This window comes from Anoplolepis gracilipes, chromosome 1 (genome assembly GCF_047496725.1).
Source record: "Anoplolepis gracilipes chromosome 1, ASM4749672v1, whole genome shotgun sequence".
In the NCBI taxonomy this organism is placed as follows: domain Eukaryota; kingdom Metazoa; phylum Arthropoda; class Insecta; order Hymenoptera; family Formicidae; genus Anoplolepis; species Anoplolepis gracilipes.
In genome coordinates, this window is record NC_132970.1 from 32,501 (window position 1) to 140,252 (window position 107,752).

At 29.7% G+C, this 107,752-nt stretch overlaps 9 protein-coding genes across 17 annotated transcripts in view; 3 read left to right on the plus strand and 6 right to left on the minus strand.

Annotated features, from left to right (window-relative positions):
* The window catches only part of LOC140663387 (uncharacterized), a 12,089-nt gene extending 1,370 nt beyond the window's left edge, over positions 1 to 10,719 (minus strand). The window contains exons 1-5 of the mRNA XM_072887492.1: positions 10,500 to 10,719; positions 3,396 to 3,468; positions 3,167 to 3,328; positions 1,822 to 1,975; positions 1 to 1,481 (exon numbers count right to left, since the gene is read on the minus strand). The exon at positions 1 to 1,481 is cut by the window's left edge and continues 1,370 nt beyond it. Coding sequence (XP_072743593.1) covers positions 1,366 to 1,481; positions 1,822 to 1,975; positions 3,167 to 3,328; positions 3,396 to 3,468; positions 10,500 to 10,504 — 510 coding nt within the window. The 5' untranslated portion in view covers positions 10,505 to 10,719 and the 3' untranslated portion in view covers positions 1 to 1,365. The remainder of the gene's footprint in view (positions 1,482 to 1,821; positions 1,976 to 3,166; positions 3,329 to 3,395; positions 3,469 to 10,499) is intronic.
* Positions 10,720 to 12,830: 2,111 nt separating this feature from the next.
* Positions 12,831 to 18,217, plus strand: LOC140668463 (uncharacterized). The gene is made up of 5 exons (XM_072897480.1): positions 12,831 to 12,887; positions 13,516 to 13,624; positions 13,743 to 13,991; positions 14,122 to 14,708; positions 14,757 to 18,217. The coding sequence occupies exons 1-5, from the start codon at positions 12,831 to 12,833 to the stop codon at positions 18,105 to 18,107; spliced, it is 4,353 nt and encodes a 1,450-aa protein (XP_072753581.1). The 3' UTR covers positions 18,108 to 18,217.
* Positions 18,218 to 18,442: 225 nt separating this feature from the next.
* Y-h (yellow-h) lies at positions 18,443 to 28,119 on the minus strand. Its single transcript, XM_072894942.1, has 7 exons — positions 27,993 to 28,119; positions 27,855 to 27,921; positions 25,220 to 25,466; positions 22,477 to 22,634; positions 20,914 to 21,228; positions 19,900 to 20,149; positions 18,443 to 19,762 (listed from the first exon to the last, which is right to left on the minus strand). Exons 1-7 carry the CDS (start codon positions 28,034 to 28,036, stop codon positions 18,822 to 18,824), a joined length of 2,022 nt encoding a protein of 673 aa, XP_072751043.1. The 5' UTR covers positions 28,037 to 28,119; the 3' UTR covers positions 18,443 to 18,821.
* Positions 28,120 to 33,536: 5,417 nt separating this feature from the next.
* LOC140665837 (major royal jelly protein 2-like) lies at positions 33,537 to 42,133 on the minus strand. The gene is made up of 5 exons (XM_072892420.1): positions 40,526 to 42,133; positions 39,712 to 39,878; positions 37,998 to 38,213; positions 36,686 to 37,099; positions 33,537 to 33,752 (listed from the first exon to the last, which is right to left on the minus strand). Exons 1-5 carry the CDS (start codon positions 40,722 to 40,724, stop codon positions 33,537 to 33,539), a joined length of 1,212 nt encoding a protein of 403 aa, XP_072748521.1. The 5' UTR covers positions 40,725 to 42,133.
* Positions 42,134 to 43,854: 1,721 nt separating this feature from the next.
* On the minus strand, positions 43,855 to 54,129 carry Y-e3 (yellow-e3). Of its 8 annotated transcripts, none has more exons than XM_072888496.1 (6): positions 53,934 to 54,129; positions 51,567 to 51,802; positions 49,944 to 50,125; positions 46,405 to 46,868; positions 45,436 to 45,670; positions 43,855 to 44,833 (listed from the first exon to the last, which is right to left on the minus strand). In XM_072888496.1, exons 1-6 carry the CDS (start codon positions 54,044 to 54,046, stop codon positions 44,633 to 44,635), a joined length of 1,431 nt encoding a protein of 476 aa, XP_072744597.1. In that variant the 5' UTR covers positions 54,047 to 54,129; the 3' UTR covers positions 43,855 to 44,632. The 8 variants fall into 8 exon arrangements, with proteins under 8 accessions (XP_072744597.1, XP_072744586.1, XP_072744607.1 ...); XM_072888485.1 differs by having other exon boundaries at positions 45,436 to 45,679; positions 53,934 to 54,126; XM_072888506.1 differs by having other exon boundaries at positions 45,436 to 45,679; positions 51,567 to 51,784; positions 53,934 to 54,123.
* A 1,312-nt stretch (positions 54,130 to 55,441) lies between these two features.
* On the minus strand, positions 55,442 to 63,343 carry LOC140663944 (dopaminechrome tautomerase). The gene is made up of 6 exons (XM_072888562.1): positions 63,125 to 63,343; positions 61,504 to 62,005; positions 60,169 to 60,271; positions 59,782 to 59,870; positions 58,520 to 58,812; positions 55,442 to 57,205 (listed from the first exon to the last, which is right to left on the minus strand). Exons 1-6 carry the CDS (start codon positions 63,127 to 63,129, stop codon positions 56,956 to 56,958), a joined length of 1,242 nt encoding a protein of 413 aa, XP_072744663.1. The 5' UTR covers positions 63,130 to 63,343; the 3' UTR covers positions 55,442 to 56,955.
* Positions 63,344 to 69,444: 6,101 nt separating this feature from the next.
* On the minus strand, positions 69,445 to 73,702 carry Yellow-g2 (L-dopachrome tautomerase yellow-g2). The gene is made up of 3 exons (XM_072894528.1): positions 73,374 to 73,702; positions 71,618 to 71,876; positions 69,445 to 70,525 (listed from the first exon to the last, which is right to left on the minus strand). Exons 1-3 carry the CDS (start codon positions 73,598 to 73,600, stop codon positions 69,902 to 69,904), a joined length of 1,110 nt encoding a protein of 369 aa, XP_072750629.1. The 5' UTR covers positions 73,601 to 73,702; the 3' UTR covers positions 69,445 to 69,901.
* Positions 73,703 to 74,734: 1,032 nt separating this feature from the next.
* Yellow-g (L-dopachrome tautomerase yellow-g) lies at positions 74,735 to 76,941 on the plus strand. The gene is made up of 4 exons (XM_072897466.1): positions 74,735 to 74,838; positions 75,015 to 75,560; positions 76,047 to 76,461; positions 76,578 to 76,941. Exons 2-4 carry the CDS (start codon positions 75,069 to 75,071, stop codon positions 76,805 to 76,807), a joined length of 1,137 nt encoding a protein of 378 aa, XP_072753567.1. The 5' UTR covers positions 74,735 to 74,838; positions 75,015 to 75,068; the 3' UTR covers positions 76,808 to 76,941.
* A 14,371-nt stretch (positions 76,942 to 91,312) lies between these two features.
* Positions 91,313 to 107,245, plus strand: LOC140663559 (ubiquitin carboxyl-terminal hydrolase 31). Of its 2 annotated transcripts, XR_012046288.1 has the most exons (5): positions 91,313 to 92,915; positions 103,581 to 103,954; positions 104,306 to 105,722; positions 105,826 to 106,042; positions 106,184 to 107,245. XR_012046288.1 is itself a non-coding variant. In XM_072887802.1 (4 exons), exons 1-4 carry the CDS (start codon positions 91,905 to 91,907, stop codon positions 105,946 to 105,948), a joined length of 2,925 nt encoding a protein of 974 aa, XP_072743903.1. In that variant the 5' UTR covers positions 91,313 to 91,904; the 3' UTR covers positions 105,949 to 107,245. The 2 variants fall into 2 exon arrangements, 1 of the variants encoding a protein (XP_072743903.1); XM_072887802.1 differs by having other exon boundaries at positions 105,826 to 107,245.
* The last annotated feature ends 507 nt before the right edge of the window (positions 107,246 to 107,752 follow it).

Genomic DNA, 107,752 nt, shown 5'->3' on the forward strand with positions numbered 1-107,752 from the left:
TTCTTCCATAGAATCCAAAAATATATTTTTTTTTTGTATAGGGATTCCCATTTTAAATTTTAAAATTAGCTCTCGCTCCACTATATAATCAGAATTGGAGAACCAATTTCCATTTCACATTTGAAGGCCCACCAGATGATGGACCAAAAAATCTGTGGACGGAGTGCAAAGTAAACAAACCGGATAAGGGAGTTCTTAAATTTGCGAGAAGAGAAGCGATAATTCTCTTTTTTTTATTTGCTTTTTGTCTTTTTCTATAAGTAAACATCGTCAGCTGATTAATAAACTTAATCGAAGATGTCTGAAGTTTACATAATCTGTTTGTAATAATTTTTTTTATTATTCTTTGTACCTTACTTTACGATTTAGCGAATATGGAATATATTTAGTTTTTCGAGAATTATCGGTTATGCGACGGAAACATTCGACGATGTCCTATTGTAGAAAGAAAGAGTACTATGCTCCCTTTACCGCGGATTTCACAGCTAATCTGCCGAAATATTGAAATATTGAACTGTGAAGAGTTATGTGGGTTATTCATTTGTATATTACTTAATACTTAAATCAATAAAATATGCATTTATTTTATTTAATTAATTAATTAAATAAATATTTAATTTAACTAACAATATATGAAAAAAGCATATTTCTTATATATATAGTACGTACATACATATATATATATGTTATATACGTAAAATTCAATTTTACATTAATTAGTAATTAATAATTGTATGTAGAAGATCTAACACTGTAAATAAAATTCAGTCACTTGAAAATAAAATTCTTTAAAATTATAATATTTGTCCGCAGAGAAAGTAATAATAATAATATTAATAATATTAATATATATTAATATATGTTAATATATATAAAAATAAATACTATCTTAACGCTTGTTTATTTTACTATACATTATGAGATGCTTTTACGAAACATCCGGTCATATAAATCGAAATACATTGTGCTTTGGTGTACGAAAAATAAACTGTCCAATAAATGAATATATCTTTACGCGAAGTTATTAATATATATAGATTTGCGAAAAGATATATTCCTATGTCGTCTCGCTTCCACTTTACCTCTCATTATTTTATTAAATGATAAATTGCGATTATGTGTAAAAAAAAGTTTAGTTTTTAGTCGCCTTAAGATAATGTTTTGCATTTTCTTTAGCGAACAAAGTAGTTACGTAAAAACAATGTAAATTATCGCAATTTGTAATTGACTGTACCTATTGCAACACTATGTCGCAAATCGATATGAGTTTGTATGTGCTTGTGTGAATGATATAACAGACGTTGAAATCACTTCACAAACGGGTTGAACCCCTATAATCGCGCAACCATATATTCAATTTTTTTCTCATGGTCGCCGGTAATTATATGGTTTTCCATAAGGACCCATTCTTTTACTCATTTTCTCAAGTCTCAGTTGTTGAAAGTAACTGTACACCACCAACCACATGTACGTATATATCACTGCAAAAAGATCGAAATCAATATTATATACAGAAGTTACTAGATATTTTCATAAATATAATATTAATTTTTTATGTGCAATTCTTTGTGATAAAATATAATTAATTTTTGTTATTTACTTTATAATCTCTTTCTATAACTAAAAATAATATTTAAATTATATTAATATGTTTTCACTATTAACTGTGAATGTGCATTCAAGTTTCGTGAAACTTCTTTAGTCTTCGATTTTATCATATTTTGAAAAAAATAACTTTTTTCAAAATAATATATTTTTTCCTGATATATATTATTGAAGGTGTTGTGGTTGCATCTAAAATGCGATTGATTAAGTACTTACCGACAGCAAGTAGACCGAAGACAAGCCAAAGAATACCGTTGATAACTTCGTGGTTTATGAAGAACATGATCGCAGTATAAAGAACGCTCACAAGAAGACCGACGGCCAACATTATACCCAAGACCACCCAAGGTAGCATCATAAATGTATTTTTCTGCAAATTCAAAGCAGAATTATATCAGTGTTATGTTACTCGTTCAAGCTAAATTACACTTCATGTAAGATATGTATATATATATATATATATATATATATAGTATATATACACTAAGCAAAAAAATTAAAGGGCCACTTTCTTCCATGTAAAAAAGGCTAATCTTCAAGTAGTTGCAACTTCCTTAAAAATAATCGGAATAAGATCAATAAAAAAGAATTTTCAAAGCTTGAAGATTCTACTTTTAAAATCTTTAAATGAATTTCAATTTTTTCTATTTGTTACAAAATTACATTGTAAGAAAGCAACGTCCGTAGATTGAACAAATTTTTCAAAAGTTGTCATCCAAGAATACCGAAATAAAAGAAATCCTAGCACGATTTTATTAATTAATGGGTATTAAAGAGTAGAGTATTAGCTTTAATTTCCTTTTTTAACGAATATCTTATATGATTTTTTTCGCCGAGATATTCATTATTAAAGCAAAATCGAGCTATTGACTTGGAACGCTTCTAACTAGTGACAAAATGATCGTACAATAATTATTAAAAATGCAATTTAAAGAGAAAAGTTAGCACTTTAAAATGCTTCTATCATTTTCATTTTTAACGCGTAATTGTTACTTAAAAATCGAGTAAAAATCGTACTTTTATCTTTTTTATTCTTGGACAAACTTTTGAAAAATTTGTTCAATCGACGAAAGTTGCTTTCTTATACAATGTAATTTTGTAACAAATAGAAATAATTGATTAATTCGTTTAAGGATTTAAAAACTAGAAACTTCAAGCTTTGAAATGCCAACTAGGTATTTGAAAATTGTTCTTTTTTTATGAAAGAAAGTGGCACTTTAATTTTTTTGCATAATGTACACACACACACACACACACACACACACACACACACACACACACACACACACACACACACACACACACACACACACACACACACACACACACACACACACACACACTATGCATTATATTAATAATATATAAAATATATGAGAGCTGTGCATATTTTGCATCATTAATTTTGATTTTTCGTAAAGAATTTGGAACAATTTTTTGACGCAAAAAATTTTAAATTGTATCTGATAACTTTGCGTTTTGCAACTTGATGTAAGAGTCTCTCATCATTTAAATATTTTTCTAGAAAACTTTTAGTTACAATGAAAATATCTTTTCTTACTCTTAAAGCACCGATTATGAGCAGCGTAGAAATCAAAATGGTCATACAGAGGTTGATGGCGAAGATGATCTTTACGGCCGTTTTGTCCAGAATGTCGATGATTATCGTTTTCCATTCTACGTTCGCCGTAAAGATCAGAATTAAAGAAATTATGGCAAGTACCTGTGCGAAAATAGGGAACATTAAATTGCATTGACTTAAAAAAATATACAAATGATAATATACTTACAATTCCGCATACTCCACTAAAAATTGTTCCCGTTTTTAGGGAACAATATCTACAACACGTTGTCAATTGGAATCTAAAAGGGGAAAAAACAATTATTAAATTAAAACTAGATGTAATAATATAAGTGAAAATAATAATTTATTAAATAATTATTAAGGCTCTTAAATAAAATTAATAACGTCACGGAGAAAGGCAATAGGAGCCAGCGCGGGGGTGTAAGGACGCAAATAAAAACGCAAGTTTTTGAAATAAAAAAAACGCATTTATTTGAACGTTTTGGTTCATCTTTGAACCATCTTCAATAATACAACATAAAAATAGGTAATCGTATAACACATTAAAAAACTTATAAAAGTAAACGCAAAATGTAATGTTTTTTGCCGGCTCCAAACTTTACAAACAAAAATACCGAATGCTTAAGCATTTCGCAATATAACGCTACATATAATGTCAAAACTGAAAGAAAAACAATAGGAACTAGGAAGAAACTCATCATAGATATCTCAAACGCAATATATAATAATTAAATAAAGAAAATCTCAAAGCGCGAAATTTCTTAAACTCTGGACATATTTTCGACAATAGATGTACATGCATAACGAAAGGATTCTATATCTTCCTGTCGATTTAATCCTATTGTTCCGTGACGTTATTGGTATAATATAATTATATGTATATAACAGAAATTAATTCTGATCGAAATATATATAATAATATAAATAACGAAGATAGTATTTATCAATTTACAACTATAATTTTATACGATTTTATATAATTATTTTTTAATATATAAATCATACTTTCTTTTATACTAAATACGACATGTATCATAAATCATATACAATAGCGAATTCGACGCACATGCATTGATTCTGCTCTAGTATTGCCCCGACTTGATGCGAGTGCAAAACCGTGTTCGTGTAGTATCAAACTACATTATTAGAAAAGTCAATGCAACATTTTTGCTCTCGTGCTCAGTTTTTTCCGTTTGTCCGAATTTGAATATAAATTTAAATTCATCACTACATTAGAGCAGTTTTCATTTGTTGATTACAACAATCTGAATGCACTGGGACCACAAATTTTTATATATTACTAGATTAATATAATAAATTTCTTATGTATAAAGCATTTTCATTTTTATGTACGGAAAATATGTACATAATTTACACTACGCAAAAAAATTAAAGAGCCACTTTCTTCCATATAAAAAAGGTCAATTTTCAAGTAGTTGCAACTTCCTTAAAAATAATTGGAATAAGATCAATAAAAAAGCGTTTTTAAACTTAAAGTTTCTAGTTTTAGAATCTTTAAATAAATTTTAATTCTTCCTATTTGTTAGAAAATTACATTGTAAGAAAGCAACGTCCGTCGATTAAACATATTTTTTAAAAGTTTGCTCAAGAATACCGAATTAAAAAAAATTCTAGCACGATTTCATTACATGGGCGTTAAAAGAGTAGAGGTTTAGCTTTAATATATTTTTTAAAATAAATGTTCCATAATTTTTATTTGCCGAGATATTCATTATGAAAGCAAAATCGAGCTATTGGTTTTAAACGCTTATAACTAGTAAAAAAATGATCGTATAATAATCATTAAAAAAGCAATTTATAAAGAAAAGTTAGCACTTTAAAATGCTAATATTGTTCTTTCAATTATTATTCATTTTTAAAGCGTAATTGTTACTTAAAAATCAAGTAAAACTTGCACTTTTATCTTTTTTTATTTAAATCACTAAAAGTTAACGAACAAACGCTAAAATTTTCATGAACTCTACAACATTTACAAGTAAAAAGCATTGCAATTACTCGTACAAAAGGCCGAAGTGTTAAGTTTTTTTCTATACATATCAAAAACTTAAATTAATGATTATTGTATGATCATTTTTTCGCTAATTATAAGTGTTTAATAAAGTCAGTAGCTTGATTTTGCTTTAATAATAAATATCTCGGTGAAAAAAAAATCATAAAATTTATTAAGAAAGAAAATTAATGCTAAAGCTCTGCTCTTTATCATTCAATTAATGAAATCGTGCTAGGATTTTTTTTAACTCGGTATTCTTGGGAAAACTTTTAAAAAATTTGTTTAATTGACGGACGTCGTCGCTTTATTGCAATGTAATTTTATAACAAATAAAAAGAATTGCAATTTATTTAAAGATTCTAAAACTAGAAACTTCAAGCTTTGAAACGCCTTTTTATTGATCTTATTCCGATTATTTTTAAGGAAATTACAACTACTTGGAAATTAGCCTTTTTTATATGGGAGAAAGTGGCTCTTTAATTTTTTAATTTTATTTACGAAAAATACATAATAATCTATTTTACACATATATGTACACGCATATGTACAACGAAGCGCGTGAAAGGGCACTCCTATGTCCATGTGCAAAATAAGTTACTTTTAGTATATGCTTTTTAGAGACATTTTATATAAGCGAAACTTGGAGAGTTAGCAGTCTAACATATAATAATATGTATATATGTAGAAATGTCTGTGACTGGGACACAGTGAGCACAATTCGAAAAAGTTTTGCACTTAGTGCGCCCTAACTAATGCATGCAGCCAAATTTGCTATTAAAAAATTAAAAACAGTGTCTACTATATAAATAATTAAAAAAAAGAAGCTGGTAGGATATTATATTTGTCATATTTTCTTTAATCGTTCATTTCTCTAGAAACGAAAAAGGAAAAAAACAATAAAACTTCGCTTTTGAAACAGTATAATATTACCTCATACACTTTACAAGCTATTTCGATCGAAATAGATGCCAGTACAATTCACATAATTCTGTCATAGATCCGCCACACCCGCACCTTACCCACTATAATCTCAAGCGGTGACGTAACGATGAGTTACAAAATATTGGACGATGATGCGACGAGATCTCATTTTTGCTGACATATCGTATCGTGCAAAGTTAATTCGTGTTATGTCAAAAATAGAGGAAATTTAGGTCATTGGCATGTGCACGCGTCGTGCGCTCGCGCGCTCGCGCCTATTTTAGATATTAGGTCGATGCACAAGTTCTTGTTGATATTTTACTTCTGAATCTTTCCTATTTTACTATTGTTTTTAAAAGGTAAACAATTGTTGAATGATCAACTCCCAGTTGTAATGCAGACTTACGACGAATCGATTGGGGACAGAGTCTTCATTGAGCAATGCTTGCAAATCGTCTTTTACGACTACAGGACGTGCGGAGTGTTCTTTATTGTCACTGATATCGAAATCATTGCTTTGAAATCGTTTAAACCAATTCACACACATTCTAACGGCTATTATATTTTCATCATAAATTTTATAAATGATTCTGTATGAATCAGCAGCATTTTTCTTTTAGTGAAAACGAAGTAAATGGCAAGTAAAAGTGGTGATGACGCTTTTTATCTGGCTTCATTTTCAATTCATATTAAATGTGAGATTATGTTGACATGCATGATTTATTATGCATAAATGTCAATGTAAAGAAATCAACAAACAAAAACTATAAACACTTCTGATCCTTAAATCTCACATCAACGCAGCCATCTATTCGTATTGACAAAAACTTTGCACCGACCTAATACTTAAGCGAGAATCGCTAGCTCTCGCGCTGACCTTCCTTCCGACATTTATTTTCCAACACTTACGAAATCCGAGATCCGGCGATGGAAAAGAATAGACAAATGCGTACAAAGTAAACGCACGCAAACGCACAACGTTATGTATACAATAATGACAGAATTTATAAAATACCGCTTATGTGCGCGAGCATTTTTTTAAAAATTATTTCCAGAGTTATAAGGATAAACGATAAGCCACATAAATAATCAACATTTATTGAATCCAACAAACGCTGGTATACGTTATAGATGTTTATGCGCGTGTTTGATTCAATCAATATCAGATCGAAGTCAATATCAGGCCAAGATCATCATGGAATTGCAGATAAACATATATGTATGGCCGCGACAAAGTTCGCTCGAGGTCTTACGATCCCCGAATAAGGAAACACGTCTCACGGTCCTATGACGTTCTCGCAAACTCTCTCGTTCATTTCGCGCGAGCGAACCAGACCTATCACGTCACCGTCGCGAATGATGACTAGTCGCGATTAAAATTACCTTGATAGTTCACGGTGAATTGTGACATTTGTACTTGATCGACACTCTTGACAGTGTGTTCGAGAAAGATTTTGATATTAATCACACCTTGGTCAAGGCTCATAATCTTAGAAAAGAGAGAAACGTTTCTTGCAATTTTTACTCATGAAGCGATCTTTGAAAATTCAAGATTATAAAGAAAATTTATCAAGTAATAAAAAAAAAAAAAAACTCTTTTCATCAAAAAGATGTGGGATGTTAAATGGAATAATCGAATTGCGTAATTATAGTTTAGTAATGAAAATCATTCTATGTAATGTCAAACTGGTGGACAACGCAAAGAATTTTTGACATATTTTAAAAGTCAAATCAAACCAGTTTTATTTGGCGAAAAATTATTTTACGTGTGCAAGAATTTTACACAAATTTCTGATGTCATTAACGATGACTAACAGTAATAACAACCTTTGACATTCCGTTGTAAAAAAATATTTTTTTATCTCTCTCTTCAGAAAACGTCTTTAAAAAAAAATCAAAGCGACTTTTACACATAAAAATTCTTAAAACTACACACACACACACACACACACATATAATTATAATTATATACAATATACATGTAATAATATAAACTTGTGTGTTTACACTAGAGAATAAACTTGCTGTTCGTAAATACATACATCCCGGAAGAGGATGCGCTATACATTGCTGAAAGAGCGATTCTATCCAGCTTGCGCAAAAAAGAATTACGTCACTACACAAGAGATCACTATACATGATTCTTTTCAGCAAGAAAATGAACCTTTAAAATGTTAATATTATCTAAAAAAGCATTATATAATGCATTTCTTCAGAAATTTATATATACACTTACTTATTAATTATTATTGATGAAAATTTATTATAAATAAACTATTATATTTTATATTTTAATAATTTATATTATTTATTTATTTATAATATTTATTATTAATCACAATGTGTGTGTGCGCGCGCGCGCATGCCTCTAATTTTTGAATTTTATAAATCTTATTTATAATAAAAATAAAAGAAACACACAAATGGAAAAATAACACCTAATTAACATCTAATGACATTAACCTACATTTTTATTTTTAAGTGCGATACATATGATATACGAAAGTGACGTCGAATGTTTATCATATGCGGAATATGTATTTATGTATATTAAGCATAACTGATAAAGATAAGAAAAGATTCTTGCGGACAGCGTCGTGCGAACGACACGGATACAATTGACGCGTTGCATATACCAAATTGATGTTAAATTTAAGCGATGAGTAAGCTACACACAAAAAAAGCTGGTTAAAAATATTTCTGGATAGGCGCGTAACAGCTTTTTCTTAACCTAAATATATACGATTAATCAAGAACGGAAGGAAAAAGAAATATTCTGAAGAGATATTTCGCGTGTACTCCATTCGATGATCAATTAATATAAGAAAGGGGTGCGGCCTTAGATGAAGAGTAAAAAAAACCGAGGAAGAAAATCGATATTATCCGGCAAGCAAATTTAGGTCATCTTCAAAATTTTCTTATGCCTATCAATTTTTTTGTAAAAAAATCAATTTTTAAAATGTTATTTTATTTCTAGAAATACATGACAGTATTTTTTATGGAAAATATATTTTATACACAAGATCTCTAAGAAATAATACATTTAAATATTTTTGTTGCGCGCGAGCATATGCGAAAAGTAACAATAAGGAAAGTTATTTGACGAGTAAATATAACAGTCGAAAAAAAATAATTTTTTTAAGACTAAAACTTTTGTTATCATCATTTTTACATAGATATATTCATACACGTAGATATGTATAGATATATATACACACACGCACACAATGAAAATATTCAAATATGATATGGTTTTGTATGGCTATTTTTGTATATAATTCATTTATATATTATTATATATATTATTTATATATTATTATATATTTATTTTTTATGATTATTATTATGATTTTCATACACACGTTGCACTGTATTGAAAAGTCGCATTGAATCAATATTTAGAAATTTTTTGTTAAGTTGTGTAGTACGATTTCTCAGATTCGTGCTAATTGCGTTAATAAGTCATTATGCGATTCCGTAAAAGTCATCCTACGTCAATGTTTACAAAGTGTGAAAGTTGTCAATGCCAAATGATTTCCAAATACAATATATATGAAAATGCACTAATGTAAACTACAAAGTGACAAGTTATGCGTTATATTTACTAAGCACGTGAGCGTTTAAAATGCGTTTCGCTTTTATGCTGTATACAAAATTTTGCGCGTATCTTATTTTCATACTTCAGTCACTAAAGCGCACACAACCAACGCGCGCGACCTTCTTTTAAGTATTTCTCTATTAGAACTTTAAAGTACAGTTTCTTGTGCTTTGTGAGCGAATAAGTTTTTTAAGGTCAAAGAAATTTTGAAAAATATTTAAAAGATGCTTTCTATTTTCTTATATTATACATTTACAGTTGCTTTCTTTTAATCAGGATATTTTTTTCTTTAGTCCAAATTGAATTATAGTAAGTTGTACTGCTCAAAATGTAGTGTTATTAAATTTTAATAATTTCAAATTATATATATGTATATATATATATATATATATATATATATATATACACATATGTGTGCATATGTGTGTGTGTGTGTGTGTGTGTGTGTGTGTGTGTGTGTGTGTGTGTGTGTGTGCGTGCGCGCGCGCGCGTATATGTAATGTAAAAACGAAATTTCTTCATATGCGTGATTGATAAATTGCATTAACGTGCGATTGTTCACTATTATATAATATTGCACTGTAAATGTAATCTTATTTACGTTGATATCTAGCTACTTTTGTTTAAAATAATTTAGCATTCACTTTTTATTAATTCGTATTCATAGCATCGCATAATGCTGAGCACTTGGAATTAGCTACGTCGATAAAATAAACAATCTAATGTCACACCGATTTACGAAGGAAGGTAAGTATATATCGCGATTCGCGCGTACTCACTTCATTCTCGGAGCGAGCGGATTCTCCTTTCCCGTAATCAATCACGCAGGTGCACCGAGTGTCGATCTAGGGAAATCGGGTATGCTGAATGGATGCTGAAAAGAGACGAGATGCGGTAGAAATCGCGCGCGCGTTCCGCTCGCGATAGGAGATGACCAGAAACTGTGCCAAGAACAGCGCGCGCAATCCGCGCCAACTGTGATGATATATACACCTACGACAGAGCGAGTACACCTACATCGGTGCCTTGGTATTACCAACACCGACGTAAATACGTAAATGCGTGCGTGCGTGCGCGCGCGCGCGCGGGTGTCCACGCGCGTGTGTGCGTGCGTGTGTGTGTGCGCGCGCATGTGTGTGTGTGTGTGTGTATACGTATGTCTTGTATTGCGGTACTACTACTTGCGCGAGCGACTATATCATATGGAGAACGCGAAGAGAGGAGAACCGGGGCTTCTGAAGAAACGAGAGAACGGGCGCGATCGCACTTTTTATACGAATCATTTGTAACATCTTCTCTCTACGAGTCCGCTCTCTAGCGTAAACGCTTTCTTGGCTCTCGTAATAATAAGCCGAGTGTAACCGCTGTTTGTCAGCTTCTTGAGCATTTGATCTTCGCCCGTCTCGTTTCTCCCCGGGAAAGTCATCGTCTGCGCGTTTTGCGTCGCAGATGTAAAATGCTTAGATCCGCGAATTTCCCGATCACGGTCGTCAACTTCGCGTGATGAGTTTAAAATGGAATAGAAATTCTTAATAATTTTTACTTTAATTTTTTAAAAAATTTTATAAATATTGTAAAGAAAATTTGTTTACTCTCCTTTAAAATAAGAATAAATATGCTAAAAATTCTATTTTCAAGTTTTCTGTTTTTCAGATTTTCATGTAAAATAGAATAATTTTTAGAATTGTGACACCCATTTAAGCGTAAAAACGTTTCTGCGTTTTCATATATACAATATAAAATAATTAAATTATTATAATGATTGTATCTCTGAATACAAGAGAGAGAGAGAGAGAGAGAGAGAGAGAGAGAGAGAGAGAGAGAGAGATGAGATTATATTATAAAAAGCGTTGAAACACGTGTAAAATACAATTTATCGAGTATTATGCATCATTAATTATTACTATATACAATAGTATAATACATATATAGCATAATATTTCCGCGATAAGTTCTCGAGAGAAAAAAAAAAAGCTAAAAACTGCATTAACTGCGCATGTTGGATGACCTCGAGATAACATTATAAACCAATTGACATTTACACACATAAGTAATGAGTTGTTATACAACGCTACATTTCATATTTCTGTTATGTATAAATTTCTGTGTGTATAAAAAGCGCTCATTCAAAATCCAACAATTTACAAAAGTTCAAATACATTTTGTCCGTACAAATATACATATATGTATAGAGAGAGAGAGAGAGAGAGAGAGAGAGAGAGAGAGAAAGAGAGAGATACATTTTTATTGAACCATTATCTATACGAGAGACGCATAGTGGAACTGACGCTATAATCGATTCATACCGAAATCAAAAATAATAATTACGTAATTGGATTCAGTTAAATATAAACTATCTAGTCTCGTATTTGAGTTGAAAATTGTCACAATTTTGCAGAATAGCTACGTAGAAAGGAATAATAATAATAATCTTTTTTTCTATTTTTTTTTGAAAAAGATGTCTCGAAAGAGATAAAATGTATATAGAAATATAATATAAAAAATAAAGAAAATTTAAAATATTTCTTATATGTGTGGCTTAAATTATGATGTAATAATATTTTCTTATATCATTTTTTTTTATATCAATTAAAAATAAAATTTAAAAAACTGACAAATAAAAAATTACAATTATAATTAATTAATAGCAACAATGGATTATCTCCTTTAAGATAATCTTTATACAGAGACGTTAAATCAGTTGCAGGTTTTCAGGCAAAGCGTAACTTTATTGTACAAACATTGAACAAATATTTTTGATTTCGGTTAGGTAACATCTTTAAACATAGTTTGAATTTCTTAATTTTTTTATTTAAAATATTAAAACTCTTTGAAAAAGATTCTTGAAATTTTTAATTTAATATTTTCAGTGCGATCGTATATGAAAATGGAGAAAACGAGATATATCGAGATTTTTCATTCATTCATCGATAACAGATAAATGTGCAGTTGTTCTGTCTACTTAACCTATCGGGTTAAGTAGACTACTTTTATTGCAAGAATTTTCGTTAATTCAAACAATTCAAAATTAAAAGCGTCAAGTCAAGAAATGATCGTAAAATCGAAAAATAAGCTTGAGATCGAATTAATTTCGGAACTCTGGCTACGCGATGTCTGGCTTTGTGTCTTTAGAACTGCAAATAATATCGATAAATTTTCTAAGCTTGGTAAATATTATAGTAATGCATCGCCTGTGACAATAGGTCTGTTCGTTTTAGCTGAACCTGACGCACTAGTTGAGAGTTTATCTTTTTCATTTTGCATTGGAAAAAGAAAGACTCTAACTCTGAACTAGTGCAGCCAATTGAGTTAAAACAAACCGACCCATTATCTCATGTGTAGAATGTAAGAATAATTATTATATAAAAATCTTTTATGAATTTCTTGTAATAAAACTTAAAAAAATTATAAATAGCATAAAAATATTTGCATGTGTACACATATTTGGACTATATCACATTGGAAATTTGTCAACACACACACACACACACACACACACACACACACGATTAGGTTTCCAATGTATATATTTATTCAATTATCTAAATTATTATATTGCTATTACGAAAGCTAATGCAATAAATACAATGTAATTAATTAAAGAAAAATCGTGTAACGCAATCAATAAGTTCAAGACTAGTGTAGAGTTATTACGAAAATTAGAAAATTGGACGTATTGAGAGATTTTAATCTTCATTTCATACAGTTTATTTTTTTATTATTATTAATAAATATACTTTATTTCATATATATATCATTTCGTAAACTTAATTTAAATTAATTGTGTTGCATTAGTTTGGCGGCATTTGGAGTTGGTTCAACGGGAATCAGCAGCTAGAAAAGATTTCGAACTTTTCAGTTTCCAATGAATTAGACGTAAAAGATATCGATTGGCTTAAAACGGGTTAGTATTTTACCCACGGGCTAAAGATATAATTTTTTTCTGTTATATTGTACTAATGTTTTTCAAAAATATTCTTGTAATGTTAAAAGCAGAAATTAAAGATGAAAACTCTCTTCAGTTCTATCGTGGATTGAAGTAATTCGATTTGTCATCAACCGTGTCTCGCTTCTTGCGTATATAGTCAACATCTACACGATAGCGACACGAAGATGGCAGAACTTACTTATATTTTGGATGGTGCTCAGTCTTTTAAAAGACATCGCTTTGGAAGTCGTCGTCGTTATCATTACTTTTTTACAATGGTACAAGGGAAGCGTTTCGATATTACTTTTCATCGAGTTCATTATCGAAAAAACAGTATGGTTGGGTGAGTAAGAAATCTGATTGAAAAAGGGAACAAACATATACTAGTTACATAATATTTACATACATAAAGAGTAATAATCGAGCCTTTCTCTTATGTAAATTGATGACTTTTTAATCTTTTTAATCTTCAGTTTTTTCGACTTGCAAATGGTTAACAATCCTCAAATGGTATATGCGGCTGCGAAGAGAAGCGAAAATTCGTAGGTTCACGAGAATCGCACAGAGGAGTGTCGCAAGTATCGCAAATGTTCCCGGAAGAATCGGTCATTCTCTAAACGACGAGTATCTTGATATAGCGACAGTCAGACGGGACAAGTACGGGACAAGTAGTCTATTGAACCTGAACGAGCTTTCAAAGAGATCGTCTAACAAAATAAATTTTGACTTACGGATTTCCAAATCGTTGACGACTTTGATTACCAACGATTATAGTCACGACTCGAACAATACGAACCATTCGAGCACCAATGATTTAAGTGTGACAGAAAAATCGATGAGGATGCTGGGTTTAACTGCGGAGGACGTGATGGATGCGTGCGCCAGAATACAGGAACGATCCTACTGGAGCGAAGAGAACGTAACAACGAAAATGTCCGAAGCAATGGAACAAGTAGTGGTACAGTTTTCCTTACAATTAGAAAAGGATGAAAAAGAAATGGATGATGATGCTTCAGGAAGTAAACAGAAAGATAATGTAGAAAAAATTCCGGATTCTATTTTGGAAAAGAAAGATATAAAAGATTCTCAAATAAAAAATAACAAAAAGAAAAATGAAAAAAAAAGTAATGATACTTTAAAAAGTAAACAGACGATACTAGATGTAGAAAAAGTTGTGGATTGTAATTTGATAAAAGAGGTTATTATACAAAATTCTCATTGTCAGATAGGAATAGAGAGGAGAGAAGAAGAAAGTAATAATAAAATCGTTTCCATTGATAAAAAAGAACAGATCTTGATTGACAAAAAACAAGATGTTTTATTGACAGAAAATGAAGATGTTACATCCGATACAGTGAGTAATCGTGTAAAATCAACGGAGTTTCAGAAACTTGAAGAAGACGCGTCATCAAAAAAGAAGAAAAGAAAAGAAGAGAAAGAAAGACCGGCAAGAATTAAGCATTGTCCTTTGTCTTCTGCCCAGTGCAAAAATGCGAGAAATATGGAAGCCAAGCCATGTGCTTCTCTTATGAAGAAACTGGAGACGAAACTTCGCCCTATTTCTACAAATCAAAAAAAAAAGTGGCTCCATCAACTTGATCGAAAAAAATATTCTTATCGAGTCAAGTTAACGCCAACGCCAACCAGTTCAGATGTAAATAAGGAAGAATCCTACAAGAACTCGAGAACATTATTATGCTCGTGCCATCGTGCCTTAAAACGAAATACTGATACGTCGAGAAACGGGAAATACGCGCAATCAACCGACATCAACGTAAATAAAAATGTAAAACATGACATTGATAGGAAAGAATTCAAACAGTTTGGATCTATCGTTAATGCGCAGAAAGACAAATTAAACGGATGTGGCTCCAGGATGGCGTTCAAGTATTCAGAAGCGTATCGTTTAAGGAAACAGATTCAAAAGTCCCAAGGATCGTCTTCCACAAAACAGACGATTGCTTGGGGAAGTATGTCTTTAGCCCAAACCGCACGACCCTCAGGATACACGAGGGCTATTGCGACTAATAAACCGTCGAGGTTTTATCAGAGGAACGTTCAAACTGAAGCTTGTACTGAATCGAATGATTCTTTGAACGCATATATACGGTATAAATCAGAACGAAGGATACAAAGTAGACAATCGACCGATACACGTTCCATTCACAACACGTCGTTTACGGAAAAAAATTATACGAGATCAGAGAAACGCGAGGCGAAAACTCCACAAGCTTATAATTATAATGATCTTACGTTGTTGAATAAGAAAGGGAAAGCGAGAAGAAGGCACGCGTTGTCGCCGAATCACAAACTATCGAGTGAGGAACGCGAAGCTGTAGAACTGAGAGCTTTAAAGGCTTTCAATCAACTGACTTTGTTGGAAGATAGGAAAAAATTGGAACCGAAAATAATAAATCGCAATTCATCGTTGAATTACAAACAATTAACGACGGAATTTGAAACACCAGAAATCAAAGTTTTTAAATCTTACGACGACCTTACTTCGCTAGAAAAGCAAAAAGAAATAGGTGCAATAAAGGAAGATAATAATTTATCATTGAGTTGCAAACGATCGATTGAAGCGATCGAATCGAGCGCTTTAAAAGTTTGTAACGAGTATACGTTGCTGATAGATAAAGAGAAGCTGAAAACCGAGGGAAAACACGAGTCATCGAAATACGAAAGGCTAAAAAGATACGAGGAAAATGTTGAAACTTCCACGAGCGTTTCTAATCTTCACTTTTCAGAAGTTAATCACGAGGAAAGTAGGATTTTTTCATCCTCCATCGAGATGCGGAGAAACGCTCGTGCAAACAGCAGCTCCGAGCAGCTAAACGAACATTACGCAGGACAAGCGTACATGTCGCTAAATCTCAGGGAAATCACGAGAAACATTGAGTGGACCATTCACCCTCGGGGAATTATATTGACCAATAAGAACTTACAATCAACTTACCATCAATTCTTCTTCGAAAACGGAAGATTCCGCGAAAACCAGCAGCGCGACATCGTCGATGACAATATCGCCAGCACATTGCACAGCGCTTTCTTCTTCAAGTCTGAGATCGTAACGAGGGTCTTCCGTCGCGTCCAAACGAGAATCGGCGAATCTCTCCCGAGTTTCCCGTCCTTCTGGCGCGAGGACTTCAATATGGAATTCGTCTGTCGGGTGACCAACGAAACGGTAGTACAGTGGGATCGAGATTCCACTGGATCTTCTTTCGACTTTGATGTCGAACGGATAACGGCATCGGCGAATGAAAACAACCTTAGAAACTTATCATTCCCCGATGTCAATGGCAATCGCGTTGCTGGAGAGGACAATCGCGAGTTGTGCATAATATTTATCGATCAGGAACAGGCGTCTCACGAATCGGAGACCGCGATTATAGAGGATTCCAGGATGGTTGTCGGATCTCAGGAGAATGCGTCAAGCGTGGAGAATATTGAAACGACGAATATCCTTTTAGTGTGCATATTAAGAGATTTTGGTAGTATCGTTGAAGTATCGGAGGAAAGTGTACGGGACGTCACGTCATCAGTCGAGACAGATCAGATTGAGGAATACGGAGATATAAGTAACGTCGTTGTAAACAACGCCAATTTTCAATTTTCTTCGAACTTTAGCGCGAATGAAACAAGTTCTGAGGAAGAGAATAATAACAGGCGTGAAAATACAGTTTCCTTACGCCAACAGATATTACATTCAAATGACACGTGCTCATTGTCAGATGATGTAGACGTCACGTCATCTGTCAATTTGTTGCAACATGATAATCCTGATAATTTGTCAGATAAAAAATATACTGCAATTGATGCTTCTTCTGAAAAGAAAATACATGATATTAATTTGTCTCTTAAAGACGTTGATAATAATGCGCCACAATTATCTAATAGCAGTAATAATAATAAATTTGATACATTAATTAATAAAAGCGAAAAGAGTATATTTAATCCTGAAAATGCTTTGCAATTGTCTTTCTCCGATTCACTGTCATTTATTAAAGAATATAATTTTAATCAATCGAGATCAGGTAACGAAGAACTGCAAAAACTCACGCAACTTTCGGATAGTGAAATTACATTAGAAAATCAGAAAAGAGAGTTAGTAAAAAATTTAGAAACTACTAATTACGATACGATATCGCAATCTGAGACTGTCGAAACCTCAAATTTATTAAAAACGATGGCACGAGACGATTCAAGAAACGAAGACGAAGGTAAAGATGTTTACGAAAAAGCAAATATATTTTTGACTCATCAATTTTCCAGAATGAATAAAGATGAGAGACTACAAGATGATAGTTTTTATTCTATCTACGAAAGAAACAACGACAGTATGGAAACACTGGTTTCATTGGGAGATGGCAGTCTGATGGAAGAGTTTCCATACAGCACTATATCGCCGGTGCCGGCGCCGGAAACATCTTCTACCAAAAATTCTGCACATTCTCAATAACGAGAGCTGTGTAAATCATTTGTCTGACTATTGACAATTTTAATCACACACAATAATGTAGGAAAGAAAGATACCTAATGTAAAATAACAAGCTTAAATAAATTGTAATTTTCCGCTATTAAAAATCATAGACGTATTTTTTACTATTCGTCACAATTTCAAAAAAATTATATAGATACTACAATAGTATTTGAAAAAAAAATTTAACAAATTTGGTTACAAAATATTTTTATAATTATTATATTATAAATAAAGGAAAAAACATCTTTATTTAATATACTTTAATTAATATACAGAGTTTTTCAGAATTCTAGGATACAGAATGCATAGCGTGCTTGTCCGTATCAGAAGAAGAAGCAACTTTCTCTCAGCAAAAATGTCCAAGTACTTATCAATAATTTTCGAGTTATAAGCAATTGAAAAAGACGGATTTTTCACAAACTAAACTTTGTAGAATTAAAAGATTAAGCACACGTATATGCCATAAATTTTATGTATGATATAGTCTAGTAAAAAAAAAAAATTGTTAAATTGCGCTATAATAGTATTTAAATAATGTGCTACATATTTATATTATACAATTTATATTACACAAAGACGCATATTCACTGAATCATTTAATTTATCATATTTTATAACTCGCGCGAATTATCAGAAATACAGAATATACAGAATAACTTAAAAAGAGAAAGAGAAGAAAATTCTAGCAGGATTTCAGCAATTATCGTCGAGGCTCGGATCTGAGTCAGGAACTACATAATTAGGATCGCAAACGGTATCTCTGACAGCATCTTTGACTTTTGCTTTAAATATCCTATAATTAATATTTCCACTGTTCAGAGTACCGTACAAATACATTGGCAACCGATTCGAAAGCAGCCACACACTTTGTTCCAGCTCGTGATCCACTTTAATGTCGTTGGGAAATACCAAGGACACGTTGCTGGTCCCAATCACACCCAAATTCTGCGGTATATACTCCTTTCTGGTATCCCAGCACCACACTGAGTCTCTTGTGACCATGTTGAAGAACATGACACCGTTCAAATCGATCGCGGATCCCGAAGAATGACCATAGTCCTTAGCCCTGGGTCGACCGACGGGCATAAACTCCTCCACGTTTCGATCCACGGTTCTCTTGTCCCTGAAGATCGACGTGGACACAGCAAACTCTCGAAAACTTGACATCGGATGAAAAAATAACGTTCTGTCGCCGCGAACATCAACGGGACTGAGCGCAAGCCCGAATATTCCGTCGGTCCATTGAAATTTTATACCGTGCAATTCGTACCTGGACGCTAGAGGATCGGGATAGAAAAAGTGATGCTCGACTCGGAAAGCGGTATCCTTGAAGAAGTCATACACCACGATACCGTATCGCCATACGTCACTTAGATAAGCCACTGCGGAGCCGCAGTCATTGTTTCTGATGTCTACCACGATATTGATGTACAAGGAATCTTGTTTGATCTGTTCGTCTGGCAGGGTGTATTTTCTGATGAGATGGTCAGTGCGCAAATCGAAGATAAATATAGCAGGCGGGCATGTTTGCTTGGACCTTCTGGCGAGTTCCGTCTTACCGGAGTCGAGGATCCATAGCCGATCGCATTCGTCCACTTGGACTCGAAAGACCGATGTTAATCCGTCGCAATTTCCTAGAATTACGTAGAAAAACACGTAGAATAAAAAAATTTTCATATCATTCACATATACATATTGAATTGATTCATATCACATATACTATACATAGAATAAGACTCTATATTATATTCGATATATATACATAAATAACCTAGCTGATGCCACTCCCAATTAGGATACGGTCTTAGTTTGGGATTCCTTTTCTTGGAATGTCTCGGCACGGTAGCCAGAGTCACCGGTATGCCATTCTTCCATTTTGGTAAAGTAATAAAGACTTTATCCCGCCAGACATCTAGGCCGAGAGGCAAATTATTTTCCGCGATATATTTGCCCTCGAATATAGCGTTATCTCTTGCCTCGATATTGTCGAATTCAAAATCAATCATAGACCAGGCGTACATCTATTAGAAAAAAAATGATAGATTGTAAATAAGGAACATTGTCCAAAAATCTTTAATATCTTCAATATGATAGCTATCTCGAATTGTAACTATCATATATCACAAGATAACTTATATCGTCAGCAAAAAGAGCATACTCCTATAAAATTCACTTTATGTAAGATAAACTCTTTAGAAATTTTTTAACTGTTTTGATATATCATATTGTTCGAATTATCAATTAATTGAAATGTAAAAGAAGCATTTTATAGAATTATTGACAAATGAAATAGATATGTATTATCACAATTATACACGTCATTGATTCATTATCTCTATAGAATCTTAATTTATTCACTTAAATATTTCTGTTTTTATAGCAAAATTAGAAAATAATTCGTAAAGTACTATAAATGATTTAAACGCATTCGGAATAATTTATAATTTATAATAATTTATATAAAATTCGGGAATTTATTGTTATATCTCGTATGATATGAAAACACACATTATAAGAATTAACATGAACCTAATATATATAATAAATATTAAAATATAAACGTTATATCAGAATAATAATATCAGAATACATATCAATAGTATAAATAAAATTTTTTTGTTATGACAAAACTTAATCGTGAATTATAATGAGCTTCAATTGTGCAAGCTGTAGCGAGCGTTTTTCTTCACTTTTAACGTCATAATATGAAATCTGCTGACGCAGATATTGCGGAATTTCAGACATTCTCGCCTAAAAATTTTGCAATAAAAAACGTTGCACTCACTAGTTCCATAGCTGGGCCAACGTAGTCATCCGCAATGTACCCCGGCTCGAAACCGTCGCCGAAATCATGAAAATCCAATTGATTGATCGAATGAGGATCCGTGTAAAATTTATTGATAGCTCTTCCAGCATGCCTCAAAAGATCGCTTGTTCCCAAGTTGGAAGTAGAAATTCGATGCCTTGTTAATTGCGGTGTCGATCCATAAAGATTGTCAATGTTCCCGGATTTCTTCCCCGGCGAATTTCCGTAAGAATCACAATTTTGCGAGTCAGCATTTTCATCGTAAGCCGATATAGAATCTCTATAATTGATGGGCTGTGACCGATTGACACGCGACAAATGATCATTAGATATACTAATTAATTAATTTAGTCGAAGAATTTAATCCGATTTTAAAATGTAAATAATAACTTATTGTTAGATTTATTCACGCGCCTATCTACCTACTTATTGTTAGAGAGTCAATGACATATAGTATTATACAAAAACGCACAGAGATATGTGTTTCAAAACTTAAAAGTTTTTTTTAAAATAAGGAGAGTTACGTACATGTAAAATATGCTGATTTTTGCCCAAAAAGTGTAACGTAAGTTATATATATTTTCTTATTATTATTTAATTATTTATATTATAGTTTAGTTTTATAATTTATTTTACCAAAAACTAAAAAACATTTAAAATAGAAATATTTTAGAAATGCTAAATCTAACGTAGCAAAATCAATATAATGTAAAAATTAAAAAATAAATAGTCAATTTATTCAAAGAATTTTAAGTCTCATCAGATGCAACTGTATACATTGTACAGTTTTAAATATCTTAAAATGGACTTGCACTACCATAGAGGTTCCACCTAAAGGCATGTTATTTTTATAATAGACCTTTGCCTGGAGCCCTATAAGTAGTTACTTTTCGTATTATACTGTGTATTATAGTATTATAGTGTTTCGTTTATAGTGTTTCGTTTTATTCGTCATCAAAATTTTAATCTAGTCAGTTTCTTGGTTGATCGGGGTCCTCTAATGTTTATGTAATGGTCGAAATATCTATTCCTATATCTCTTTTTATGTTTTTGAAATTTTCTCCTCAACATTTAATTATTTTTATAAGCTGCACATCTGATGAGACTTAAGATTCTTGAATAAATTGACTATTTATTTTTTAATTTTTATATTATATTGATTTTGCTATGTTAGATTTAGTATTTCTAAAGGGTCTCATTTTAAAGTGTTCCTTTAGTTTTCAGTAAAAGAAATTATAAAACTAAACTATAATATAAATAATTAAATAATTGCAAAATCGACACTAATTGAATTACTATTAAAAGTGACTTATTCCCCTTTAAGGCAAATTTTGATCACTTTCCCACGGGCTTAGATCAATAAAATTGTTATTTTCATATTCAGCAAAATCTGTAAGAATCTCTAAATATCTATAATAAGTTATAGATTACACTTTCTGGACATCTGAAAAATCAGCACAATTTATCCACTCTCCTTTAAGAGCCAGATTCTCTAAATATTTATTTTTTTATATTAAAGCCGTTTTCTCTCGTTTTTCTTACATGCATCGAAGAGAATTGTGAAGTCGAAATAGATGGAGTTAATGGCAACGCAGGTGCTTGAAGCTCTCTAGATAAGATGTTGGGACCCGTATGAACCGCTAATTTTGGATCACTTAATAGCGATATTGATAACAACCATGGTAACATGTTCGCCATATCTGTGGAACAAAATTTTAGACTATATCTTCTTCCTTTAATAGACTGTACATACATTCTAATAAAACGCCAAATTGTCAAATTATTGATTAAATCTGTCATATAATTATACTCTTATAAATGGAACGAAAGAGAATATATGAAAGAAGATAGAAGAAGATAAATGTTCTTCGTAAAATTAGAAATTGAGTGAAATTTTCGCAACGTACATACGAGTATATCGAAACTTTCTGGAACATTATCTCCTTTCATATGCTTTATCGAGGTAAGTGGACTTTTGCATTCGCAAAGTAATTGCCTACATTTGATGCATACATCGTATGCTCAATTAGATATTAATTATTAAATTATCTGTCAACTTGCGACATATAATGATAACGAATGAAATAACGGGGCGCGTATTATTCACTGACATAAATATATGAAAGCAGAAAAGTGATTTACAAAGATGAGTCTGCATCATTCCTTACTTACTTCGCGAACGATTACGGTTGTTTCGCGACGTCTAATTCGGAATCCTGCGAGAACGGATTTAAACAACGAGAGACTATGACGAATATGAGCTTTCGCCCTAACAATACACTACTGTTAGAGATGCTAGCGCGAGGAAGAGATAAGTGCTCAAGATGGCACCATGAATGTTACGCGACTACCATATTCACCATCCGGGTCGTAAGTGTGTCTTGGAGATCCTACGAAAGGAGAGAATGGCGAATCCCTTCTCCCGAAGATGATTTTCCCTCTCGTTCGTATTGCGACTCAGGGCTCCAGTCGCGGTATAGGTCATTGGCGGACAGGCGGACGGGTTCATGGGAACTCGCGCATCTGCTCGTAAAACTGCATCACTGCATCGAGAATAAGAATCGAGGACATCGAACCGAAATGCGCTCGGCATCTTCGATTCTTCGGTTCAATAATGAAAAAGGCGTACATAACTTGTCACATTTTTTTTTTTTTTTTTTTTTTTCTTCGTTATTTCAACCATCCATTGAGGATGTTGTGTGAGCATGTTAACTGCTCCATGAAATTTTTGACAATTGTCGATTTTTTGAAAATTTCAAGAATTTCATTTTGAATTAGTATATTAAAGCACATTTAGAATTTTAAATTAATTATTAAAATATATAATTTTTTCATTATAACTTATTTTAAATATGCTCTCATAGATGGAAGTATACATATTTTAAAAACTATTTTATTCTAGACTATTTTAATCTCTGGGCATTATAAAAATAATAACTATTCTGTGCATTGCGCGAGCATTTTTTTGTCGAAGACGCTGGCGCTGATCACTTTGCAGCACTGGCAAGAGTTATAATTACATTTTTTACGAGGCAATATCGGGCGTTTCTTTCTTCGATCTGTTATCGCGCCTTCTCAAGTGAAACTCGTTTGAATTTTACGTGGTAACAACGGTGCGGAATTCGTGTTTGTTCGTAATTCAATTGCTCGCATATTTTACATAAAAAATATAATATCGATTTCAAGTTCTGCGCGTGTCTAGTTTCTGAAACTTGTCATCTTAAAAATGTATGCGTTATACGTCAAAACATTGACAAAAGTATGAAAAATTCGTACACTGCTCTACTATTTCTTCTGAATATCTGTGCAATATTTAAGCATAATTCTCTTAACGCGGTTTGGAAATTACTTAAGTTTAAAATTTGTATTGATTTTTGTAGAAAATTATTAAACATATTGTAACACTTATTGATAAATTTTACAAGAAAAGACACAAGCAAAATTTTATATAGATTCATTTACTCGTTTGGTAATACAGTATAGAGGAGGCAGCTTGAATGACCTTGACATATATTGTCATAATTTGTTCATAATTCTCGAGTAACTTTCAAACAATTTTAATCGTCGCTCGTTGTTTATTAAAAAGTTATAATAAGTAAAAAGAGTTTAATGAATAAAACATATTCTTCCGAATTTTCTAACACACCGTATAGATGAAATTGCAATAAGTAAACATTAATTTAGTTTTGTAGATAGGATTTTCTGTATCACATTTTAATAAATGTAAATGCCTGAAGGTTATTAAAGAGTCATGACCTTGACAACATATGTCAAGGTCAAGCTCACTTTAGTTGCCTCTCTCTTATACTTATATAATTATCATATATTGTTTTTTATTTTCCTTGCTTTCTTACGATTCAAGATTGAAATTGTTTACCAAAATGCCTAAATATGATTGAATAAGATACAATTTATAAAAATATAAGACAATAATAACATATTATTTTATAATTAGAAATTGTTACTAAAATTATTTATTAATCTTTTATATATTATTAGGATTAATAGTTAAAAAAAAAAGTATAACGAATAAATATCGGTATTATATATATATATATATATATATATATATATATATATATATATATATATATATATATATATATATATAACAGATTGCATTATATTATATATTTAGAATTTAACATTATTTTTAATCAGTTTATTATTTTTTATTTCATTGATCTATTATATAAATTTAAATGCTGATTATAAGCTAAATATACGATTGCATATATCTTCTTTGCTAGTTATATAAATTCTACGCTGACATTCGAAAACTCACGATTTCTGCGGAGCAAATCATATTGCTGAAGTTTTATGCGGTCCCGGAAATCACGCTGAAACGTCAGACTAGAATCATCCCTGAACAGACTAGAATCATCGCCGAAAGTATAATCAGCAGAAGCATACAAGTAATCGTCAGTGCAATTTATTCTTCTTGGGAGCATCCATAACCGTCGGAATGGTAACCATTCGTTTCTTTTCACGTCGATACTTTTCTTTTTCCTCATCGCCATGATGCCATATGCCTGAAAACAATGAATCGTGAACTAATTACGCAAAAATTAAAGTATCAAAAAACGAAGTATATAAGATTTATATCATAAATAATTGTATTATGATATGTCACAGATATGGACATTGTCTTCAGAATGTTGCGCAAAAATGCAAAAAGAGCGAGACATAAATGCCGTCACGTCAAACACAATTAATTCTGCGATTCGGAAATGCGTGAGATATGTACATTCAATTATGCAGAATAAATAATACTGATGATAAGTAGCATAATTTCCTATACAATTAATAATTGTAGATTTTTATATAACGAGATTATATCTTTTACAATTTCTACATAAATTATATATATTAATTAGATAGGTTAGCACATATTATTAAAAGTACAAGTATTATATATATATTTAAAAAAAGTACATAAAATATCAATTAAAATCAGAAAATCAATGATGTACTTATATCTTGTCATTCTTTAATATATTGCATATATTTGTACGCATTATTAATAATTTAATTAATTAAATGTTACTTATATATTATATATTATATATTATATATATTATAAATTATATATATATATATATATAATTATATTGCTGAATTAAATTTTTTTAGAAATCATAAAATGCATATATGACGTAAAATTGTAATTTTCATAATTTTAAGTCGAGCAACTGCCTGTACTACCATACGCTTTTTCTTTTACGTTCTGGCAATTGCGTAAATGTTTCGATAATTTCGTGATTACGCAGCGGAACTTGCGTTATTTGATGCAAAAACGTGCACTCTGTCGACAGAACCCTATTATTTGTTTCTACGTGTGAGAAAGAGAAAGAAAACCGTAATTTTATACTCAATTAGAATTATAATTCGCTAAAAAATGCACAAGCAAAATCCCAAAATTATAAACTCTTTTAGAATAGACAAAACTTAAAAATCAATTACGCTATCACTTCATGCCTTTAGATATGGCTATCTCGATCAATGTAAACTATTAAACATTTTTTAAAATAATTGCTTCTTAATTATATATATGTATATTTAAACTGTTACTTTAAAGTAATATATAGTAATATAAAGTAATATATAATATAAAATATAGATTCTCCTTGAATGAATAAAAACGGATACAATATTATAAATTGTATGGATCATATTTTATAATTGTTATGTGATTATATGAGTTTGCACTTAGAGTTTGAAATTAGACGTTAGCTTTACTGTACTAAGAACAAACGCAATTCAGCTCTCTCAAAGCAATTATAATCCAATTACTTATCTTAATTGGAGTAATAATTCTAAAGTATCTGTGGATTTTAATTACATATGTAATATATTCGTAACATTTAAGTTAAAGATTGTAAAAGTCTTTTATTAATCTTATTTTCCACATTGGATAATCTAAAACTACAATATTTATGTTTTGCTGTTCATTATATGTTTATTATACACTACGCAAAAAAATTAAAGAGCCACTTTCTTCCATATAAATAAGGCCAATTCTCAAGTAGTTGCAACTTCCTTAAAAATAATTGGAATAAGATCAATAAAAAAGTGTTTCAAAGCTTGAAGTTTCTAGTTTTAGAATCTTTAAATAAATTTTAATTCTTCCTATTCGTTACAAAATTACATTGTAAGAAAGCAACGTCCGTCGATTGAACATATTTTTCAAAAATTTGTCCAAGAGAATAACGAATTAAAGAAAATCCTAGCACAATTTCATTAATTAGGCGTTAAAGAGTAGAGGTTTAGCTTTAATATATTTTTTTAATAAATGTTCCATAATTTTTATTTACCGAGATATTTATTATTAAAGCAAAATTGAGCTATAGACTTTGAACGTTCATAACTAATAAAAAAAGTAATCATACAATAATGATTAAAAAAGCAATTTGAAGTTAGCACTTTAAAATGCTCCTATCGGTTTTTTCAATCATTATTCATTTTTAAAACGTAATTGTTATTTAAAAATCAAGTAAAAATTGCACTTTTATCTTTTTTTATTTAAATCAATAAAAGTTAACGAAAAAACGCTAAGATTGTCATGAACTCTACAACATTTACAAGTAAAAAGCATTCCAATTACTCGTACAAAAGGCCGAAATATTAAATTTTTTTTCAAAAACTTAAATTAATGATTATTGTACGATCATTTTCTCGATTAATGCAGAGGTAAATGTAAAAGAAATTTAATGTACGTATCGTTTAAATCCTCATAAGAATCATATAACTGTGTAAACAGGAATTTGATAAAGTTTGCAATTACGCTCATTAGTTCCACACACGTTAGCTATGCACGTTTCTTCTATGACGCGACATATTTGCAACTCAAGCTCACGGTCGTCGAAACGTTCTTTCTCTCATCAGAGAGGACATACAACACGAGAGTGAATTTACATTACCTGAAATAGTACGGCGTGGCGCGGCGCTTCGTTCCGATGACTCGTTCCGCAAGCGAAGCAAGACGTTCTTTATAATTTTTAGCACATAAATACCACTTTCCACCGGAAATTAAGAATACTTTCTGCTTTTGCACTTACTTCCTTTTACGCCGAGCTGACGCCAAACATTTCATAAGCAACATCAATACTCGGATACGTCGTAATTAACATCTTGTATTTACAAAGGATATGCAAATTCGCGGAAATTTGAGTATCAATATCCTGATCATCATTTTTGTAATTATATAAATTATATTGTTATTATATTATATAGATTATTCATCATTATAAGTAATAAGCAATCAATAAAAAAAAGTAAGAATTATTTTATGTATATATCACTATTTCTTGTTGTAATCTCATCTCGGTAGAATTATGTCCAAAATTAATAATTAAAAATTATAAATAATTATAATATGCAATAATTGGTTAGACACTTGGCTAGAATAACGAGTTGTTACTCCGATACTCTTACAACACGCACTGTGCTTCTTTGCTAAAGTATCGCGATTTATTACTTTTACCGCACACCCTCTCCATATCACAGCTGTGGATCGTGAAATTTATTACTTTCTTCCCATTTTTCAATACTTAATGATTATTCATTAAATATAAATAAGGAAAATAAATTATTTGTACATGATCTCTACGTATAATTATGTATAATATAATAAAGTAGCATATAGCGCGCATTATACCTATTATTATTATTTTATTATTATAATTATTAACTATTTGTTTATTTTATATTATTTATATTATATTATTTATATAAATACATATTAAAAGATTTACAATCTTTATCATATAGATGAAGGCAACATGCCCCGATTGAACTTGATATTAAGAATCGCATTTGATATTAAGAAAACTGTCAAAATATGCAATAACAGCCTTTTAGCATAAGCATAGAAAATAAGTGTATTTATTATTACAATTTCTTCATTTTTTTAAAGCAGTTGCATCAAATGAATAAAATCGCTTATATACCTACTAGGTATTCACCCCTTCGATATTCGAGATGTCAAATTACGATCTTCTCTCAATGACAGATCCTCATTGATACGAAATAAGTCTGTCATTTGTACAATACACGTCAAGATTATCAATCAACATATTTCGATTCTTACTTAATGGTTAAATGAAGAAATTAAATATAATTTATTCATTTATTCATTTAAGTAAGAATTGAAGTGATAGAAAACCAACTTATCGTTTTGTTGCGATCTTTACTAATAATAATTATTTCTATAATAATACTTAAAGATAAGATTAAATATACATATATTTCGTCTGACGCATAATTATCATTCCACTTTTCAATAATCTAAATATAATTCAAATTGAAAACACATAGTAAAATCATTGAATGACAAAATATTTTATAACAAAAAAGACTTGTGATACATTAATCACTTAAATAATAAATGCATAATTAGAAATACTTGAAAATACTTGTAATTTAATATTCTGTATATATATGGCATAGTACGTAAAATATTTTGACATCAATGAATTAACAATAATACATTATTCAATCTTAGCGGCAAGTAGTGCGTTATTGTTTGCATGCTCGACCTTATTATTATTTGCACAACTCGAGCAAGAAATTGGTGATGCGAAACGCTTCGTCTATTGTTGAATGCTTTTTGCAAACGCGATTGCAACTATCGAAACATAAATCACTATAATTATTAAAATTATTGAACTATTTTTTTTTATAAACAACAGGAAATTGTATTGTATGACAAAATTTGTCGCTTCTATTTTTACTTGGAATAATGAATGATCGCTTTCGTAAAGACTTATTATCATACACTTATGACAATTCTTCAATCACCGATTCTTACGTATAATAATTATTTATCTAACAAATACTTAGAGTCAAATATATTTTGTTCAATAATCTTTAAATTTTTTCTTAAAATGCAAGCATAAATTAATTATTAATTAAACGATTGCTATATCGATAACGATTTTTCATTACTTTAATCTTTCGATTTTGTGATTCATATTATTATGCGTATACTTTATATCAACAATGAAAATGTGTGAACATATTTGTAGCGTATGATTTCGGTCCCATGCCATATAAACAGATCATGTTTTTCATATTACTCTCTTACAATATAATAAAGTGTGTATATTTTGTGTGATTATTTCGATTGGGAGTACAAAGTATCGAGCGTACAAGTGCGGGAATGTCGTTAAAATGTCGCACGTTTCAATTAACGGATTTGATTACCAAACTTTCGAATAATAGATTTTAATAATGGATACATGGATATATCGTGTCCATAATATAATTAATATGCAGCATATTTGAGATACTGTTGGTAATTTAAAATGCCATAAAAAATTGATGTTTTTATGGTGCTATTCATCAACAAATGTTAAAATTAGAAATAATATTAACAATACATCTGCCAGAAATGTTAATACTTTATTATATCTGTTCCGAGCAAGTTTGTATATAAGTTTGAAAATCAAAACTTTTTTATGTAAGTATTAAATTTTCGTATTCAGCAACTTAAAAACTATAAGAAAGTATGTGTAACTTACGTTACACTTTCAGGGCAAAAATTAGCACATTTTATCCACTCTCCTTTAAAATAAAATTAATAAAATGAACCAGAGGCGACTTATTCAGACCGAGAAGCACAGCAGAGACAAGACAAACAACCGACATATAACTAATAGAATATAGTGATTAATTCGAATAAACGTTCAACGTCAAAAATCATAAATCACAAAATAATAGATTTTAACATTATACATACAAAAGACACGCATCAAAACAATATTATATCAAATCTTCGATAGGTTGTCAATAATTGTTAAATATGATTTATTCAATTTTACAGTATCGCTCTGGAGATTCAAGGCATTTTTTGGCGTTTTACATATATGAATCAACTCAGATGATTTCTTAATGCTTAATTGTTTTAATTTTATTATTCAGTAATATCGAGAGCCTTTAATTTAGTTAATTTATTTTTCTAATTTGAAATACATACGTACCTAAGATGCTAGTGTAATATATGTAATGTATGTAACATATACTTTGAATATTTGTTGCCACATAAACCTTCTCAGCCAAATGATGAACATGAGAGACATTTCTTTTGTGAAAGAAATTTTAGTGACGTTCGATGTAAATTATGTACAGGTGATGTAACTCCAATGTACTTATGTAGGGATTGCACTGGATGCACAGTGAATGTGCTTCGACAGCGATAATAATGTGTAATTATTGCAAATAAAAAATATTAATCAATTTAGAATACACTATTCCAAATTGATTGTTTTATGTTGAAATAAAGTTAGCTAGATAATCATAGATAAAGCAATTTTTCTCATCTAGATAATAATAGAAGGTATTATACAGCTTTATTTTAGGTAAAAAATGTGTTATCTGGCTTAAATTATTTAAAATAATGGTAGGAGTCAGCCAAAGTACTCAGCATTTATTGTTAGTAAGCGCTTTATAATTCTTTAATGTTTGGGGCTTATACATTTAGATTTAGATCAATCATATTAAAGAATCAGCACTATTAAACGCTATAAGTTCTGCTGAACGCAGTTGCTTTGTAAACTGGAACGCTCAGTATACATTATATTCCATCAGTGATGCTAGATTTGGTTGAGACGCTAATAATATTTTTCTTAATTATGTTTTCATTTTTCCTTAATTTTTTCTTAAAACAATGTTATCTTAAAATGATTCAAATAAAATGCTTTATATTTTAATCTATGATTTAGATAAATTTGAAATAAATCATCTTTATCCTATCTGAGATGAAATTAGAAAGATTTAATGTTTTATTTTCCCTTTATTTTCCAGATAATTTCAACATTACCTACCCGAAACACTGTCCAAATTATCGATACTTTTCCAATTTTAATTATTTAGGTGTTAGTTTTTGATTCTTACTTTCTAAGAAATAAGAAATGTGTTAAGTTTTTATTTTTCTATAATAAATAATAAATGATTTGTTTGTGTCTATCAAGAGTGTTTTATATTTCACTAAGAGTCGGTTTTTACAAAATTTACTTTAATATCGTTAATTACTTTATTAATTAAAATTTCAATAATCTTTAATCAATTTTTTTAATGTAAATGAAAAATTTTATATTTAAACTAAAATTTTCTATTTAATAAAATTCCAAATACATTTTCCAATATATATACTTTGTTACGACTTTTTTCATAAATTTAAAATTAATTAAAATGACGGACAATTTATACATATTTTGAATAAAATTCAATTTATATATTTATACTTTACATTTAAATCCATTTTATAATAAAATTCTTAATCTCGATTTAAATTAAAGTCTTTATCCTTTTTTCTTGGATTTATTTATATAAAACGAAGATATAACTTAAATCAAGATTAAACTGATATTGGAAAAACGGGCTGTAAAAGCAAATTGGTCCCAGACCAAAGGGTATTACCTATTATAATAGTCGAAATACCCTTACTCCGCTTTTGAAAAAAAACCTATTGGGACTTTTTAGAAAAAAATGGAATATTTAAAAAAAATTCGATATATTTTGGTATATATAGCGTGTTAGAAAAGTCTAGAAACGGTGAAATATCTCGAAAATGAAACGTCTCTGAGAAAAATGTTTCGAACCAAAGTTGTAGGGTTTTAAAAATTCTATTCAATGATCATATCCGTTTGACCTTGAGTGGTCAGGTTGAGGTTAAGGCCAACATGATTTTTTTAAATGGAACATTCTATATGTTATTGCATATTCTTGTAGCTTATCTCGAGAGCTTTCCAAAACACTATAATAAAATGTTTTTTCATTAAACACTTTTCGAGTTATAAGGCTTTAGAGTTGCAATATTTTGACATAAAATACAAGATATCTTGTAAAATATTCATTTTTCGATTGTCTTACCCTAATACTTTTATGCACAGAATAATGAGACAAATCAATTGGCGTAATTAAAACACATAATGATGTTAAAGTAAAAATGTGTAACTGCTAGTTGCAAATTCAGATTTTTTCTTAAAGATAACTATGTGTTTTATATCTCCAATATACTCAAAGTTTTTCAGATTTTTTCAGAGCGAGAGATTTCCGAGAAGAAAATTAGTATACGAAAAGTAGTAGATTTTTTAGCCACCTAGGAAAGAGGGAGGCGCTAAGGTGATAGAACTTACTTTTTTCAGTATACAAATAAGTCTCAATAGCTTTTTTTTTGAAAAGCGGAATAAGGGCATTTCGACTATTATAATAAATAATACCCTTTGATTTTAGAGCTATAAAATAAAGCTAGTATTCCAAATATGCTGCACTTCGTCTACATGTTACGTATGTATAGACGCATGTTGTATGAACAATTTGATTACTTACGTAGTAAGAACTATTACAGACACGCACAGTTTTTAATTCATGATTTCAATCACATAATCAACAGAAAATCAGTATGTTTCTTCTGGTTAATTAAATTTTATACAAAACTTACTTTTTTATTTATTAAATAATTAATACCAATCGTATTATTCAATTGTTTCTAATTAATAGGTTCGTTAATTTTTGTCTTATTCTTCATTTTTATGATAATATTCTATGATAATATCTAACTTCATTATCTATGATAATAATTATCATGATCGTCATTAGTGTCACGGTAACGCACATACAGTACCATGTGTTAATTGCCTGACAACCGCCTTCATAATTCGGAAATTAATCTCCGTGAAATTTAACGTACCGGCCATGACCTTTTGAAAACGATTAGTCACTATATAGAGCTCCTCGTTTGCGCCGGTGATGTGTTCTGGTATTATTTTAACGCCACTGGCAAACTGAAATCTGTCAGAATCGTAGTCGACAATACCCTGTAATCCAAAGTGAAATATCTCGATTCCATTACACATTCAAACATTTTTTAACCATAAATGTTACCACGAAGAAATACTAATATAAATATAATTTCAGACTTACTAAAAAAATTGGAATGTTGCATCAGTTGTGATATAAATAACACATGTATTAAATAAAACAACGTTTTGTAGAAAATTTAATATAAGTAATAAATTCGAAATAGATACAAGTTAAAAAAAAAAAATAAAAATTATAATATGATTGGTAATCATAACTATGAGTGCTGAAGAAATATAGTTTTTTATCTTATATAGACTTTTATCTTTTTATCTTATATAAGAAAAAATGCAATTGTATTTTAATTTAAAATCCGCGTATATATAGATCGTCTTCAGATATATAATATATAGGAGAAAGGAGTCAGACAGGGATATTCTTTGAGCCCAACATTATTCAATGTGTATATAATGGATTTGGAAGAGGAGTTAAAGAAGGAACAGACAGGAGGTAATTACAGTAATAAAGGCATAGAAAAAGAAAAGATATGGTCTCAATCTCATATGCGGATGATATAGTTTTAGTAGCAATAAGAGAACAAGAACTAAAGGGAATGATAAAAAGGTTTTAAAAAATGCTTAGAAAGGAAAGCAAAGGCTTTTGAGTCCAGAGAAATCTAAAGTAATGGTATTCGAGAGAAAGGGAGGGAATGCACAAGGAAAAGAGAATGGAAGTGGGGAGAAGAAAAGATAGAAGAGATGAAGGAAATAAGTTATTTGAGATATATTATGCAAAAAAATGGAGGAACCGAGAAACACATAAATGAAAGGATAAGAAGAGCAACAATGGCAATGAAGCAGACGTGGAGCATAGGAGAGAGATTGTTCGCAGACGATTACAGAAGAAGAATGAAAATGTTTAACGCGTTGGTAGGTAATGTGGGGCATTATACGGGGCTGAGATATGGGGATGGAGAGGCGATGAAAGGATAGATGAAATAAAAAGAAAATATGTGAAATGGATACTAGGATTGGAGAGAAGAACACCTAATTATATATTAATAGAAGAAACAAAAATGGAGAAGTTGAAGCATGGAAGCATTAAAAAGAGCAATAAAATATGAAGAAAACACAAGAAAAACGGAGAAGAGGAAAGTGGTAGGATGTAAAGAAATAGAAGAGAATTGGATGTGAGGAGAGTAAATGGGAAAAAAATAGAAGAGAAGTAATAGAAAAAGCAGGTATGAAGAGAGGAATTACAGAAAAAGAGGGAGGAAGAGAAAACAAGGGAGATAGTAAGGGAGTTAATGGCATGGAAAGATTAAACAAGAAAGAAGAAGACGAAAGAAAAAAGAAGATAGAGGAATCCAATTATAACAATACATACAAAGAGATAATAATAGTAAAAGCTCCGGGATATCTCCAAGGAAGAAAGAAAAAGAAGGATAGAATGAGAAAAGCAAGATATAGATGCGGGAACGAAACGAGAGGAGGACAATATTGGAGAGAGAAAGATGAAAGAGTGTGCAGAGTATGTGGAGAAAAGGAAGAAAATTATAAACATATAATAGGAAAATGCGAGGAAACGAAAGATGAAATAACATTGGAAGAATTCTTTAGTAGAGATGGAAAAGGTTTGGAGGCAATGAAAAGAATAGACAGAATTAGAGAAGAGAGAAAAAGGGAAGAAAAGTAGTAAAGAATGAAGAGAGATAGATCAGGAAAGCAGAACAAGAAAAGAAAAGAAAAAGGCAAAAAAATGAAGAAAAAGGGAGAAAGGATATAAGAAAGGAAGAAAGAAAAGAGGAATTGTATAAATATGAATACTAGCAAAATCTGTGAAAAATTCATTTTAATTTATCTTAGTTGATTTTAGTTGATTTTTGTTAATTTTAATTGATTATAATTTAGTTTATCATAGTTCATTTTTGCTCAGTTTACTATCAGTTATTATCAATTACCTTACTCTACTTAGAGTTTATCCATTTAATTTATTTAGTTTATTCGATTTTATTGTAGGTATTGTATTTAGGTTAGTTAATCGTGATTTAATATGTAAACCGGAAGTTCGTCCTAAGCCGAAAGGCAAGGATTAAAATAAAACAAAGATCAATAAATAATAAATTATATATATATATATATATATATATATATATATATATGTATATCTAAAGACGATCTATACATGTGCGGATTTTAAATAAAAAAAAAAAAAAATATATATATATATATATATGTATATATAATCATTAAGCAATTTAAACAAAAAAAGTTAACACTTTAAAATGCTCCTATCGTTTTTTCAATTCTATCATTATTTATTTTTAAAGCGTAATTGTTACTTAAAAATCAAGTAAAAAATTGCACTTTTATCTTTTTCTATTTAAATCAATGAAAGTTAATGAAAAAACGTTAAGATTTTCATGACCTCTACAACATTTATAAATAAAAAGCCAGTTACTCGTACAAAAGGCCGAAGTGTTAAGTTTTTTCTGTACGTTTCAAAAACTTAAATTAATGATTATTATACGATTTTTTCACTAGTTATAAGCATTCAGAGTCAATAACTCCATTTTACTTTAATGATGAATATCTCGGCGGAAAAAAATCATAAAATATTCGTTATAAAAAGAAATTAAAGCTGAAACTCTGCTCTTTAACACTCAATTAATGAAATCGTGCTAGGATTTTTTTTAATTCGGTATTTTTGGACAAACCTTTAAAAATTTTGTTCAATCGACGGACGTTGCTTTTTTACAATGTAATTTTCTAACAAATAGAAAGAATTAAAATTCATTGAAAGATTCTAAAACTATAGAAACTTTAAGCTTTGAAACACTTTTCTATTGATCTTACTCCGATTATTTTTAAGGAAGCTGCAACTACTTGAAAATTGGCTTTTTTTATATGGAAGAAAATTGCCCTTTAATTTTTTTAATGTAGATTAATACCAAGTTATCCTTGTTGAATGGCTTACAAGTGTTCCAACATGCCATAGACAATTCCGTAGGTAAACCAAAGAACAGGACGCCATCCGATGAAATAGCCATGGCTGCTGCTTGACTCGGGATAACGTCTCGTATCGTGTAGTAGCGTACTTTAAAGCCATATTGTGATTTCTTTAGATCAGTGGTCCTCACCCTATTGATATTCCGTGAAGACATAGGTCTAAAATAAAGAATGGGCGCATACGGATGCTTCGCCATTCCTAAAATACCGTCCTGCAGTTGGAAACTTTCGTTCTTAATGGTGTAATTCGTGAAGGTTGGATCCGCACGGAATTCTTCAGACTCGAGTCGCCAGATTTTCTCATTGTCGCTATTATAAATTACGAGTCCGTATCCTGTGATGTCTGCCATGTATACCTGTTTCAAATCAACATTTTGCAAAATTATGGAAACACCCAACGTGTAACATTTATATTGTCGTCACGTGATATTTCTTAAATAATTATTGCAAAATATACAAATATCGGTAATTGTTTAGCTTAAAGGACCATTTCCCGATTGTATTATTACAAAGTTATAACACGTTTAAAAAATTATTTCTAAACCATATTGTTTATAGTTGACACAATTCTTTATCGTACAATATTGTTACATTGTTAATCTTGTCTTTCTTTTCCATTTTATAATTTCTTTGATATCATACTTATTAGCTGGTTGTAGCGGAGGCTATTACTGCACATTTGAATAAAAGCTACTGTTTTGTAGTTTGCATAGTACAAAATTAGAAAAAAAGAGAAATAGCAGTTTTTTTCCTCTCGCTCTTCACATTTTCCAACAAAGGACTAGCCATTCAAGTATAGGATTGAGGTCACTAGTCAATATATATAATATTTTTTTTAAATTGTTATATATGACTTCGTAATAATAGTCTTAATTATATACTTATAGACTTAATAATAGGCTTAAAATATTTTGATAATTATTTAGTTTAACTGACCATCTCTCGATTTTAATAGTTTTGGTAGATGTTATCATGGTCATCGACCTGAATAATGTAGTGAAGGTTTTGACTGGCACTCGTTTATTGAAATGTTATTTAAAAAGATATAATAAACAGTACTACTTTCATACTGAAATACGTTAATAATTTTGATCTTGCTTTACATGAAATAATCGAATGAAATTACATATGAAAAGTTGAATATTCTACCATTTTGAAATAAAATTATGACTTATTTGTATGCTACTTATTTTAATTTTAAATTTATAGAGTTTTATAACAGCAAAGTAATTAGAATATTTCGCGCTCACTTACAGTTGTATGGGCACAATGAGGTCCATGTGTCTCGAGAACAATTGTAACCAATAGACCTATTTTTGTCTTGGAATTTTGTGAGAATTTATTTGCTATTTTTACTCTTTTAATTAATTTATTTGTAGCAAGGTCAAAGACAAGAAGCTGCGCTGGACATACTACTTCTTTTCCAATTTTACCATTGTCCAAAACCCATAATCTATTACAACGATCGATCTAGAACAAAAAAAATTTTTGTTACAATAACTCAATGATAATAATAACAATAAGGCCAAAAGAAATTAGTGACTATTACAAAATATGTATAGAAAGTACAATAAATACAAATTCATTGTACGTATATTGTAAGAAAAACTTAAAAAAATATCATAAAAATAAAAATTTTGACATCATAGTTAGAATCCTTTTAGACAATTGCTACCCGTTTAATTTGATTTTTGACGTCATTAATCAACGTATAAAATATCTGATCAATAAACCTGATTCCATTAACAATACGACACACAAGAATTTTTCCTCTTATTTTACCGTTCCCTACTTACCGAACTTATAACACAACAATTCAGAAGTATTATGAAAAATATGGATGTTAAATTATATATATCCTTTTGTAGCCTAAACAAACTGGATAGATTCATTAAAGTACAGAAGGGTAGCATTCCGAACAATTGTAAATCAAACGTGGTTTATAAAAGTTAGTTGTTCTGATTGTGATGCTTCATATGTCGGACAAACTTCAAGAATGCTAAAGACTAGAATATTTGAACACAAATTACAGATCAATAGAAACATTAATAATAATTATTCTATTGTTACTAATCATAGGCTTTCACATAATCATGAAGTTTGCTAGAATGATGTCGAAATGTTAGATGAAATTCTCTCCTACAATAAAAGATTGATTTCTGAAATGTTATTTATAAAGAGACAAAAGAATGGCTTAAATTTACAGACAGACACTGAAAATTTACCGGTTTTATATCACGACTTAATAAATAAGCTTCCGAAAATTTAAAGGTCATTAATCTGTATAGGTATAAACCGACTACCTCAACAATTTTTTGACAATAACCGTTCGACACAAGAACTGCGCTATTGCTCTTTACCAAATAACTTTTTATCGAAAAATCTGACATTGTAAGTAAATTATTAATTAATTATACAATTTAGTGACTTGGTTTATGATATAATACAAAAAAATTATAAATACATAAAAAATCATCTATATCATTCCAGAATTCAACCGGTATTCAATCAAGTCACTAATTTATTAAAACACATTTAGTAATTCTTCTTGACCTATTAACCATGGAGGATTATAAGTACGTATCAGCAACCGTTCACTTATAGTGCATATTTTTGAAAACTGAAATTACGTTCCGTCGAGGCCTGTTCATGTTTTTTAAAGAAATTGCTTGTACTTTTACATCTATGACCTTTTATCATGTTTTTATATTTGCGCTGAAGGCTCCAAACAAGAAGGCCCGAAACGTTCGTTAATCGTTAATGTTAAAAATTTTTACACATATTTCTGTATCAAATAGTCTTCATATTTATATCTATGTTTATTGAATTATATTGTTTATTTGTTTTACTTATTTGCTGTCTTATTTTGATTTGATTCCTTGCTCTCTACAGCATTTAACGTTTCAAATTAAAAAATATCCTTAAAAAATTTCCTTTTAATTAAAAAAATTCAAAAAAATAAATTTACCGCAACTCTAAATACGTTGGTGATACCGTTGCAATCACCTCTTTTGGTCCATGTCCAATCAGGATATGGTTGGAGGAGAGGACCACCTAGGCCTTTTTGTTTACTAACTACGTTTAAACTCGATGGGATTCCATTATTTCGTATAACAGTCACGAATACTCTTCCATCTGTTAAAAAAATAAAATATATATATATATATATATTCAATTATTGAAAATTACTAAATATATATGTAAATATTTTCGATCTAAATAAATTTTAATTTAAAAATTAAATAGAAAGCTTCTTCTTTGCTGTGCATAAAGTAGCTGTCCCAGTTATAAGTCATTTAAGATCATTGATTGTTGACTATAATTTTTTTTTTATATTTAAAGAAAGGAATATAATAAGTCGAATATATATTTTACATAATAATTCTCTGAAATTTTAGCTATTATATTTAATTAAAATAAAAAGTTTCTTATTTATATATGAAATAATTATTTAAATTTTAATAACCGTCTATTGATGACACAATTGTAAGTCGAAATGCTTTTTTTAATTTTTTTGCAATATTATAGTTAAATTAAAAATGTGTGATATTTTAATAATGGCGTAATAATGTATAATGAAATTATGTTTTCTTTTTAAATATGTTTAATAATTAATTGTTTAATGAAATAAATTAAATAGCAAAAGTGACTTACTATTGAGACATGACTTACAACTGGGACAGTTACCTTATAAGTTTCTTGTTTAATATATTCAACTCGTCGTCTAGGTGTTTTACAAATAATAACCGAAACATAAATAAGTAATTTATATCGACTGTCACCTTTCGAGTAGTCGGCGTCGATGATCACGCATTTCGTGTAGTTGTAATCACCCGAGGCAATCGCTGCCTCTTTGTGACTCGCGTTTTCCCACTTGTAGTCAAAGTATTTCCATTGATATACTGTCCGGAAGTGCTCTTGACACGTGGCAACATTTATATAAATGATGTCGATACATAGTAATAATAATAACAACCGCATGTTTCAGTTGTTATTCTAGTTCATATCCACCATTAAAAACACAGTTTTTAAAGAATTATAATGATAGGCAATCACGAAATTTAACTGAAGCTTACGTGATAAGTTGGTGTTGTGTCTTGTTACATTATTAGTATTAATAATGTATTTAGGACTTGCGTTTGATAAAAAAAATGTTCATAAACTGGTTATACTTTAAGCAATCGCCTATATTGGCGGATAATAATGAGTATTAATAAAACTGGATTGTTACGATCGCGACGGATTTATAAGAGCAGTGTATACCAGCAAACGACATGCTATCACACCTGTATGAATATTTTTGTTGACACGTGAAAACATTAAAACTTCCTTAGAATAAATCAAACAAGATGTAAAAGATATATAAATTCTTTCTTACAAGAATACTTACTTATAGAGTATATATGACAGAGTAAGGTAACACTTTATATTAATGACGTAGTATTTACGGTCTGCGTATGAATAAGTGGTGAATTGAAGTTTGAAAAAACTATGAATACACGTAGCATTAGAGTATCAAATATTTGATCTTGACTTTTAAGAAAGTTCATTTCCTCGCTGGCTTGCATTACGCCATCATCGTATTTAATGCAATTGTTGTGTAAGCATAATCAACTTTTTTTTCTCTACAAGAAAATATTAATTGCATTATGTACAAAACTACATTTTAATCGCTGCCATTTAATGCACATTTTATGTTTCCATATTAATGTTTTTATTCATTGCTACGCTTAAACAATAATAATGAGCTCTTTGAACAATACAGATAAATATCTATATATATATATGTAAATTCTTGCCTGCAACACAGGCGATCCAAAGTTTTTTAAGACTGATTTTATTACAATACTACTATTTATACACTACGCAAAAAATTAAAGCCACTTTCTTCCATATAGAAAAGGCCAATATTCAAGTAGTTGCAGCTTCCTTAAAAATAATCGAAATAAGATCAATAAAAAAGTGTTTCAAAGCTTGAAGTTTCTAGTTTTAGAATCTTTAAATACGTCTCAATTCTTTCTATTGGTTACAAAATTATATTGTAAGAAAGCAACGTCCGTCGATTATACAAATTTTTCAAAAGTTTGTCCAAGAATACCGAATTAAAAAAAAATCCTAGCACAATTTCGTTAATTGGGTGCTATGTTAAAGAGCAGAGTTTTAGCTTTAATTTTTTTTTTTTTTTTTTTTAACGAATGTTCTATGATTTTTTTCCGCCGAGATATTAATTGTTAAAGCAAAATCGAGCTATTGCCTTAGAACGCTTATAATTAGCCAAAAATGATTGTACAATAATCATTAATTTGAGTTTTTGAAATGTACAGAAAAAACTTAACACTTTGGCTTTTTGTACGAGTAACTGGAATGCTTTTTACTTGTAAACGTTGTAGAGTTGATAAAAATTGTAACGTTTTTTCATTAACTTTCATTGATTTAAACGAAAAAAGATAAAAGTGCAATTTTTACTTGATTTTTAAGTAACAATTACGCTTTCAAAATGAATAATGATTGAAAAAAAGATAGAAGCATTTTAAAATGATAACTTTTCTCTTTAAATTGCTTTTTTAATGATTATTGTACGATCATTTTTTATTATAGTTATAAGCGTTCAAAATCAATAGCTCGATTTTGTTTTAATAATGAATATCTCGGCGAAAAAAAATCATAGAACATTGGTTATAAAAATAAATACCTAAAACTCTGCTCTTTAACACTCAATTAATGAAATCGTGCTAAGATTTTTTTTAACACGATATTCTTGGACAAGTGTTTGAAAAATTTGTTCAATCGACGGACGTCGCTTTCTTACAAACTAATTTTGTAACGAATAGAAAGAATTGAAATTCATTGAAAGATTCTAAAACTATAGAAACTTCAAGCTTTGAAACACTTTTTTATTGATCTTATTCCGATTATTTTTGAAGAAGTTGCAACTTGAATGTTGGCCTTTTTTTATATGGAAAAAAGTGGCCATTTAATTTTTTTGCGTATAGTGTATATCAATATTTTAACTTACTTTTGGAATTCCTTAGCGACTTTTGTGTAGAATTTCAGCTTGATACGATCAGCTGATGCAAAGTACAAGCGTTTTTTTATCAATCTTATTTGGTGCTGTCGGTTTGACATGAACGCAAAGGAAACACAACGTGCTGCGATAAAATTTTATTTCAAGGCCAAATTTTCAGTTACGCAAACAGTCAAAATGGCATAAAAGGTGTACGTAGATGCTAAAATGAGTAATCATTTTCTTGAAAAAAATCTTACCGCAACACGTTATTTTTTCTTTGCATTTATTTCAAAATTGTAATAAACTGCACCAAAGGAAGTTTACAAAAAAACGCTTGCACTCTGCATCAGCTGATCACATCTAGCTAAAATTTCACACGGAAATCACTAAGAAGTCCCAGAAGCAAGTTTTACTATTAGTATGTAAATAACATTAATAGTATTATTATGTATATTTCTTTAACAATAAGCAAAGCGATAAAATAATGTTCCTGCTTGGCTTTCAAATTATAAAACTGTAAAGTGAATTATCACTTTATCGTGAAATTAATCCATTAAAATATGTTTGACAATAGAAAGAATTATGTAAAATTAGTTATATTATATTTTAAAAGATGCACAAAATAATAATTTTATTCTCAATTATATAGAAGAGGGAGAATTAACATTAGTCTCTCTCTCTCTCTCTCTCTCTTAATCTCTTTTTAAAGATCATTATTTTTTTCAGTTCTTCTTACTATTGAAATTTTTTACATTAAAGAATCTTTTTATCTTTGTTTTCTCACTTCATTTGTATGTACATACAGGTGTCATAATATTTGCTGAAGTTTTTACAACTAATTTTTTTTGACGCGCAGACTTTCTTATCTTTTCATTACGATATTAGTCATGATTGTAATTTTAATTTCAATAGATCTTTTTTAATATGTTTTTTTGAACAAAATTTTTCTTTTTTTTATATTTTATAATTTAAAAATAAAAATGTCAAAAATATAACAAGATATTAATCTAGATAAAATATTATTTTATGAGTACATTATTTTATTTAAAATAAGTATCTGTTTAGAATATTACTAGTATTAATGTTTTAGGGAGAAGAAAATAATAATTTAAACTAAATTTTTATTTATAATATAATTTATAATATAACATATAATTATAATAATATGAAACTTCCAGCTTCAATGTACAGTTACGTACATCTTTATACAATTAGCTTTATTTTATTATTCTTATTATGTAATAAGTATGATTAATAAATATATAATAATATTTCTACGATAGTAACACGTTTATTGCACTGAGATGACAATGAGATATGTTAAGTATGATATGCAACATGAGAAGTTAAAAACACACTTGTCACTTGACAGTCCGATACTTATTATCTACTATTTTCAACAAAAATAAGAAAATTAGAAAATATGAATATTTAGGAACGGTAAACCCTGATGGTTATTTTCAGTGAATACGTATCAGAGAAAACAACTGTAAGCAGAGAAGCTTAATTGGCACCACGAGTAGTAAAAGCTTGATAGCTTTTTAAGCTGATAAGCTCCATAAAAAATATATAGAACTTTTATAAAAGAGGGCTGGTATTTGGTCGGGATGTCATCATATTGGGTACATATAGTATCATGCGTTCTTCAATTGTAATCAATAATGACAGTGTATTCGACTCGAGGGCGAAATTGAGGGTAAATCGATTTCGCGATCCAATGAGAGAAGAATGGTCTAACGAATAATCTTGGAGATTGATACAATGGCAATGGTGGTTGGTGGTAATGGTGGTGATAATTAGCCAAGAAATTGGGATACTTATGCCATCGGACAAATGGTACCACTATATGAGAATCGTCGAACTGCCCGTGGTGCCACGATCTTCATTTAGTGAAGGGCGATGTCTCGTAAGCGCGATTACGGTCAAAACCACCGTTACATTTGGTACCGCGGACCAGCTCGTCCACGTAACCAGCTTGTATCCGAAAGTTGGTCTCATTCGCACTCATGGTCGCGGTCATGTACTTCTGGAACGACGACGTGAGCACCCATAACTCTTGGCGGCCGTTCTTCGCGGTGAAGATCTGCAACGAGATTGATTATTGACACTGATTAACTTTGGCTCGTTAACAAATTAATTGTTTTAGAATTGTAATAATTAAGAATATAATTTACACCAAGTGCGAAAGTAATAATATAATTTGCATTTAGCAGATTATTTTTTTATCGTAAAACATTTTTCTGACAGTATATTACACTAGCGTTCTGAAAGCAGCTTTTTAAAATTGTATTCGACCTTAGCATTATTATTTATTATTATTATATTTATTGTTATATTAATTGTATATATAATTTTCTATTTAATATAGATATAAAAAAACGTTAAATAATATTGGGGATTAATGTTGGTGTTGGTGTTGATGTTTGATGGTTTATAAATATTTAAAATAAAAATAATAAATAAATAATTAAATTATAAAATAAATTATGTATATTAAAAAAAAAAGTATTATTGAAAATTTTATTAAAATAAGTTTGAAATTAAGAAAAAGAATATAAAAATATAAATTTATAAAAATTTACATTAAATAATTTATAATTATATATATATATATATATATATATATATATATATATATATATAAATGTAAATTTATGTAGTTAAAGAATCTTGTGATTATTATACCTTTAGTCCAGACGGAAATTGCAAAGTATCGGGATCGACGATAACAATTTCGTTATTGGTACCACCATATTCAGGATGAGTTATACTATTCCAACATCCAATAGCTAAATCTGATAGAAGACCAAAGAAAAGAATTCCATTCTCATCCATGGCTTGAGCGGCCGATTGCGATGATCTTTCCATAGCGAATGGACGGAATGACCTTGATGCCGCATCAGAGTGATCTTGAAAGAGACTATAATTCCTAAATAATAACAAACGTTTAATCGTAGCGAGTACCATTTATCAGACTACTTTGAAAGGCGAATATATTGCAAAACGTTTAAATCATATAATAAAAATATATTAATTATTAATTATTCTTTAATATTAATTTATTTTTATTACTTTATTATTATTTAATTCTTTGGCTACAAACATATATGTACATCTGTGGATACATATTTAATTTGAGAACTTTATAGTAGAAGCAAGCGAAAACGTATAAATAATTAATTAATAATTGCTTATTATAAAATCATTATTTTATATTAGCTAATTTATAATCATTATTTTAAATTCATTTTTTAATTTAAAAATACTATCTGTTGTAATAATAATGCATCTTTATCTTATTTGTTAGGAAAGTTATTTTACAGTCCCAGTGATACAAGATCAAATTCCATATACAGTAAAGATGTTCAATAACTCATTATCATGAGTTCAAAAATTTTAAAAAACTGTAAATCTATTAACAATTTATAAAGACAAGCTAAAAATAAATCTGAAAAATTAATTTATATATAAAATTTTATTTAAAAAAATATAGAAGATTTTATATGAACCTATGGCATTTTTATTTTTTTAAATAAATACACGTGTAAATAAATTTTGAACCGCATATTGTACACCAAATACATTATCGTCGCATATTTTAAAGAGAAATCGTGCAGCGTGTTAATCTTTTTACGATTAAATAAGCATGATTACCTGATAATGGAAGTGGGTACCCAACTTTCGACTCTGCTGGCCAAGGAGTGGAAATACAAGATTCTGTCGCCGTCTTGTTTTATGGGACTCAGCGCGAGTCCTAAAATACCGTCCATCAAATCAAACGTGTCCCCCTTGATATGGAACGTTCCATAAGGCGGATAAGGGTAAAACAAATTGTTGGTGATCCTCCATGAATGAGAATTGCGATGATCATAAACGAGCAATCCGTATCCTGTCACATCGGCGATGTAGACAAAAGTGTCGCTACATTTCTCGTTGTTACGAATGTCGACCGCGAGCGTGACGAATATGGAATCGTCCTTGAACTGTTCCTTGGGGAACTTGTACTGACTCAGAACCTTGTTCGTTTTCAACGAGAATGACAGCAATTGAGGACGACAGATCTGTCGGTCCTCGAGCTTGCCGGTGTCGAGAACCCATAATCTGTCGCATGAGTCCACCTACGATCACATTTCATAGTAATTATATACTTTAGGGGAGGCAACTTCAATGACCTTGACCTTGACATATATTGTCAAGGTCATCACCCTGAGTAACCTTCAAAAGGTTTTAGCCGTCGCTCGTTATTTGTTAAAAAGTTATAAACAAAAAGTTTTATAAATAGGACATAATTTTTTCACATCATGTATATTTAATGAAGCCTACTTTTAATGGATCTATTTATTTAAATGTGATACATTGTACGAGTGGGCGGGAGAAGGGGAAAAAAACTAACCCAACCTGTGTTACAAAGCAAAATCTATATCATGTCTTACAAGATAGACACAGGTTGGATTGGGCTAGTTTTTGTTTGAGGTGGGGTATTATATATCTATGTGGATGTATAATAAATAGAATAATAAATAACTGCGCAGCGTCTATATTTATCTAATAGATAGCGTTAATATTTATCTAATAAAATTCGATGATTGTTAATTTATGTTATGTTTGTTAATGTAATGTCTATATATAAAATAATATGATATTATAAAAATCAAAATTGAACAAAGATGAATTATATGTTTAAATTATCATAATTAAAGATTATAATTAAAAATTATAATTATAGAAATATGATTATAATTTAATAAAGATATATTGCTTTCTAAATGTTTCTAGTGCGAGTTCCTTCTCAACTCTTTCGATACGCAACTTTCGATATGTAGTTATGCTTTCGCTTCGAGGAACGAACGAGGAAATAAGATTTCTTTGATGTTTGTTTCCCTATTTATATACTTGTTTATACACTTCGCACATTCTCATTAAGATGGAAATCGTAAGTAACGCGATTATAAATCAAACAATAATGATAGTTGGCAGAATTGAATTCGTTTACACTGGTGTAACTAATAACGCGCTCTTTCTCGTGTATACTTTCTAAACAAACAGTATATTATACGGTTGTATCGATACACATATAAAACATTCTATATCTAATGTGCACACAGCAGAATTATTATTTTGATTAGTTAAAAAAATAATATTTAAATAAAAATAATGTAAATAAATTCATTATTTTTCACAAGTTTATAATTATTAACATGTTCAAACTTTAGAAATTATTTTCTTCTCGAAAACAAATTAATTGAAAAAAATTATTTGTAATTATTAGTTTTTTTTTATTTATTAAATAAAACATTTTAGCATCTCGTTTGTTAATTATATTATACATTTTAAATGTATAAATAATAAAACTCGACATTAAAACCAGATAATATTTATTGAAATTAAGCTCACATTTCTTTTTAGTCTCAATCGGCACGAAATATCAGCAAAAAATATTCTGGTTCACACGAGTCATAAATAAGGTACTAAAGGTAACAAAGACACTTGATAATAATTGTATACTATAAAAAAAATAAAATATCAAAAAGCATATCTTCTACCTTATTGTAATAAATGCCTACACAAATTAAATTAATTGTGACATTTATGAGAAATTCTTCGTTGAAGTACAAGTTCGCGGATCGTTTTCCGCATTTTTGGAATAGTAATGAAGGTATTATTTTCATATATTATACAATATAATGTTGTCACATCAAACGTGTTTATCTTTAAATACGCGATTTCCAATAGTAAAAACAGAATATTTCTTTAAAAGATTCAAAAAATTAATAACTCTACACGGTAAAAAAATTTGTGTTAAATTTAACACACATTCCTCGTGTCTTAATTTATCCACTCTAATTTTAATGTTAATTTAACAGAAGGCAAATATGTAGACAAATAATACAAATAATATGTAAAAAATTAACACAAAAATGTGAATTAGTGCACGATTTACTTGTTAATTGTGTTGTTTTAACTCTTAGAAACGGTAATCATTAACTCAATGCAGAAAAGTTAAAATAACATAACGACGACAATATGTGCTATATTAACATAAAAGTTTGTCAAAACTTTAACACAAAAATTTCTGCACAAGAAAATTTCAACAAAAATACAAAATGTTTTTTATCGTGTATGAATATGAAATATGTACAGTTTTATATAAAATATATGTGATTCACAATTTATTAATACTATTTTTAATTACTATATTTATTTTAAGGAAATAAAGCAAAACAAGAATTTATTTAATCAAAACGTTATGTAATGTCACATTACGCAAAAAAATTAAAGAACCACTTTCTTCCATGTAAAAAAGGCGAATTTTCAAATAGTTGTATAATAACCGTTAAAAAAGCAATTTAAGAGAAAAATTAGCACTTTAAAATGATCCTATCGTTTTTTTCAATCATTATTCATTTTTAAAGCCTAATTGTTACTTAAAAATCAAGTAAAAATTGCACTTTCATCTTTTCTTATTTAAATTAATAAAAATTAACGAAAAAACGCTACAATTTTTATCAACTCTACAACGTTTACAAGTAAAAAGCATTCCAGTTACTCGTACAAAAAGCCAAAGTGTTAAGTTTTTTTTTTGTACATTTCAAAAACTTAAATTAATGATTATTGTACGATCATTTTTCACTAGTTATAAGCGTTCAAAGTCAATAGCTCGATTTTGTTTTAATAATGAATATCTTAGCGAAAAAAATCATAGAGCATTCGTTATAAAAAGAAATTAACGCTAAACTCTGCTCTTTAACACTCAATTAATGAAATCGTGCTAAGATTTTTTTTAACTCGATATTCTTGGACAAGTCTTTGAAAAATTTGTTCAATCGACGGACGTCGCTTTCTTACAAACTAATTTTGTAACGAATAGAAAGAATTGAAATTCATTGAAAGATTCTAAAACTAGAAACTTCAAGCTTTGAAACACTTTTTTATTGATCTTACTCCGATTATTTTTAAGGAAGTTGCAACTACTTGAAAATTGGCCTTTTTTATATGGAAGAAAGTGGCCCTTTAATTTTTTTTTGCGTAGTGTATATAATGTTTAATTTCGATATTGTTAGGAAATATTACGTGGTCAATTAAAATGTTTATCCTATTATTAAATGCAATATATGAGCAAAATGTTAACTATATGCGCCCAGAATATTGATTCAAATTTACAAGAATGTAAATATAAAGTTTTCTATTGTTACCTGCACTCTGTATACACTGGTGATCGCGTCGCAGTTTCCTAATCTGTTCCATTCCCAATTTGGATAAGGTGCAATTATTGGATTTCCCTCAGCAGAAATATTATCCGTGACATAACCGAGGGTAACGGGAACTCCATTTTGAAATCTTGGTATTGAGATAAATACAACGGATCCGAGTTTAGCTATGCATTCATGAAAATGATTATCAAGCAAGATAAGTAAAAATGTGTCACGCTTTAACTTGATATAGCAATTTTTATAAGATATCTTAAATTAAATTCAATAACCTCTTATATTTTTAACTTTGTTACAGAATTACAAAAATTTATATAATTCTTATACAAATTTATAATATTAATTTTGAGCGCGTTTGTTTAAGAAATACTCTTTTCTTATTGTTATAAGTATCCAATGTTCTCATCTTTTTTTATCTTTTATCCTTTGTTTTATACATAGTTTTATAATAATTTTGAAAAAATACATTCGTACAATAAAGCTAACTGGAATCTATATAGGTCTTCGCGCTCGAAATAGTCTTATCAATTATCTGCCAAAATAGATTACAATAGTAATAAATAATAATATCCAGGCTACTCCTGGTTTAAATAGTCAAACTTGAAATATCCATTTAAAACCTCAAAACAAAAAAAAATTCCTTAGATATATCCTCGCAAATGCTTCGTTCAAGAGATATTGACTTCTTAAATTACAGAATCGTAGAAATGAATAATGTTGAAAAAATTGAGATGTATCCTTTTTATTATTTTAAACAAACATAAGTTTATTAATGACCTTCGATCTTAAAACAAAGAAAAAAGAGACATTTCGATATTATTCATTCCTATATACTATTCTGTAACTCAAGAAGTATAGTTGTATAAAAAAGAATTATTAGTTATAACGATAGTCAATGTGAAACTACGTAGAAATTATGCAATAACTGTGCGTTGCTCAAGAATCTTTATTACTTAAATCGCATAAATAATGAAGAAGAATATCACGAAATAAACCGTTAGATTATAACTGATCAATAGTGCGATCAATAGCGTGAACCTTTCGATTATAAATTTATACAAGTCGATACTCGTCCAATCAATAATTATTTTTACCAAATAAGAAAAATAATAATCATTAAGTGAATAAAAGCGTTAATTTTTTTAACTACATTTTTAGTTTTCAACTTTATAAAGTAATAAGTAGCGCAAAATATGAAAAAAGAGAGAGAAATAAAGAACAAGAAAAAAAATTATTAAGTAAATGAAAACATTAATTTTTTTAACTACATTTTTAGTTTTCAACTTTATAGAAATAATAAGTAGCGCAAAATATGAAAAGAAACAGAAAATATATTAACAATAAAAATATATATATATATATATTAAAATATTTCTTATGTAACAAATAATTGATTAAAAATTAAATTTAAATTACATTTTAATATTTATTTCATATTTTTTATCATTAATATATTTCTCCCCTCTCTTTTCATATTTTGCGTTATTTATTAAAAACTGTAAATACAGTTAAAAAAATTTATAACAGATTTGTTTGATACTATACATGATTTGTTATTTCAAACACTTTTACAGGGTGAAAGAATAAAAATGTAAAATTATTTGAAACCTCTATGATAAAAATCCACGTCGATCGGTATCGGTGCTCCGGGAATGAAGCGGCCGTCATGTATGGCAAGTTCTCTCGCGTATTCGTTTGGGAAGGCAAATTCTAAAGCTTTCCATGAATATATGTTTTTTAATTTTTCAATACTTAAGGATCCCCCAAGAAGTAAAAACGATATAATAGTTCGTAATAACCAAGCTGCTTCGGGCTTCATCATGAATCTGTTAACAAATTTTCCACTATTTGTCTTTTAATATGAAGAAATGAAAAAAAATCACAGTTTATTTTTAATATACATTTTTAAGAGAGTAAAAGAAAAAGCAAGAGAGTTTTTAAATATGTTTATTAACTAAGAATTTTTTAACGATTACTTATTAATAAAAACTATTGAAAAACGTTTCTTTTGACTATTACTAATATACATATATTTTTTTTATGTTAAATGCAAAATTCTTTTAGTAGTGTGCAATGCTTTGCACGATTAGAAATCTGTTCCAATTTGTAATTAATTAAAGTATATATTGTGTTGTGTATACACATTAGTTAATTTTAAATTAATTAATAAAATGTTCACAGCAAAGTTTGTTATATAAATAAAAAATGTTTATGATCTGGAAACAAAACATTTCTAAATCCACGTTTACATGAATTTTTATCATCTTTACGTGAGTAGAATGTGCTCTTAAAGTTTGGCCACTTATTTCTAAAACATCTTGTATATGAAAATTAAAACGATACATTTTTGTAATTTTAAAACAAAAAATGTAATTGAAAATTCGAGAATATATTTACATATGCTACACATATTAGAGCAGCCAGTGCCAAATTAGTTAAAGAATTGCACTTTCTAACTTTAAACTTTCACCATTGAAATTGCATAATAAAACTTAATGAAGAAAATAAAGTTAATATGTCATTGACATATGTAAAAGAAAAGATGTAATTAGCTTTTATGCTTTATTACATCTCATTTTTTATACAAGTATTTGTAAAACAAAAATTTACAATTTTCTTTCAAACAATTTTTTATCTGATATCACACATACTGTTTTCAGATACATTAAATAAATATCAAATTAAAATATAACAGAATTTAAAAAAATTAAAAATAAAGATTTAATATAATTGATTGTTAGATTTTATGTGATAAAAATTTAAAAACACATATTATAAATATATTTTACATTTTAAAATATAAAATAATCTTATATCTTTATGTAATAGCATGCCAGTCATAAACATGTCATTGTTGCTAGCAGATATAAGGTTATCAACGAAACACTTTTTTGTAAATTCTTATCTCATTGTCCTAAAATAAAAATTATCAAGAAATTTTTTTAAGTATAAGCAATTTAGTTCGTCATTAATTATTTTTAAAAAAATTTTATAATATTATAATACAACAAAATTTTTATTTTAATACATTTTTATACTTAATATTTAAATATATTTTTATTATTTATTATTTTAAATTTTAATTTTAATTTTAATATGTATTATTTTAACATATTTTTAAAGAATGTCCCCTTTAATTCTTTCAAAAAATTACTTTTAATATACAGATATTAATCTTTTATTAATCTTCTTTCATCTTTAAAGTATATAAAAAATATATAAAAATAATATATATATAATAATGTGTCTTTTTGTCAATAGATATAAATACTTGTTAACAGTTTTTTAAAAATACGATGCTTTTTTAATATCAAATCCTCACTTTGCAAATGCTTATTTGCGATTCTTTCAATAAACACTTATGTTACATAGTTTTATTTTTAGTGATAAATTTTTTTACGATTTCTGTGCGCTTTTTCACGTCACCGTAGCACTCATTGTCAGTGATAATACGAACGGTGACGCAGTTTTACACGCGTTTCCATCTTCTCGAGAATTCTGAAAAGAACTGGTTTGCAATGACATCCTTTTTACTCGTTTTTTCATAAATATGAATATAGTTAAAAAGTTCGTTTTTTTTCCTTTTTTTATCGACACTTTCACTGCCACGGAAAGAAAAATTCGAAAGAAGACACAAAACCAAAAAATTTTTCTTTTTCTTCAAACACCGAAATCTCAATCTTGCTACAATTAGGTCAGGCTATCCGACAACTGCCTTTGCGTTTACCCTCTACTGATCATTCGTTACGCCTTTCTCGTAGTTTTCTCTTTTCTCAAAATATATTCTCCTTATGTTTCAACAGATGTATAATGCACACCAAACATGGTCTTTCTAACATCACTTTGCTCTCTTTTTATCTCTCTCTCTCTCTCTCTCTCTCTCTCTCTCTCTCTCTCTCTCTCTCTTGATAAAAATAATAATTCAATATAAATAATACTCTGAGCATAAAAGTGATAACTTAATATAAATAATACTTTGAGAATACAAGAGATTCTTTTTTGACTTCACGTTCCGAACTACAAGACGCCCGAGAAACGACTGCGAGATTTCTCGAGTCGTCGCGTAACTTTTCAACGTATCCAAACATCTCCGCTCCACCGGAATAGAAACACGTCGAAGAGAGATGGATACCTTCTATTTACTGAGGTTTTATTCGAAATAAAAACAGACGTTTCGAATCGTGGTACATACATAAGTGAAGAATCCAAGTGTCTTTTTATAAATTACGCATGGGAAGTATTAATGCGCATTACGCGAGTGATTATTTATCATTGTGTTTGAATAATAAGATTATCTGTTCAATTGCAAGAAAAAAAGAGAATTATCAACTATAGTGATTTGCGATTTACACAAGACTTACTTGCTGATTGATCGATGTACATATGAGTGTATTCACACGTTAATTCGATTTCATCTCATTGTCAGTTTTAAATTTACTTGTCAACGGGTCGCATAAAAAAAACGTTGCAGGACACACGTGTATCTCAAGAATAAGATTTAGCGAATTCTTGTTATTCCAAACATTGTAACCGTTTTATGAAAATAAAAAAAACTTTCATGATAAACCAAAAGACAGAGAGAGAGAGAGAGAGAGAGAGAGAGAGAGAGAGAGAGAGAGAGAGAGAGAGAGAGAGAGAGAGAGAGAGAGAGAGAGAAAGCAAAGGAAAAACAGTAATAAAATTCTTTTCTTTTAATTTGTAATATTTAATAAATATATACACGCGTATATGAAATAAAATTTGTAAAAAATGTAAAAATACTCGTTCAATTTTTATCAATAATATAAAAAATTTTACTTGCGATAAATATAATGATATAACCGAAGTTAGTGTGTTATATAATAAATATTTCAAAAAATTACATTTTTTTATAATAAAAATTATTTCGCTTTATCTACTATCATCGGCCACTACCGACATTTTAACAAGTTTAAATTGAAAAGATGATGATGCAACGATGATGTCATCTGAATATTACTATTTGCATTAACGTCCTTTTTTTCAGATATCAAATGACGACATTTGCTGAAATCAATAGCGAAATACATGTATATATATATATATATATATATATATATGTACAACATATAAACAATTTGCGCATTGAATCGTTCGCATTCAACTCATTATTTGAGATTCTATTATTGTATTCCTCGATAAAACCAGAAGAAGATTTTTAATCCTTGATTGCGAAATAACATGACACATGTGCAAATAATGTATAATTAGTAATTGTATTTGATAACAGCTAATATAATAATAATATATAATAGAGTTATACTGTAAGATAGATTTAATTAAAATTAATTAAATTTACTATTTTAAATATGAAATATTTCATCTTAACTTTACCATGTTTATTTTTCTCTCCTTAGAGTGCAATTTTAAGCACATAATTTTCACAATATTTTCAATACATGTTTTACAAATTAATTATACTCCAATCGATAGATTTATTATACAACATTGAATTTATAAAATTCTAATATGTTCATATTTTAATTGGCGAAAAAAAATTAGTGTTTGCTTATAAGAAAATTAGATATAAATCATCTCTTTATATGCTCTTAGCTCTTAAATTGATTTTAAATGAAAAAATAGAAAGCATGCGTTGCATAAGCTGGAAAATAGTGTATTAAAAATCAATATCATTTAATATAATATCTTAAATTTTTCGTAAATGTAAGTTGTTGATATTGGATATTGGGCTGTATAAATTGCGAAAGAATGCGCATTTCGTTATTACGTACAAGAATTTGCGAACTCGGCAATATATTGAGTTAAACTTACAAGTTTTTTTCAAAAGTCAAGCAACGAGAATAAAGAATAATACTTTAATTTTATATATAAACGCAGATCCAGAAGGAAGTAATTTTTATATTATTTTAAGAATTGTATTTAAGATATCACTACGTAAAAATAAAAAATTGAAAAATCTCTCGAAATGTTTGTAGTTTATATAACAATTTTCAATTATTATACAGGGTGAGGAAAAAGTATGGAAACCCTGAAAAATTTCGAAAAATATAAGTTTTACAAAAAAAGAATCTAAGGCAAGATTGAGAAAAGATCCGGCCATCTAAGACAAAGATCTATTAATTTTTTCCATATTTTATATTGAAAATTGTAACAAATTTTAAAATATATTATAGTGTTTTGAAAAGCTACAAAAATTTGCAATTAAAAATAGAATGCTCCATTTAACAAATTGAAGATGACCTTCACGTGACCTTCAAGTGACTATTCAAGTTCAAATCAATGACATCATCTTATGTCCCTATTGAAACTATACTTTTGTCTGAAACATTTTTCTGTAAAACTTATATTTGTCGAGATTTTTCAGAGCTTCCATACTTTTCCTCACCTTGTATAATATAAATTTGTAACAGAATATCGATATTTTAAGTCGAAGAACATTTGAACATACAAAATATTTTATTTTACAAAAATCTACAAAGCATTTTTTATACATTGCAGATATTTCTTGCTTTTCTACTACATTTTTATCACAAATTTCATCTCCATGTCAAGTCCCGATAAGAATTTTTTTTTCAAACATCAATGACGTTTACACGGTAACATTAATCCGGTTTAATAACAACTGTTGTTGCGACTACCGATGTTACATGTCGTATAACATGCCATATAAGTGCTTTACGCCGATGTTTGTATAACTGTTTGTGTAACGCTACTGTTGTTAAAGAAAAAGAGCAGATTTGTAAATCCGGTTTTAAAGAAACCTGTATAAACACTTAAGTAAGTTTTGTTGTGCTTGCATTACCAATTTAAAATAAAATTATATAATATATCGGTAATAAAATAATATTAATAATATATTACAATACATTTGGTTACATTAAAACCATTCTGTATAAACAATACGTTTTATGGAGATGTTATTAAACCTGTTATTAAGAGTGAGGTGTAAACGTAGTTAATGTCGTTTGCGCTGGCATGATTCTTTTCATTTGGACATTTTTACAATTAATGCTCTTTTTCAAAAACCTAGAGTATTATTGTAAAAATGTAGTGAAAAATACGGATCAATCTGCTGATTAAGAGACGGATTCAACAACTGATTGTTCATTTTGATTCTCATGATGCGGATATTAGTTTGACGAGTATCAACTTTTTTCAGGAAGAACTTGTGGAATCTCGATGACATTACCCAATAGTCGCCATTGTCGTGTTTTGCCCATATAATTTCAGCAACAAACTGTAATTCTTCTGGACTATAAGCGAGTATTCTAAAAAAATATATAAAAAAAAGTAATTAATTAATTATATTTATATAATTATAATTATAATAAATATAATAAAAAAACGCTAGTAATAAGTAAAAAAAAAACGCAAATAAGAGCTAAGACGCGATAATTAGAAAGCAAATTTTTTATTATATTACAAAATAATTCAGTAAATAAACATTAATTACGTAATTATTGTACTTTCTGAATAATTTTGTAATGTGATAAAAAGTAATTGTTTTTATTTTGTGCTCATATTATTATAATAAAAATATATTTATTCCTGCTCTACATAATTAGTAAATATAATTTTATAAATAATAATAATTATTAATAATTTAATAATTATCAAAATTAAGAAACAATCGAATGAAAATGGACATTGTAAAAATGTTATCTCCATCTTAAATCTATTGTATGATAACAACAAAATTACAAAATTGTTTTTAAATCAATAAGTCTATCACTTATAAATTAAGATTATTAACAATAAAATTAAAAATGAAATAAAACAAATATCTGAGATAAAAAAATATAAACATTAAAGAAACAAGCAAGTAAGTATTATATAATAATTTTTTTTGTATTTCGTCTTTTTCTACAGGATTTACGATAGACCAAAGGTACATAGTATCGAAAATGGTTAATACAATCTAATTTAATTTGCAATTATAGTTTATTGTTTGGTATTTTTTGTACCTTTCCATTCGCGCTCGACTTTTATTTGCCTGTATCTTTAATATTCATATTATTAATTAAATTATTATATTACTAAAGAAATAATAGCGGTAGTATTTCGATCAATAACATTTACATGCAAGAAAGAAAATATTTGCAACAAATATTTGCATTTTTTTTAGATAAAAGATAACGGAAAAGAAACAACTGACGTCACAGCTAACTAATTATGTATATGCATACATAATTCCTCTTGGAAAATCCTAACAGCCTAACTATATTATAAGCAATTTATATGTATAAGATTGACTTATACAGTATATTTTAATTATTTTGAATTGAATATGATAAAACCGGTTTTAAGATTTTCTTTTAAATTTTTTTATCTTCGATTATAAAAACTTATTATAAAACATTATAAAATATATGCTCTTAAAACACAGATTAATAATTAAATTGTCTTCCTCCGTTCTTTAAAGAGATTGTTCTTGCTAAACATTAATTTACAAATTTACTCGCATTAAACTGACATGCTACGTATTTATCTATCAAATTTCTTTTGATAATTTAATTTAATAGCTTAATTCTGTAATTAATTTAATAGCTGAAAATATAATTGTTGAAATTTTGTTTTCGCACCTCTGCTGATTGGTTTGCGGTTGCCACGACGCAACTGCGGTCTCAGTTAAAGGAGCGAACACAATTGTATCATCCAAAGGATTCAGAGCCAGTGACAGACCTTGACTTGACTTTCTACCGATCATGGTCACAGTTAACTGTTGTCCTAAAGAAAGTGGTCCAGTTTTTAGAGCAGAGGTGGATACACTGAAGATACGACTGGTCGCCAGAGGTTGGTAATAGACGGTTCGGAGTCTCGGTGAAAATGTTATACCCACTATGCCATCCAGAAACTCGAAAGTGTCGCTTCCGATCTACAGATAAATACTTATTTAATGTTATAATATAATTAATATTATATTAATGTAGAATATAACATAATTTTAATTAATATAAATAATAAAATTAAAATATACAATATAATATAATTAATATCATAATATATTCTGATATATACGAGATACATACAATTGGGCACATTTCATTGCTTGTACACTTAAATATATTGTGTATCATATATCATGCATAAATGATGACATAGCAAGTTATATATTATATTTTTTATAATATGTTAGCATAATATATGTTAATGAATGTTATAACAAATTTTTATAATAAGTATTGAACAATATTTACACTACGTAAAAAAATTAAAGGGTCGCTTTCTTCTATATAAAAAAAGGCCAATTTTTAAGTAGTTGCAACTTCCTTAAAAATAATCGGAATAAGATCAATAAAAAAGCGTTTCAAACCTTGAAGTTTTTAGTTTTAGAATCTTACAATGAATTTGAATTCATTCTATTTGTTACAAAATTATATTGAAAGAAAGCAACGTCGATTGAACAAATTTTTCAAAAGTTTGTTCAAGAATACTGAATTAAAAAAAATCTTAGCACGATTTCATTAATTGAATGTTAAAGGAGAAAGTTTTAGCTTTAATTTCTTTTTTTAATGAAAGTTCTATGATTTATTTTCGCCGAGATATTCATTATTAAAGCAAAATCGAGCTATTGACTTTGAATGCTTATAACTAGTGAAAAAATGATAGTACAATGATTATTAATTTAAGTTTTTGAAATGTACAAAAAAAAACTTAACGCTTCGGCCTTTTGTACGTCAATTTCAATTCTATTGTAAAATTAGACTATCCCTCATATAAGTAGTATCTATCTTTCAAAACTTTTATTTTTATTTTAAAACTTTATCAAACTATTTAAATGTATACTGTAATTTTTTAATTTTATTTATGCATCTTTTTTTAAATAATCAAATATTATGCTTACTCTGTATGTTGCTTCGTCTGGATTAGGATACATGGATGCGTGAACAATACGCCAGCTCCTATCTCTAAGGCCATCGAAAACAACAATTCCTAAAAAAAATATTAGAATTTCTTTTAATTTTCTTCAAGAATTTAAAAAAATAGTTCTTATATATAATTCCTTATAATTGCAAAAGAAACATGATCTATATACATAGCTTGAAAAAAATTGTTGTAAGAAAAAAAATCATATTGAAGAAAGATATTTAAATTACTCTCTTATATCTCAATATAATAATAAAATACAGAATTATATCATTATTTATCTAAATAAATCCAAAATATTATTGTGTTTAGAATATATCTTTTTTAAATATGATATCAATGATTTCATAAAAAATTGTGTTACCTGGGCCGAGAGTATCTGTTATATAGAGAAATACATCATCACATGTTTTTGCCGAAACTTCATCGATGACAAAATTAGTCAACAAACTATCTGGCCTCAACACCTAACAGAGGCAAACAATAATAATAACCGAGAAAGAACACAATTATTTTTATACATAACGAATAACGATGTTTTCAACGTTTCTCAGAAGCTAGCGTACACATATTACGCATTACTAAAATTGCAAATCAATTTTATTTTGCTTTTTATGTAAACTAATAAAACCGGTTTTTAATTATTCTCTCTAGTTGTAATTTAAAGCTATTATATAAATTATTTACAGATAATTACAACACTTCTTTTTTCATTTTCTTCCGTGATTTTTAATAATATACAGAATATATTATAAGTCACTCTCTAGAAAATAAATTGACGAAGTCAAAATAAGTCAAAAGTAAAGAATAACAAAGTTACATTTGAAGAGTTACAATATAGTTTAAATAATAAAAAAATTTATTTTTGAATTATTTCTCTTTGAATTAAAAGTTTGTGATTGTTTTAATAACAATAAGTTAAAAACCTTAACATTAATTAACTAACAAATGAGCAGTAAAGATAGAATTACAGGTGTTTAAATAATCCACCATCAACTTGAATGCATAAATTAGTACAATTTAAAAGAAAGTTTCTCACTCGCTGCAACATTAGTCTGTGTAAAAAAAAAAAAAAAAAGATTCACAAATATAACATCGTCATTCTTTATTTTGGATTTATTACTCCTGACTGCTGCCAACTGTAGATTGTTTTGATTATGTCAATTCATTCTCTAGAAATGAGGCGTAATTTATGATACACTTTGTATCTCTATTATTTAAAATAAATACATGATATACTAGAAAATTTGATGTTAGTTGAAATAAAATAAATATTTGATAGTTTTTAAATTATTTAGTAACATTCTTTATCATCTATTTTAAATGACCTTTACAATAATTTGTAGCAATTTGAAATAGAATTCTATTTATAAATTCATCTGTCGTACAACATATTTCAATACTCACGAAATTTGAACGTGAAAACATTTGAATTTAAATACATACAAATGTATAGAATTATAAAATATTTGTCGCGTCTAACAGCTTAATAAATAAAAATATTTATCTTTATATAGATATTATATAAATATTTTATTGTTTACTTTTATTTATAAACTGTTTTATTCTTTTCAATTATTGGTTTTTTCAATTATTTTTACATATTTATTTTATTGCTTCTAATAAAAAAATCAGTCTCTCTTTATTGGCGCGTTTATTCCACTTTCTTTATTTTAAAAAGAAATGTCACTTTGCTTACCTCACGCGGAAAAGTGACGTGACGAACTACCTGATTGGTTTTTAAATCAAAGACCACAATTTTCGGTGGACAAACGGCCATGAAATCGTCGATTGACGTCATGACACCGGCATCGACAACCCATAATCTGTCGCAACTATCCAGCCTGGTTCGATACACCGAAATCAACTTGGTACAATTGATTTCTCCTTTCCCAGCACCGTGCCAGTCCCACGATGGATATGCATGAAACTGCGGACTACTTCCTAAAGGTTCTCTTCTAGAGAAGAAACTCAAGGTGGCTGGCACACCGGCACGTAATCTGGGTGTGCTGACAAAAATTCTGTCCCAAGCTATTTCGATACCAGTCAGCACTATATTTTCCCGTCGATATTGATTGAGAAAACCGCGATCGTACGGCAATGCGAAATCAAGCAACTGCCATTGCGCTACGGTTTCCAACGTTTCTGCCTTTATTTTGACAAACAGGAGTAACAGAATTGTCGGCAAGAACAGCATACATCTAAACAAATTAAGGAATGGACATGTATTTAAATTAATATCTCTTTTTATAAAGAGATACCCGAGAAAAAATGGACTTACGTAATTATACATATATGATATCTAATTGGCCATAATAGTTATATCCGAAAAATGGCGCGATATGATCTCATATAAACAAATGTGATTATATGCAATCAGATATAAAATAATCAATTATGATTATATATAAGTATAATATGATTATATATAATTAAATATAATGTGATTATACATAATCAGATATGACATAGTCAAACTTATATATTTGATTACATATGTGTACAAATTGATCTGTCTGATTTTCCTAAAATCAGTTCAATATATTCGAATCTGTTGTATGGGAATTGTATCAGAAATTAAACTGACAAAAGTATGATAGTTACAATCTTATTAGTCGCATTTTGCAGGCGACTTTATATTTGCTCATGAAATCTTTAATATTGCCCGAGAAAAAATAAACCTATTATGATATTATATACATATAATTATGTATAATTATATGTAATTATATCCGAAATTTGACGCGCTCTGACTATATGTAATATAATTTGTCCATATATATGTATAATTAAATCTGAAAATTGGCGCGTTATCATATAGAATAATATCCAAAATTTGGCGTGATATGATCTTATCTTTATGCATATAATCATATTTAGGTAGATGTGTTAAAGATATGGTCATATAAAATCATATAAAATCGCCCCATTTTTTGAATATTATTATATACGATCATATAAAATTAGATACTATTAAATCTTTTTATTTTTTATATTTAATTATGTATGTTTATATCTAACCATATTAAACCTATTTTTTCTCGGGTATTTATATTATTTTTCAAATATTTTGGAAAATATATATACATATTACTTTTAAAATACTTTATGAAAAATAGACATTAAGATTGTTGCGGAAAAATAACTAGTATTAAAGAGGAGAAGAGGCTAAACTATTCTCTCTAAATAATAATATACTCTTTATTTATTTCTATTTATACACAATGTATATTCTAAATATAACATTTCTTTTTTACCATTTTTTAAAATTATCTCTTTTTATCTTTCCTACATCATAATTTTTTACATTCATTACTTACCTCATGTTTCAAAATTTTAAAACTAAAATGTAGTAGCAGGAAGCTTTATCACTCTTCAAACAACACAAGGAACGAAGATTACGTAACAATAACTATCACTCGAATTCGCGCTGCACAAACGTGAAACTATACCATCGCGAGAAATATACTAGATGTGTACCCAAGCTCCACTAGTACAATACTGACTGATCCAATTTTCCAGCATCGACCTGGAACCTGGAACTTGCAATTCACTAGAAAACAAAACACTGTAACTCAAATGCATCATATATATGTAACGTAAAGACGTTATGTACTTTTACTCACATGTACGCACAATCGCTTTAAGCAGGGGCAGTTCACTTACACGAATAAACCATTGCGTAACTAAAATTCAAACGCTGACCAAACCTTTCGTGCAAACATGTCTTTGAAAAGTGCGGAGAAAGGTGGTTCGTGATTACTTGACATCCACACCCTCATATTTATTCCAACTTGATGCTGCAATAAGCTTTGCGAGCAATTTTAAGTAATAACGATTAATTATAATTCACAGGTAAAATATCACGATTCAGTTTTATTATTTTATTAACTTTGGCAATGTATATTCATATAGGTATTATAATACACTGCGCAAAAAAATTAAAGGGCCACTTTCTTCTATATAAAAAAAGGCCAATTTTCAAATAGTTGCAGCTTCCTTAAAAATAATCGGAATAAGATCAATAGAAAAGTGTTTCAAAGCTTGAAGTTTCTAGTTTTAGAATCTTTAAGTGCATCTCGATTCTTTCTATTGGTTACAAAATTACATTGCAAAAAAGCGACGTCGATTAAACAAATTTTTAAAAAGTTTGTACAACAATATCGAATTAAAAAAAAATCCTAGCACGATTTCATTAATTGGATGATAAAGAGCAGAATTTTAGCTTTAATTTCTTTTTTTAACGAATTTTGTAACGAATAAAAAGAATTAAATTCATTTAAAGATTCTAAAACTAGAAACTTCCAGCTTTGAAACGCTTTTTTATTGATTTTATATCTTATTCCGATTATTTTTAAGGCAGTTGCAACTACTAAAAAAAAGTGATTTTCTTTATATGGAAGAAAGTGGCACTTTAGATATTATATTATTGATATAGCTATTATATAGTTGCTCTGTCAAAAATAAATATATTTTTTTATAAAAGCAAAGTAAAAATTATAGTATTCAAAGATTATACCTATCGTTTAAAAGTTTTTAAAATAGTTATATTTTTTAATTAAACAAACAATCTGTTGTTATGTTCAAAGAAAACGCTTATAATAAAAATTTATTGTATATTTCAATTACTTTGTTTTATAAAACATTTTTTTTCTAACCACATTTTTCAGAAATTAATAATTAATAGTTAACAATTAGTAAATGCTACCAAACTTTTAAGCGATAGTATTCGAGTGAAACAATCTTAAAGAAATCTAAATTCTTAGACTACATTTCTTTTCCTTCTAAGATTTAATTTAGCATCTTTCCGTGACATAATTTTTTAACTTAAAAAATTACAATTTCTTACATTTGTTTACATTTGTTTACATTTACCTTGTGATCCTTATTAAAAATATCAATTATTAATATTTATATAAAAAACTGAGATGTTGTTTATAATATAGTTATGTTAACCTATGCAAGTACAGTTATGTAAGTTTCGTTAAAAATCAATTACGAGAATCAAAACGCCTAACTTGACATGGATTGTAAAAAATGAAATCTCCATGATATTTATTAATCTCACGCGTCAGACACATAACATAATATACTATAAACAAAATTCATTTTAAAAAATACAATAAAATAACTGGAAATAAAGGAATTTTAGAAGAAAAATGTTTCAGATAAAAGTTGTTTCACTTGAAGGGGGAAAAAAGATAGGCATATTAATTTGATCTTGTATGTACGTATGTACGCCATAAATATATTAAATCTATGGTACGTGCCAAGTTATATAGAGATCAACCTTATTTTTTTTAAACGGAAAAATTAAGCATTTTTTATATAAATCGATTCTCGCAATATTTCACAAAATATTCATTTTTCGATTATCTTGTCTCGAAACTTTTATGCACAGATTAATAAGAAGAATCATTTGATTAAGAATCAATTAATAAAGAAAACACATAGGTGTCTTAAAGAAAAAATGTGCAACTATCATCATATTTTTTCTTAAAAGTAACTGTGTTTTCTTTACACTAATTTGCTTCCTTTTATTACTCTGTACATAAAAGTATTGAAATAAAATAAGAAAAAAATAGATATTTTACGAGATATTTCATAGTTTATACATATAAAATTATGTCAAAAGTAAAGTATAAAACATCTTGTAAACTATTCAATTTTTAGCAATCCATATCCTTGTACTTTTTACGTAAAAGTGTTTAAGGTGAAATATTCCATATGTAAAACGTCAAATCATCATTGGCGTAATATTACAAAATGCCATAATATAATGCGGCACCAAACGACACTTGCGTGTTGGAACTATAGCATTATAATCAATATGTAAGTGTCCTTGCTTTCGATCGAAAGTACCCGGAACTAAAGACCACACCCATTGAACTAAATACAATTTCCTTTTAACTGAATGCAATCAAAAGAAAACATGATGAGTTAATTCTATCGTGTGTAATCATTATGTCATAATTTTTCTCTTTAATATATTTATTGGTGCATGCAGTTTTTCACGATATCATATATACAATGCGTTTTTACAGAACTAAAGTAACTTATTATCCTATATCAATTACATATCAAAAATAATGAGTAATATTAATCTATTTTAAATAAAAAGTACGTAAAGAAAGAGATATGTTATTTATATTTTTAATATATTTTATAAATTTTTTTTTTTTTTATTTTAAAATATAACATGTAAATAAATTTTGTTCAATATAAGAAGATTACAGTGCATTTGTACTCATTTTTTATGCTACTATCTCGAATTTTTCGCAATGCTACAAGTGCTAATGAAAAAGCTAAATAATGCGATGTTTCGCCAACGAAGTGCATAATCTTTAATTATCGCAACTGTACGCAATTCTCGGCGCAAAATAGGAAAATGATATGGTATGTAAAAGGTATGGTAATGTTGGATTATTCGACCACGTATTTATTGTGAGTCTGTGTTGTGTCGGATAGAAATCGGATATTCTGTTGTTACTCAATACCGCGCTTGGAACACTATGGGAAATACCATGGAACGATCACGATCGCCCTCCATTCCCACGACGAAGTGGAAGTTGCTCACTATCGACCTGGAATGACGACTTGAAAAGATCAGCAAGTAAATTCTCAATCTATCACGGGAATAAAAGCGACTAGTTTCAAAGGACATTTACATGAAGGTGATTATATGGCGTGATTTTGCTCCATAAATTAAATGAAATGACACAGGAAATGACACATGAAAATAAACTCGCGTACATTACTACATTAATCATTTACTTTAAAACAATTCCGGATTAAATTTAGTTTAATCTCTCATGTCAAAAATAAAAGTATCAGTATATAATACTTTTCTAAAACATGATTATATAGAATAATAGCTATATGATAATAATAGTAATAAAAATAAAAATTTTATATATATTTATTTCTCTATTTTAATCTCTTTTTCTTATTAAAAACTAAAAAAATCTAGCAAAACAGCAGAAAATTAACATAATATTTCTCATATTTCTAAAGATATCATACCCTGAGAAAAAATTAATTTATTATGTAATTGTATATGATTATATATAATTATATACAATTAAATCCGAAATTTGGCGCAATCTGACTTTATATAATATAATTTGCCCATATATATTAATTAAATCCGAAATTTGACGCGATATGATTTGATCATACATAATATTGTAATATCCGAAATTTCGTGTGATATAATCTTATCTTTATATAATCATATTCGATCTAAATCTGTTAAAGATATGGTCATATAAAATCATATCGCGCTATTTTTTCGGATATTGTTATATATAATTATATAAAATTATATATATTATCAGATATTTTTATATCTAACTATGTATGTTTTTACGTTTGACCATATTAAACCCATTTTTTTCTCGAGACGCTATCAAAATACAATAACATTGAATTAACAATAATAGAGTTTTTTTTTTTTTCAAACAGCAACCGTTTACTTCAAATTATTCAAGTGTGACTATTGAGGCATATAAATAAATGTCAGCTGCTTGTAATGCCAATTGAATTGCATATGTATATTATTTCAATCCTATCCAGGTATGTAATTATAATTTATAGCTTATAATTAACAAGTATATATTATAACTTAACGAGTATTATTGTCAGTTTAATCATAATAAAATCAAGTACAAATATTTCGAAAATACACTGCACGTATATACTTGGGATAAATTGGAAAATCCAAGAAAGGAGATGCAAAAACATAGCTTTTATTCTTTCATTGAATTGAATAATAATAAGTAGCGACCTTTCCTTTCGCTGCACTGAAATGTTTTGTACCATCGGCCGACTAACCGCTTCGAGTTACAGATTTAATTTTGACTGTCATGAAACCTAACACACTTTCTAGTCAGTGCTACACTGACTGATTAAAATTAAAGTTTACAATGCGCTAATTAACATTTATTCATGTTCATTAAATTGTAAATATATGTTACAGCTTATATTATACCAAACAAATTTATTAATTAGAAAAAAATTACAGCTCAATTGATCAAGTGCGATGAATATAATTGATAAAGAAAATTAAAAAGTAAATATTATTTCATTATCATGTCAATTTGCATCGATAAAGTTTTATTCATACAAAACATTTTCCTTGTATTAAACAATGCATTATTATTATAATACGACCCATAATTTTGTATTAAGCATAATTTTACATTATAATATTTTTTTCAATTTAAAGATTTCAGTAATAATATAAATATGTATACCCAATTATATATACATTCAAGTAAAATTTAAAATTCTATTTTGTTATATTAAAAAAGAAGAAATCCTAATTAAATGTAATAAGATCTCTCTACTTTGCTCTAATATTATTTTGTAATAATCTCGGGGCTATAAGTAAATATCGTGAATTTGAAATATGAAAATACATATTATGTGTCTGTAATTAAATACACTCAAACTTTCATAGTATCGTATAAAACCAGGAAGATAATTTGATCTTGAATATCAATTTTCATTGAAAGTTTAGTATCATATAGCTTCTAGATTTAATGTCCACCTGTTAATAAATGTGAAAGACACAGAAACGTTCATTAAACATACATTGTAAAAAGCTGCTCGATAAATCGGACATAAGAATTTGAAAGAAAAATTATGGAGTATTACGTTAAAAACCAAACTCGTTTTCGATAAGCTGTTAATTATTCCGAACGTTATAAAAGGATAAACGTAAAAAAATGTGTTGGCGAATCACGTACTAATCTACCGTCATGTATAATTTATACTATTATATCTATACTAGGTACACAATTGACACGCTAATTAACTTTTTTACATATCTTAATTACGCACAATTTAGCGAAATTTCTTTTTTCTCATTTCAAAGGAACACCTAAAATCATCAATTACATATAGTTTCGTAATTTGATTAAAATAAAGAGAAAACAATCTCTTTAATTTCTTAACAAAAAAAAAAAAGATATACATAAAGTTCTATATTAAAGTTAGACCTGGAAGAGTACTTTCGATGAATTTAAAGCAAATGAGATATACGATTCTCTTATCGTATAGTATTCACTCAATTGAAAACAATTACTCAAAAAAATGATTTTGCAACTTCAACAAAAATTTTCTAGGTGTAAAAAATTAACTAAAACAGATAAATGATTAACAAATACTGTGATACCGCATATGGTTTTTATTTAATCAATTTAAATGACAGAGAGGCAGAATTTATATATCTGTACTATTAGTGCAATTTAAACAGCAAATTTTTCTGTGGTGCCTATCTTTTTAAAACCTATTATTAAAAACAATTATATTTGTAATTAATATTTGGCAATGGGATTTAAATTTTCTAGAGGTATTGCTAGAATATTGCTGCTATAAATTTTATATGTGAGAAGCAATATTCTAACAGACACAAAAAATAGCAATAAATTTAAATTGAGACATCTAGAAGTCTATCTACATTAGCAAAATATTTTTTTGGGTAATGAATTCACAAATTAAATTAATTAAGTAGAAAAAAATTAAAATATGAATAAAGTAATTAAATTTTTGGCTTTTAAGATTTATAGTATCGCGCTATAATAAATTGAACTTTGTCACGTTGCGTATGCAAAGCAAAGTTAAAAAACAATTTGAATGAATTTTTAGAATACGTTTATTTCTCCGTTTATCAAATGTCAGCGATTGACATTTTGCTTACCGTTGAAGAGTTTTTGCTTCGTCGGCTATGCAAAGAACGCGTCGCAACTGACATAATTTTTCATCGAGTTCGAATTTCTACAGAAAGTAACGTTGAAAGTAAACATGCGTTTATGTGTGTGTATGCGTGTATTTTTTTTATATGTCTAAGAAAGATCTCTCTATGTACATATTTATGACAATAGAGATACAACAATTAGCGCAAAGTACATTAGAGTTATACCATGGGGAGGTAAACTCATCGAGAATTATGAATGTAAATTGAATGCGATTTGCCGACATAAAAAGAAAGCCGAGAAATCTCCGTCGCTGTTATTAGCGCGCGTCCGTAATAATAACGATATCACCTCCTTGACTAGTCGCAATCGGCGAAGCGAGAGACCTTTCTCGCTCTTTTACATAAGATTCAACGCATGATTGGCGCCGCAGCCGACGGTGCCCTGCATGTAATCTGGGAAATTGCTCTCCAGCACGCGCATCTGTTCCCTCTTGTAATCGGGCACGATGTGCGTGGCCAGGGCGCACTCGGAGCTCGTATAGACCGGCTGGAAGTTGACGGACAGGAAGGGCGTCTCGCTGTCCCATCTGTATACCTCGTCGCTGCCCTCGTAACGGAAGAAGAGCGCGCTACCGTTGTCGGTGCCCAGGATAACGAGCTTGGCGGGTTTCAAGCCGAGATCATGTATCTTGCCTTGAGCGTTTCCATTTCGCAGATGATCTGTACGGATGGAAAACAGATGGGTGCTGCCAAGATAAGTGAAGAGCAAGCAGGTGCTACCGTCCTGGCGGTGCATCAGCGCGAGGTACAGCACGTCCCTGCGGCTGCAATTCATGGTCACGGCTTGAGGAAGGACAACGCGATATCCGCGACCTGAAGTGACGTCGTACACCAAAATCGCTCTGGTGGCCGCGTCCGACACGTAGATGAACACCCGCCCATCCGAACTGTAATCCGTTACGATGTACTGCAGTCGGGACGAAGAGCTCGACAGGCCGGACAGATCGACGGTTTTCACGACCTTAAATAAGAAATAGCCATTGCATTTTCTTATTTTTTCTTATTTTTTAACTTATTTTTTAATTTAAGAAAAGACTAGTCAACTTAATTCTATACTGACAATGAAATGGCTAGTCCTTTGTTTGAAAATGTGAAGAGCGCGAGGGAAAAATTGCTATCTTCCTCTTTCTAATCTTATTATCTGTATTATTTTTCGAACTAAAAAAACATTAACTTATTTAAATGTGCAGTAATAACTTCCACTACCTAACCAGCTAATAAGTATAATATCAAAGAAATTATAAAATGAAAAAGAAAGACAAGATTAGAACAATGTAACAATATTGTGCGATAAAGAATTATATCAACTATAAACAATATGGTTTAGAAAGTAGAAAAGTTCATAGAAAATCATTGGCCAATCAGAATTTGCTAAACAAGGAGGAAGATGGTAATTTTTTCCCTCTCGCTCTTCACATTTTCAAACAAAGAACTAGGCATTTCATTGTCAGTATAGAATAGAGTTCACTAGAAAAGACAGAGAGAAAAATATGTAAAATATTATCTTTTATTTCCAGTCTTTTTACTTTCATATCAAAGCACCATTCTTAGCGATTGTATTCTCCCGCATATTTTCTAATTCTTAAAAGCAACAAAATCTTTCCTTCTTAAAAAGATAAAAATAGCATCGCAATTTTATTAACAAGATCGTAGATCTTATCTTTAATTAATATTAATTTAATAATTATACGGTTTAAACAATAAAAATAGTCTTTTAATTATCTTTTAATCGTATATGTTACGCGGCGATTTGTTACGGTAGAAAAGGTATTTAAGATTCTCATTGCATAACACTTACGAAAGCAAAAAGGAAACGCAACATGAATGAGTAATGTGGCTACATACACGAAATATGAATATAATACGTGCTAACAAAAGATTATATAAATAAGAGCACAAATTCCTTTTATAAGTTGTAGTAAATTTCACGAGGATATTGTTCTTGAGGATCTTGTCCTTTGATAAAAAATTTTTAGAGAAAAATTAAACGACACACGTGCCGTTTTATTACGGTACAACTAACTTCAGATATACACGGATCTTATTATCTTACCTTGCCGGTTTTTATATTCAGGGCGACAACCTTTGGCGAGCATTTACGTTCGGGCTGCTCAAGGGAATTTACAACGCCTGTGTCCAACACCCAAAGGATTTCCTGAGGATCCAAATAAATGTCCACAACATTTTGCAACGCGGAACATGTTCCCTCTTCTTGGAGGGACCAGCAAGGGAAGGGGAAGAGATTAGCCGATTGACAGTTCTTATCTTTCAACGAGACTTTGGCTAAGGTTGCTGGCACACCAGGCTTAAATCTGAAAAAAACATTTCAAGTAAATATATTTTTAGACTCTAAAAAATCACTAATTTTTCCGTTTTTTTTTTTTTTGGAAAATATTAGCATAAAATATTCTGTCAATTTATGAGTTAGACGTTTATTTATTGATTATTACTGATTGTAAGATTACAATGCTTTAAAGATAACAACATATAAAGCGTACAAAATCTATCATAAAATATTTTTGCCAATATTAATTACGTGAAATGCAAAGCGCAATTTTTTATATCTCTTGATCGATTTATACCAGCGAAAATTAAAAATAGATATTAGTGAATATATGCTTTTGTCTTGTGCATAATTTAATAATTATTGATTAATTAATATCGGTTACTATATAAAAATACAGTTATTAGCAATAATATTGCACATTTCAATTGCTCGTCATGCATTATATTACGTTTATGAATGTAAATATTCTTTATGTACTATATGAATACAATTACTGCTCGATTAACGTCATTGTTACGCACGGAGGTAGACATTCATATCGCGTAACCTTTAACAAGATCTACAACCTTGCTTCTCTCGATCTGTTAAAGTTCAAGCGAAACTTCAATACTATAATCTACTTTCGTTGGAATGTTATCAACACATGTTTTATTTTTCCGCATTGGAGAAATTCTATAATTACGACCGCGCCCTCCCTTGTTATCGACTTACGTCAAAAGATCTCGTTAACGATTTCTATGTACAAAAACCTACGGTGTGCGTACCATTGTAGTAACGTAACACACGTGATTCGCAACACGAGAGTGCGCTTGCCTCTTATGGAACCAGTAAACATGCTTAAGAAATGCGGTTACCTTTTGCTGCATTGAAACGCCATCAAAGACGAACGATTTCGTTATGTGAATCAAGCACGATCTACTATTATATATTCCTCCAACTTTTCATTATAATATCAGCATGACTTATTGTTAGAGAAATTATATAAATTATAAATGGTGATGTGCTTTTTTGTGGATAGTTATTTTTGTGGCAAATTTTTTTCATGTGTAAACGCATATATATAATATATTTATAGATATGAGTTTTAAATAATATGATAGATATTTTGTTACGTTTAAAAGTTCTACTATAGAGAAAGATTAATCTGAATCTACGAGATACATATATTGTAAATCTTTACAATCTATATCAATAATTCTCTATTTTATTAATATTTATTTTTTTATAAAATAGTTTAAAGAAATCTATTTTTATAGACACGTTAATAAACGAAAGTTTATAATCAAACATTTCATCATTAAAAATTTAATGCATATCAAAAATTTATTTTCTCTCTATTCTGATCTACTCTTGGTTTCTTTCTCTATAATTTCATTATATATCATATAATGATAGAAGGGTTATCAAAAAATTGTGCGTAGATATAACTATAGCAGAAATAATATTAAAAACTATCCCAATAACTAGATATATTGTCGTAACTGTTTTTATCGTAAATCTTCAAATTATATATTTTCCATACCTAGGTAAAGCGAGAATGGCATCGTCCTTGTAGATTGCAGCCCTGGTGGCTAGGACATTTTTCGAGATGTAACGGCCACTGTTCCTGAACAAGTTCTTCGTAGCCGAGCAAGGCCACTCAAAGGACCCGCCAGTCCACATGATATTATTCTTCTCGTACTTTTGCCCCTCATAAGCACTGACGAGAGCAACGGCGACGATAAACGTCACCGCCCGTATAGAGAGCATTCTTGTCGTCCTTTCCGCGAAATAAATTTCTTTCCTTTGAATTACGCGCCTCGGATCGCGTCTCGTTCGATAAAATCGGATCGGATCGTAAACTGTAAGATCTCCGAATTACGCCAATTTTATAATCCTGTCACATCACAGCCGCGCGTTACGAAATGTCTCAGTTTGAAAAACATTTAATCGCGATGCGCAACCATTATGTTTATTCAAGGAGTTCCGCACGCGAGTCAGTATACTACTATGTATAAATGTATGGAATGGAACTGCCAAAACCGGACGTAAACACAAAGAATTAGTAATAAAAAAACAGTAAATAAAAAACAATCTGCATACATGTATGAGCTCATCAACACTTGATTAGCTAACAAATCTCGCGCATGTTAAATTATTTTTCTTCATATAAATCATGATTCTTCTACTTTCTTGAAATCAAAATATTTTCTTATTCTATTCAATAAACAAACATATTTGCATAACTTAAAAATTATATATAATGTAAAAATATGTAATAATTATATAAATAAAAATAAAATATTCAATAAATGCAATAAATTTTATTTATATGTTAGAAAAGAATGTATCAAAGATAAAAGAGTACAAATTTGTGAAAATATCTTAGACACCTGCATTTTTCTACACTTAATAATAATACGATAGAAACTTCAGTTTTAAAACAAAAATTAAAGCACAATTATGTATCAAATATCTTAGATAGTTGCATTTGTTACTATAATCTGCTTAAATAATAATGATGCGACAAAAACTGTAGATGAAATAAAAATTATAGACATGATGCTATAATTTTGGAAGTAAAAATTAAACGATAAATATATATACATATATATATATATATTAAGAAAATTTATAGGAAGCAACTATTTGTAGAAACAGAAATCAAAAATATAAAAAAGTTGATAAAATGAACGAGATATAATTTCCTGATATACATTACATTTCCTGATTTATTTTATTGTAAAGTGTTCCGCTTTTCATGTCTTCCTGGATTCGTTATTATATTTACTGTCAACATTTAAACATAAATTTCATAAAGCATTTCCTCTTTACAAATTTCCGTTAATCTTAAGCAAGAAAATTGTTACAAAATATTGCGCAAGAAGACCATAAAAATGTAAGCATTTTCAATCGGTTCATAATCAAAACGTACGTATAAGTATAAAGCAGTATAAATGAGTCGCACATTCAAAAATTTTCGTCCAACTGATTGCACGGGAAATCTTGTAAGTTTTCACATTCTTCCTTGGTGCCCATTTAATTGTTTTTATATATCATTTTTTATAATTTTTTAATAATTTTTTCGAAAAGATTTATATAAGAGAGAATTCACATTTTAGGAGATTTTTATATTCAAAATAATGTAATAATTAAATTTCTATTGTGTGTCTCTTTTTTATAGAATACGATCCAGAATACATATTATCCTAACTTGTCATAAAACGACGAGTGCAGGATGAGAATCCCGAAGAGCGGTCTGTGCCTGGTGATCCTGGCGAGTAGCTTATCGTTGACAGTATGTGACAAGCAGTTGTTACCGGAACTATCGCTCTTTTTAACGGGCTACAGCCTGGACTGGCCATGTCAAAGCACGAGGAACATTTACGAAACGAATGGACGTTACATTCCCAGGAATGTCATCAGCACAAGAGCGCAGATTTACAGGGAGGATTTGATCTTAGCGATGCCACGCTACAAATCGGGCGTACCCTTCACTTTAGGTGTCGTGTCATTGAAAACGAAAGATTGCACACCGAAAGTGACACCGTTCCCCTGCTGGGCGATTCAGGAAGAAGGCAACTGCCAGGCTCTACAGAGCGTTGTGGACCTAACTCTGGATATTCAGGAAATTCTGTGGGTATTGGACGTTGGTATCGTAAACACTTTGGAACAACCGATCCGCAGATGTCCTCCAAAAGTCGTCGGAATTAACGTCAAATCCGGAAAGGTACGAAAAATTCGAAATTAATGACATATAATTAAAAGATATACATTTCTAATTTTTTAATACTTATAATTCCTCTTTTTGTGCAAAAAAAAGTAATTGTCAAAATTATAAGCATGTTTATTTCTAAATGTTTTGCATTGGGTTTATGAAAGTAAAGTATTTAATTTAGCAAAAATATTTCAATAAATTCGAGATTATATTTTGTAAAAATAAGAAAAATTCTTTAAATATAAATTATATACAATACGTTAATTGTTTGATGTGCATGTGTAGCCGCACATAAATTTATTCTTGTTGAAAAGAAAGTCTCATAAAAAAAATCTTCTATCGTATAACAATTTATGAATCACAATTACTCTCGTGACTCTAGTTTCAAAAATCTTACTAAATATTATTTATACTGTTTCATTAGAATTCATAATGAATCAAAAATAAAAATATAGTATTCTTGAGAAATGATTCATATTAAGATATGGTTTCCCGCAGGTCGTGAAAGTGATTGACTTGAGTCTCTTAATAAATCCGTCATCTCGTTTACAATATCTGTCAATCGATTACACGGAAGATGGTGAAGTGTATGCGTACATAACCGACGCTGCCTCCAAGTGCATCATTGTTTACAACATCACCGCGGATAAAGGATACCGAGTGATCCTTCCAAACGCTGTTACTGTCAGTACTCAAAAAAGAGATGTTCTCTACTCGTCGTTAGTGAAGAAGAGCTGCGGCACGTCGGTGTTGTATTTCACTTATTTGGGAAGCAACAGACTTTTCGCGATCAAGACCGAGAATTTAAGAAAAGGTGTGACCCAAGGATCAGTCGTAGAAGTTGGATTGAAGCCAGAAAAATTGGTTCTTCTCGGTAATGATAACGGTTGCTCTCTTTTCTTCAGATACAAGGGTAAGTTTGAATTTTCTGTACAATAATATAATGCAATTTTGCAATTAAAATATATTTATTTATTTATATTTTATAAATAAATAAATAAATTGACAAAATGGCTTATTTATTTTCAGGTGAATCCGATATCTACTTGTGGAACACCGAGACAGCCTTTAGGCCAGAGAACTTCGTTCTAGTGCAAAAGGGCAACGATTTGTGTCGACTGGCGACCCAAGTAATATCTGGATATAAGAGACTTATGTGGGTTATCGAGAGTAACTTCCAGGATTATATACAGAACACCGTGAGTTGCTCGGGTGCTTCTGTAGCCATTCATCCTTTGGTTAAATCTTCCGAGGAGTAGGAACCACTTGTCGCGCGCGACAAAAGTCTTCTTCTTTTCGACCACTACGGTACGCGGTTATATATAAGTCAATAAGTCTTGTAAGCAGGAATTGAAATTGATAATTTTAGTGTTCACATTAGACGTAGAAATGATACCCACGTTTATTTAAGGCAAGGGAGATACGAAGTTAGCGCAAAGTACATTAATTTTTCCGTATTTTTAGCCTCGAGATATAATTTCAGAAAAATTATATTTATTCTAATTCCTACTTCTATATATAAGATAGAACAACCAATCTCACATTTTATTTCTTCGCGATTGAAAAAAACCTACTCGAACTTATGTCGATGTTTTTTAACATTATGACATTAGTTGTTCGAGCAATCGCTGAATTAAGTTTAAAGAAATAGAAAAATCGAGTTCTATTTTGTCACTGATCTAGTCATATAATTGGCAACGTTCTTGTAGATAGCAAGTATAATTTGCAAATATTACTTTTTAATGTTGAACAACCAATCGCGTAAATATAATAATTAGCATATTCATGATGTTTACTTTAATCACGATTAGCACAGCCGTGATCAATGAAAGATTTTTACAAAACTCACACTGATTCATGGTTACGTGACTGTAGATCAATATATGGACAAGTTGACCAGTGTCAAAATTACTTGCATTGCGTTGATATATAATCTAAATAGACGCCGACAAGCAGCTGTAGTTTTTAATGTGATTCTTTAACTTTAATTACAGTTGTATTTACTCTGCCATATTATCTTCTCAAAGAAAATAATTTATTCTCAGTAATGTTGATTATAATATCTTGTAATCATTATGTGAGAAAAAGAAAACAATGAGCTAGTAAACATCACCTGATAATAAACAGTTATATGTGTATGTGAGTAAGCCATTAATCCATGTGTACGTATACTTACTTTATCTTTGGTGAATACAAATATATTCAAGACGATTAAAAATCATTAGATTTGTAATAAATTAACAATCAACTTGTAACCAAGTTAATAAAAATGCAAAACATTCTCGAGTAATTTATGATTAAAAATAAGGATTATAATTATACAGTGATTAAAAATAAAGATTATAAGTAAGTATACAGAGTTCTTTGTTTTAGAATAATTATTTCGGCAAAATCGAGATCGATATTTATCAGAAAAACTTAATTTATTTTTCTTTGCTTTTTTTGACGAGAGTATAATATTTCATATATACATAATAATATATACCTATACAGGATCTCCCTATTTTAATTTGCCTTTTTAAAAATTTTCTTATTATATTATAATTATAAAAAAAAATTCTTCAGACAAAAGTTGTTTAATTTGATGCGGGACATAAAACGATAACATTGATTTGACTTTGCATGTGTAAAGGTCATATGAAGATCAATCTTAGCGAACCCTATTTAGCCGAGATTCCAATATGGTCGATAAAAACGAAAATGTCACGTATATTTCGGCAGAGAGAAGCCGGTTTTACGTAATCCCTGAAAGCGATACGCTCTCTGTGGACATAAAAACGTGGATATTGAACTACATAGCCAATGTCCATGAATGTTCTCAATGGATAACGCATTATGTCCACAATTTTGGTTGCGATCCGTGCTATGTCCACAAAATTTATTAACACATTTTGCTTATTCACTTTCACCTAAAAATAATTTGTTATTTCTTTACACTGGCAATAATTTACTTTTAATATCAAATAACCAAGTAAATATTGTCAATATTCTAATTTTTCCAATAATATCTTGATTTTTTGTAATTCTTTTTCTTTTATTAAACGCTATTTTTACATTCTATATTTTACAAATTAAAACTTATTTTATATGAAAAAAAAATTTTTTTTCAACAATTTAATAATTTAGAGTATTATATTGTTCTACAAATACAATAATAATAAACTTTTAGATATCGATAGATTCAATTAAATGAAATAAAGATCAGATATATATATATATATGTAAACATACAAAATTTTTTTAATTAGAAAAAAATATTAATTTTTTACTTATTTAAGTAAAAATTGTCCGAATTATATTGTGTTCGCTGTCACAATCGTAAAAATTTCATTAATTCTCATTACATATTATTTTAAAAAAGATAAAATAAAAAATAAAAGTTTTAATTTTTACTTGACAAGCATGTTAATTTATATAGCTGAAGCATTAGAGCTAAAAAAAAGTCCCCGCTAAATATTTATAATCGTATAAATTCTTGTATTACTAATAAAAAGTTGATGCGAGACACTTTCTGTAACAACTAATCATGATTTAAAAAGAAAAGGAAAATTACTTATCAAAATTAATTAATCGAGATCATTGTTGCAAGAGACTCTTATATCAATATATATATATGTATATATATATATATACATATATATATATTTATATATTTATATATAATATATATATATATATATATTATATATTTATATATAATATATATATATATAATATATGAATACATATTTCTAATATAAATTTATTTTATTTAATTACTGTAATTCTATTTATCAGTCATCAGACTTATTTAATTCATCTATTTGTCGCTTTGAATTTACATTTTTAAGAGCAAGACGTTTGATATATTAATTTCGGGAAAAGAAACTTTATTAATTAATGTTAATTAATGCCGATTATGCAATTAACAAACTTGTACGCAATTCGTAATATTTAATTCTAAACTTTGTAATATTTTACTTTAGAATATACTTATATTTTTGTGCGATCGATATCAATATCAAAAGCGCGACTGACAAATTTCGAGAATAAAAGGTTAATATTTAATAATTATAACTGTTATTAACATTAAGGGTTACTTCATCATCGAAATTGAATTTTTATCGAATCATGTTAATTCAATAAATTTCGTATTATTGTGTATGTTTGTTCAATTTCGCGCAACTTGCAATAGATTATTTTATTATAGATTTACAATAAATATAGAATATGTATATATATATAGGTACAATAGATTTTTATATGTATAACAGATGTACAAGAGGTATAAATATTATACATATAATATAATCTACCTTTAATGAATTTTATACAATTAAATACTTTTTTACATTTTTATAATTAAATTTTTAATTTTTATTTTCTAATAATCCTTTTTTACAATTTTTTTCTCAATTTTTTATTAATTCAATTTATTTAATTTTACAATAATTTCTTTTTTAAAAATTAATTTGAATTTATATTAAAATTTAATTTAAATTAATTTTAAATTTTATTTTATTTTATTATAATTTTACTTATAAAATTTATAAAATTAAATATGAGGTCCTTAATAATAAATAAAGAGATAGATAAAAGATAATAGGAGCGAGGAGCTTTGGTTAGCGAAATAGGTTAAACTCTACAATTTCATTAATGTGTCAAGAAAGTATATTGATAATTGATACACTAGTAAATTAATTGACTGATACTGATATAAGATACGCGAACGTTTCAATCCTCATTCGGATCCTCTTCAGCGCAACACATAAAAAAACGCAAGTAATGTGCAATTAAATATCGAAAGTCATAATCGTAAGATCAAATCGCAAAACAATAATAAACACGCCGTCAGTTTATAATAAGAACATATGATAAAAAATTAGACCAGTTGCTATATTATCGGAATGAACAGTTAACGCTTTTTATAACCGTATAATTAATATCACTATTCCAAATTATTTGATCACATTTTTAAAGTTGTTAATAAGTAATGTTTTCAAAAAAAGATTGACTTTTTCCAAATGCTCCCATTTTTTCCGTCAAGCATTTCTCGAAGGTTTCCAGGCCGCGAGGCATGCAGTTTAGAGGTGAAGGAAAATTGATTCTAATATAATAAATTAAATTAAATAAATACCTGACGACAAATTGATATTTTGTTGACTAGTTCGTATATATAAAAAGTAAATTAAAGAATAATAATAAAAATAGAAATAAAATTAAATTAGATAAAAATGCTTATAGGGAAATAGATTCACTGAATACATGTCCGATTTTTAGTTCTTTGTATCGCACTGATATTACACGTGTGACCGTAACGGAGGATCAAGCATTATATTTAGCATTAACAATTATATATATATATATATATATATATATATATATACATTAGAAATTGAGAAAACACAACCATAAATTATATTCTCTCTCTCTCTCTCTCTCTCTCTCTCTCTCTCTCTCTCTCTCTCTCTCTCTCTCTCTCTCTCTTTCTTTCTTTTTTCAAAAACAAACAATTTATTTTATGATATTTAATTTTATAAATACTTGTATTATTAATAAAAAAGTTGATGCGAGACGCTTTCTGTAACAACTAATCGTGATTCGAAAAGAAAAGGAAAATTACTTATCAAAATTAATTACCCAATATCATTGTTGCAAGAAACTCTTATATAATATATGAATACATAATTATAATATAATTTTATTTTATTTAATTACTGTAATTTTATACATCTGTTGACTCGTTTAATTCATCTATTTGTTGCTTTCAATTTACAATTGTAATAGCAGGACGTTTGATATATTAATTTCGGGAAATGAAGCTTTATTAATTACTGTTAATTAATGCCGATTATGCAATTGACATACTCGTGCGCGATTAGTAATACGTGTCTTCAAATATCCTCGAAAGTTCAATTTTTATTAATAAAATATTTTACATAAATATTGGCAACGTACTTCACAAGCAGTAATGTATCTTAAAATGCTCGAAAATTCGCTCCTGAATGATTAGAAAAACATATTTCGCAAAGAAGGTATCGTTAAAATCCATGGGAAGAACGATACCTTATTTGCACTGTAAATGCATTTATTTGCGTTTACTAATATGCGATTTATGTTAATAACTTTTGGAAAAAGCTGATCAGATAATAATCGTACAGTAATTTTGTCCCGGCGTTATATCGGAAAGTGTATTTTTGTACAGTATTTTGTATGTTTGGTAAGAAACTTATTACATTTTGTGTGTCTGCGTACTTTTAAGTGTTTTAATGTGTTATATATTCTTACGTTGAGTTGTTGAAGATGGACCGAAACATTCACATAAATGCGTTCTTTTATTTAAAAAAATTTGAATTATTTGCGTTCTTTACACTCTGTGCTCCTATTGTCTTTCCTTTCTCCATGACGAAATCGTATAGCAATATTAGAACAGAAAGAAGCCTGAAGCTATAATTATACGGGCAACTTTTTCTTAGCATCGATAAGATATTATTTAAGATCATTAATCTTAGGTAAATTTCATGACTGTCAAGTGGGCTCAGAGATAATAGAAGATTGATGACTGTATTACTGGCTGTTTGACAATTGATTGAAGAAAATTGCACGAATTATTTATAAATTATACGAATATTTTATTCATTCAGCTACATTCTCAAAAATGCATAGACCTTTTATGTAGTTCTTTTATGTAGTTGAAGACTTTTATTATAATTGCGAGATCTTTAATTATTATATAAAAGTAGTAGGAGACATAAGATTTTAGAAAAATTTTTAAAAAGAGCAAATAACAAACGTTGTCTTTGTTTGGACTCTCATCAGTGTCAAAAACCTTAAGTCGAATGATCCATTTATACATTTTTATAAAAGTAGATATTAGATACTTAGCGTCATAATAGTTTTATGAAAAGAAGCGATCGAAAAAAATTGTGAATGTAATGATGTAATAACGTTTTTAAACGGTCAGTATCATGAATGATACTTAAGCTTAAATAACACAAAGACAAAGATATATCTTAAAAAAAAAAATAAGTCAGAGAAAGGGAAAACCAAATTTATCACAGAGAGGACAATTCTCATCGCGAAGTTAATTTTTCACAGCAGAAAAAATCATAAAGAAAAAGATTTTATTAATGTAGATAATTTTCTTCATATTCAACACATTTTTCTTTAAGTTCTCAGATTATTATTAAATTATTATTAGATTATTATTTATATTTTATTCCAGTTTGGTTTTTTTTTAAGGGGAAAATGCATTACGCACTCCTCGTCGATCGGTCTAGCGAGGGAGTGTGAGACTCCCCGTCTATAAAAAGTGGTATACCCACTAAAAACCCTTATGTTTCTCAAAGTGCATTTTCTGAGGAGAAACCTTATATTTTGTAATACATTTATATACACAAATATGTATTATATAAATATGTATTATATGTGTGTTACACATAGAATTAATTATGTTATAAATATATATTACAAAGTATGATATAAAATTTATTAGAAGTTTTTAGATCAAATGTAGCTGATAGTCTATCACGACCAAAAAAATTATTAATAAATTTCGATTACGTCTTTCTCAATTAAGAAAATCTGGAATTTTAATGAAATTTTGTGTTATTGTACATGGTCTTTCAATTTTGTGTAATTTACAATTGAATTTTTTTACAATAGATATACAGAAATATAATGCAAACGTAATTTTATACAATAATATCTTATACAATCTTAATAAATATATAATGTGTATATAATTAAATTAAATTTTATTATAAATATAAATTTAATTTTTATCCAATAATCTTTTATATAATTGTTTTCTTTTTCTTTTTTTATATATTATATTTTATGATTTATATATAATTTATATTTAATGATTTTTTTTTATTTCTCTGAAAAAATATTACATTATTTTTATATTTTTTCCCTTAAATTTAAATTTAATTTTAGAGCTTTAATTTTATAGCTTTAGATTTAATTTTATTAAATTTTATTTTCTTTTCCAATATCCTAATAGCCATAGCAGACCAAGTAGATCTCACTCTACTTGCTGGTTACACTAGCAAAAATACGTGATAAAGCGATTTAGGGATCCTAATTGGAAATTTGCAATAAAATTTAGGAAATCACGATCATATATAGTTTTTACGCCTTTTCGCCAGTTTACCATTTTAATCACGTATTACCATTTTTCCAGCCAGTTGGACCTACCTTTTGTTGCTCCTGGCTATTCATTCTGACTCGATTTCTACGAACCAAGAATTGAGGAAGAAAAACAACTTCTTCTACTGTCGGTAATAATTATCACCGGCAAATAAGACGACTTATATTCATTTAGAATCGTATGATATTATAATACAATCGTTTTGTAAATGCGTATAATTAGTCGTCGAAAATTGCAAAAGATATATAACAAACATAATCATGTATATACCAAAAAAATTGTACTCAAAATGTAGACTTTATAAGCCTTCTTAATAGATATTCTTAATAAATAAGAATAATTTTTTACCGTGATATATTTTAAAACACCTAATTTATAATGAAATTAAAACTATTGTATATACTAATATATTATGTATATATAACTTGTCAAAATTTTAATAAATAGCAAATGTCCATTTGTAAAATTGCTTTTTTTTGTTATTGGGATTCATAATCTCAAATATTAAATAATATAATGATAAGAAAATATTCTATTCAGTATATAAGTATATTCTTACTTGCTAAGAATATCTGAAAGTACTCTTTAGAAGATTTCTCTCTTAAACTAATTGTAAGAAGATCTTCTTAATGTTTATTTTAAAGAAATATATTATAAAGTTAAATGAAATATTCTTAAGCTGAGAATATAATTTTTTCGGTGTATGTAAAATATATTAGCATGCATATCAATCCCTCTGTCGCCGGGTTATTAAACATTTGTATCTTTAAAATTGTTTTATAAAAATCTAATATATATAATTAAAATAAATATTTCATGTATGTCTTGCATAAAACTGGAATAAATCATATATTTTTATTTTTTTAAATATTTTTCTTTTTCTTTCAATTTTAATATACAAATGATATACCTATTTTAACAAAAAGTTAAAAAAAAAGTAAATGAAAAATGTAATATAAAATTTTCTTTTGGAATACGTACAAAAGAAATTTTTTTATAATTTAAAATTGACCCAGAGCACGGCATGCATGCATTCCGCCGTCCGAGGGTTAAAGCAACGAATTTATCTACAATCTACATCTTTATCTACAAGTCTATTAATCTACATCTACAAATCTCTACACAAATCCGTTGCTTTAAAATATAATAAAAGCTTTTTGTCACTCACCGACACTGATGCGCAACAGCGGAGTTGTCGATATTGAAGCTATATGTTATCTGTAACATACAAATATAAAGTCCAAATTATAGCAGCGATTTTAAATAATTAATATTAAAGAATTTATTATTATATGTAATAAATTTATATTCGATGCGTACAATAATAAACAGATATATATAAATATGGAACAATTTTGTAAATTAAAAAAAAATTTTTTTTTAAATAAAAACTTTATAAGATTTATGTAAAAATCTTTATCTCTGAGTTTCTCTTCATTAAATCATTCAAATAAATGAATCGAATTAATTCATATAAAGGATTTATAATAATTAATCTACAAATAATAATATACAAATTATATTTACCCTGGCGTTGCTCCGCCGATGCAGGATGCTTCTCCTAGGCCTCCTCCTCCTCTCAGGTTGTAAGGGACGTCAGGAACTATTGTTTTATACGCGCGATATACTTTTTTTAATTTGCTGAAACGGCACAAAAATAAAATCGCGCAATATTTTAAACCGTACGAAAGTAAAAACGCGCGATAGTTTGGACGACACTTCCGCACTTTTACGCGCGATACTTTGACGGCACTCCCGAATTTCGAAACGATCGAAAATCTCATTTCATCACGCACGAGAATCATATTTGAAGTCGACAAGTCGGGCGCGATCAAACTCCGAGCAAGAGTTTAAGTCCGAATCGGAAGAGGACGGAAGATCGAGGGAATCGATCGCGAATGGGGTACGCTCGATTCTCGTTCGTGCAGTTCCGCATCTCAGACCGACTCAAACTCATTAGGCACGATTTCGGATGAGCATATGTGTCTATCATACAGACAGTCCACATGATACGTCATAGGGCTGGTAGACGGATCAAGAGGAACACCCATTTCATGAATGTTCAACAATCTGAACATTTATCAACTGGATCGGACTTCTTTACTGAGCGTAAATCATGACCTAAATCCTCCAGTCGACGTTCTCAATGCGATACGTCGTATTGCCGGTACAAGAAAAAGGGCCCATCAACGATTTATTCCAACAATCGACCGACCTCTAATCGACTAGGACCGAAACCCGTTGCCGAAGCACAGACCGTGCTCTCAACAACCGATTATCGAGCGTTAAATATAAAGCGATTATAAGCTCGATATTAACCGCATTCATGTATCTCTCTAGACTGAACATACGTTCTACGCGGCCGGCATTCGCCTCAACCGCGATACTGAGGTGTGTAAACGTTGTTGCCCGGTAAGAAATGACGATTGAAAAAATGCAAATTAAACGCCGATAATCGACATCCATTTGGCAACATCTTCCTCAATCAATCATTTTTCACTGGAAAGCAACGCTGAGAGAATCCCAGTTAGTCGGCATCAAATACGATCCCCGACAACATAATTTCGTGATCAAAATCAGGAAATATGAACGAAAACACGACCGCGATCGCGATGAAGCCGAGAACCGAGAGCCGAGAGCCGAGAACCGAGACGAATGTCAAAAACAATAGCGCGCTATATGTCACCAAGGTTGAATGTTATTATTTTATTTCGGAGTCATTTTAGACGTATTTTAACACGTTAAGATTTATCGTAATATTATTACGTATATTATCGTCGCGAGAAACGTGTACAGCGCGCTCGAACTCGAGGTGACCGAACGCGAGGCGCACGTGCCGGCGCCGGCGCCGACATCGAAATAAAAACACGTGCGCACACTACGCCCGCCGGAGTAAGAATGAATGACTCATGGCTGTCACTAGTCACGTACGCCGTACGCGCCGGGCTCCCCTCTCTTACTATGGAATGCGTGACGTCAAAGACAAGGTCGAGTATGCTTATTCTCTCTCTCTCTTTCTCTTTGCGCCAGACAATAACAAATACGCACTATACTACGTGATATAATTTAACGCGTTGAAATATGTACAATCAAATGATTCTAAAATACATATAAAATTCCTTAACTAAAATAATATTATTATTCGATTTAATGCGATATATTTAAAATACATGAAACGCGATTACAAAATTTGTAAAATACTTCAATGGAAGCAATCTTATGACTTACTGTATGACTATTATAATTGCACGATTTATTTATTATATTCGTAAAAAATTATATTAATGATGTGCGTGTGTGTGTGTGTGTGTGTGTGTGTGTGTGTGTGTGTGTGTGTGTGTGTGTGTGTGTGTGTGTGTGTGTGTGTGTGTGTGTGTGTGTGTGTGTGTGTGTGTGTGTGTGTGTGTGTGTGTGTGTGTGTGTGTGTGTGTGTGTGTGTGTGTGTGTGTGTGTGTGTGTGTGTGTGTGTGTGTGTGTGTGTGTGTGTGTGTGTGTGTGTGTGTGTGTGTGTGTGTGAACATATATTTGTAAAAGCGATAGAAATTTATATTATAGATACACACATATATTTATAGACGTATAATAATTAAATATAAATTAATAATAAAAAATATGCACAAATTTACTGCTTGTACTTATTACATTTACTAAATATGTATAACTCTCTGTAATTATAGAAATTTGTCATATTATATTAAATAAATGTTCTCTCTTTCATCGTAACTATTTAATTATTCATTTATATATATTATGTATGTTTGTTTTTTTTCTATCAGAAAAAGAAAAAGAAAGAGAGAAAAGAACAGATATTCTATCATTAAAAATTAATGTATTAAATACAATTTATTAATATTTTAATATTTGTTTATTATAAAAAAGTTTTTTATTAGATGTGCCTGTTTTTATTATAGCTTATATTATTTAATTTATTCGATTAAAATATGAATTTTTATTAATAAAATATTTTACATAAATATCGGCAATGTATTTCACGAGCAATAATGTATCTTAAAACGCTCGAAAATTCGCTTCTGAATGATTAAGAAAACATAATTCGCAAAGAAGGTATCGCTAAAATCCGCGGGAAGAACGATACCTTCTTTGCGAAATATGTTTTCCTATTCATTCAGAAGCGAATTTTCGAGCATTTTAAAATACATTACTGCTTGTGAAGTACGTTGCCGATATTTATGTAAAATATTTTATTAATAAAAATTGAACTTTCGAGGATATTAAAAGACACATATTATTAATCGCGTATGAGTATGTCAATTGCATAATCGGCGTTAATTAACAGTAATTAATAAAGTTTTATTTCCCGAAATTAATATATCAAACGTCCTGCTATTAAAATTGTAAATTGAAAGCGACAAATAGATGAATTAAATGAGTCAACTGATGAATAAAATTACAATAATTAAATAAAATAAAATTATATTATAATTATATATTCATATATTATATAAGAGTCTCTTGCAACAATGATATTGGGTAATTAATTTTGATAAGTAATTTTCCTATTCTTTTCGAATCACGATTAGTTGTTACAAAAAGCGTCTCACATCAACTTTTTTATTAATAATACAAGTATTTATAAAATTAAATATCATAAAATAAATTGCTTGTTTTTGAAAAAAGAAAGAGAGAGAGAGAGAGAGAGGGAGATTAAGAGAGAATATAATTCATCGTTGTGTTTTGTCAATTTTTAATGTTATATATATAATTGTTAATGCTAAATATGTATATAAGAAATATATCTCTACATTTGTTTAAATATGAAACATATAATCCAACATATTATATTCTTCTATAGTAACTTTATATATATAAATACATAATAATTTTATTTTATTTAATCATTATAATATTATTCATCAGTTTAACACGTTTAATACATCTATTTAATTTATTTTAACAACAGAATATGTTTGACATTAATTTCGGCAAAAAAATTTTATTAATTAATGTCGATTATGCAATTGACATACTTGTACGCGATTAATAATATGTGTCTTCTAATATCCTCGAAAGTTCAATTTTTATTAATAAAATATTTTACATAGATATCGGCAATGTACTTCACGAGCAGTAATGTATCTTAAAATTCGCTCGAAAATTTGCTTCTGAGTTATTATTACTCAAAATATGAAACAATATGGATTTATATTAGTATGTTTTATTACATATTATTAATAGCGCGTAGCCTTTTTTACTTTAGTATATACATATAGTGGAGTAATGTATATATAAGCACAAAATTAAATTATTTTATTGAATGATTGAAAAGTTACATTTTATATATATTTATATTAGAATATATATAAATACATGTTATTTATATAATTTAATTTAATTTTATTTTATTTAATTATTATAATTTTATTCAACAGTTTGACACGTTTAATTCTCCTTTTTGGTTTATTATAATTTTAACAACAGAATCCGTTTAATATACTAATTTCGGGAAAAGGGAAAACTTTAATTGCTGCTAATTAACGCCAATTATGCAGTTGGCATACTTGTGCGCGATTAGTAATATGTGTCATCTAACATTCTCGAAAGTTCGTCTTTCTGACTTTTATTAATAAAACAATATGTATAAAGATCGGTAATGCTGTCCACGATCAGTTATACGTCTTATTGAAAACATAATTTTAAAGTTATCGTAACTTTTGCGATACAATAAAAATTATTTGAATTATGACGTGTATCATTTTAATCAAACTTTCACTTTGCATTTTATTAGTTTAAAAATAATTTTAATGTATTAAGATTCTTATGATTAAAATGTGAGAGATGATATAATATGTTGGATTATATGTTTCATATTTAAACAAATGTAGAGATATGTTTCCCATATATTTCACATTAACACATAATTGTTATATATAAATATAACATTAGAAATTGAGAAAACACAATGATGAATTATATTCTTTCTCTCTCTCTCTCTCTCTCTCTCTCTCTTTCTTTTTTAGAAACAAGCAATTTATTTTATAATATTTAATCTTATAATTTCTTGTATTATTAATAAAAAAGTTGATGCGAGACAGTTTCTGTAACAACTAATTGTGATTTGAAAAGAAAAGAAATATTACTTATCAAAATTAATTACCCGAGATTATTGTTGCAAAAGACTCTTATATAACTATATATATGATATATATATATATATATATATATATATATATATATATATATATACATATTAATAATTTAATATAATTTTATTTTATTTAATTACTGTAATTCTATTTATTAGTTTAACACGTTTAATTCATCTATTTGGTTTGTTACAATTTTAACAACGGAATATGTTTCATACACTAATTTCGGGAAAAGAAACTTTAATAATTACTGTTAATTAATGCCGATTATGCAATTGACATACTCGTACGCGATTAATAATATGTGTCTTCTAATATCCTCGAAAGTACAATTTTTATTAATATAATATTTTACATAAATATCGGCAACATACTTCACGAACAGTAATGTATTTTAAAACGCTCGAAAATTCGCTTCTGAATGATTAAGAAAACATGATTCGCAAAGAAGGTATCGCTAAAATCCGCGGGAAGAACGATACCTTCTTTGCGAAATATGTTTTCCTATTCATTCAGAAGCGAATTTTCGAGCATTTTAAAATACATTACTGCTCGTGAAGTACGTTGCCGATATTTATGTAAAATATTTTATTAATAAAAATTGAACTTTCGAGGATATTAAAAGACACATATTATTAATCGCGTATGAGTATGTCAATTGCATAATCGGCATTAATTAACAGTAATTAATAAAGTTTCATTTCCCGAAATTAATATATCAAACGTTCTGCTATTAAAATTGTAAATTGAAAGCGACAAATAGATGAATTAAATGAGTCAACTGATGGATAGAATTACAAAAATAAGTAATTAAATAAAATAAAATTATATTGTAATTATGTATTCATATATTATATAAGAGTCTCTTGCAACAAAAATATATATATATATATATATATATATATATATATATATATATATATATATATATCTGATCTTTATTTCATTTAATTGAATCTATCGATATCTAAAAGTTTATTATTGTATTTGTAGAACAATATAATACTCTTAAATTATTAAATTGTTGAAAGAAAATTTCTTTTTTATATAAAATAAGTTTTAATTTGTAAAATGTAGAATGTAAAAATAGCGTTTAATAAAAGAAAAAGAATTACAAAAAATCAAGATATTATTGGCAAAATTAGAATATTGATAATATTTACTTGGTTATTTGATATTAAAAGTAAATTATTGCCAGTGTGGAGAAATAACAAATTATTTTTAGGGGAAAGGGAATAATCAAAATGTGTTAATAAATTTGGCGGACATAGCACGGATCGCAACCAAAACTGTGGACATTATGCGTTATCCATTGAGAACATTCGTAGACTTTGGCTATGTAGTTCAATGTCCACGTTTTTATGTCCACAGAGGGCATATCGCTTTCAGGGATTACGTAAAATCGGGCCGTGATGTCTCTCAGGCTTCTCTCTCGATTTCGGATTCTAAAATCAATGCAGATGGCGGGACTATAGTGTAGGAACTAGACAATCTTGCAAAAGTGACAGCACGACCGACGCCCGACGCGATACGAAAGAACGAAAGCGCTTCTCGGTTCGCGCGCCGTCTATGCCCTATGCCTATGGTGTGTGCGCGAAATCCTGTCTCGTGCTCTCGGTTTTCGGCTCTCGGCTCTCGGCTCTCGGCTCTTGGCTCTTGGCTCTCGGCTCTTGGCTCTCGTGTGATACGCGGCAAATGGCCGCCGTGGTGCAGTTTCCGTACGAGGTGTTGCGCGTATATGAGCGCGTTGGGTTGCGGGTCCGCGTAGGCGCGTGGCGCGATATACGTGCAGCGTTGGTGGTGTTGTCTCGATCAGCAACGTGGTAGTGATCGCGCGAGACAGCGGTCGCGTCGTCATCGTCGCGGTCGAGATAATAAATAACGACCACCGGAATGTGATGTGAGCGTCGGCGAGCGCAAGCCGTTTTCTACGAAACACGCCGAGCGATCTCGCGCGATCCAGCCGAACCCAGGCAGTCAGCTAGCCAGCTAGCCAGCTGTAATTAACCAACCAAGTCAGTCAGCCAGCCAACCAGCCAGCCAGCCAGCTAACCAGCCAGCCAGCCAGCCAGCCAACCAGCCAGCCAGCCAGTCAGCCAGTCGTGGCGGCTGGCGATGAACGTCGCCGTGGGAACGGCACGCGGCACAACGACGTCGGTGATGAAATCGGTGTCCGAGGGTGAGCTGGGCGTGGAGGAAGAGGTTAAACGTACGGAGCCACGCGGCGCCACGCGGCTCAAGCGCACCTTTACACTGCCGAGAAACCCGTTTCAAAGTGCCAGCAACAGGATGTCGCGTCGACGTCCGAAACAGCAGCAGGCTCACTGCGACTCGAAGGAATGTGGTAACAACGGTACACCGAGCGCCAAGGAGAACGCCAGGAACCAGGCGCGACATACGACGGAAACCATTATCCAGCAACAGCAGCAACGACAGAATCCCGCGACCGGTAGATTGCATGGCGGTGGTAATAATCAGCAGATTGTCCAAGATTGCCAGGAGCGACAAGCCCCGTACGGCAAGAAGGTATTTCGCCGACCCTCCTGGAGGAAGTTTATCAACAAGATGGTGCGTCACATGTCGAACGTGGGCGTTCAGGGTCACAAGGCCGCCGCTGCTGCCGCCGCCGCGGCCGCGGCCGCGTCGATCCATCATCAACGCGGCGACGACCTCGGGTCGAGCGCGGGTGACATTAGGGTGCCGCCGCCGCCGCGGCCGGCGCACATACCGCCCGATCGAGTGCCGGGCGTCATCGGCCTACGTAATCACGGCAACACGTGCTTCATGAACGCGGTGCTGCAGTGCCTCTCGCACACGGACATCCTCGCCGAGTACTTTGTCCTCGATCAGTACAAGATCGATCTGTCACGCCGCAACAAGCTCAACTCGAAGAAGTATGGCACTAGGGGCGAGATTACCGAGCAGCTCGCACTCCTGCTCAAGGCCATTTGGAGCTGTCAGTACGATCCGGAAATGAGCACCGCCTTCAAAAGCGTCGTCGACAAGTACGGCAGTCAATACCGCGGTAATCTACAACACGACGCCCAGGAATTCCTTTTGTGGCTTCTCGACAAAGTACACGAGGATCTCAATCAAGCGACTAAGAAAAAATACAAGATTATAAAGGTAAGCGCGCGTAACTCACGTAAACGCGCGTTTTGCGAATTTTATCGAGTTTTAACGCACGTTAACTTAACCCTCCAATATTAGAAAAAATTTGATTTAGAAGTATACATGATTCGATTACACATCGTTTACACAGAAATGCACTTTTTTTATTTTTGTTTGTACATCTTTAGTAAAAAAGTTATTCAAAAAAAATTTTGGAACACCTACTTCACGATAGACCCAATTTTTATCAAAATTATTTCCAATCAAATCTAATTAGAAAATTTTTGTTTGTACAATTCATACAGTTTAAATTTTCGTTTACACGTTTCTAGAAAAGAAGTTGTTAAAAAAATTTTTGGGAAGGCCAATTTTACGTAAACCATCCTCATTCTTACAAAAATAATTTTCAATCAACTTAATAAATCGATATATTTGTATATTTATATACCGCCTGAATTTTTGAGTTTAAGTAACTTTTTCTGCAAATGTGCAAATCAAAATTCAAGATGTTTGTAAATGTGTAAACAAAAATCTGTAGTTTGATCTGTAGACTTATTACGAAAAGAATTTTTCAAAATTTAAATCTGTTTGAATGTAAAGTAAACCCTCAAAGTTTTTTAAATAACTTTTTTTTTTCTAGAAATGTCTAAACGATATGTCAAACTATATAATTGTACAAAAATCTATCGATTAGATTGATTGGAAATCATTTATATAAAAATTGGAGGACTATCATAAAATGGGCTTCCTCATCAGATATCAGCTAATTTTTTTTTTTTTTCATTTTTAATAACATTTTATTTTTAATTTTAGCGAAAATAGAATAGTTTTCGCGAGGACTAAATCCCGTAATTCAATTTTCATTTTGCAATATCATTTTTTTATTTAAATCTTTCGAGTTGTCCGCACGTCAAATTTTTCACGCAGGAGTATTGCTCTCTTTTATTTTTAGACATTGCTAGTCGTGTGGTCGAGCATATTTTTAGTAATATCGAAGCATAAGGTCGTGCGTGAAAACGAAAATGATGTATCACACGTGGTTATTCAAATAAATATGACACGTCTCGACGTGTCTTGACCTCGAATAAAAACTGTGCCATGATGTGTTTCTATGACGGAAATATCAAGTATTAGTTCAAATGACCATTTGAAAGAGAAATGTAGGTTTTATTTCTTCAAAAAATACGATATTATTATTTGACGATTAAGAAAATTACAATATAATTAAAAATATAATTAATTCGGAATATAATTAAAACTGTTTGAATTTTATTTCGAAAATATTTGTTGTTCATCCAGAAATATAAATTGAAGCCATATACTGTAGATGCCTTTTGAAAAAGTAAAAAGACCGAGCTCCTACATAATATTAGAGTTTCACTCGGGCCACTCATTATATTTAACATTAATGTTATTAACCCAATATCGTCGAGAAAAGAGGAAAGAAAAACACACAACGACACTTTCTAGTATAATATCTAAAATAACGGTATCTCAACAGTAAAATTCGTAAAAACTGAAGCAGAACGGATATAATTAAAACGAACACGTGGTAGCCGTTTAAAATTAACTGCATTCCTCGGTGGTAATTTAATCGTCGACGCTGCTCGTCACGACAAAAGAAACTTTCTTTTTAACTCGTCGTGGCCAGCGATATGAGAAACGCTCGACGAAAGTTCTCTCTCTCTCTCTCTCTCTCTCTCCCCCCCCCCCCTCTCGCCTCCCCCCACCTTCCATTCGTGTGTACATACGGAACAGATATCATGCATAGACGCGATGCTACACTATATACATATACCTTACATTGACAATATATCTCTCGCGTGCATGAACACACGAGGCGGCCTCTGTTTTCGGACTCGTCTCGAATCATTCGCCAAGAATGGACGAGCCGAGAATAACCATGGCGCTTTAATCTTAAACTCTAAACATATGTGTCTCGGAGAAAATTCGGAAACGCGATAATAAAAGATAGTACTAAAGACAGATTGTACACCGTTTTTTTCTTTTTTTTTTTATTTATTTATTTATTTATTTAAAAAGTCGCTTATTTAAATCTTTTCTCAATTATATATATCGGCAACCGGTGACCGCCTTTTGTGATATTTGTCTTAGTGCGTGTCCTTCTGAGAAAAGTATACGTTTAAATTTTTACTATATCGTGCATTTTTTCCTTTACATTTTCTCATTATTAGAACAGAGAAATAGAATAAAAGATTGAAAGAAAGAAGATAAAAGGAAGAGAAAAACAGTTGATATTTTTTGATTATTGAGAAATAAAAAGTTGATTGTTTTTGAAATATTAATATGTTCTCAAAAGCAGAAATTCACATACATTAGTCGAATAAATTTTTATTTACTCTATTGTTTGATTAAAATTCTATCTTATTTGAATTATTTGTTATTACAATTATTTGTTACGATAATAATTAATACAATAAATACTATTCGAATTTTCATTAACTGTGTAAGCAACCATTTATATATGATTGAATTTTTCTTTCAAATTTGTCTATTTATTTATTTCAGTTTTTTAATATAAATTCTGAAATTAAAATTCTTTTAATCAATATGTGCGTATACGATAAACAAGATTTTAGTTATATCAATATTTATATAAATAATTTGTATAAATAATTGAGATAACGAAAATATTTTTCGGATTATTTAAAAAATTATTTAAATATTTGAATAAATTGTTATTGAAATGCAAATGCATTTGTCCTGAATAAATTATAAAATGTCTCTTTTTTTATTTATTATTCAAATAAAATATCCACATCTCTGCTCATATAAATATAGTTTGATTATAAACAAAACAGGTTAATCGTAACCGATAGACTTGGCTTCAATTTTTATTTATCACTCTTTTATTTATTCACTTCGCGAATCAAGTAAGTTAAAACGACCAGCACGTCGAGACCTTAACCCAAATTTGTTTCACGTTCGAAAATACACATTACATTTTTTAACCTCGAAATTCTAAGAAGTTGACTGTGTGAGAGTAAAATATCAGAATGACAAATGGGAAAGAGATAATGTTCAGTCAAAAAAATATTACGTGACAATGAAAAGAATAGCCTCTGGTGTTTTTTCCTTAAGTAATTACTAGAGTCTGTCAGATAATTGTGACACAGTAGTAAATGTAATACATTTATTTATATACTTAAATATATTGAATTATTAGAATTCCCATAAAATTTATAATGTTGATAAATTGCTTATTTAAAACCTGTTATGAAATCATTTAGATTAAACGTGCACGCTTATCAATTATTTATTATTATTTCAATAATACGTGTCATGAAATTGTTTAAATGTCACAATTATCAATCGTTATCATTAAAAACATGGATGATTTCTTCCAGTTTAAATGAAATAATTACTTAGCATAATAATATAAATAAAAAGAAAATAGAAATATTGTAATAATCTGATCAAAATATTTTTTTTATCCACTAGAGAGGGGACATAGAAATAATTTAGATACTCTGTAAATTATGCGCAAACAAATGCGTTTGTTACATCCTGATGTCTTCATGTTTCTGCGATTATTCATCTTCCACTGTTATCTTATCATTCGGTTCTCGGATACGTTTATAAATCGTTTGCTGAGCCAGAAAGATAAAAGATTGTTTTTCTTCTACTGAAGAGTTCGATAATTCGATTCGAGTATCAATAAAGTGTGACATCTCATTAGAGATGATATTTTTTAAATCACGAAAAAGATAGTTTTATCTCCAGTTAGCAACATAAATTTTCGTATTTTAAACCAAAATACGTGCAAACAGGCAAATTCTTGTATAATTTGCTGTAATCGTTTGTAAATATTTTTAAATTAAATATATAATATACATTAATTGTTGATGTATCATTTTGAATATATGAAGTTAAAAAAATGACAAAAATGTCGATATTATGAAAGATAAAAATTAGAAATTAACAAATGCTGATTTATTGAAATTTCTCGTACAGAACATTTTAATTTATAAATAAACTTGAAGTAATATAATTATAATAAACAAGAAAACGAGTCAAATTATATTTATACACTCATAATGCTATATTTTTATTTTTTAGAAAATGATATGTTTTTGGAAATAATATGATTATATTTTTCACATTTATTGCTCTCTCGTCTTATAAAATAATAATAAATTAAAATATATATAAAATAAATTATAAATTTATTTTATATAATTTGTAAAAATTAGATTAAACACGCTACTTGATGCATCTACATACATTCACTGTTAAGAACATTATAGAGATAATAAGTTAATAGACTAATATATTAATTAAACTGAATACTTAATTATTTTTATCCCGCTGTTGTCCGCGAAGCATAAGAGAGATACGCGGACCATCAACGAAGCACAAATTTTTTTTATCTTCTCGAGTTTGGTTTCGAGTGAAAAGAGTACATCTCGCACACATTTTTCTCGAGAATACTTCTTGAGAAACCACGTATACGCATACCGCGACATACATTCGCGCGAAACGTCGCATCGCGCGCGCGAACGTCTCCATAAAGTCGAGCACGAAGAAACAGGAGCCAGTACCGTAACGAGGACCGGCCTTGAATGGGGCCACGGAGATCCAGTTATCAGTTTGCATTACCGTGTGCTTTTTGCGAATTACAACGTATATACATGTATGTGACTTTAACTGTCCGCCACCAACATACTCGCGCTACGATGTGCATTTCACATTTTACAATTGACCAACTTTTGGCTCTGTCAGTCCTAATAAATATAATTCTATATTCGAAATACACGCATATGTTTGCAAATGCATATACACACACACACACACACACACACACACACACACACACACACACACACACACACACACACACACACACACACACACACACACACACACAGGGTGGCCCATTTTAATCAATCCCACCGAATATTTTGAAAACTGAGATCAATAGAGAAAAATGTTTCAAACAAAAACTGTATGGTTTTAAGAGGGACATAAGAAGGTGGCAATAATATGAATGGCTAGTCTTTCGAAGATGACATGAAAGTCACCTTCAATTTCTTAAATAGGAGCTCCTATTTTTCATTGTATATTCTTGTAGCTTACGTCAAGAGCTTTCCAAAACACTATACAATAAAGTATTTTTTCATTAAGTACTTTTCGAGTTATAAGGCTCGAAAGTTACAATATGGGTCTTTTAAAGGTGACCTTCATGTCATCTTCAAAAGACTATCCAAGGTCGTATCATTATCATCTTCTTATGTATCCCTTAAAATCATACAACTTTTGTCTGAAACATTTTTCTCTACCGATCTCAGTTTTCAAAATATTTGGCTGGGTTAAAATAGACCACCCTGTATATATATATATATATATATATATATATATATATATATATATATATATATATATATATATATATATAATATATATATTACAATTAATAAATTTGGTAATTATGCGAAATTATAATAAATAATAATAATAAATAATAACTGATGATATTAAGTCTGTCGTACGATTTTCTTTTAATTTATCAATTTTTATTGTTATGAATAATGTGTATGTTTTTGATAACAATTCATGCTTCTTTATTAGATTAATTATAAAATATAAATTACAAAAATTTATCTATATTTTTATAATTTTTATTCCATAATTAATCTAATGTAGAAGCATGAATTGTTATCAGAAACATACACATTATTCATAATGCTCAATATTATAAATTCATAAATATATATATAATTTATAAATCATATAGATCTAAAAAAATATCTATATATAAATTTATTAAATTTTTAATATATTTATACATATATATATATATTCTCATAATATTATTCTATTAAATAAAAATAATATTGTCAATATTTTAATATTAACTTTTTTATGAATAAAAAATAATTATCAAAAAAAAATATTAATATTGACTCTCCTAATTTATATATAATAACATAATACTCAATATATTCAAATTTTCCTATTAGCAGAAAAAGTAGCTTGATCTCTTGTTTGCAATATAATGCACTAATTTTAATTATTATATTTAATTTTAATCAAATTCATTTTAATTGTGAATCACAGGTAGCAAAAAGTCATGATGAATTGTTCGCAACTCTATTAACATACGTAACTTTGATACAAATATAGCTGAAACAAACCTAAATATTTTTATTTGAAAAGAAATGACGAATATAATTAATCTAACCGATAGCATGAATGTAACTGATCTTCTAGTAAAAAGAGAGAGGAAAAGAGTCAACGTAATTGTTAGCAAAATATTTACATAACATTATTTATAGCTCACGTACAAGAGTAGCTTGGATACAGGGGAAAAAAACGTCACGCCCATCATCCTTCGTACACGCGATGGTGATAACATATTATGCTGATTCTGCGCACATTTCGAATTTTATACATCGATAATTGCGTATGCACACACAATGCACGCATTCGAAGACTAAAATTACTGCAGATATAAATCGCGAGAAACATTGGCGACATATCGATCTTTTACACACACACACGAAAGTTAACGGTTTTATGAAGTAAAAATTTTTTATGTCTAATAATCAAGGATTATATGTTAAAGATTATAAATTAAATATATATAAAAATATAGACATTTATTGTAAGTTGATATATATATATATATATAATTTGCGAATATTATGTAGAACATATTTTTATGAAAAAAATCATGTCATGGTAAATTGATCATTGATATAAAATTGGCATCTTTTATGCGGTCATTTAATATTTAATAACTAATATTATAATTATTATCTGAATACTGCTCGTTATTTGTAAAAAATTTCTTTTTTGAGAATATGATATTAAATAAATTAAAGTTTTTTTTCTAACTGATCAATTGACAATGACGAAGGAGAGGTAAATGAAGATCAATGGCAGAAATTCGTATATAGAATAAATTACCGATGCACATATAGATCCATTATCAATTCAAAATATATGTATAACATTTACATAATAACAAAATATATGTTACATACGAGTCTCAAGTGCACGTGCACTGATCTGACATTGACCAATTGTAAGCTCCACGCAAGTCGTTTCAGTCGTACGCATCGAAAATTACTTCCGGCAACCAGATCGTTGATACATCCTGTGTGACAAGTCAGATAATTATTCTATTTTGTGGTTTTTCATCGCGTGTTATAAATTATACGACTTCGAACGCGATATTGCATGACGCTGTATAGAGTGCTGTCAGTTGCGGTATTTTGCGTTAACGACTTTCGTCACCGGTATCCTTTATTATTGAAATATATCTTTAAGATATTACATAAGAGAGAGAGAGAGAGAGAGAGAGAGAGAGAGAGAGAGAGAGAGAGAGAGAGAGAGAGAGAGAGAGAGAGAGAGAGTGTTAAACATCTTAACATAATTTTATATCGACATCACATTGTATCAAGACACTTTTTATATTAACATGTTATACATAACTTTGTACAATGATTTTATTATGAATTTGGCACAAAATAATAATAATTTTTTAATTTTATTCTACATTAAATATTTTTCTATATCTTTAAAAAATGCTCAGACATAATGTTTTATTTTAGTTATCCATATTTTTGCGTAATATTATTATTCCACTTTTTAATATTTAATTACTTAATTATATAGAATTTTATATAAATATACACACACAAATATATATACAGGGTTTCCATAAAGTCTCGCCTCACCCCTATATTTCGGAAACGGCTCAAAATTTTGAAAAATCGCAAAACACGTGTTCAAACATTTCGAGGGGTTTCTCTTTTAAGAGGGTCGGGAGAGTCGTCCCCTTAAAGGGATACAACGGGGGCCCCAACTTTAAAATTTTAAATATGGAACCCCCCATTTTTTATTGCACATTCTTGTAGCTTACTTCGAGAGCTTTTAAAAACACTATAATAAAGAATTTTTTTATTAAGTACTTTTCGAGTTATCAGGCTCAAAAATTACAATATTTTGACATAAAATACAAAATATCTTGTAAAACATTCAATTTTCGGTAATCTTATCTTAATACTCTTATGCACAGAATAATGAGACGAGTCAATTGGTGTAAAGAAAACATACAGTTGTCCTAAAGAAAAAAAAATATAAATTTGCAACGAGCAACTACATATTTTTTTCTTTAGGACAACTGTGTTTTCTTTACACCGATTGATCCCTCTCAAAATTTTGAGTCGTCTCCGAAATATAGGGGTGGGGCGAGACTTTATGGAAACCCATTTATATATACATATGTATGTATGTATGTGTGTGTGTGTGTGTGTGTGCGTGTGTGTGTGTGTGCGTGCGTGCGTGCGTGCGTGCGTGCGTGCGTGCGTGCGTGCGTGCGTGCGTGCGTGCGTGCGTGCGTGCGTGCGTGCGTGCGTGCGTGCGTGCGTGCGTGCGTGCGTGCGTGCGTGCGTGCGTGCGTGCGTGCGTGCGTGCGTGCGTGCGTGCGTGCGTGCGTGCGTGCGTGCGTGCGTGCGTGCGTGCGTGCGTGCGTGCGTGCGTGCGTGCGTGCGTGCGTGCGTGCGTGCGTGCGTGCGTGCGTGCGTGCGTGCGTGCGTGCGTGCGTGTGTGTGTGTGTGTGTGTGTATGTGTGTGTATGTATGTATGTATGCATGCATGCATGCATGCATATTTCTTTCATTTATATTAACGAAATCTATACAATGCGTATAACATGTGCGAATAAGTAGTTGATATAACTTTAACTTTCCTATATAAATTTACTATGTATCTTTAGTAAGTTTAAATAGCTGTTGGCATGAAGTTCTCTACCACCTGCGTTGAACACACGATATACGGCTACTTCGTGAGATTAAATTTTTATAATTCTTCATGAAATCGCGTTTATATCAACATAAGCTAGCCAAATGGCTGTAACAAACGCAAGTTTATATTTATTATCTTATTAAGAGCAACTTTTGCGCGGTATCTATCGTCGTATCTTACGTTGTATTACATTGAAACTAGACTAGTAGATATTTTATAGAATTAGTAAATTAATCTTAAAATATTTAATTATTTGTAAATTATTTCTTCTATGATACTTTTCATGTTTAATTCGAATAAGATTTTATTGATTAAATTTTATTTGATAAAGTTAAATTCTTGATTATTTGAGATAAGTATTTATGCGAATTGCTCTAGATTTGTGTGATAATATTCTTGAAATATTTACAAATAAATTTAACGAATGATAATAAAATATTATAAGATAGCATCGCGTAAGCTTTGATTATACACACATACGTATATATATATATATATATATATATATATATATATATATATATATATATATATATATACAGGTGTATTAAATCATTTAGTTACATCCTTCAACAAATAGCAAAAAATAATTATCTATATATTATTATAATTTTATAGATGATTACAAGACTTCTTCCTCCACACACTGACTTCAGATGAAATAAACTTTTTCTGTAAAGGTCATATTTCCAATGTTATGTATGTGTAGTAAATTGTTCTCGTTAATAGATTCTTTGATGTTGTAAATCGTGCATCACGCAACATATCTCCTGACATTAAATCGCTAAATGTGACGTTAATGAGTGCATAGATTTTAACACATCGGTGACAATTTTGGCACACCGAGTTCATTAGCGTTCGGCCAGCACTTTTCTCTGATGTTCCGCGTCTTTCCTTCAGCGAGAAGAGCAGGAGGAGGAGGAGGAGGAGGAGGAGGAGGAGGAGGAGAGAGCGTACCGATACGGAAAAGGGAGTTGTCAAGCGGCTGTGATCTATTAATAGTTTACAAATGATTGTCGTTATGCACCTTGAAGCGATAACCGAGTTTCACGTTAACGTAACGAATAATATGTCTGCGAATATATCTTCGTTCGCTATCGTCATCTGCTATTCTGTATACGGCTTCGTATTAGACAGCTTTGTCCTACATAATTAGATTACATAAAAACCGCATTGTAAAACCGTTATTAAAAAAATTATTTAGTTAGGTTGATGCGAAAGATTCATTGTATGTCTTAAAATTGAAAACTACGGCTATTTTCTTTCACAATTATTATACTATTATATCTTATTAACCCTTACTCTGTACTGTTATTTTTGACACCTTCTAACTGTACAGGTGGGTCAGCGTATTTTCGATAAGTTTATTAATATGTAAAAGTGTTTTAAAAAATCTGAAAAAATGTATATACCTTCTTTGAACATTCTAAATAAAGACTAAAATAATAAATTTGAAAAATAATTTACTTAAATACATATTTTTTTATGATTATTTACTTTCGAGAAATTGACGTTGTTAGAAAAATCACAGACAAAAATGATCCATCAGTACGGAATAAGGGTTAATATACTATTTATTATTATTATACTAAGAGGTCTGAGAGTAACTCAGATGGCAAAAGCAGTTGTCCCGAAAATAAAAGGTCTCGGGTTCGATTCCTGATTCAACCATTCGTGTCTTACATATTTTTCAAGTCCGTAAAAATATTGTTTATAAACAATCATTTTTCAAGCTGAAAGATGTGAATGCCTTACACAGAGTACGACAGCCACTGCTAAGGATGAATGATTGTTACTTATTATTCTAATACTATATAATTTTATTAATTCTTAACAAAGAATATTAATTTCTTAACATATTCTAATTTTATCGTAATATTCTCTCTTTCTCTCTTTTTCTATTCACAGAACTCATTTGGTAGACCCGATGACATCGTCGCCGCCGAGACATTAGCCAATCACGTACGATGTAACAACTCCTTCGTGCATGCTGTGTTTCAAGCACAGTTTCGGTCTAGTTTGACCTGTCCGAGATGTCACCGGCAATCGAACACCTTCGATCCTTTTCTGTGTGTGTCGGTACCAGTACCGCAGAATCACCGTCAGATGAATCTCTATGTGAACGTTCTCTACACGTCTCAGCAACCGCGACAAGTCAAGATTGGCGTGAGCGTGAACCAAGCGGCCAATGTGAGAGAGCTGAGAGAGATCCTTGCTAGCGATACCGGCGTAGATGAGAATCATATGCTATTGACCGAGATCCATGACGAAGGATTTCACAGGTAAATGACAATGAACCTACAACCACGAAAAAAAATGTTTTTAGTAAACTGTGTCTATTAAATAGTCCACGTTAAAATGTATGTTACAAATATAAATAATGATATAAAGCAAATATATACGCAGAAAAATAATTAAGTAAAATTTTATATTTGCATATTATAATAAAAAAGTATGAAAAAGTGAAAGAGTACGAGAAATATTCTTAACTATTTCATTAGTTTACATGTATATTGTTTCAATTACACTTTGCAGTGCCTTACGATATTTACATAATTAGCTCACACACTTGAATAACGATAAAAAAAAAAAACTAAGAAAATAAAAGCTATATCTCATGTTTTTCTCAACAGAACCTTTTCCGACTGTCAACCTTTATCCGTGATTATGGAGAACGACCCGCTTTATTGTATCGAGCTGCCGCAATTGAAGGAACCTACGGAACAAGCGTACATCTTGTTGGTGTGGATCAATGTTCTGGTAAAGGGAGATCTGAAACATCGTTTTGGCAGTCCATACACGATGCAAGTTTCGCGCGAAACGTCGTACGAGGATTTGCAGAAATTACTACTCAAGGAGATGCACAGTACACTGGCGGATGACGTTCTCACGACCAGTCAGAACCCGGGGCTTTTCAATATTCGCGTGGCGGATCCGGCAGCGACGCCGATTCAAGACGAGCATCCGTGTATCGATCCTTGCGTGGAGCACCCGTTGTACACGGAGCAGATCGAGCAAGCGTTGGCACTTTGCGCGGACGACTCGGGTCCGCAACACGTAAAGCTGATCCTCGAATGGGATGAGGCTACTAAACGCAATATTATACAGGACGACAGCGATCAGATTGAGGAGCACGCCAGCGTGAAACAATTAAAGACTAATTCCGAATTGGGCGGCGCAGTCACTCTGGAGGAATGTTTCGATCTATACACGCGAGCGGAGATATTGGGCGCAGAAGACGCGTGGCATTGTCCTTATTGCAACAAGAAACAAGAAGTTGTAAAAAAACTAGGCCTTTGGTCATTGCCTGATATATTAGTCATACACTTGAAAAGATTCCGTCAGCAGTCTAAGCAGCGGTCGACATCCAAGTTAACTATGTTGGTGGACTTTCCTTTGTACGGCTTCGATATGACGCCGCATCTGGCCCACAATGGCGTTCAGGCGACACATAACAGCGTCACCAGCTTGGGTGGTCTAGGCTGGTCGCCTTGGAAGAAGCCACGACCGCGGCAACACAATATCCCCAAGTACGATGAGAATGTATATGATCTTTATGCGATATGCAATCATCACGGACAAGATCTCCAGGGTGGACATTATACGGCGTTTTGTCGAAATCCATACGACACGCAATGGTACTGCTTCGACGACACGCGGGTGGAAGCGGTGAACGACACGAATCTGATAACAAACGCGGCGTATATGTTATTTTATCAGCGAAGAGGCTTGTCCAATAACTCCACGGGAAATTCATCCGCGGCGTCTACGAGCTCGGCCGGCTCCGGTTTAGATCATTGGGTATCCAAAATGCCACCGTTTTATTTCAATAATAAGAGCACCAGTGATGTAACGAACAATAAGCAAAGTAAATCACAAGAGATACTATGCCAGGAGAAGATCGTCGAGGAAAAAAACATGACTAATTTCACTAGAGGTTGTGGTAATTACGCGACTTTGCAGCCAAAGAAGAAAAACGCGGCGACAGAAACTGATATTGGACAGATAGATCACTATTCAGATGATGAGGCTCCTTGCAGAAGAGAATGGGTATGTACATGTCTCTATCTCATTTATTATATTTTATTTTCTTTCCCTAATACTAAAATGAAAGAAAAAAGAAGTAACTGTCTAAACTAATATTTGATTGCAGGCCTCCCCGAAACCCGTGCGGAAAACTTCATCCATTACATTGACACCATATATACCATCAGCAATAATTCAAAATGCTAGCAGTGATCCAAACACAACCGTGATACACGAATCCACGTTGTAACACACAATATAAGCCAGACTAAAATGTCTGGCTCGAGCGATGCTCAATGTACAGTGCCTGGTGTGCCGTGATGTTTGAATAAACATCAAGTGGGGTGAGATGAAAATAAAAAAGACTATTCTGATAGAATATAAATTCATTATTTTTCGATTACCGAACGAGGGGCGATATATTAAGAGACATCAAAAAATCGTTCCTTTATCTCGAATTTATATAGAATTTTTTTTTCGTACAGAGACGCTGAGATAAATAACATGGATTTCAGCGGCATGCTTCTCTCTGCGCCTGTCCTTTCGAAAACGTGTAATGAATTTACACGCAGGCAATGTTTTCAAGATGATAGAAAATACGAGGCATTAGTAATTTTTGTAATTGTAATACTATGTTTATATACAGCTCGCGTGGATTGTATTATATAATAGCTGCTAAAAGATAGCTTTTTAAAAGAAGACGAATCTTATACTCAATATATATATATATATATGAAGAATCGCGCGTATTCTTAAGAGAGAGAAGAAGAAATCTCTACTGTTTATATTATATATTATATAATTAGAACTTCAATACAATAGGTAACTAAATTCTACATTGTGTCCAGAGGAAGGAAAGATATTTCCGGAACGATTTCGTGCAATTGTGTAACGCGTTTAATATATCATGTCAACGTAAACATCGTAAGCATTGTGTGTCATCTTACAATGAAAGTATATGACAATAACAAAAAATTTATACATTATCGATTCTGCGTTAATACATGTTTTCTTTACAATATCGTTCGTTTCTGGACATATTATGTAACCATTGACCATTGCTTTGAATCTATGTTTAATTGTAATATTTATATGTATCATCTTTCCACTAGTGGCCTTATCTAAATAATTAATACTGATACACACGTCATATTATTAAATTGTAAGCATATTATTCATACTTACTACTGTAAGCGTTTTATTTTAGATACAGAGACTTTATTTTGCAAAACTCATCGAGTTTATATTAGTTTCGCAGTTTTTCTCTAATGTCTTTCTCTAATTTTCATTATTTAGAAACAATATGAATTGCAGCTTATATCTACAACTCATCATTCGAGTTCTTCCAACAACTGTGTAGACACAATACTCCACTGATGCAAAAAGGCAATTAATTTACAAAAGATAGAGAGAAAGAGACGGAATGGTTTTTCTATATAATGAAAACTTAAATTCATAGTTGATTTCTTATGATTAAATATTTAATCTCTCAATTTTAAATCATTCCATTCGGATATTAAATAGAGTGCGAATGTGAGCGAAAAGAGTGAGAATATATATATATATATATATATATATATATGTTTTATATTATATATATTAACATATAATATATATTATATCTATATTATATATATATTTTTTTTATATTATATATATATATATATATATATATATATATATATATATTATATCTATATTAAATATATATATATATATGTATGTATAATGATAATGTAAAAAAAATATATATATATTTTTTTTTACATCAATATATATATATATAATATATATGATGTGCGTGCGTGCGTGCGTGCGTGCGTGCGTGCGTGCGTGCGTGTGTGTGTGTGTGTGTGTGTGTGTGTGTGTGTGTGTGTGTGTGTGTGTGTGTGTGTGTGTGTGTGTGTGTGTGTGTGTGTGTGTGTGTGTGTGTGTGTGTGTGTGTGTGTGTGTGTGTGTGTGTGTGTGTGTGTGTGTGTGTGTGTGTGTGTGTGTGTGTGTGTGTGTGTGTGTGTGTGTGTGTGTGTGTGTGTGTGTGTGTGTGTGTGTGTGTG

What these genes read in the sequence shown, in the direction of transcription:
- LOC140668463 (XM_072897480.1), top strand. Translation starts at nt 12,831, where the DNA reads ATGTCTGGCTTTGTGTCTTTAGAACTGCAAATAATATCGATAAATTTT. An exon ending in CGAAAAAACAGTATGGTTGG is followed by an intron (nt 13,992 to 14,121) that starts GTGAGTAAGAAA and finishes TTTAATCTTCAG; the next exon opens with TTTTTTCGACTTGCAAATGG. An exon ending in AAAAAATTCCGGATTCTATT is followed by an intron (nt 14,709 to 14,756) that starts TTGGAAAAGAAA and finishes AATAACAAAAAG; the next exon opens with AAAAATGAAAAAAAAAGTAA.
- Y-h (XM_072894942.1), bottom strand. Translation starts at nt 28,036, where the DNA reads ATGTTGCTTATGAAATGTTTGGCGTCAGCTCGGCGTAAAAGGAA. An exon ending in TGATTTGCTCCGCAGAAATC is followed by an intron (nt 22,635 to 25,219) that starts GTGAGTTTTCGA and finishes TTTGTTCCACAG; the next exon opens with ATATGGCGAACATGTTACCA. An exon ending in CACAATTCTCTTCGATGCAT is followed by an intron (nt 21,229 to 22,476) that starts GTAAGAAAAACG and finishes AATCGGTCACAG; the next exon opens with CCCATCAATTATAGAGATTC.
- LOC140665837 (XM_072892420.1), bottom strand. Translation starts at nt 40,724, where the DNA reads ATGCGGTTGTTATTATTATTACTATGTATCGACATCATTTATATAAAT. An exon ending in CGACGCCGACTACTCGAAAG is followed by an intron (nt 39,879 to 40,525) that starts GTGACAGTCGAT and finishes TTTTTTTAACAG; the next exon opens with ATGGAAGAGTATTCGTGACT. An exon ending in CTCATTGTGCCCATACAACT is followed by an intron (nt 37,100 to 37,997) that starts GTAAGTGAGCGC and finishes GATTTGAAACAG; the next exon opens with GTATACATGGCAGACATCAC.
- Y-e3 (XM_072888485.1), bottom strand. Translation starts at nt 54,046, where the DNA reads ATGTTTGGATACGTTGAAAAGTTACGCGACGACTCGAGAAATCTCGCA. An exon ending in CCAGTGTATACAGAGTGCAG is followed by an intron (nt 46,869 to 49,943) that starts GTAACAATAGAA and finishes ATGTGATCGTAG; the next exon opens with GTGGACTCATGCGACAGATT. An exon ending in AATTTCCGTCTGGACTAAAG is followed by an intron (nt 44,834 to 45,435) that starts GTATAATAATCA and finishes ATCTCGTTGCAG; the next exon opens with ATCTTCACCGCGAAGAACGG.
- LOC140663944 (XM_072888562.1), bottom strand. An exon ending in ACGTCACTTTTCCGCGTGAG is followed by an intron (nt 60,272 to 61,503) that starts GTAAGCAAAGTG and finishes TGCCTCTGTTAG; the next exon opens with GTGTTGAGGCCAGATAGTTT. An exon ending in AACAGATACTCTCGGCCCAG is followed by an intron (nt 59,871 to 60,168) that starts GTAACACAATTT and finishes TATTTTTTTTAG; the next exon opens with GAATTGTTGTTTTCGATGGC.
- Yellow-g2 (XM_072894528.1), bottom strand. Translation starts at nt 73,600, where the DNA reads ATGCTCTCTATACGGGCGGTGACGTTTATCGTCGCCGTTGCTCTCGTC. An exon ending in GCCATTCTCGCTTTACCTAG is followed by an intron (nt 71,877 to 73,373) that starts GTATGGAAAATA and finishes TGTTTTTTTCAG; the next exon opens with ATTTAAGCCTGGTGTGCCAG. An exon ending in TGAATATAAAAACCGGCAAG is followed by an intron (nt 70,526 to 71,617) that starts GTAAGATAATAA and finishes TTCTTATTTAAG; the next exon opens with GTCGTGAAAACCGTCGATCT.
- Yellow-g (XM_072897466.1), top strand. Translation starts at nt 75,069, where the DNA reads ATGAGAATCCCGAAGAGCGGTCTGTGCCTGGTGATCCTGGCGAGTAGC. An exon ending in TTAACGTCAAATCCGGAAAG is followed by an intron (nt 75,561 to 76,046) that starts GTACGAAAAATT and finishes GGTTTCCCGCAG; the next exon opens with GTCGTGAAAGTGATTGACTT. An exon ending in TCTTTTCTTCAGATACAAGG is followed by an intron (nt 76,462 to 76,577) that starts GTAAGTTTGAAT and finishes ATTTATTTTCAG; the next exon opens with GTGAATCCGATATCTACTTG.
- LOC140663559 (XM_072887802.1), top strand. Translation starts at nt 91,905, where the DNA reads ATGAACGTCGCCGTGGGAACGGCACGCGGCACAACGACGTCGGTGATG. An exon ending in AAAAATACAAGATTATAAAG is followed by an intron (nt 92,916 to 103,580) that starts GTAAGCGCGCGT and finishes TTCTATTCACAG; the next exon opens with AACTCATTTGGTAGACCCGA. An exon ending in CTCCTTGCAGAAGAGAATGG is followed by an intron (nt 105,723 to 105,825) that starts GTATGTACATGT and finishes ATTTGATTGCAG; the next exon opens with GCCTCCCCGAAACCCGTGCG.